At 39.3% G+C, this 144,179-nt stretch overlaps 1 protein-coding gene and 1 long non-coding RNA gene across 3 annotated transcripts; both read left to right on the top strand.

Annotated features, from left to right (window-relative positions):
* The first annotated feature begins 14,615 nt into the window (after nt 1-14,615).
* On the top strand, nt 14,616-15,049 carry LOC134206559 (uncharacterized). The gene is made up of 3 exons (XR_009978292.1): nt 14,616-14,713; nt 14,768-14,841; nt 14,925-15,049. It is a non-coding gene; the product is annotated as an uncharacterized LOC134206559 (long non-coding RNA).
* Nucleotides 15,050-43,488: 28,439 nt separating this feature from the next.
* LOC134205151 (scavenger receptor class B member 1) lies at nt 43,489-116,136 on the top strand. Of its 2 annotated transcripts, XM_062680127.1 has the most exons (9): nt 43,489-43,975; nt 65,435-65,566; nt 111,295-111,386; nt 111,471-111,977; nt 112,156-112,430; nt 112,497-112,777; nt 112,842-112,960; nt 113,021-113,143; nt 115,377-116,136. In XM_062680127.1, exons 2-9 carry the CDS (start codon nt 65,524-65,526, stop codon nt 115,668-115,670), a joined length of 1,734 nt encoding a protein of 577 aa, XP_062536111.1. In that variant the 5' UTR covers nt 43,489-43,975; nt 65,435-65,523; the 3' UTR covers nt 115,671-116,136. The 2 variants fall into 2 exon arrangements, with proteins under 2 accessions (XP_062536111.1, XP_062536110.1); XM_062680126.1 differs by lacking the exons at nt 43,489-43,975; nt 65,435-65,566 and adding an exon at nt 110,835-110,960.
* Nucleotides 116,137-144,179: the final 28,043 nt, after the last annotated feature.

The raw sequence follows: 144,179 nt of genomic DNA, 5'->3' as shown, positions 1-144,179 counted from the left end.
TTTTGACGATTTATTGGAATTTCCGTAGATTTTTCCGCATTGGCGTAACTAGCCTCAATGCCTAGGGGGGCTATAGGCCCTTGCACGGTGCTCCCCTGAGCGTTATTAACAAAAAAAATTCTCCATCAAAACTAATACCCGGAGCTGAATTCTGGGGCTATACTGCATCTCTGGAAGAAATTTGAAAAAAATCGTAGGGCCCGTTTTGGAGTTACGCCCTTTTTAAGACGTAACTGAATGATATCGAAGAAAATCAATATAATACCTCGTATTATGCATATTTCTCAATTTCTATTGAGCCGTCAACAATAAAAGTACACCCGATTCTTTTTTACATGGAAGATGCGTTCTGCGTAAAAAAAAGCTTTCAGTTAAAAGTTTGTAAAATGTAAAATGTAAAAAAAGTTTAAGAATCATGCAAAATGGAGCAACTTTGCAAAAATTTTGTATGGGATTTTTTTTACACGGCCGTGTAAAAACAGAATCGGGTGTAGTTTGCTGATATACCAGTTGCATACTACAATGAAGTAACAGCTTTGATTCAATGTATCAAAAACAGTAGACATATCCTTGACGAAAATGTGTTTATTGAAAATGGTATCGATTTCAATAATTCCAGATCAAACAAAAATTTCAAAACCTGGCGACAATCGGCTACAAGTGCTGTCTTTGTATCCACACTTATTACCTGGAAAATTCGAACCGTATTTATATGGAACAGTTTGTCAAATTGAACCATTTCGAGTACATTACTGCAGGTGACCTTAAGATTATAAACCTGATAATAGAAATAATGACTAATTGCGAAGCCGAGAAAAACTTGAGGGCGGCGTTTCCTGGACTATCGTAAATATTCAGCTACTAATAAAAATTGAAAAAGTCGGGCATGCTGCGAAAAATACATCTAATTCCCGACAAGGACAGTGATTCTATATTGATGAAGTGTCCTCCTCTTTCAATCCACGTGAATACTCTTTGTTCGTTAACGTTACATAAAAGCAGTGTTAAAACGAACTGGGTTTGAGGTGTAGGGTTATGTCTGATACCTCAAAGGTATCTTAAGCATACTTTACGGCTTCACTGAGCATACCACTATCTTCTCGATGCTGCGCACATTTTGTAAAATAATGCGGATTTGAGAAAGTTTGTTGATGTATGTAATATGTATGGATGAAGCTTTAGTAAAGAACAGATGGGTTACTGCTCCTTGAATGCATGTACCCATACCAATATCAATCAAAAACATAGAATTGAAGTGCAAATTGCGTTGCTCTCATTTTTGTTTTTTTTTTGTCAGCAGTAAGCATGCATGAGAGCATTGGAAATGACACGTATCAAGTTGAAATCAATAACTTTTATATAGAATAACATTTGTCAAATGTTATGTACAATTGTGTTTTTATATAAACAGGTAGCGCTTAATGGACCTTAAAACTTTTTTCTAATATGTCATTTCTCTAAATCTAAAATTGTTGGAGCATGTTATTAATAGTGGTACAATTACCCTATGTGAATGACATCTGTGGTTTTTGTTCAAAGGTTTTGAAGCATTTTCAAAATGTTTGCAACTCCTCATATGAACCTTCACCTGGATTCTATGTCGCAATTGATAAGTTCGTTGTCTCCTGGGAAAGTTAGGATCTTCCGAAGACCTCCAAATATCATATCCCAATGTTCCATACAAAAGGATTTTTTAATACATTCGGCCATGGGCAAGGATGGCACACAGAGTATATATCGACATATACGCCGAAGTTGTATAAAATCCATCTCTTGCGAGCTGAAATTTATTACGAAAAGAAGATATGTGTGCATTTGATATTGTCCATTTAATTTAAACATAAATGAAAAGGGTTAATCATACGTAGTTGGCTAGAATTGAATGTAGACTTAAGATGAAGCTAATCTTATTTTTAAATGTTCTTAGACAAATCTCATATTACTTATCTTCATAGTCAACAATTTTGTATAGAATTCTAATGGCTATAACAAAAATAAATTTTTTTTTATCGCTGACGATGCCTTGGAAGTTGAGAAATATGCATTTGATGAGATGTTATACACAGAATTCTGTTTTTCACACGATTTTCTTTCGGTCGAATTTTTGATCGTGTGGCTTTCATTTATGACCAAAATCCATGCAACATGTTAATAAAACCACTGATAATCCAGAGAAAAGTCAGATGATTATTTATATACGATAATCATTTCAGATGGGGATACAACTTAGAAAATTTAGTCGTGTTGAAACAGAATTCTGTGAATTTCTTTGATATATATCAGTTACGTTTTAAAAAGGGCGTAACTCCAAAACGGGCCCTACGATTTTTTTCAAATTTCGTCCAGAGATGCGATATAGCCCCAGAATTCAGCTCCGGGTATTAGTTTTGATGGAGAATTTTTTTTGTTAATAACGGTCAGGGGAGCACCGTGCCTTGATCTATTTTTCTAGTTTGAGCTTCTTTTCAAAAATTCTCGAACATTTTACCACCTCATTAAGCTATCTTAGTGGTAATGTGATAAATACGGTCCAACCACCTAAAGCAATTGCGGATCAATCACACTCATCCATATTCTTTTTTCTCAAGCATATGCTTTCTGCTGTAGTCCATAGCATCGAAGTATGTTTGTCTGACAATTGTATGAATATCTTCCATCCTCTAGGAATTTCGACTTCCAGGAATTTGAACGGGCATGTTCCAGTGAATCCGACGCTAATGTTTCAGGGATTACAATGCAAATCTTTTAGAGATTCCAAATTGAGTCCTCCAGGAATTCCGACGAGAATATTCCAGAGATTCTTTCATAAATCTTCCAGGAATTCCAACGTGAATGTTCAGAGATTCCGTAGGCAATGTTTCAGGGATGTAGAAGCAAATCGTCGAAGGATTCCGAAGCAATCTGTCGAGGAATTCCGAAGCAATTTGTCGAGGGATTCCGAAGCAAATCGTCGGAGGAATTCTGATCGTCGAGGTATTTCGAAATTAATCATTCAGAGATTCCGAAGTAAAACGTCGAGAGACTTCGAAATAAATATTCAAGGGATTCTGAAACAAATCGTCAAGGAATTCCGCAGCAAATCTCCCAAAGTTTTCGAAACAAATCTTCGAACGACTCCGGAGGAAATCCGAAGCAAATTAACGAGAGATTTTGAAGAAAATCCTCCATGGATTATGAAGAGTATCCCCCACAGATTTCCAAGGATATCCCTTAACGATAACGAAAGGATTTAGTGTGAATTCTTCTGGATTACAATTGGAATACTTCGATGATTCTGAAAAGAATTCTTTAGAGATTCCAATGAGAATTCTTCTCGGATGCTAATGGGATCAGTGGAAACTATCATGCTGCTAGTCAAGGGGAAGTTCGCTGGAAAACTGTCACTCTAGTCCATGATGGTTGACCACATGTCTTTGACTGCTGGCAAAGTATCACGTTTGCTTTGATTGAGATTTTGGTGGATATACGTTGCTGTTCATATCAAGGTTACTTTGATTCTTACAAATCAATTAGATATTGCCGATATTAAAGTCGAAATACGTATCTGTCAAGGTACAATTAAGTGGTGGAATTAAATGGGATTGTACAAACTCGTCTTATGGCAAGGTAAGACATTCCACTAAAAAGATCAAAATAATTTTCTTAACTCATTGGTCTTCCACTAATTTCATTATGATAGGCTAAATACGGAAGATAACTATTTTGTCTTCAAACTTTTTCAGTAATTTTCAGTAATTAATGCTATGAGTTGAAAATTGATATCACTGCTAGCTAACTTTTCAAATCCTTGCAAATTTTTTTCTAGGGAGGGCTAACCCCTTCCCCCCATTTGGCAATTTGGTCATTTGAACCAAAAAAGCTGTTTATCTGAATAGGTTATTTGGCAGAAAATGCTGTTTGGCTGAAATGTTTGTTTTGCAGAAGAGGCATTTTAGAGAAAAATGACTCGTTCTGCCGAACGACCAATTTTTACAAAACGGCATTTTCTGCCAAATGATCTGATCGGACAAATGAATTTTTTGTCTAAACAACCATTTTGTCCAAATGATATTTTTGTCTAAACGACCATTTTCTCCAAATGACATTTTGAGCCAAATAAACTGTTAAAGCAGACAACTTCTTCGGTCAAATTACCAGTTTGGCCGAATAAGCCTCTCGGCTGTTTGTTGCTTTCCGCCAAATGTTATTGTCGGTCAAACCATTTTCGACCTAATACCGTTTCGGTCAAACGTTTAATTCAGCCTAATTTAATTTGGCTAGATGACTTTTGCCCTAACCTGTTATTGTTGACATTCGGCGACAGGTAGAGCCATTTGGTCGATGGACACAAGACCGTCATTTGACCGAACAAAACATTAGACCAAGACCCATCTGGGCGAAAATTTAATTTAGCTGCAATGGACATACGCCGAAAATGTTGTTCGGCCGACTGTCAATTTGGCCGCAAAAGTCGTTTGGTCAAAAAGTTGTTTGGCCGAAATGGCCGTTTGTCGGCCAAATGAAAATGTTATTTGGCGAAACGGGTGGATATTTTTGACCATATTACCCATTCAGTAATCAAAATTTGGCCGTTGGACCAAATGACATTATCGACTAAATGGCCCATTCTGTCAAACAACCATTTCGGCTGAAAGACATTTTCGACCATATAACCTATTCTGCAAAACGACGTGTTAGACAAAAGTGCTTTTTTGGCCAAATTACCAATTCGTTGTATAACCGTTTTGCCCAAACGTTCATTTCGGTCAAATACAATTCGTCATAATGATTTTCAACTTAACGTATTATTCGGGCAAATGGCTTTCGTCAAATGATTTTCGGACAAATTACCCTTCCTCTTTTTCAATAATTTTCCATTGAATTTCCGAAGAATTTCTTATGGACAAAGAATTCCCTGTAGAAATCCAAAGAAACTCCTTAAAAAATCTTTTTTGTTTACTCGTTGAAATACCAGCCGTTTTTCCCGTAAAAAATAAAATCACGTGAAGTTCTGAATAATTTTCGTAGAAAATTTTAAAAATTCCATGCAAATTCCAATGAATTTCCTATAAAAATTTCGAACAATTTGCCGTTGAAATTCAATTTTTATGTTGATGTCCACATTTTGAACAATCTCCTGCTGAAAATTTAAAGAATTTTGAAAATTCCAAAGTGCTTCCTTGGAAATTCCAAAGAATTCCCAAAACTTCATAGTAGTTGCCACGGAAAATCCGAAAATAAATTTCAAAAGAATATCTTGGAGAAGCTCAGAGAATTTTCGAGAGAAGTTCATCAGATTTTTCTTTCTAATTTCAAAAGATTCTTCCGTTGAAGTCTTGAAAACATTTTTAAAAAAATACAGAAAAAAATCTTCAAGAAACGAACGTGAAAAATCTCCACGCCGATTCACGCCGCCGCCGGCTAAAATGGCTTTCGGCGTAACGCCGAAAACGCCGTCGCCGCCGACCAAAATTCTGACAAACGCCGCCGCCGCCGATTTTCGTACTGGCGCCCACCTCTAATACGAATCAGCCGTATCAGTTTCGCCAGAAAACCATGTTCTAGCATAATTTGCCATAATTCATTAAGTTTCACTGAATCTTACGACGCCTTGAAATCAATAAACAGATGATGTGTCTGCAAGTTGTTCTTCCACAATTTATCAAGGATTTGTCTCATGGTATACATTTGATTCGTCGTTGAAACGAAACCCTGTCTGGTATTCGCTGACGAAGGACTCTTTAAGCGGTCTCAATCTGTTGAACAGAATACGGGACATAAGTTTGTACGGTTATTCATCGATAATTTCTTAAAGAGAGGGAGATGAGGCCGTCCAACCAGCTAGCAGGAAATTCCTCGTCTTCCCATACTTTCGACATAATATGATGCAGAACTTCATAAATCTGCTCACCGTTTGAGAAGTTCAGCTGGGAGCTGGTCTTTCCCCGCAGCCTTATCGTTTTCAGCTCTTTAATAGCTTGTAACCTGCTCCCTTTACCTGGCAAGTGCGGTAGGTAATCAAAGCTTCCGTGAGTTGAGCATCTGATTACGCTCTCAGCCTTGCCAATCAACATAAGAGTCCTAGCCAAATTATCCATGTCGAATCATCACACTCCACAACAAAACAACAGAACAATATCAACGGATCGATCGTTGTCAATTGTCGATCGATCGCGCCGCATACCTACTCACATGCTCCGCTGGGCGCATGCTGCTTAGAACCCACCACAATCGAATAAAACCACTCAGCCATACCATCAAAAGGATCATGGAGTGATTACCATAAAACTACATCACCGGTTTTAGAAACCCTTATACGCTCACGCTCAACTCGATGTTTGATAAGAGATTGATATCGATCTCTCAATTGCCCATAAGTCTCAAGTTCATTTGAGAATTTTCTACTTGCTCACTACTCGATTATCTGCCGATAAAACTAACGCGATGCTATGATGAGCTAGTAGTTATCGGTTCAACGTCAAGCAGACCGGGACGGTTTCAGTGCAGTGGAAGCAAGTGCTAGCAGTTACCTTTCTCGCTATATAGTTGCCGGGTATTGTGTGGTCTGACCGATGTGAGTCGTCAGTAGTATACCAATGGCACTTTTAATAACGATTGTTTTCTCTAGAACGAGGCAAAATGGCAAAAGTGATGGCTACAGCTAACATCGCGATGCGTAGCTAGTGGAATAGTATGAGATCGGTAAGACGAAAGAACTCTAAACGTATCCCAAGAAAGTGTGTTACAAATCACCCACATTAAAGTGTTTTCCAAACGCCTATTAGGCCTTTCTTTGATCCAGGCATGCAGTTCGGTGTGGCATTTTGATGATCCTGTTGAGTTGGTGGTGTGGTAGCAACAATGGTGTGCTAAGCAGCGGGGTGACCGGCAAGGCGCCGGTGGTTTTCCCCTATTTCTGTCCGGACAGGCTGGATAGTTATGCTGACGTCGTGGGATACACTGCTACACAACCATCCACACCAACAGAACAGTAGGGTAATTAGGCTAAGTTCAACAATAAAAATGTAAGTACTCTTTATTTCACTCCATATTTCTTGTGAGACTAGAACTTTTCTTTTGGTTTGGGAAATTGGCTCGCTTAATTCTGCGTGGTGGTTCCGCTTTTCGAACCTGATTCCAGCTGCAGGTCAAGTATTAGGGTCGTGGGACCAATACTAGCTGCATCTGATCTAAGTTATCGTATCCTATTGTCTCCGAGTCTCATGCGCCCCCTCCGGTCAGAGGGGAGGTGACAAATGGCGCCCATCGTGAATAATTGTGAAGCGGATAGAACCACCTGACGAAGTTTTTCTTTTGGAGTCATTCGCTTAATAAAAAGAAGGTTTTGGGTTTTCATATAAAATGGCTGATTATAATTGTAAATATGTATATAGAGATCCTTTTGAATTTAATTGAATAATGTGCATTATGTATATAGAAAAAAGTGAATTTTGAACTGAGTTTAACTGATTGGTATTTAAGTGAATTTTGATAGAATAAGTGATTTTTAGTAGATTTTGTTTCCTTGAAGTACTGTAAAATAAGAATGAATTGAATGGGATTAATTTATGGTGAACTGCATGAGAATTTTTAAGTGATAAGTGATTTATTAGCAAGTAATTTTGAATTTTGGATTTTGAATTTAGAAGTGATTTTAGTACATGAATTAATTTAGATTTTATTTAGAATTTAAAATGATAATGCTACCAGAAATTCTGCATGGTGGTAAACAAAGGCCGATTCTCAAAGAAAAGTTTTATCAGTGCAAACAAAGGTAAATTTGAAAAGTGAAAAGGACACTAATGGCGAAAAATAGGTGCAGAAAGTGAAGAAGAATTTTTACAAGCAATCAGTATTTCTGAAAATGAAGAGGACATTCCTGTGATGAAAATGAGTAAGATGAGTGAAAAGCAAATACGGAGGCTTACTATTTCCCCCTCATTTAGGGAGGAATTAAATAAGGTGTTCGAGAAAAAAGCTGATGATGTGAATCATAGTGTGCAAAAGCAGAATAATAAGGAGGAAAAGGTGCGTGACAATTCATGATTGAATATTCCGGCGCCGCCCAAGGCACCGCGAAATAGTGAAATGGCGGAAAGGATGAAAGCAAGTGGAATGGAGGGAAGTGCACAAAAGTATACTGGAACCAAACCGAAAATAGCGGAAAGAAAAATGGAAGATTTGTTAGAAGAAAATGGTGCTCCAAATCTGGATTTGAATTTCAATCCATGCATTTCTAATTTCCCTGATACTAGTAATGATGGAACTATGTACATTCGTACTTGGAATAGTAATCCACTGTTCCAAAATTTCAATGAAAATCAGTTTTCGAATCGAAAAGCGATGGCAGTTTCGCAATGGCCAATAAAGTATGCTGGAAATGATAATGGCATTGGATTAAATTTGTTTTTACGGAGAGTTGAGTTTTTTGCTCAATCAGAGAATATGTCTAAAGCTGATTTATTTCAGTCTGCACACTTTTTGTTGATTGGGGCAGCACAAGATTGGTTTGTGGCAAAATGGCCGGTCTTACGTTACAAAGATTGGGATTATTTTATTAGGGCTTTGAGGAATCAATTCCTACCCAAAAACATTGATCATTACATTAAAATAAGATCTTTTACGATGTACCAAGGTAAATCTGAACTGTTTTCTAATTTTCTAGTTCGAATGGAACAATTTTTTTTGTGCAGGACAAGCCCATTATCGGAACAGGATAAATTTGATATTATTTGGCATACAATGAGACCTGCCTACAGAGACAAGTTGGCTCTCTTGGATGTTACAGATTTGGAATCACTTGAAAGTTTGTGTACAAGAATCGACAACAACAATGAAACTTTGATGAATCGATTTGCACTTTCTTTTGAAAACAATAAAGTCAATGAAATCAATAGATTGACTCAATTTGATTCTCCTTTGCTGCAAATCATTCAAATAACCAATCTAGTAACAACACCAGAAATTCTCAACAGATTTTTCAGCAGAATCCCAGAAGCAACCAAAACAATTACAGGAGAACTAATAACAATAATCAGTCTCAAAATCAAAATATAGGAGGTAATCAAAACCGCTATATGAGTAACCAAAATAGAGTAGCAGATGAATACAAACCTAGGAATGGTTGGAGAGAATTATCGTTGGACGATATTCTGAAATTTTACAAAATTCCTGATCGCAAAATATGCTACAACTGTCGAAAATTTGGACACCATTATACAAGATGCTATTCAAGGCGGACTGTGTTTTGTTGCAGTTGTGGTCTTCCAGAATTTCACTATGAGGAATGCCCATACTGTGAATCAAAAAACCAGGTCAGGGAAAATTGAAGGAGGTTGTTTTCCCTGCCACTGAAAATCCTCCAGAAACTTCCTCCAAAGTTACAATAGGGGAATTTCAGAAGCGAATCACAGAAATTGATCAAACATTCTCTGATAATTCGGATCAATATCACAATCATTTTCATAATATCAACTCTGTATTTGTGAACTTAGATGGAGACGCTAGGTACTTTTAAAATTCGATATTCTGGGACTTCAGCTTCATGGCTTACTTGATAGTGGCAGCAATGTATCAATAGTAGGTGAGCAATTCGGCAATATAACTAGTTTTCTGCAAATACAGCCGATAGAAAAGATATTAGCATATCAAACGCTAGCGGCCAGCCAATGCAAATTGTAGGATATGTTGACATCCCTTTTAATGTGAATCAAGAAACAAAATACTTCCGTGTCTGGTTGTTCCTGAATTGGAAAATAAGTGCATTTTAGGCATGGACTTCTTTAAATTGTTCAATATTGAACTGACATTTGAGAAAATTAGGTCTACACAAGAAATTACAACCTGCAACATTGATAATAACAATGATGTTCAAATAAGCACTCATGTTTTAACAGATGAACAAACCAGAATGCTAGAAGAAGTGAAAAACTCTTTCAAAACATCTGAAACAAATACTCTCGAAGCTTGTAATGTAATGGAACACAATATTGAACTGTCGGAAAATGCAACCATTCACCTCAACCCACATCCATGGTCCCCTACAGTTCAAAAAAAGGTCAATGCTGAAATCGACAGATTGCTGAAGATGGATATAATTGAACCTTCAAACTCCAACTGGGCCCTCCAAGTAGTACCAGTGACTAAGGAAAATGGAGACATGAGACTTTGTCTGGATGCTCGGAAACTGAATTCCAAAACTATTCGAGATGCATATCCGCTTGCAAGTTCCATGAGGATTCTTAATAATTTAGGAAGAAACAAATTTTTTACTGTCATTGACTTGAAGGAATCCTTTCTGCAGGTCAAACTTGCAGAAAGTTCCAAAAAGTATACCAGTTTTAAAATCCTAGGCCGAGGACTTTATCAGTACAAGCGTCTTCCATTTGGCCTGATAAACAGCAGCGCTACTATGTCTAGAGTTCTAGATATTGTTTTAAAGGAAGGAAAGTATGAACCATTTATATTTTCCTACCTTGATGACATCATCATTGCGACAGATAATTTTGAAGACCACATCAAGTATCTGAAGATCGTTGCACAATGCCTTAGAGAAGCAAATCTCTCGGTGAACTTACAGAAATGCAAGTTTTGCCTCAAAAGAATCAAATACTTAGGGTTTATTCTTTCAGAGGAGGGATATCAACCCAACCCTGAAAGAGTCTCTGCGATCTCCAAGTTTGCTCGTCCGCAAACTCCAAAGGAGATTCGCAGATTCCTAGGGATGGCGGGATACTACCGCAATTTTATCCCAAATTTCAGCGGTATTTCTGCACCTATCTCTGATTTGCTTAAAGGCAAACCCAAGAAGATCAGGTGGACAGAAAAAGCGGAAATTGCCTTCAGACAATTGAAAGAATGTTTGATGTCTGAGCCAGTGCTTTCAAATCCAAACTGGTCAAAAAGAATTTACTGTGCAAACAGATGCTAGTGATCTGGCTATTGCAGGGATTCTTACTCAAGAATTGGAAGGAAAAGAGCATATCATTGCATATTTTTCGAGAAAATTAACAACCTGTGAAAAAAAATATGGTCCAACGGATAAAGAGGGTTTGGCGGCATTGGAATCAATCGAACATTTTCGTTCTTATATTGAAGGATCGCACTTTACGTTAGTGACTGATTGTTCCGCGTTGACGTTCATTTGTAAATCGAAGTGGCGTCCAAGTTCACGTTTATCTCGATGGTCAGTCAAACTACAGGAGTTTGACATGACCATCAAACACAGGAAAGGTCGAGACAATGTGGTTTGTGACACTCTCAGCAGGGCTGTTTGTGCCATATTTGACAATTCCACCTCAAAATGGTACCTGGATTTGAAGAGCAAAGTCTCCGAAACCCCAGAACACTATCCTAATTTCAAGATCGAAAATAATGATCTCTATAAATTCATTACTTTTCGCTCTCTTCATGAAGCGGGTAGATTAGAATGGAAACTAGTTGTCCCACCAGATAAAGTAACTGAGCTAGTTGAACAGGAGCATGCGACATTGATGCATTTAGGTGTTGAAAAGACAGTGGAACGGCTGAAACAAAAATTCTACTGGCCTAAAATGAAAAAGATGTGAGGAGAATTCTTGCTAAATGTAGCAAATGCAAACAATCTAAATATCCCACAGTACCAACTATTCCCCCTTTGGGTGAGCAGAAAAACGCTACACGCCCGTTCCAAATGATTGCGCTTGACTATTTAAGTGGATTTGTTCGTAGCAAATTGGGTAACACCGACTTGCTGGTATGCTTGGACATTTTTACCAAATATGTTCGTTTGTTTCCGGTGAAGAAGATAAATGTGGACAGTTTAGCAAGATTAGTTGAAACGGAGTGGTTTTTTAAGTTAGGAGTCCCTCAAACTTTAATTTCAGATAATGCTGTTACCTTCCTAGGAAACAAGTTTCAGGAATTATTAAATAAATACAATGTCCATCATTTTAAAAACGCTCGACGTCACTGTCAGAATAATCCAGTAGAGAGGGTGAATAGAGTTATTTTGGCATGTATCCGGACGTACTGTCAATCTGATCACCGTCTTTGGGATACACAACTTCCCAAGATTGAATTTGCAATCAACAATACGAAACATTGTTCCACGGGATTCACTCCCTACTTTCTTGTTCATGGGTATGAATCAGTCATTGATGGAAGGACCATCTACAAGATAGGCAAACTTCTGATCCATCAATGGACCAATTCACCCAAAGAAGAGAAATGGTGATTGGGCCCTGTATCAGGAAGTCGTTAGAAACAACAAGAGACAGTTCGAAAAATATAAGAAAAATTACGATAGTCGACACAAAGGATTGCCACCAGTATTCGCTATAGGACAGAAAGTTTATAAAAACATTTCAAGTTGTCGAATGCAGCCGAACATTATGCTGCAAAACTAGGTCCAGTGTATACCCCTGTGTAGAATAATTGCTAGAAGAGGGGCAACTTCGTATGAATTAGAAGATGAAAATGGTCGAAATCTAGGTGTCTTTGCAGCTCAAGATATAATTCCTGAATGAATGTGACAATAGTGTAAAATGTGTGTATTATGAATTGAATTGTGAAAGTTTAAATGAAGGATCGTAAGTGTGTCGTGTTAAGTTATAGTTGTAGGAAAAGCGTGTGTTGAAAAGTGTATAAATATGTGAAAAGTTTGTAATGAGTGGATATAATGTGTATTGAGAATATGAGTAATGAATGTTAGGATAAAGATGGCCATCTAACGTGTGAATGAATATGAATTTCTGTTGTGTGTTTTGTGAATGTGAACAGCGAATAGTGAATTACTGAAACTAGAATGTGTTGTGTGAGGCGTACGAGTAAAGATTGAATTGATGTGTAAACTGGATTGTGTGAGTTGAATGAAATAGTGAAATGAGTGTTAGCACAGGTGTGATTATGGGAGAGATGTTCGAAGAATGAGTGAGAAAAATAAAGTATGTTAGTGAGTATATTTGAGAACATTGAAGAACAAAAATAAAATGTCATATTGCTAAAATGGTACTAGAAATCGCAACAACCAGAAGAAACAATCCGTATTCTCTTGGTGGAGTAAGATTAATGGGCAACTAGTTAAAATCTTACTTACTCAGTCATGAGACGGTCTTAAAAGTCTCGTGACGCGATACGATACAAAATGCCCTGGAATCAGATAAAGAATAGAAAAAAAGCATTCACCTAAATTACTTTCATGCAATTTGAAAACAAAAACAAAGTCAACAGATTCTTGCCCTAATAGTCAGGAGTGATCACAGTCCTCTCCTAACATGGTACTAATAAGCAATACGAGATCAGAGTGTTACCATTTATGATCATGAGATATTTTAAGCTATCTCATGATGGGGTAAGAATCAACTTCAAACCTTATTACGGAATAATTTAACCATTGAAGTTCTTGATCGCTATGACTAGAAGAGACCTTAAGTACTCTTCCAGTGGGGTAGGATACTTGAGAGGCAAATCTAAAACACAATCCTACTTTCTTAGTCATGAGATTTATTCTAGATGTCTCCTGACGCGACATGACAAGGAGAAATGTAGAAGGAACATTATCATTCACTTAAATATATGAAGTTGGAAATATAATATTTAAATGGATCCTCGTCTGGTAGTTAGGAATAGTCGCCGTAGTCTCCTGACATGGTAATATTAAAAAGGAAAAAGGAAAAATAATATCATATTGACCACGAGAAAGACCATCTGTCTTATCATGGTGACAGGATTCATTGGATAAATAAGTCATGTTTGAGTAAACGAGCCGTTGGGAATCTTTGGTATCCTCTCGGTGCATTAGCGGCATTTGTTGAAACTAAGCAAATGTTGTCCCAGTTAATATACTCAACCAATAAGGAAATTTCAAAATTGCCAGACAATAAGCACATCCAATAACACCAGATACGTCCAAACCGGTGTCAAAGTGAAAATTACTACAATAGCATATCTAGCCTCTATATAAGGACTCAAAATCTGAACCGACAAGGGTGATCTCTGGAATGAATAACGAATAACACTTGACAAAACTAAACACTTGTTTATTTGGACGGCAATTGGCTGTCGTGTGAGTGGATTTGACTGGGGTTAATTTAGACAACAGTAACATTGAGATTATCATCACAGATGTTCTCTCCATATTACTGTCTGGTGCGGGGGTATTGTAACCTGCTCCCTTTACCTGGCAAGTGCGGTAGGTAATCAAAGCTTCCGTGAGTTGAGCATCTGATTACGCTCTCAGCCTTGCCAATCAACATAAGAGTCCTAGCCAAATTATCCATGTCGAATCATCACACTCCACAACAAAACAACAGAACAATATCAACGGATCGATCGTTGTCAATTGTCGATCGATCGCGCCGCATACCTACTCACATGCTCCGCTGGGCGCATGCTGCTTAGAACCCACCACAATCGAATAAAACCACTCAGCCATACCATCAAAAGGATCATGGAGTGATTACCATAAAACTACATCACCGGTTTTAGAAACCCTTATGCGCTCACGCTCAACTCGATGTTTGATAAGAGATTGATATCGATCTCTCAATTGCCCATAAGTCTCAAGTTCATTTGAGAATTTTCTACTTGCTCACTACTCGATTATCTGCCGATAAAACTAACGCGATGCTATGATGAGCTAGTAGTTATCGGTTCAACGTCAAGCAGACCGGGACGGTTTCAGTGCAGTGGAAGCAAGTGCTAGCAGTTACCTTTCTCGCTATATAGTTGCCGGGTATTGTGTGGTCTGACCGATGTGAGTCGTCAGTAGTATACCAATGGCACTTTTAATAACGATTGTTTTCTCTAGAACGAGGCAAAATGGCAAAAGTGATGGCTACAGCTAACATCGCGATGCGTAGCTAGTGGAATAGTATGAGATCGGTAAGACGAAAGAACTCTAAACGTATCCCAAGAAAGTGTGTTACAAATCACCCACATTAAAGTGTTTTCCAAACGCCTATTAGGCCTTTCTTTGATCCAGGCATGCAGTTCGGTGTGGCATTTTTGATGATCCTGTTGAGTTGGTGGTGTGGTAGCAACAATGGTGTGCTAAGCAGCGGGGTGACCGGCAAGGCGCCGGTGGTTTTCCTCTATTTCTGTTCGGACAGGCTGGATAGTTATGCTGACGCCGTGGGATACACTGCTACACAACCATCCACACCAACAGAACAGTAGGGTAATTAGGCTAAGTTCAACAATAAAAATGTAAGTACTCTTTATTTCACTCCATATTTCTTGTGAGACTAGAACTTTTCTTTTGGTTTGGGAAATTGGCTCGCTTAATTCTGCGTGGTGGTTCCGCTGAACCTGATTCCAGCTGCAGGTCAAGTATTAGGTCGTGGGACCAATACTAGCTGCATCTGATCTAAGTTATCGTATCCTATTGTCTCCGAGTCTCATGCGCCCCCTCCGGTCAGAGGGAGGTGACAAGCTTAACCTCATCCAGTGTAGGCGGCTCCACAGCTTGTCCATCGTCGCTGATATGTATTCTGTTCACCGATGCACCGTCACTTCCACTATTCAACAACGTTTCGAAGTGTTGCTTCCACCTGGCAGCCACTTCGGTTTTATCTGTCAGCAAATTTCCTTCTTGGTCATTGCACATGGCGCCAGATGGCGCTGTCTTTCTCCGCACGCCATTAACAGTCTCATAAAACCTCCGCATATCATTCTGCTCCATTTTTTCCTGCGCCTCACTAATAACTTGTTCTTCGTACTCTTTTTCCTTCCTGCGGTGGGTTCGTTTTTCGGCTGCTCTTGCTTCCTTGTACCGATCTCTATTCGATCGGGAACCCGACACCAACATCCGGCTTCTGACAACGTTATTCTCGTCTGTCACTCTCTGACACTCCACATCGAACCAACCCGTCTTGGGTCGCCTCTGTGCATTGCCTACCACTTCTCGTGCTGTAGTGCTCACCGCTCCATGGATAGACTCCCATAGATCGTTGATGTTGTCGCTAACGTTGATTGCACTTATCCGTTCGTCGAGCTTCTGGTGGTACTCAGGCGATACTCCTTCCGCCGACAATCGCTGGATATTGTAACACATCGTTCGCTGTGATCTTTCGTTCGGTACAGTTGACAACCGTGATCGAATTTTGCTGACAACGAGGTAGTGATCAGAGTCAATGTTCGGACCTCTGAATGTCCGCACATCGATAACATCCGAGAAATGGCGCCCATCCACCAGAACATGGTCTATCTGGTTGCAAGTTTCATCATTTGGGTGTCTCCAGGTGTGCTTTCGGATATTCTTTCGTGCAAAGTAGGTGCTACTGATGGCCATCCCTCTGGCAGCAGCGAAATTTACAAGCCGTAGGCCGTTGTCATTGGTAGCGGAGTGAAGGCTCTCCCTACCAATTACGGGGCGGAAAAAGTCCTCTCTACCGACCTGAGCGTTAGCGTCTCCGATAACAATTTTCACGTCATGCTTTGGGCACTCTCCATAGGCTTTATCAAGACCAAGGACGGAAATCTTCGTTTTACTATCAGTTGCATCGATACTCAGTAGGCAGCTTCGTCATAGATTCGTGTTATGTTTGTTTTGATCAGACGCTCGGCGATGCAGGCACGAACATCTCGCAGCATGCTGTCAAACTTCCATACCAAATTTACCGCCCGATCTTCAATAGCCGATTGATAATCGAGCGCAAAAAATGAATATCTACCGGGGTTGAAATGAATATTTTGAATTGTGGTTAATTTGCACCGATAAATGATGATTATTTTACTTTATATACTAAACAAATGCATATATTTTAAGAATCTGACTTCAAAATGTTGAATCCATGCACCGCAGTATGAAATGATATTCATATTTTGAGATTTCAAATTGAATATCAATGTTCCAAGCTGAAGATTCATTTTGACACCGCACAAAACAACGCTGACACCGAGAGTCGACGCTTGCTGCTGTTCGTGCACATGCCGTCCTATTCATTCGCACATTCAAATTCGGGAAGGACTAGCAACTTGATTGTGTGTTGGATGTCAGCTGTTTGAGTGTAGTTGAACTGACTTTTTCTGTCCCTGATCAAGACATTCATAAAGTGTCCTTCACGTCGTCGGATTTATCGTTTGTCGGTGCGTAAACGTTGATTAGGCTGTAATTGAAAAATTTGCTCCGTATCCTCAACACACAGATTCGTTCGCTGATGGGTTTCCACCGCATCACTCGCTTCATCTGCTTGACCATCACTACGAAACCAACTCCATGCTCTGCTTTTTCCGCCGCCGCTGTGATAGATGTTATACTAGAATGCAGTGTTGGTCGTGGGGTCCACAGCTCGGAATTCACGTTCTCCGGATCTAGGCCATCGGACTTCTTGAACAACGGCCACGTTCACTCCAAATTTCTGCAGTTTACGAGCCGGAAGGCTCACTCGTCCAGGTTCATTTAGGGTCCTGACATTCCAGGTACCGAGTTTCCAATCATAGTCCTTATTTCGTAGCCGGGTCGGTTGCCAAAAATAACGTTCTCTTTATCTTCTATCTCCATTTTCCGTGGTATTTGAGAGTTTTCAGTAAGCTACCTTACCGGGGTCGCGTTACCTACATTGCGCTGGTGGGACTGCCACCTTAGGTATAGCGGACGCGATACGGCATTTCATTACTCAGCCGCTGGGTACCAGGCAGACGCTGTTTGAGCCGCACCTCCTGGTGAATAGACGCTCGAGACGTACCTTCTCAATCTAGCTGATGCCAGAAGGACAACAGTGCCAGGGCTGCACTACCAGCTAAGTGAAAGCGTGAGATAGGAACTTGTGGGGACCAGAGCTATGTTGGGCGTTCCTTCCTTGATGTCAACCCAACATTTTGTAGCCCGAATGAGTAATTGACACACTACTAAATGATCGAACGCAAATTACTAAATGATCGATAACATCCTTGATACAAATTCAAATATAAATTTATGAGAAAACATAAGAAGAGGTAATTTAGGAGGAAATCAAATTAACGAATATTTCATCAATGAAACAAATGATTTATTAATTGCTATCCAGGCCCTGCTCTATAATACCTGCTCTGAGTACTTGAGTAAAAAATCCAAGGCCATGACCCCAATATAGCAGCTGTTATTAGGAAACTTGTTTACAAATTGTCAAACGGGATAATTGCGCCATGCAACTACTCTACCTAGTAATCATAAATTTGATAAACAATGATCCCACGACATTACATGCCTTTCCGCGAATTGTCTATCTCCCACCAATGACATAGTATGGATCACTTGGCAAGGCGTTGTTGCTTTTGTGTCTAATCAATGAGTAGAAGATAGAGATACCCACCCCATTCTGTTGCGTCAACAATCCGGAATAGAATTTATCTGTGATTGAGTTGTAAACATCTTTTTCCACGCTAGGATAAAGAGCTTTCGGGTTTGTTCGATGGTCAAAAATTGACGATGACTTTCACCCCAGAGATATCCTGGATGCAAGAATCTTCTATTTACGGGAGGCGTGACTGGACAACATTTTTGGCCTTAGATACTGCCGACGATGGCTCTGACTGAGATATAATTGAAGTTCATTAATTATCGAAAATTTACCTAAAATAAAATTAATGAGTAACTTAATACAAAACCACGTGTTGTGCTTATTACTTTTACATCACACAAGAGCAATTTTAGAACAGAGAACCATTATTGATATCCTTTCAAAAATCGCGCTAATTGTTCAGATATTTTTCCTTTAAAAAAATAATTCACGGAAGGCAGGGTAGGCAAAGAAAATTTTGGTCTAGTAGATTAAATCGCGTTCCATTTTGAATTCTGCTACCCTCCCATAGATTAAACCTGTTACAATATCTCAGCAGATTCACTAAATTCGGAAGTGCGAAGTTCTTGATCAATATGAACTCTGGAACTAGTAGATACCTCTCGATGGATTTGTGATAAGTCTAAGGTTTTTTGGTTGTAGTGAATTGATACTCTACAGAAATAATTTCCTTGTTGATTTTAAAACATTTAGCTTCATTTAATTTGAAAATTCCATTCCAGTAATTTGTCCATATTGTTTCAAATCTAATCAGCTGTGCCTTTTCTCAATAACGTATGCAGTAAAGCACGTAACACGAGGTCAATCTTACGTACTGTTACCATTCATTTGAATAATGATGGCTGGGATTCATTCCGGTTGTACGAATTGAAATGCAATTAAAGGGTCCCATGATGGAAATCTACTCTTGAAAAGGCTTTTGTTCTTTACATCACTCACTTGCATGCGCGTGGGCTCGTGTTGACCTTTTGTCCAAGTGTCTATGCAGTGTCGTCAGCCAATAATAATTAGCGGTGTAGGAATTATACATTGGAAGTACTTTTAAACGTACAAAACTTCCGTCTACATTTGTTATAGGTACCAGTTGTAAACATGGCTGAACATCGCAATGCAGCAGATAATAGTTATTATAAGTTAGAATGTTTGGGTTACCATTAATACAGACTATGAAAGCATTTCTCATATGTTTGTTTGAAAACAAAGCGGCAATTACCATCACTAACCAGCTCAACAAGGCTTACGGTTGTAACCAATCTGTCAATCATGTTAAGATCAATAACCGTTACTCGTTGATTGCCGTTCATATTGATAAGCAACTCAGCCAATCTACTTTCATTTGATTGTTATTATTAGTTAATTAATTGCATCCATCCAGCCAGCCAAGGTCCACTATCTTTCAATACATTTCCGATTCCCTTTTTTATTTGCAAAAAAATACTTAAACATATTAAAATTGTCCGTACATTGATGGCTCGGATATAAAAACATTCATAAAACATATTTAAGTATTAGAACAAACATCATGTTTCAGGAAAAAGAAATATGTAAGCCTTTTTTCAACGTTGAATTCAACAAAAAAAATAGTGCACTCATTTCACTGAGCTCATTAACAGAAAAAAAGCTACAAATGTGTCCGTACAATGCTCAAAACATTATTTAAAGAGTCCAAAACTTCATATTAACCTTTCGTATGCTCTGGGGGATCTCCCCCTACTCACAAGTCAAAAGGATCCAATTAGGCGTCGAATACATCCAGTTCTTCTTTACACGGTTGGGTATTAATCGATTAAGACCTTCAACATCAATTAAACTATGAGTTTACCTCACGAAAAAAATCACAAAAAATTAAAGAAAATTCAGATGGTATTTGAAAAGCTGTGCAAGTTAACCGAGAAATTAGTGAATACCACCCGTGTAAAAAATGGGTGTAAATCAAGGGTGCAGCATCTCTGATAAGGTATTATGTCCAGAGGTGAACCAACCAAAGGCTGAAAGCCTCTTTAATAAAGAAGAAGAAAAAAAAGGTATTATGTATTTTAGAACTAATATTTTATATGCGCCTACGCTCCACGGGCAATTTTTTGATGCAATGTACATGGAAACCAATGCGAACATTTAATATTTGTTGTGCATTGTTTCACATTGCTTTATTCTCCAAAAGAAGTACAGTGTTGACCCGATTTGGACATTCCTGATTTTGTCTACTCTCGATTTTATCACGTTTTTTTACTCGAATTTATCACGTTTTTGATCCGATTTTGTCCCTTTTTTGGTTTTGAAATTTCAATCGTTTTTTTCTTTTCGTAAATCAGATTTCGCAAACAACAATGATTTTCATGAAATAACTTTCACCGCATGTGGATTATTATGAATCTTTAATGAGAGCTTGTCAAGGATTTTGAAAGCATTTTCGGCAGGAAATAAAGGGTATCATTATAGCATTTTGTCTTTTCAAGGCTCAAACTGATTTATATTTGAATTTAAATAAAATGAAAATAAAAAGATTTCCGATGTTATCATATTCCCTCTTTTATCACCCCAAAATAAAAATCGGGATATTACTGTATTTATACCTAATGTTTGAGCATGAAGCACGGATTTCACTGTTTCATACTTTGCTCTTTGTTTTAGTTTATCCATTTGAGAAGGACATGTTGTCCTTGTTATTTTTTATTCTAATTTGTTCATTTGCAGAGAACTAAAGACTTTTATGATTTATTTTTGTCAATATGTATAAGTCAAAAATAACAAAACTATACAAGAAGTGATGTATGAATGGGTACCTTTCCGGAAATATGGTATAGAACTAAACTTGAAGGGATGAGCCAGCCGAGGGCTGCGAATCTCTATAATAAAGATAATAATTATAATAATAACTAAAGTACAGTTTTGGAAACATATCTTCTTTATTGAACCTACGGTTGTTAGGAAATTAGTAAGAACTTAAACCATGGCCATAAAATACATGTTGGGACTGTGTTAATGCCTTATTTTATGTACTCCACTCGGATTGCCTCACTCACAACTTTTTTGTTTAATGTGTGACGGAAGATACGAAAGAGTTATCCTCATGGTGACTTGGCGAATTCGCGAATAATACATGGCTTATCATTAACGGTTTCAACGTCAGAGATATAAATTATTGGATAGTTAAAACTCATTCATTAGTGCTGATGCATCTACTTCAGCCTTTTGTAGCTCGACAATTTTAAAAGGAAACTAACAAAACAATTAACCGCTCTTGCCAACGAAGACTTCAACAACAAATTGTCAAAACACTAAAATACCATCCCATATCAATATTTTCGTCAAAGATAAAATTTCTCACCTGTCGCGTAAGTTGAAATGGTTGACAAGATGAATTATTGTTTGCAAAACCATTAGAACTAGTTTGTGCGTCACTTTGTTTATAGCCACACGATTCCATCTGCATTGTGGATTTGATTTGAAGGATTTGTATTTCTTCCACCACATTTATTCCACCTTATAAATGTATCGCTATCGGCACACATTTTCACCAGATTGTCATCCGATATTCGCTCCCAGATGTCGTTCGATTTCCACGGTACAAATGTCAACGGTTCTTTAAACAGCAGAGGCAATTCATTGATCATTCATAAATAAGTGCTTAATATACTTTTGGAGTCCCGTTTAAAAACGATCCTGGTGCGTTAAACAGTCAAGAGCTGCTTTTATTCCCCAGAATAGTTGCAAACACTTCACCCTTAATTATACATTGGCTGGGTTGCCGTAATCTAAAAAGGTGACTGAGTAGTACTCATTGAATTCTTTAATAGAAAAATAGAAAACACGCATGTTGTGATTTGACGCATACGGCATCTCTTTTTCAGATTACGGTAGAGTGGGAATCTTGAAGATTATTTAACAATTAGCCAAAACTCTATTATATGGCTATGTATGTAAACAAAGAACAGTAAAGAACATAATATTATGTTGGCTATTACTTTCCAAATGTTGGTCTAGATTTGTAATTTTACTTTGGGTATCTTTTGTGTTGTGGTGGTACTTTTTAATTCGGAAAATTCTGAACTAACGAGTCTGGATCAGCGGGAGTCGCATGACCGGGATAGTACTGTAGAAAAGTCCATCGTTAAAGCTAGGGCTGTCAACGGCGTTTGGTGGTCATCCTAAAGAAGACTCCATCAGGGTAGACGCTATGCGACATGATGCAACACAGAAATTTGTCAGTTCATTGATAATAAATATCTGGGAGGGAGATTCAGAAACTACATATCTGCCGATTACGTGGAATGTCATACGTCTTAGACGTGTCCTTTTTTCTATTTTCTCGTAGTGTCCATTGTTCGATTACATAAAGATTACACTGCAGGCGTTTGATAGAAGGATCGAGAACTAATATCTGGATTCTCGATCACAGCAGGCTTGTTTGAAGGAAAGCTTTTAAAATCAGCTTGTTGTTTTTTCTTGGTAAAAAACGTGCTTTTTAGCTACAATGTTGGTGGCGATTTTTATAAAAGAAATAGAGCAACGATAGGTAATGTTAGCCCAAATTGCGTTGCGTTGCGTTGCGTTGTAACAGAGTATTTCGTAGATTGCATACTGATAGCTGTCATGTATTTTCTTTAACTTTCTTACCCCAACTGCTTATGGATTACTATTTGGGATTTAATAGCAACCCAATTGGGGGTCAAAAATGATAAAGCATGAAAGCTACCATTGCCAGCCACGCCCATCTTCTCTGTTACTAAGGGAAGGAAATGATGATATGACATCTACTTAACGAGAGGCTAGCGACTCACCTACGCCCTTATAGATGTCAAGGAGTTGGATGGTTGGTAGGGAATATAGTTTAGGAATATCATCATAAGCAAATGATATAATGCGTTCAAACAGACGTTGGGAGTGACCATGCGAAGAAATTTCTGTCACTCCATTGTTAATTGTCCTGGGATGGGGCGAAGCTATTAAACTTGCCCTGGCTACCCAAGTAGCACACATGTCCCACATAGATTACTGCAACGGATATGCGACTAGATTTGGTCACTATCAAGTTGCTGCAACCATTTTAGTCTGACTTGTGCTGCTCGGGTAATTAGCCTAGGTTTAAGCGCCATTGTTCGCTCTCTGAAACGAGAAAGAATATAAAATATATTGATTTTCCCTTCCCCTAATGCGATCCCAATTGAAATTATGTACTCATATTAATATATGCCCTTAGTAATAAGCGAAAACCCATATGTAACTTTACAATCACAGAAAATTTTATCGAGAAAATAGGAATATTGAGGAAAACCAATAACAGTCTGTGCTTTGGTTGAATCAAAGTTAGTTGTATTCGGAAATTACTCCATCGAAACATCGGATCAACCTATTGCTTCAAACTTATTGTGAGACCCGACACAAATTGAAAATGAAATGAAATCTCGAATAAAAAATGTCAAATTTATTTTATTCCACAAAATAGATTTTGTTCGAGAAAAGTTATTCACAGATCTAAAAAGATCTATGCAGAAAAAAAGATCGACAAAAAGTTAGCCCAAATTATTCAATAATTCATCGACCTACAGTGACCGGCATAAATAAAAGCCCACCACGTATGTTTATTGTTTTAATATGATAGTGAAGTGTTTTTCAAGAAACATTAATGTTTCAATGTATTTAGACTGTGAACCATTCCACCGATTCGTTTAACTTTTAGTTAAAATTTGACAGTTCGATGGTTATTTCCTCGTCGTGGTTTAAATTTTACCCCGAAGCCGACCCATTTGAGTTTTGACAGATTGATAGTTATTTGGAACAAAATGGATTTGGTGCTAATTTTTCCGCGAGCAAAGTTTTACTATCGTACTGTCAAATCTAACCATGCTCCGGAGCAGGGTTATTTTTAACCACGGAGATATCACCATCGAACTGTCAAAGTTTAACTAAAAGTTCGAATCAGTGCAATGGTTCACAGCTTTAAAAGAATAGTAATTCATAGTAGATTGTATTTTGACTGCGTTTTTTATGAGAACTTGATGCTTCTACAATATATATTCATTTTTTTATCAATACCCTCAAAACAAGTGTGACAAAAATAAAAGCCCAGAATGGCAATAATTACCTTAAAGAATAATGATTCATTGATACACCCCTCAATTGATGTCATTTAGTATTGCAGTGCCCCCTGATGATTGTTTACATTTGTTCACTTCGAATAGTCTATTAATTTAAGTGCAAAGTTGGTTGATAAAGTTGCTTCGGTGCAATAGACAATATGGGTGGAAAACAAATATCTCTACAGATCCGAAATCTTGTTGAGCAAGATTATTTGAATCAAGTTTCGCAGCGAAAGTCAGCAGTAAAGTTCAAAATCAGTAGAGGAGCAGCTCGTGCAATCGTGGCCAAACATATTGCTTTGGGGTCAGTCGCTGATAGATCCGGAAGAGGCCGCTATTCACGAACAGATAAAAGAATCATTCGGGTAATCAAAAATCGCCAAAAGTCACAGTTCGTGCCATCAAGGAGAATCTCGCTCCCTATTTCGGACCGAACGGTTCGTCGAAGGCTGGCTGAGCAAGGGTTGAAGAGCAGGTTCACGAAGCGACTTCCGTTCATCAGCAAAATAAATAAGGCAAAACGCCTAGCGCGTTTGCTCGGAAATATATAAAGATGCCCAAAGAGTATTGGAAGCGTGTTTTGTGGACCGATGAATCAAAAATTTGAGCTTTTCAACAAAAAGTGTCGTGAACGAGTTTGGCGTAAGGATAAAGAGGGAACGTCATTGGGGATGCAAGGCCAACTATTTTTCTGCTCTGCAGAGGGCATGGGAAGAAACCAACCCACAGCATCTGCAAAACCTTGCTGAAAGTATGCCGAAACGTTTGCAGGGAGTTATTGGGGCTAAAGGGGGTCATATTAATTATTAAGAATGGATATTCACTGCTTTGGACTATTTTACCCGTTATGAATTAGACATGGGCTTTAATTTTTGTCATTCCTTTTTTTATGTTTTTCCAATAAAATGTGTACATTTTTTTAGTTGTAAGATTAATTCATCTCAATAAAATCTTGAAACAATAAAAAAGGCGTGTCAACTGTTGAACCACTGTTGAATAACTATTTTCTTTTAAAAAATTATGACAGTCAAGCTTAAGTTTTTAAAAAGGGGGTGGGCTTTTATTTTCGCCGGTCCGTGTACATAGTTTTGTATATAGTATAGACATATTTATCACTGCTTCTTTAAAAAAGTTTATCAAGCATATTTCAGTTACTTTCAAGGGCGTAGCCAGAGGGGGGCGGAAGTTCCATCAGAAATATTTTTTCTCTTCCTCTAGGGTATTCCACCGGATGTTCCTCTGAAGTTCCACCCGTAGTTCTTTCGGGAATTCAATCAGGCTTTCTTCCAGGAATTCATTTAGCATTTCTTTAGGCATTTATCTACAAATTCTTCCAGAAGATCCTCGTAGAATTTCTCTGGGAGTTCTTACGGGAATTCCTCTGGGAGGTTCTTTTAAGAATTCTTCCAGGAGTTCCTCCTGGAATTCTTACGGAAGTTCCTTTGGGAGTTCATCCTAGAATTCTTACGAGAGTTCCTCCAGGATTTCCTCCGGAAATTCTTCCTGTAGTTTTTCAATAAATTCCTCAAGAAGTTCCACCGGCAGTTCCTCCGAGAATTCCTCTGATAATTTCTCCGGAAATTCCTATAGAAAATCCCGGGAGTTCCTCCGGAAATTACTCTGGGAGTTCCTCCGGGAGTTCCTTTTCAGAGAAACACCCGGAGAAACTGCCGGTGAAACTCCCGGAAGGATTCTCGTAGAAACTGCTGGTGGAGGAGCTCCCGTAAGATCTCCCGCAAGAACTCCCGGAGGAATTTTAGGAGGAACTCCTAGAAGAATTCCTAGAGGACCTCCCGGATGAGCTCCCAGATAAACTATCGGAAGAACTTCGGGAGGAATTTCCAGCGTAATTTTTGAAGAAAGCCTGAATGATTTCCTGAAAAACGCCTGAATAATTTCCTGGAATAGCTTCTGGTTGAACTCCCGGAGGCATTTCCGGAGAAACTCCCGGATGAATTGCTGGTGGAATTCCTGGAGGAACTCTAGAAGGAATTTTCTGGAAGAATTTCGGAAGAAACTCCCGGGAGAATTTTCAAAGGAACCCCGGGGAAACTACCAGAAGCATTCTCAGAAACAAGAGAATTCATCTTATAGACAAATCTCGTCTTGCTGAAACCTTTGTTGTCCTAAAGAATCCCTGATAGAATTTCGGATAGAATGCCAGGAGCAACATATCAATGTCTAACACGCTAGTGAGGAAAACAATGAATAGTATAGCATAATAGTTGTCTAGTGATTAAAACAGATAGTGTTTAAGTGAAACAATGTGTTTGTAGTCTACAATGCTTGACGAAATAAATAAAAAAAAAATTCCAATTATCGAAGGAATTCCTGGAGAAAGCTTGCATATTGATTTTTCTGCCTATTTTATAATAAATATTATTTCAGAAAGGATTTGTTTAGAAATTCAGATGTATGGTTCTAGTTTTCTTAAACTTATGGAAGAATGCAGGATTTTTATAATAATTGTTATAGCCGATTTTATATTCTTTCTGAATACTAAGTTCGTTAATATTTTTCTCACTTTATTTAAAAATATCTGATGAGCAATAAATCACGCATTTATATTCCACTAGCAGACCCGACGAACTTCGTTTCGCCTAAAATTGTTTTATTCTCTGATTAGTTCTCGAGTTATGCAGAAATTTCAGTTTCATTTGTATGGGAGCCCCCCTTTCCAAAGTGGGGAGGGGTCTCGAACCATCTTAAGAACCTTCCCCGGCCCCAAAAACATCTGCATACAAATTTTCACGCCGATCGGTTCAGTAGTTTCCGAGTCCATTAGGGTCAGACAGACAGAAATTCATTTTTATGTATATAGATTATTGTTTTAATCATTATTGTTTCGATTTGGTTTGGATTTGGTTTCATGTGCTAATATTCATGTGTTTTTATAAAACTATAGTAGTATAGTAGTATAACTACGATTTAGAAGACCAAAAAAGTTGCCCCCCCCCTTCTCGAAATCCTGGCTACGTCTATGGTTACTTTACGCTAGATTCAAGCACTTTTCAATTTAAAACCAATGTGACTCGGTTTGTAGCAGTCACTAAAGCAGGCAGGCACCTATTTTTGCACTGTAGATGAACGGATAACTATCACACTAGGTGCCGTACACATATAACGTAAGCACATATGTGGGGCGGAGGTTCTGTCAATATCTTACGCGCCATATAAATAAAAAATCTTTTGCATGGAAAAAATCTTACATGGGGGGAGGGGGGGTCGAAAAACCCAGAAAAATTGCTTACGTAATAAGTATACGGCCCCCTACTTTAGCATTCATATTAAATTCACAACTTTCATTTGTATAGCGACACGATTAACCAAAACTTTTTTTTAACAATATTGAAGCATTCGTTGGCAAAATACAGCTTACGATTTTTTATAGCAGGGACGATTCAAATATGACGTCCACTGCTTTTTGAGATTTCTAGACCCTTCCCGCCATACTCTGTAACGTTTTTTTGTATACCTAGTATTATGTACTGTCACAAAATCATAGTCCCCCTCCCCTTCACGAAACCTGTAAAGTAATTATTGAATGACCCCGCAGCACATTATAATTTCCTACTTTCCAGCTTTTACAAACGATTTATAGTGAATGATGCACCAACCTTTCATGGGTTGAAAAAGCAGTCATCAGAGCTTAGATTAGGAAAATTTGCCGACCATGAAGTCCGTTTCGCACGAAACTTTTGATGGCTTAAATAATAAATTATACACAATTATTGTTGTTTTTGAATCCTTGGCAGAATAACCAAAAGTTAGCAAGCCGTCTGGTGAGATAACTTTGGTGAGAGCTTTATATATGCAGATTTACAACGATAAATGTGATCAACCTCGGCAGAGGCTACGGTTTGAGCAATCTAGGGTGTATTGACTGATAATGACATTGCTCTCAACGAAACCGAATCACTTCGATTCCATCAAGAACCGTGAAATAGGTGAGAAGCACTACTACTAGGGCTGGATGTGCCCCCCACAAACTGTCGGCCCCGGGACCCCCTGCCGGCTAAATTCGGCACTGACTACTGCACTTCTTCTTCTTCTTCTTCTTCTTCTTCTTATCCTTCTTCTTCTTCTTCTTCTTCTTCTTCTTCTTCTTCTTCTTCTTCTTCTTCTTCAATGAATGGCTCTACATTCCAACAGGAGCTTGGCCTGCTTTTCAACTTAGTATTCTATTAGCTTTTCCTCAGTTGTTTATTGAAAACTTTTCTATGTCCGCCATTGCATGAGCATGAATCTTGTGTGGCAAGTACAATGGAAGCACTATGTCCAGGGTGTCGAGAAAGTTTCCAACCCGAAAACATTCTAGACCGGATCGAGAATCGAACTCATTCAATAGTCAAGTTTGACAAATTGAAGCTTATTTTGAGAAAATATTTTTAGTACCTATGTATGTTAGCTGCATCTACTCTTGATGGTTTGCTTAGGGGCCATCCACAAAGTACGTCACGCTTTTAGGGAAGAGGGGGATTCAGAGCAGCGTGACGATCCATACAAACATTTTAGTGATTGGTTACAAAAAGCGCGACGAAGGGGGAAAGGATAGGATGAAAATCGCCATTTTTATGTGACGTACTTTATGGATCTTCTCTTAATAGATTTTAACCCATTGAATCTTGTCTGGCACTTCGGTAAGGCTGGTAAATACTTTCTAATCTACGTTTAAGCTTAACAGGAGCCTGCCGTATTGGACTAGGGTATCTGTTCCATTATTAATAACATGCACCTATATCAATAACATTCGCAAAACAGGCAATTTAGGTTCAATTTGTGTCGTGTTTTGTTGTTATTCGGCGTGCTCACTGCTGAAAATATCACAAAAATGAGAAATGAAACAATGTCTTTGTTTTCGAATGGTATTGATTTGGGTACATGGTATGAATTCAAGGAGCGGTAAGGTAACCCTAGATCAGATTAATATCGTTTTGAAATCGAGATTTGAGCAAGTATATGTCGCATACTACGACTACACTATCCAATCAGGAATGCGTGGATTGCTTCATCCATTGGTTCAAATTGGCACTTAGTGTACGAGAAAGGCAAAAAGCAGCCTTCCAACAAAACGAGGATGTCAACAAATGTAATTTTTCTGATATGCATTATTATTCGTCTTTCAGGAAGAAGCTTGAAGCCATTTGAATATCGACAATTCACCTGTTTTGTTATTTACATATTTCATATACAGTCACTCTCAAAATTGAGCGTACAGTATGGATTAGTTGACTACATTCGAAAATTTGAAAGGAAATTAAATGGTTGGCTGGGTTGTTTTTAATGCATTTCAATATTCATCCCTTCCTTCAATGTATGCGTGAATAAAATTGTTGAATTTTTTTTCTCTAAGGTTTATTTATTTGAAAATAATCTCAAAATACGCCTATTAGATGTGACAAAATTGAGCGTACAGCGAATTATTTTCTATAAAATTTCTCATTATAAACACGATTAATGTATTTTAATATTGTTTTTTCATGATTATATTTATAATAATAAACATCCGCTACTTAAACATTCAATCTTTAGAAATTACACCGTGTTTTGGTCAAAATGACCAACAAGTGGGAGGTAAGAACATTGATATTTAACAATTAAATGCTGCTGGGCAAAATAGATGCTTTAATTTGTATGTTTCACCGGCATCGTATCTGATATATGATAGATAATCGAAATCAAGCGAGACATACGATTAATTTGGAAAAATTCAGTCGGTAAATGATGAAAACAGATGTAAACATACAGAGAAAACGACAAATGTTAGGAATGACATAATTCAAATTTAGTGTGTCTTTAACTTAAATTTGTTTTAAGGCTCGTTTATTGTCTCAGGTCTATCATTAAGAGTAATATTATTGAATCCAATCATTCACAGTTAAATTCTAAAAGTACAAGGTGCATGTTAAGGTACCAAACAGAAAAACAGCAATTAATTGCATATTATTCGGCAACTCGGCCGTACCAAAACCATTTTTTTGTTAAATATCTTGGCTGTGCATATGAACAGCATATGTTTCGAAATGGACAAATTGATATGAAATTTGCGAAAAAGAATCCACGTGTCTTGGAGGGACTCGAACCCTCAACCTCCTACTCCTCCTACGAAAACAGCTTTACAACCCCGTAGAGCACTTCTGATTGAATATTGAAAAGATTCGTAATTTCATAATTAAATTTGGAATAAACTCCACGATCTGTTATCATAAAGGATACAATTGGATGATTTCCATGTGACGAGTAAAAAAACTTTTTTAAGAGTTCGGCAGCTTATTTAATGATATCTTGGAGAATTTAAATGATTCAACCAAATTTGTTCGTACGGTGGCTGAGTCTTCAAATATAAAATGACATCTTATAATGTATTTATGTGCTGCTCTTTTATTAATATTATTATTAATGAGTGTCCTGAGCTTATAAGCTACCTATACATCGACTTTTAAATAAAGTTATACTTAATTTGAATTATACCATTCCCAACATTTGTCGTTTTCTCTGTATGTTTACATCTGTTTTCATTATTTACCGACTGAGTTTTCCCAAATTTATCGTATGTCTCGCTCGATTTTGATTATATCTATCATATATAAGACACCATGCCGGTTAAAACTATATCTTAAAGCATCTAATTCGCCCACCAGCATTTAATTGCATTGTTTATTCATCTGACTTGTTCGCCATTTTGATTAAAACATGGTCCAATTTCAAAACATTGAATGTTTAAGTAGCGGATGTTTATTATTATAAATATAATCATGAAAAAACAATATTAAAATACATAAATAATGTTTATTATAAGAAATTTTATAGAACAAAAAATCGCTGTATGCTTAATTTTGTCACATCTAACAGGCGTATTTTGAGATTATTTTCAAATAAATGAACTTTAGAGATAAAATTTCAACCATTTTATGTACGCATACATTAAAGGAAGGGATGAATATTGAAATGTATTAAAAACAACCGAGCCAACAATTAATTTTCCTTTGGAATTTTCGAATATATTCATCTAATCCATGCTGTACGCTCAATTTTGAGAGTGACTGTATAAAGAGCTATTGCAAGATTTGAGCTTTGCTGTTGTTGTGGCTGAAGTCGCGAGCCATTATATGATTGCAGTACAAGTGTTTATCGCCAAGCTATTAACATTTTAAACAAGCGAATGTAAATAAAAAGAATAATCTTTATGCCTGATAGAACAGCTTCCCAATATAAGAATTAAAACGAACTGTGTAAGTTTATTTAAACTACGCTTGGTACGCAATATGATGCAATTTTTAGTATTTTGAAAAGGATGACTTCTAAAGCTAGTCTGGTAAGGCAGCATGAGCATCCAACCACGAGCGCAAGCTTTTTATTTTATTGGGCTATGAAGCGGAATAACAATTCCCTGACAACATTATCGTTTTGTTTTTCGTCTCAAGAGAACTACGAGCAAGAACGGTCAGAAGAAGTGATTGGCATATCCAAACAAGCATAACTAGTTCCAGGAATATAATTGTTTCTTTCCCATTTTCGAAAATAAAATAGCTGCAAAAGTTCATTTTAGCGACCAGAAAACAAGCTTTTATCGTGTATAATTAATCTATAACAAAATGAAACAACGATCGAGGTAAGAATTTAGTGAATTATTTGAGGGAAAATGGTAAATGCATCATGAAACAATCATGATTATCCTTAAACAATTGAAAAATGCTCCTTAAAAAATCTGATCATTTTTTCTCAAATTATTGAACAAATTACCTTGGAATATATAAAATGCTCCGTAAACATTTGAAAAGTGTACCGTAGAAAAGAAAAAATGTACCGTAAACAATTGAAAATGCTCCTTAGAAAAACAAAGATTTGCTATTTAACTAATGATAATAGCGCAGTATATTGATATAAGAATTATTGTGAAATAGTTGAAAAAGTACCTTGAAATTGGCTGTCATAAAGTAGAATCTTATGCGATCGAAGTAGGCTCTGCGCGCGGCCGGTCGTGTTTTGTTTTCTGGCAGCATATTTTTTCTGTCTTGTTTCGCTGATATTTTTTGGTTTCGGCTGGTGCTATGCCGCCGGGACACGCGTCTCGTTAGAATTAGTGATCGAGCTTCCTAGGAGTGCGCGGGTGCTTAATATTGCTAATTGTTGGATTAGCAACGTTTTCTTCAGCGATTCTGTCCCATTGTTCCATTGCTTTGGATTATCGTCAAACCACTGTATTGCCCGTACCGTTAATAGTTTTAAGCTACAATGCTTGGTTCGTCATTGTAAATATGGCGTTCAAATCCAGATTGAGTCTACGAAGTGTGCAGATAAGTATTTTTCCTATATTATTCAGTTCAAATTATACGGTGGGTTTCCGTTAATCTTGACACTTGATTACGAACCGATTCACAGACAGTGACGGGAGTTTTAACTGAGCTGTTTGAGTTTAGAGCGGAGAGGATTTGGTGTCGGTTTTCTCTTTGATAAAAATTTAATTGCCTTTTTTCATCATCCTTTTTTTGTCCTTAAATCAGTTCGCCAAAAACAATCATGCTCCGGTACGGCTACTGGTAACCGCGGGTACAATTGCTATCGAGCTGTTAGAATTCAAGTAACCATTCACAGAGTGTGAGTGTGAGGAAAGAGTGATTCCATTTATCTTATTTGAACCTTCACGTCCTAAGTCACATATTGCTAAACATAAGTGAAATTTTATTTCTCCTATTTGCGTTTAGATCATACGAAAACTAATCAAAGTGACGATATCTTACAAGCAATAAAACTTTTTTACCGTTGGAAGATGTTTTTCTTAATAAGTCAGTTAGATGAATTTTGAATAGTGTTTTTGACTTTAGACAAAAGGGCAGGCACATTTTCTTTTCACCATTATATCCAGAAAATGTATTCATAAAATCAAATATTGGTGTGTGACTTAAAAGCTTTCGATGACACCATCGGAAATATTTCCCTATTTATCGTATGCTGATATTCTGACGATATGGGCTATTCAATAAAAATTGAACGTAGTGTTCATGTTTATTCATTTCCTCATTCAGAATAGCTTTTAGTGCAGTTGCACAGAGTTCAACCATTTGTTCAAATATTATGGAATATTTCTATATATTTTACATGCTTCAATTTATCTTGTTATCACGCTTCGATTTTGAATCGACATTATTAGTTTCAAATCATTTGTTTATAGGAATACGGAACTTAAAAATGTCAACAAATGGTTCTTTTACAACTAATGATATTTTCGCAAAGCTGGCATCATTGTATGAAGACTTTACGTATTATTTATATTTGCATAATCATAGAAATCATTTAATGATAAAAATAATTTCATAATATAAATTAGAAAGTTATACGGGGAGCGGGGGAGGGAGGTTTTTTAATTTTTTTCTTCTTCTCTTTGTCGTTTCAGAGAGCGAGCATAGGCGCTTAAACCTAGGCTTAATAGCCAGGGCAAGGCTAATACCTTCGTCCCATCCGAGAAGAATCATCAGCCAGGAGAACGGAGTGACACAAATTTCTTAGCCAAGTCACTTCCAACGTCTTTTCGCAAATTTGATATCATTTGCTTATGATGATACTCCTAACCAATATACCCTACCAACCATCCAACTTCTTGACATCTATGAGGGCGTCGGTGAGTCGCTGGCCTCTCGTTAAGTAGATGTCATATCAACATTTCCTCCCCTTCCCTTAGTAACGGAGAAGATGGGCGTGGCCAGCAATGGTAGCTTTCATGCTTTATCATTTTGGACCTCCAATTGGATTTCCATTAAATCCCAAGTGGAAATCCATAAGCAATTGGGGTAAGAAAGGTAAAGAATATACATGACAGCTATCAGTATGCAATCTACGAAATACTCCGTTTCAACGCAACGCAACGCAACGCAACGCATAAAGTGGAATCTTATGCAGCATTGTATAGCCCCTGGAGTATGAAGCTGATTGTTTTGCTTGGTAACCCTATTCAACAGAAAAATGCTCCGAAAACTAAGGAAAATGCTCCCTAAAAAGAAGAAATACTCCTTAAACCAATAAAAAATGCTCCTTAACCTGAGAAAATACTCTTAAACTAAAAACAGTGCTCCGTAAAAAAATGAAATCCTCCATAAACTTATACAAAATGTAATCTTAGCCTACAAGCAATTCAAAGCATTGTTAAAGAAATTGTGCACCAGACTGCTCATAGACAAACAGACGTCCCATACAACTGCACATCGCATAAACATGCTTGACGATACGAATTTCATTAAAATCACATTGCATATTTTTAATGCTAATAGGTTTATTCATCAATTTCCCTGCATAACCACAAAAGATATCTTAGTTACAAGATAAATATTGTCGCTTCGGTTCCCTTTGTTCTGCTGTCCGAAACATGTTGGGTACCGAACTGTCAAATTGTTTGTATTTTTCCTTCATTGACATTTAGCACCCTATCCTCGCCAGCAAAAGATGTTCCGGACAGCCACGACAGCGACAATTTTTATCTTGTAACTTGAATATCTCTTATAACCACCCACGGCTTGAGGAACTCGAAATTGTCGAAATCTGCGCTTACAAAATTTTCTAAGGAGCATTTTTAATTGTTTACGGTACATTTTTTTCGTTTTTACGGTACACTTTTCAAATGTTTACGGAACATTTTATATATTTCAAAGTAATTTGTTCAATAATTTAAGGAAAAATGATTAGTTTTTTTTAAGGAGAATTTTTCAATTGCTTAAGGATGATTTCATCTGTTTTAATGGACAATTTTTGGGCTGCCATGACGGATTTAGCCGGAAGGGGGCTCTGGGGCCGACAAAAGTGTTGCTTTTGGTACATAAGGTTTTGTGTGGGCCCGGGGCCACGCCCCTCTTCCTAAATCCAGGCCATGTGCTTAGCACACAGGCACAGGCGGCACTCGTCAAGTGGTAACAAACTAATGAGAGAATAATAATTACCAAATTCAGAACACGAACTAAACATGGAAGATGATATAAGCGAGTAAGTATTTCCATATCATTTTAAAATTAGGTAACTTCACGCAGAAGTACATAATACACACATCTAATTAATAATTCCGAATCCTAGTCAAAGTGAACAAAGTATTTGCTCTCGTGGTTGGATACTACGGTCGAAATCTTTTTCGTAGTCAATGAATACTAAGTAAAGGGACTCTTGAAATTCGTTGACCTGCTCCAGAATGATGCGGTCCACACAGGATCTTCCGGCACGGAATCCGGCTTGCTGCCACCGGAGAGTCGCATCGATATTCTCCTGAATCCTGACTAGGATTATTTTGCACAGAACTTTGAGAACGGCACACAGCAACATAATGCCTCGCCAGTTATCGCATACAGTAAGGTCACCCTTTTTGGGTACCTTCACTAAGATACCTTGCATCCAGTCGACCGGAAGAGTTGCGGCGTCCCAGATATTACGAAATAAACGATGCAGTAGTTGAGCGGATGTCATGGGGTCAGCTTTGAGCATCTGGGCTGATATGCGATCGACCCCTGGGGCTTTATTCGATTTCATGCTTTGGATGGCTGTTTGAATCTCTAGCAGTTATGGCACTTGAAAAAGTTGTTCGAAGTGCTCGAACCTGCATTTCAGCTGGTCAGTTGGGTCGGTCAATTACTGATCTTTCGCGTCTTTCACAGGCATCGTTGCATTTATCTTCGCCCCGCTTAAGCGTCGTGAGATATCGTTGAGAAGGCGAATATCCCCGGTTACGGCGGCTCTCCCTCCTTCTTCGGCGAGAGAGTCCGCACACGCTCGCTTGTCCAGTCGACATGAGCGTTTTACTTCCTACTCCAGAGCCGAGTATCGTTGATGGGCTAAGACTTTGACTCCTCTGGTTTTTGATTGCTACATCGCCGCTTTGGCTTCTCTTCGCTCCTCTATGAGCAGAATACCACAGTAGATCTCGGAACAGTAGCGGTTTAGTAACACAAATTAAATAAAGAAAGGATTAAAAAAAATAACAAAGTGAAACAGAAACCGGTTCTTCTCTTATGTGAAGAAAGAGTTGATTACAAAAATAACGTTTGTTGAGATTCCGCGCCATCAGTGAGGATGATGAACATTCATTTTGAATATGCCTTGTCAGATATGCTCCAGGAGCCATCTTCTTCAAAATACATAACACTAATTGCATCACCCGGTCACTCACCATGCGACGTTGGCAAAAAATATCATTATAACGTGATTTAAATTAACATAAACTTGCAGTTTTTCTTATTCGTATGTTGCGAAGTGTTTCAATCAGACATAAATGTTAATCTTTATATTTGCATTTGCTCGCATAAAATGTTAATAGTTTGGATATAAACGCTTACCTGCTATTGTACCATGATACATGATTTTAGATAAAACAGCTTAGATTGTTATCATTTTTTGTCTTTCTCGGATGCTCTTTTTATAAATATTGGTATGAATCTGTGTAATGTATGGCGAAGGTGAATATTATGCTTATTATGTTACGGGTTTGCGCGATGTTTGGTAGATGAGGATGTAATTTATTATCCTTGCAAAAAATTTGTTCTTGCAAAAAATGAAATGCTTCTTTCTGGTGATTATACAACCACAAATCGGCCATCTTGGAATCTACGTGCTTTTTACAGACATTTACTATTTACAGTCGTAACGCGCATAGGGGTGAATTATTGGTAAAATCGTTTGCTTACTTGTGTAAACAGCATTGTACGAAAATTATTACGTCAGATATGGGCTTTTGAAAATTGGAATCGAAAAATATGTGGTGAATTTGAAATTCCAAGCCATTTGAAAGAATAATTCCGAGCCCTTTGAAAGGAGCCTTAAGAGCCTGTTGTAAGAAGCTTCTAAATCTCTTGAAAGTAGACTTTCGCGCCTCTTAACAAGAGTCTTCCGAGCCTCTTAAATGGGGACTTTCAAGCCTCTTAAGGAGGCTTACTTTGCATCTTGAAAGGACGCTTTTGAGCCTCTTGAAAGAAGAATTTCGAGCTTCTTGAAGGGAGGCTTCCAAGCCTCTTGAAAGGAAACTTCCGTTTCACTGGAAAGTAGGTTTTCGAGCCTCTTAAAAGGAGTCTTCCGAGCTTTTTGCAAGTAGGCTTCCTTTTACAAGGTGGTTGAGCCTCCTGAAAGAAGCTTCTGGATCTCTTGAAGGTAGGCTTCCGCACCTCTTGTTAAGATGCTTCTGAGCAGAGTGTAAAATAATCGATTTTTTTGGTGAGGACCACCTTTCTTCACTTGTCAGCTCACTTCCAGGCACATTCATTTTCGGCTCTGGACTGTCAATATTCAGTTGAATATTGGTCATTGAATATTTATGCACATTCTGCAAATCAATAAATTATCTGAAATCAGAACATGTTTTTATTGAGTAAAGTCATTTATCACACAGAACTGAATCCGATTTGCATCCGCGAAGCCCTTTCAACGGTTAACATCAATATAAACCAGGCATTGCAAACCATCCCATCATTCGATCTTTTGAGCAAAGATACTGATGAAATAATGGGATATCGATCTTAGTTATCTATCCGCTCAGTAAACAAAGTGCAATGTTCGTCATGGAGAAACATTTTTTCACAGCTTTTGTTGTAGCAACACCTTCGCAACGCGAACAAACTCTGAATCGCGCTGGCTATCCGGATCATCATCGAACACTCAAATGATAATATCTTTCCAGAGTGCTCTTTGATTAGGGATAATATCTTTGCACAAGCAAAGATGATATCTTGTGCTCAGATGATATTGCAATGCCTGATATAAACAATGCTAATTTTGTTTTTTTTTTCTACACATAGTAAGTACACTCGGTGACAGTCGAATGAATGAGTTGGTGGAGCAGTCGTTTGACTATGTCATTCTATGTTTTGAATAATCATGCGATGTTTGTCAAAATTCGGACTGAAGTTGCTTCATGAAGATGAATATTTTATGCTCTGCTTCTGAGCGTCTTGTAGAGAGGCTTTCGAGCACCTCGAATGACGGCTATCGAGTCACTCAAAAGGAGGCTTCTTTGCATCTTGAAAGGATGCTTCTTAGGCTCTGGAAAGTATGCTTCTAAGCCTCTTGACCGAAATATTCCGAGCTTATTGAAGGGAGGCTTCCGAGTCTCTTGAAAAGAGGCTTCCGATTCACTTAAAAGAAAGCTTTCGAGTCTCAAGGAGCCTTCAGGGCTTTTTGAAAGAAAGCTTCCGGCCCTCGTAAAAGGAAGCTTTCCAGGCTTTTTTGAAATAAGGCTTCCGACCCTCTTGAAACGAGGCTTCCGGGTCTCTTGAAAGGAGACTTCCAAGCCTCTAGAAAGGAGGCTTCAAGCCTCTGGAAAGGAGTCTTCTGAGCATCTTGAAAGGAGGTTCTGAGCCTCTTGAAAGTAGGCTTCTGAGCTTCTTGGAAGGAGACTTGAGCCTCTCGAAAATAGGCTTCAGTGCCTCTTGAAAGGAGCTTTCAGAACCTTTTAAAGAACCTTCCAAGCCTCTTGATAGTAGGCTTCCGATCTTTTGTAAGAAGACTTCTGACTTTCTTGAAAGGAGCCTTGCAAGCTTTTTGAAACTACCGACCCTCGTAAAACGAGGCTTCTAGGTCTTTTGGAAGAAGACTTTCAAGCATCTCGGAAAGTGGCTACCGAGCCTCTGGAAAGCAGGCTTCCGAGCATCTTGTATGGAGGCTTCCGGGCCTCTTGAAAGTAGGCTTCCGAGCCTCTTGAAAGGCGCTTTCCGAGCCTATTGAAAAGATCCTTCCGTACTTTTTGAAAAGAACCTTCCGAGCCTCTTGAAACTAGGCATCGTAGACTCTTGAAAGGAGCTTTCCGAGCCTTTTGAAAGGTGCTTCGAGCCTCTTGAAAGGAGACTTGAGCCTCTCGAAAATAGGCTTCCCTAGCCTTTTGAAAAGAACCTTCCGAGCCTTTTGAAAGAAGGCTTCAGACTTTCTTGAAAGGAGCCTTCCGAGCATTTTAAATAAGGCTTTCGACCCTCTTAAAACGAGGCTTCCGGGTCTCTTGGAAGGGGACTTCTAAGCCTCTTGGAAGGAGACTTCCAAGCCTCTTGGAAGGAGACTTCCAAGCTTCTTGGAAGGAGGCTTTCGAGCCTCCGGAAGGAAGGCTCCCGAGCATCTTGAAAGGAGGCTTCCAAGCCTCTTGAAAGTAGGCTTTCGAGCCTCTTGAAAGGAGCTTTTCGAGCCTTTTGATAAGATCCTTCCAAGCGTCTTGAAAGGGGGCTTCCGAGCTTTTTGTAAGAAGGCTTCCGACTTTCTTGAACGGAACCTTGCGAGCATTTTGAAATAAGGCTTTCGACCCTCTTAAAACCAGGCTTCCGGGTCTCTAGGGAGGGGACTTCCAAGCCTCTTGAAAGGAGGCTTCCAAGCCTCTTGAAAGTAGGCTTCCGAGCCTTTTGAGAAGAACCTTCCGAGCCTCTTGAAAGAAGGCTGCCCAGCCTTTTTTTTAAGAAGGCTTCCGACTTTCTCAAAAGGAGCCTTCCGAGCTAAAACGAGGCTTCCGGACCTCTTGGAAGGAGACTTCCAAGCCTTTTGAGTGGAGGCTTTCGAACCCTTTTGAAAGAAGGCTTCTGAACATCTTGGAAGGCGGTCTTCGAGCTGCTTGAAAGACGGCCATCGAGAAGCGTAAAAGGATGCTTCTACTCCTTTTACAACGAAGCAACCAAGCTTCTCTTACAAAAGGCTCGATGACTCTCGAACGGACACTTCCGAACCTTTAGAATCTAAATTTCAGTTCAAAAGCATATTCTCAACATATTATTCAACATTTTGTTTAGATCAGGTAGATTGCATTTGTTTGGTCTTTTGTACCGCAGCCCTTCATACGCTGTGCTTGTAGAGGAGTAGAGGAGTCAATAAGTATCGATTGAGGTATCGATTTTCAAGTTGGATATTAAATAATGGTCCCATTTGCATTGCGAGCAAATGCGTAGGATTATCAATTCGGAGATGGCGAATTTGATTTTCGGCTCTTGCCATTCTTTGCTCACTGGGCATAGGGTATCCATTGCACTGGCCACACAAGATACATATTTATGCATTGGAGTGCATAAATAAGCTTTAAATTAAAAACTGTGGAAATGCTAATAGAATACTAAGTTGAAAAGCATTTAGACTTCATAGAAGTCACTAACGGAGTCCATCAACTCGCCACTAGGCCGAAGCCCATCTGGCCGAATGCCACTAGGCCGACGCTCATCTGGCCGATAGCCATTTGGCTGAATAAGCCATTCGGTCGAACAGGACATTTAGCCGAATAGGTCATTCAGCCGAAATGGTCATTTGACGTCTCACTTCTCACTTCTTAATCATCATTTTTCAAATCCTAGGGGGGCCTTTTTTAGGGAGGGATAAGCTCCTCTTTTTTGTTGTTGTTGGAGCGTAAAACCACTGCGTCCATTGAGTTGAACTTTTGTGATATACCACTATACTATCAACTATTTGCATCTTGTAGATTAATGATCAAGTAAACAACTTAAGACGCTTATATTCCCGGTCAAAATTGAGTTAATAAAACCCACTACCTTTCCAAGATTTGCAGTCCAAATATCTCCTGGTTGCATAAAGCCACTATTCAGAAATTCAGATCTATGCTTGTATAATGCATCATAACTGTAGAGCAGATGTTCCGAGGTTTTATAGGGACACCCCAGACAACCAGAATGCATGCATAATAGAATTGTTTTTCTGTTATGCGATGCCTATGCGCACAAATTTCATCACTTACCAGTCGCGAAAACACTTTTTACGTGTTACAAAAGTGGAGGCAATATAAGTGTATTTCTTATCCGACGTTGCACGGAAGTGTATGCGATGTGCACGATTTTATGCGAGTTTGTTCGTTATGCATTGCGATGTAGTTTGTGATAACAAACTCTGTTTGACAGATAATCCGATTTCATGTGAGTTTGATTGCAGGAATATGCGATGTCAACAAATGAAGCTGGAATAAACTCGTAAAATAGCCTACTGTGCGGGAAAATTTATAAATAAACTGATGAGCTTTGCACAACAATGCGAATCTGATGAAACTTGGATCGGTAAACGATTTTGATCGTGCATACTTATGCGATGTGTGGTTGTCTGTCAGGTGTTTCAGTCCATCGTCATAGAGTCTAAAAGCAACGAAAGCAACGTCCATTTGCTAGAACTCCACTACAGCAGAACGTTTCTTCTGAGCCTACGAGTTGGTACGGATGAATTTGGCAAAAAAAGTGTCTCTTTTATTGGTTTTCTAGTCTATGACGAAAAGGCTTGCCTTGCCGCTATTACAGAAACGACAAATATCATTCTGAACCTAGCCAATATTTTCCAAATGATATCTACTCGGGCATTGTCCGGTTATTGGACCAGTAAAGGTGCAGAGGTCTGTTATTGAGCTGCAAGAGCTTTTTGGTTACTGATTCACTGGGAATTATAAATTTCTTTGATTGAACCCACTTTTTGGCGACCAACCAGTTGGTTGGAACTGCTTGTGCTTCCCAGGATTTCAATTCCGATTTTATGGCACAGTATGATATACCGCTGTGTAAATTGTGTGTTTGAACCTTGTTTTGCAAGCTCGTCTGCCTTTTCATTACCTTCAATGCCACAATGTCCCGGAACTCAGTACAGATTTAAAGGGTCCTCTTGGCACACCTTTCGAAATGAAAGAATACATTCTTGGACCAGCTTTGGTGTACACTTAAATATTTGCATATCTATATTTCCTCTCTAGACAGACGTTAGCACATTTTATCATAGCAAAAATCTCCGCTTGGAACTCCGTTGGATAGTTCCCCATCGCCACTAACATCGCTATCCCAGGACCGAATATTCCTGCTCCCGTTTTCGCTCCAATTTCATCCAGTCTCCATTCATATTCATATTGAAAATTTTGTGAGATACTCAAGTGGCCAAATAAATCGCCCAACTTGAATAACTTTAATCTTTTAAGTTATTTCAGCCCCCCCCCCTTATTTACGCCAATGCCATTACTCATCAAACTCTTTGTATATTAGACACTGTGAATTCCAAGACGAATCGATAAGTCTAAGTCTTAGTATTAGAAAATATTGCAATCCGTTCTTGAGTAGTCATTTACAAAGGAAACCTCAACCAATTTTTATGTATAAGATGTATGATTGTTTTTAATTTGTAAAGGACTATGATTATTTTGCAATTGAATTAAGGTACGCCTGTGCAAAACAAAGGACCCTAGTCTCTGTGTGCCTTAAGCTTAGTGTGTACAGAAGTGTCCTCTTAGCTGGCTTTCTCCAAGTTTAGCAATTATTGTTCTCGAGAGATTTAAGCTTTACGAGAGAATTCCTCCCCCAAGCAACATACCTGCTGAGCTTTTGAGGTAAGAGAAGATGTGCAAGCACGCATCTGGAAGTCATTTACGATGAAGCCGTTAATAACAGTGATTACCAACGTTCGTGATTTTTTGCCACGATGGACGATGTGCAATTGATTATCGCATGATGTCCAATGAATTTACCTGTCCTATAGGTCACAGCTTAACAAGTCCTTATTTATACATTCTTATTTGAAGCTAACACGACGTACTCTAATGTCAAAAGTGTAGTGTAACTATGTGATGTCCTAGACAAATCCAGCCTTCCCCGGCATGGTTTTCGTTAGTAGCTGCGTACTGGACTTCAGATAACATCTATTAAGTTCCAAAAGCCTTAATCTATAATAGCATTCAATTATTTGAAATAGCTTGGTCCCAGACAATTGGAAAGGTACTTAAAAATTAGCCATATTAGGAGCTATCTTCACTTGATGCTGTTGCTAGGTGATCAAAGCCATCCACAGCATGCTTCAAATAATCACGTGTCTTTGTATGAATCACTAAATAATTGTGAGTCAAAGGGGATCCGCTGTTAGCTACTGATTGGAGTCCACTGGTTCACAACATAAACGTGCGCTGCGGGTTGCACACCACATACCTCGTGCTTTCGTCTTCTGGGGTAATCTACCTGACCGGTAAGCAACCTGTTCGAGAAGAGAGATCTCTCTCAGTCCGGCGTTCTCGGTGGAGTGTTGATCGCGTGCCGGGGTCGGAAGTCGTTCTCGTTGCTGGTCAGGAGATGACGCTGACTACGCCGACGATGATCTTACTTACCGGCGGTATAGAGTAATACAGGGCGTTTTGTTTTTTTTTCTTCTCTTGCTTAGCTCACTGCCGTTTGTACTTGTTTTTCTAGTAGAAGCGGCGACGCGCGCGCGAAGCCTTCATATATAAGTACTGTGGCTAGTGATGCTGTGCTCCTATTTTATCGAATACAAGCAAGTAACGAGGATCTCGCGTTCTTTCGTCTTTCGAATCCTGGAAAGGTCGGTTTTTTCGTCGTGAAGTGAAATAAGCTCTTGATTGAGTTGATGTGCGGCAAGTTTGATAAAGGGAACAAGTGAATTTGAATCTATGATATATTTTGAATTTTGAAAAGTTTGACTGAAGTGAGTTGAAGAACATTGTATGATCGGATGTGTTCAGTAGAAACGTGCTGAATTGCAATGAATTAAAACCGATGGGGAATTGAGATAGTGCCTGTGAAAAGTGAATAATCACACATAACTAATGTTTGATGCGATTTGATTGTTCATACATTACACTTTACTTAAGTTGTGCGTGTGGATAATTATTGATCAATCAAAATAAAGCGAAGAACAACAAAAATTCTGACGTAGAGGAACTATTGACTCCGTAAAATAGTCATTTAGGTGAGTAAGAATTGGCTGATGTGACCTAGAGGAAAATATATTGTTATACAAACGATAACAGTACATGCTTTATTAAAAATATTCAAGTGGTCAAGATGTGGAGAATGAAATTAAAAAAATATTTATTAATATTAATTAAATATACGACTTATGGGATTTGTTAAAACATTTTTAGAAATTCATGAGGTTTCGACGAAAACAAAATTGTTTTGGCAGTTTACCCAGTGCTCAATCTGGTGATGTTCCGTAGAGTGTTTTAGGTATACGTAAACAACTTGATTGTCTCATTGGCTACGTGTAGTGGCAGGATGCCAAATCAGTGGTTCGTTTTAGTAAGATCGCAGGAAGAACATTTGTTAGTCCTTTCCGGTGCAGCTTCCGGGCGTTGTTTTTTGTCACCGAGTGTTCATCGTTGTGGTACATTTTAGAGGCGCGGTATTGTTTGTCTGGAAAAAGATTCCGCCGGTGCTAGAATAGATTCAATATATTTTGGCCTTTATCGAGTGACCTATCTTCGGTTTTCTGCCGTATTTTATGTCGCATGAGGAGTAGCCTACTGGAGTAGTTTCGTCATTCGGGACATCATCGAATTGCGGATTTCCAACTGCTGCAAAATCTTTTTGTAAGATCTTGAATCTTTACGTTGAAGGAGCGAATGTTTTGTCGAATCTGCTCTTGTCCTGAATCTTGTGATTGTGATTGTGAAGTATACATAAAGGCTATAGGATCTATGGGATCACTCCAAAACCGAACTTTTGATAGCAGGCTCGGAGACCCAAAGTGTTATATACCAATCGACTCTGCTCGATGAACTGAGGTGATGTCTGTATGTGTGTATGTATGTATGTATGTGTGTGTGCAAAAAAAATGTGAGACACACTTTTTTGTACTTAGCCTTAACCGGTTTGCTTGCAACAGGTTGCATTCGATGTGGAATTTTTTTGCTATTAAAAATTGGCCTAATCGGCCATTGCATTCCGGAATTATTAAAAAGACATTGTTTTTTCCCAATTCCCCCCATTGAATAAAAAAAATTCAAAATCGATTTTTTTTAAACTGCTGCAATGCATTCAAGTCAACGCAAATAAATGTGATTCTGTCTTTAAATTAACGCAAATAAATGTAAATTGATGGAAATAACTGAATGGATCTCCCCAAAGTGCAATTTTGACCTCTTTTATATCAGGAAATTATTTTGAGCTTTTTAGTGGAACGTATTTAGACCTCAACAGTAAGGCCGTCTTCGAGTCAAGTACGAGACACTGAAGACGGCCTTACTGTTGAGGTCGAAATACGTATCTATCAAGATACAATTAAGTGGTGGAATTCAATGGGATTGTACAAACTCGTCTTATGACAAGCTCTTTTATATGTTTTTCTTGTTACATTTTATAATACACAATATATGCACCATCACTGCTAGGTGGATTATTCTTTTTTTTGTCATTTTGTCACTGTTACATCAACAAATAAAAAAATTAATTCCGATAGTCGCGTTTTCGTCATTTGTAATATGTTAAGGCCAATCTGGTTTCTGACCCAGAGTCAAAAAGTGACAAGTGGTAAAGGTAAATACAGTTAAAATATCATGGAGACTATTAATGTTCCTTCAAGCAATGATTCTTATGCACATCCTTTGATTCACGACATGACAATCGACTCCTCTCATTTGATGTTCAAACAACAATAATTATGCAGAAATGAATATATTTTGCATTAGTTCCAAAATCAGTGTTTATACAACTGTTATGTCAAATGACCCTTTTGTGGAACGACCAATGTGTCGAGTGACCGTTATGCCAAATGGCTTGATATTATGTCTGTGTGTGTATGTGCTGTGTGTGCGTGCGCAAAAAATTTTACTCATTTTCAGCAACTGCTTGCATTCGACGGAGAATCTTTCACATTGTTTCCTATTGAAAATAGGCCAGATCGGTCTATGGGCTCAAAAGTTATGGCCAAAATATTATAATAATATTTTTATAACACACGAGAAAGGCTCCATCACCGCTAGATGGATTAATCTGGTTTTTTTAAAGTAAATTAAAAAAAATATTGCTCTTTATTGATTAGGGGTCGTACATTAATTACGTAAGCATTTTTTCTGGGTTTTTCAACCCTCCCTCCCCCCATGTAAGATTGTTTCCATACAAATTATTTTTTATTTATATGTCAGAAAATGTCAGACCCCCCCTCTCCCAACAAGTGCTTACGTAATTAATGTACGGCCCCTTATTCCGAGAAATTTTAATTTTTTTTGTGGGAAAAAATATTTATTTTGAATTTTTTTTGTTTATTGCTGATATTGATTTATTTATGGAAATTTTGTATTTTTTCCGTGGAACATTTTGATTTATTTGATATATTTGTTTTCTGGAAAAATCTCAATTGTCAATGCAAATTTTACATTATTTGTGGATTTTTTTATTTATTTGTTGCTCATACCCTGATTTCTTTATTTTTTGCCATTCTTTTATTTTTCTGCCATTACAAACCCCCTCCCCCACTGGGACAGCTTATTGTTCATTAATCACTTCTACATTTGTTAACTGCGAGGTTTCTTATGAAGCTAACCTGATGATACTTTTATGCTAAGGGAAGTCAAAAATTTCCAACCCGAAAATTTCCTAGATCGAACCCAGCCACTTTCAGCATGGTCTTGCTTTGTAACCGCGCATCTTTCCGCACGACTAAAAGGTCCTAGCAGCACAATCCAGACCAATTTGGTTGCAGCAACTCAAATGTAACTAAATTTGGTTGCATATGGCTCGCAGAAACTTTTGTGCAACATGTGTGCTGCTCGGGGCAAGGCATCCGCTGCTGCCACCACGTACTCTACACCAATCGAAGTGGAGATTTCCTAAATCGGCACAGGACTCGAATCTTCCTTCGCCACGGTTACTTGTGTGTGATCGTACGTCAGAATAAATTGTCCCAAATAAGGGTATGCGATAACACAATTTTTCCTGACGAAACGAAACGAAACGAAATTCAGATTTACTTCCGAGACTTCGAAACGAAATCAAGGGTCATTTAATTCGAAATTTTACGAAACGAAACGAAATTCAATTTTTTTTCCGCGAAATTTTTATTGAATAAAAAAAACCGCGGAGAAAATTATTTTATTTAATATACTTAAAGTCAAATATTGTTAACTAAATGCCATAGGGAGAATCTAGCTTAATGAAGACGAGCCAGCCTAGGGCTGAAAGTCTCCTTAAAAAGATATACAAAAAAATCTAGCTTAATTTTACAAAAGGACATAAGCAACCGATTAGTTTTGGACCTGTTCACCATTTTTAAAAGTATTCCCCAACCATAAACAATGTAATAATATTCATCGCTTAATATTTGCAACAGACCTCAGTAAAAATTAAAAAAAAAGTTGATTTTTTAACTGCAATCAACAGATTTCATATTGGTTGGATCTGTTCATCATTTTGAAAAGTATTACTGATTCAAAGTGCCACCCCTCCATTTCAATTAACATCCTGAATAAAATTTGCAGGCAAGTTTTCAACCAAATTCATGAAGTTTTATTGAATCTGTTAAACTTTCCAAAATGGTCTTTTCAACAGTATGAAAACTGTGCAGTAGAAAACTTGGCTTTTTCTTAATGTTTACTTAGGTCTGTTGGAAATATTAGGCGAGCATTTTTTTTGTTATGGTGAGGGGCATTTTTATCCATTTCTTTTTTTCTATGAAGTAAGCCTTGAATGATAAACGAAAATTGTGACAGCTAGATGAAAACATTTTTTCGGTTCATCGCTTCACCCCTCACTCACTTTTTGTGAGAACAACTAGGCAATACCTGGAAATTGAAACTTGAGCTTACTGAAGATGAGGGTCTTGAGGGTCCACTGAAGTTATAGAATGAAGGTAATTTTGAGTATTTAAACAATATTCACAATATTAGATTGCACAGTCAGTTTTTATTTCTGCAGCCCAGCAAAATAAAGAACATACTTCCGTAAAAAAATACTATTATTATTTATTTGCTGATTTCTAGTAAAATATTTGCTGTGTTGTAGCAATAAACCATCACAATTCTCGGCAAAATGGTACGTGTTTGCTGAAAGCTAGGACATGATGTGACAATTAAATCGAGACTGCCTTCCCAGTCAACATTTTGGTACCTATAACTCTTGATATAGGTTATTATATAAGAACCAACTTAATCGTATATAATGCACAGATTGGCTATATACGTACCAAAGTGGAGGCGATATAGGTACATACGAGTTTTATTTTACGATTTTTCCCGACATCAAAAGAACATTATTACGATTAAACTTTAAAATATAGAAAATAAAAAAATCTTACCAGCACCAAGTCTCGAACATGCGATCTTTAGATTTGCAGACGGGTACTCTACCACTGCACTATACTGCACATCTTGGAGTAAGATGGATTTTTGTCCAACATAAACTACAGAATTTATATCTTTACAACTGCTTGAAACGTCTACAAGCCATTTGGACTGAAGTGGTTTCGATTGAATTACAATTCACATAGACATTCATTCGCACTGATATAGGATATTGCAAGGAATATAAGTCATTACGACTTTTTATTTACACAATTACGATTGATTTTCACTACGGTAAAAATTATCGTATACGATGCATTCAATACAACATTTTTCGACAATAATCTGACAAAGTTTGATATGGAATACGATTTAGATTTTTGATGGACGCAAATGCGACTTCATTTGTTGTTTGTTATACGATATGTGGTTTACTGGGTTGTTCCTTTTTAGTCAGTAGCTCTGACGATGTGGTCGCCAGTGTAACCAAATTAATTTGGTACAGTTTCTTTCAAACAATATGTTTTTAAATTCGATGTTTATCTTCCTCCTATCCATTATTTATATAAGAGAAGCAAAAGATTCAAACACAAAAGATTTCACATGAAAAAATACGACTGTTAGATAAAAAAATGAATATAATGCTTAAAATCAACAGTTATAAATCTTTGCAGACCTTGAGAATAATGTATAAGTCTTTGGCTATTGAATATAAACTTGTTGGCACAAAAACAACAACTGTGTTTAAGGCAGACATTATTTACGTTTATTACTAAATATTAACTTTTAAAACCAGCAGCACGTCCAAACTAACAACAAATTGCCCTACGGAAAACGCGCCGCACCGGCACGATATCTGAATCGGAATCAAAAATATCTGAAGGTAAAAGTTTAGGTAAATGACAATGATCTCAATCGGAAGGATCAGAATCAGTTCCAAAATCTGAAATAAATGAGATATCAGAGAATGCTACAAATCTGAAACATTTTTAAATCTGCAAATATCTAAAAATCTACCAAATCAAAAAAACTTCTAAAACGTCACCATCTCCATAGCACTATTTTTAAAAATGGTTGTTCAAACTGAATACTTTCAAAAGACAACGGAAAACAGACAATACATAATAGACCAGTGATGAATATTTCACTTGAACACTTTCAACAAAACATTGAAGAAATTGGAAATCTAAATGCATTTCTGTTGAAAGAAATTATATGTTTGAAATTTTGAATAGAACATGAATGCTTTATCCAGCGGCGCAGCCGAATTTTTTCATGATATGAAAACGAATTATTACAAATTAATTTCGAAATTCCGAGAAATTTCGTTTAATTTCGTTAAAATTATGATTTTTATGTCGAAATTTTTTAAATTTAACCATACGAAACGAAATCAAAATATTAGATTTCGCCAAACTCAAATTCCGCTGAATTCCGCATATGCTTAGTCCCAAACAAGAACGAACCAATGCGAGGATTATCACCAAATGAAGTGTCGTTTGGATGGAATGGAAAAATCAAACGAACAAATTACAAAACTGTAAATAATGTTGCTTTATAGCTCTGGTATTATACGAATGCGTTGAAGATTTTTGAATATTTCTCCAATTCAACGTCAGTAAATATTGAAGAATTTGTTTCATAATTCGCGAATGAATTGATGCTATTCTTCGGTAACACAGACTTCCGAAATTGATAATCTTCCAAGCAAAAGGCAGTTTGTTGATGTAATTTATTCACCTTCAAACGTGTGCTAAGAAGACGCACCCAACTCAAATACAGGATCCTAAGATGAGAATGTCTTGGATGCTCGTTCGGCAAACATATACAACGTGACATCTAATTTTTCAATCATCGAGTCAATTTTCCTGTTCAACAACAATTATTCTATTATCAAAATTATGTTGACTCGCCTCGAACCCTGCATGTTTTTACCAGCATCAAACAACAATTGGCATTTAACCAACCAAGGTATGAAATTCTCATTAATAAAGATGCAATCATTATAAGTTTAGCAACGAAGAAGTCGCTAGATCAATATTGGTTCAAATAATTAACAATCCGTGAATTGAACATCTATATCTAGCCTTCCTTACGGTAAAACGCGCGACTATTAAGCACAACCAGCTCGAAATCGGCTGAGTATGGTTCATTGAATTTTCGGCTGGAACGCTCAATTCACTTTCAAGAACATAAAATGTGTCATAACATGATCTTAGTGTGTGACAGACATTTTCGAAAAATAATTTGCAAATGGTTCACACTAACCCTGCTGCTTACTTGTTACGAATATGAAACGTTCAAACTACAATTACCTTGTGAAAGGCATATTTCAGAGAAGTGCGTTTGGTATGCAATGCAACTGCCCCGCGTGATTTGTGAGTGTTTTGAATTGTAAATCCAAACGATATTTTCGGTTAGATAACTTTCCGCGAAAAGAAAGCCATTAGCATTCAAGCAACATAGCGGAGTCATAACCTAGTAGTAACCATCTATTAGGAATCGCCTGCAATTGCGTTTGATTCGATGAGATAGTTCAGTCCGCTTCTTGATTAATTAGGGAGAACCATGCCACGCGAACATGTTATACATTGCATGCTTCACAGGCGCCATTCTTCTATTCAAAGTTCTGGGAATACCCGTAACACGTTCAGTACAATCGCATTGTTTCTGTTATTACACATATTAGTAAAATCTGATAAATCAATGTTGTAAGCAACGGAAATGGTAATTTAATATGTGTTTGTTTATAAATATGTTGCTTTAATCTCAATAAATGTTTATACAATCCATTCTCGGAGCGATAATTCTAGTTACGGATAGAACGCATGCTCAACATATCCAATATTTTTTTACACTACTGTTCTCAAAATGGATATTATCTTTGAAAGGGAGGATATGAATGTATTGATTCTAAAATTTTGCTATTACCTACATAATCCTTTATGTTAGTTGATATGCAGAAAAGCGTAATCGATAGTAGAAGATGAACTGAAGAGTGTGCAATTACACCTTGTTGTACTCAGCATTAACGAAATGGTACTGTGGCGCAAAGGTGCGCATGTGGCGATGGAGCAAGATTTATAACCTACACTAGCTTTTAAGATCTTTATGACATGTTGTGCAAATATGGTAAATTGACAAAAAAAAATGAAACAACAATACTTCACAAGAAATTCTAGCTAGTTGCTGCTCCAGAAAAAGTAAAACTGTAGTCATAAAGCTGAGATCATCGAGATCATCGTTTTAAATAGTTCATCAGACTAGCGGTGCTCAGATTTAATTTTGCTGTCTGAAATTATTTTATTGTCCGTTTTCGAGAATCCAACTACTCAGTTCATAGAAAATTGTATATATTTGCCAGCAATGTTTTATTATACAACAACCTTAATTAATCCACCTAGCGGTGATGATGCTCTGCCCTTCTCGTTTGTTCAAAAGGGTTGAGCAACATACAAGAAAAGTCTAAAATAACACCAATAGGTGTTATTAGGTTTTATTTTTCACATATGTTTATACAAATTATAAAATTTTCTGCCGAACGCAACTTATTGCATGTAAATCGGATGCTCATAATCGCCAGAATACAGGTTTCGACATTAGTATTTTGGTCATAACTTTTGATCCCATGATCTCGAAAATTAACCAAATCTCGATTTGGTTAATTTTTATAAGGGCACAATGGGAAATACAACTTATAACAAGCAAATCGGTTTAGATTAAGTTCCCGAAAAACGAGTAAGATTTTTGTGCGCACAGACATGAACATAAACACACACAAACATCACATAAATTCGCCGAATTGAGTTGATCGATATATAGCACTATGGATTTCCGGACCTTCTAAGAAAAGTTTGTGTTTGGAGCGAACATATAGCTTTTACGTATACTTAGTATACGAGAAAGAAAAAAAAATAATTGCAAACACAATAACAAAATAAACACACTTTTTCCTCAGAAAACGAAGATGAAAAATATCTTCTTCTTCTTCTTCTTATTGGCATTACATCCCCACACTGGGACAGAGCCGCCTCGCAGCTTGTTGTTCATTAAGCACTTCCACAGTTATTAACTGCGAGGTTTCTAAGCCAGGTTACAATTTTTGCACTCGTATATCATGAGGCTAGCACGATGATACTTTTATGCCCAGGGAAGTCGAGACAATTTCCAATCCGAAAATTGCCTAGACCGGTATCGGGAATCGAACCCAGCCACTCTCAGCATGGTCTTGCTTTGTAGCCGCGCGTCCTAAAATAAAAAATATCATAAAAGAGATGAAAAAAATCCAAAAAAGGCTATGCTTGCCTATTTTTTTAGCACTTTAATAAATTTTAGCATTTTTCATACTTTTTTATCAACACCAAAAGCTTTTATTTTAACTATGAAAAAATAATCAGTTTTATGACATAAATTATTTTGCAGTTGTTTATTGCTTCTTCCTATCTAGTTATTGCAATTTAAAAAAAAAATCAATTATTTATGGAGATTTATGGTCTCAGTCAGTCGCTTATTTGTTTTATTTAAGATTAAATTATCCAAAGAAGAATTGGCCTGGTTTTGGTTCAATATTGAGTGAATGTTAGGTCAAAATTTAAAAAAGGCAATTTTTGACGTAGGACTACGTCTGTCTTTTCTATATTGGGGCACATTTCGCGATTGCGTAAATCGGAGACCGTCACGAAAATATGACTTTAAATTCAGCATATTCTAGGTGGTTTTTTCTCGATGGGGACCATTCGATTAAGGATTAGTCAACGATTTTTAACTATTTATTATTGCAGGGTTTGAAACAAATTATTATTTTTATTATTGATAATTGATAAAACAGTTTAGAAATAGGTAAACCTAGCAATCACGTACAAGCATCGCGAGCACAGACATCTAAATCAAGCAATTTGCGGGTTTGGATCTAATCATGAGTTCGAACAAGATTTCACGCAGAGCGGACGTAGCGGAGCGGAAGCAGCGCGTACACAACAGCACGAAGGCGTTGGTATCATTTTTAAACGGAAATCCATCGCATTGGTGGTGGTCGTCGGCGTGTTGCTGCAGTCATCAAGTGGGTGTCCGACAAATATTTCCAATATTACGACTTTTCAATCCTTCACAGCAATAAAACAAAATCAGAATCTTGGGAGGAACTAACACCAATTGCAAGAGAGTTCGTGGGGCAGCACCAGGCGGGATTTATGGGTGCACGCTCTATCACAGATCAGGTGTTCGCCGTACGTCAGGTATTGCAGGAATGGCGCGACTACAACGTGCCCACACATCATCTATTTATCGACTTCAAAGCCGCATATGATACAATCGATCGGGACCAGCTATGGCAGCTAATGCACGAAAACGGATTTCCGGATAAACTGATACGGTTGATCAAAGCGACGATGGATCGGGTGATGTGCGTAGTTTGAGTTTCAGTGGCATTCTCGAGTCCCTTCGAAACGCGTAGAGGGTTACGGCAAGGTGATGGTCTTTCGTGTCTGCTATTCAACATCGCTCTGGAGGGAGTAATACGAAGGGCAAGGATTGACACGAGTGGTACGATTTTTACGAAGTCCGTCCAGTTATTTGGTTTCGCCGACGACATTGATATTATGGCACGTAACTTTGAGAGGATGGAGGAAGCCTACATCAGACTGAAAAGCGAAGCTAAACGGATTGGACTAGTCATCAACACGTCGAAGACGATGTACATGATAGGAAGAGGCTCATTAGAGGTCAATGTAAGCCACCCGCCACGAGTTTCTATCGGTGGTGACGAAATCAAGGTGGTTTAAGAAATCGTGTACTTGGGCTCACTGGTGACCGCCGATAAAGGACACGAGACCTGGACGATGCTCGTGGAGGACCAACGCGCACTGGAAGTTTTCGAAAGCAAAGTGCTGCGTACCATCTACGGTGGGGTGCAGATGGCGGACGGTACGTGGAGGAGGCGAATGAACCACGAGTTGCATCAGCTGTTGGGAGAACCATCCACCGTTAACACCGCGAAAATCGGAAGACTGCGGTGTGCCAGGCACGTAGCCAGAATGTCGGACAGTATTCCGGTGAAAATGGTTCTCGACAACGATCCGACGGGAACAATAAGGCGAGGTGCACAGCGGGCAAGGTGGATCGATCAGGTGGAGGACGATTTGCGGACCCTCCGCAGACTGCGGGGTTGGCGAAGTGCAGCCATGGACCGAGATGAATGGAGAAGACTTTTATGTATTGCACAGGCCACTCCGGCTTTAGTCTGGTGATAAATAAATAAATCATCTCTCACTTGTCATAAGACGAGTTTATACAATCCCATTGAATTCCACCACTTAATTGTATCTTGACAGATACTTATTTCGACCTCAACACCAAGGCCGTCTTCAGTGTCTCGTACTTGACTCGGCTTGACACTGAAGACGGCCTTACTGTTGAGGTCGAAATAAGTATCTGTCAAGATACAATTAAGTGGTGGAATTCAATGGGATTGTATAAACTCGTCTTATGACAAGTGAATACATTCCACTAAAAAGCTCAAAATAATTGTCTTATCAAATCATCTCTCTCCAACGTGCGCTTGCCGAAGGCAACTTTAGCCGTCGCCAAATGATTTAGTTTTGTACTTACAAGAAAATTCATTTCGGATCAATCTTCTTCTGTATAAAAAGGTGGACCAGAAAGAATCGATTTCATTCACAATGACTAATAGAAACAATAGCAAAGAATCTTGCCAGACAATTTCACTTTCCACCAATGACAGCCGAATCGATAAAAATGATAAAAATATTAATGGAAAATTTCCTTTAGCTGCTTTAGTGTTTGAAATAGCGTATTATTAAAAACTAAAGATCTGTTCAGAATCGTCATTGTCGTTTAAACGGATAATTTTTAAAACTTTAGCCGAATTGTCTGTTTGTCTGGGAAGATTTTTCTCAACAGTCAACACGTACGCTTCCATCGCGAGCGGAAACCAAACGTTGCAAATAAATAAATATAAATAATAAATATTATTCCTCCTTTGTTTCGAACATTTTTGAGGATGGTGTCTTCTAGGATTTTGATGTCCTCCACTGAAAGCCAGTCGGGTTTCAGCGGCGATGCGGCCGATGAGTCGTGTTAAACCCTTTTCCTCGGTTGGAGACTCCTTGATTTAGTTGATTTCTGAGCAGTTTGCTCAATGTTAATAAAGAGACACAAATTATGATGGCAAATACCACCCTTTTCGTATAGCTACGAAGTCCTACGTCACCTTTGCGTACAACCCGATTGAGTTTTTGTATTAAATTTAAGAAATAGTTAGAGGCGAAATTAAATATGTGTTTTATGAGAAAGTTGGGCCCTCCTTAGCCGTGCGGTAAGACGCGTGGCTGCAAAGCAAGACCATGCTGAGGGTGGCTGGGTTCGACTCCCGGTGCCAGTCTAGGCAATTTTCGGATTGGAAATTGTCTCGACTTCCCTGGGCATAAAAGTATCATCGTGTTAGCCTCATGATATACGAATGCAAAAATGGTAACCTGGCTTAGAAACCTCGCAGCTAATAACTGTGGAAGTGCTTAATGAACACTAAGCTGCGAGGCGGCTCTGTCCCAGTGTGGGGATGTAATGCCAATAAGAAGAAGAAGAAGATGAGAAAGTTGACCGTACACATCATATAATCGATTGAGCGATAAAAAAAATTAACCGGAAAGGTCAATTTATAGATGTTTTCCACCACATTTTTCGGCATTTTTGGCGAACAGGAGGACTATTTGAACTTCAGTGTGTTTGAAAAAAAGTGTGTTTTAATATGAACCTTGAAGTACATATAAGGATTAAGTTGGGCAAATCGAAAGCAGAATTACGGCTCTGAACTATTTTCTCACTGATGTGCTATTTTCCCTGACCGGAAACATAACCCGGACGAATATTTACTGATCGATTTCAAATGTCCATGGTACGTTGTATATGAACTTGTTGTCTCCAGTAACGTACGTAGGAGTTTTTAGGGTATCGTGAATGTTTCTGCCTTTCACGTATACTAAGTACACCCGATTCTTTTTTTACACGGGGGATGCGTTCCGTGTTAACAAAGTTTTCAGTTCAAAATTTGAAAATCCGTGTAAAAAAAGTTTTATGATTTTTCGACAAATCATGCAAAATGGAGCAACTTTGCAAAAATTTTGTAAGGGATTTTTTTACACGACCGTGTAAAAAAAAATCCGTGTAAAAACAGATTCGGGTGTATACATAAAGGCTATAGGATCACTTCAAAACCGAACTTTTGGTAGAATGCTCGGAGACCCATAGTGTTATATACCAATCGACTCAACTCGACGAATTGAGATGATGTCTGTATGTGTGTGTACCAAAAAATGTGTGTACTTAGCTTTATCCGATCGGCTTGCATTCGACGCGGAATCCTTCCTAATTTTTCGCTATTGAAAATTAACCCAATCGGCCATTGCGTTCCGAAGTTATTAAAAACCATTGTTTGCTTTCCCATTTTTTCCAGAAATAAAATCCAAATCGAAAAAAAAAAAAATTTTCTAAAACTGCCGCAATGCCTTCAAATGAACGCAAATAAATGTGAATTGATGAAAATAACTGAATCTATTTCCCTAAAGTGCACTTTTGTCTCCTCTTATGTGCTTTTCTTGTTATATTTTATAATGCACGAGAAAGGCACCATCACCGCAAGGTGGATTATTCTGTTTTTTTATTTATAAACGATTTTGTAATGATATTTTGGGTCAAATGCAAAATTTTTTTTTCCACAGAATTGGCATTTTACAACAACTTTACGAAGTTGGAGATGACGTGTGGTGATCGTAAGAAAAATACGTAATTGACGAATTTCGCGCTAACCCTTCTATGGGGCTGGCAGCACCATCTCAGAATCGAATGAAACTCGGTGGGCATAAAGATATGGTATTTCTAAGCCACTCTGCATACTTGGTGTTTCAAAAATTGTCAAGAGTAACATTTGATGAGGGCCTAATTTTTTCATGGATTTTTATAAATCGATGTAACTCTAAAATGACAAAACCTACAAAAAGTGTTGTATGGCGGACTGTCGTAAAATTCCAGAAGTTTTTGAAAAATATCCAAAAATAAAATACCGATTTCTACACTGAAAAAAATAGTTTTAAAAATTAGAATCAATATTACAAACTCATCTCAGAAATCAATGAAATATTTTCTGCAGATAGGTATTTCAAACATTTAACTTTTCTGTGACATATTAAAGGAAAAAAATTCTAACAAAAACTTTTTTCATGTTCATATTGAGTGAAAATTTATCAGCGTGTTTTATGCCTACAGCGCCAATTATAGGTTCAGCAGCCTATCATCAACCAACGACACATTTTGGACGTATAAAAATTTGTTTGGGAAGCAATTTAGCATAATTTAACATAATTGTGGACCAACATTTGAAAAGGGTTTATGTTTTATTTGACTTTTTGTATCGAAGTAACTTAAAAACAATTACAAAAAAAATATTACTTTGAAAACGGGCAATGTTGCCGAAACGAAACTGAAGTGATATTTAATTGTAATAGTGGAAAAGAAGATGTTGTTTTTCAGCAAAGGCTAACCACTGAACGGTGTAATTTAGAAACCGTTATAAAGCCTGTAGATGATTTTGTATCGTATTTTATTGAAAAAATTGATAAACTTATATTTTATGACATTATTTGCAAACAGTAATACACTTGTACTGTTAGATTTCTCTGAAAATTATTCATTCATTATCCAAAACGCTGCTCAAGATTGGAATAATTCCCAGGCAACAATAAATCCATTCGAAGTTTACTTTAAAAGAAACGGTTAATTAGAAAATGTTAGCTTTATTAATCAGAAGTAATGACCCATGGCACAAAAGCTGTTCACTTATTCATTTCAAAATTAACTGACTTTTTGAAACAGTCGATCGATTTTACAAAAATTACTTTTGTGTCTGGGTGAGCTGCAGCACATTATAAAAATAAAAGGAACTTTGCAAAAATTAAATTCAATTCAAAATTAAATTCAAAACATGGCTTAGAAGCAGAATGGCACTTTTTTACAACATCGCACGGAAAAAGGCCCTTGCGAAGCTATTGGTGGCACTCTCAAACGAATGGCAGAAAGAGCAACTCTTGCCAAAGATTATGGAAATACTATCAAGACTCCTCGGGAGTTGTACGAATGGGCGAATGGGCACGTTTTCAATCAAACAAAAATATCACTATATTACATTTCTGTTATATCACGAATGAGCAATACCGCCATCGGGGGTGGCAATGGGTCTGGGTCTAGTTGAAACAGTGACCCATTCTCACCCCATTTGACCGATTGTCACCCCCGACGACGATACTCAACAAGAGTTTGACGAACTTTTCAAAAAAGCAAAAACTATGATTGGCACACAAAAGCTTCATTCTTTTATACCAATCGCCTGCTCATAATAAAATCCTGGCTAAAAATATTCCAACTCAGATGAAGACCCAAAAGTCTTTGAATTGTTCGACTAAGTTTACAAATTAATGAGTATTCAAGTAGAAATAAGAATTAAATGTAGTAACAAATAAAATTGAAGAAAAAATAAAAAATGCGGAAAATTTATTATTCTTTAAATGTGCGTTTACCGGAAATCCCTTAATGAAATTATCTACCGAGCTTTATTGTTTGGAATCAAAATGTTTATCTGTTAATCGACCTCCATTTTTTTCTTGCTCAACCAATTTTAATCTTTACATTCATTGATTTATTTTCTCGGTGAACGAAACGCTCTTTTTTATGTTTCAGACTTCATAGTTTAGACAAATTTACAATAGTCCATCAAACATCACAATTTTGTAATTTTGGTCATTTGTGTGTAACATTGATATAAGAAATCTAGGAAAATATACGCTCTTTTCAAATGTTGGTTCACGTTAATGTTAGATTATGCTAAATTGCTTCCTAAACCAATTTTTATACTTCCAAAATGTGTCGTTGATTGATGATAGGCTGCTGAGCCTATAAATATTTGGCGCAGTAGGCATAAAACACGCTGATAAAATTTCACTCAATATGGACATAAAAAGAGTTTTTGCGTTGCGTTGCGTTGCGTTGCGTTGGTAACGGAGTATTTCGTAGATTGCATACTGATAGCTGTCATGTATATCTTTAACTTCCTTACTCCAAATGCTTATGGAATACTATTTGGGAATTAATAGCAATCCAAATGGAGGTCCGAGAAGAGAAAGCATGAAAACTACCATTGCTGGCCACGCCCATCTTCTCCGTTACAAGGAAAGGGAAGGAAATGATGATATGACATCTACTTAACAAGAGGCCAGCGACTCACCGACGCCCTCGTAGATGTCAAGGAGTTGGATGGTTGGGAGGGATGTTGTATGGGAATCATCACTATAAGCAAGTGATAACAGAATGCATTTCGTAAATACGTTGGGAGTTACGTTGCTAAGAAAGTTATTGTAACTCCGTTTTCCTTTGTCGTCCTGGGATGGGGCAAGGTATTTAATCTGTGCCCTGGCTAATAAGCCTAGGTTCAAGCGCCATTGATCGCTCTCTGAAACGAGATATATAAACACTTGCAAACTCAATTCCCTTCTACAACAACGTTATTATATATATATATATATATATATATATATATATATATATATATATATATATATAAAATAATGATAATTATGATATGATTGCAAACGCTACGATTATGATTGTTGGTTAATCTTAGCAAAGTTTTCAAAGAGATTCATATCGGATATCCAAATAAATACCCAAAAACGTGTCTCACATTTTTGTACACACACACCTTTTTAAAATAGGTTCTAGGATCTTTTAAAATAGGTGTTCAATTGTTCATCCATCGTGAGAATAAACAATTAATCACTCAAAGTGAGCGATTGATCATTTGAATAGAAAAAAAAAAAAAACTTCAACGCCATCATTATTTCTTCAAAGAAGGGGCGTCAAGGTAGCAATGCTTTTATTTGAAACTATGCAGTAAAAAACATCATTGACAAAACTGCGTCTGGCACCTCCATCCAGAATCAAATTATTAATGTTGTTACAACTCCAGAGTGTCAAAATCTACTGAGCATTCCATGACACGATGGAGCCACACAAAAAAGCGGCGCTTATCGAAATCCTGGATCATATTTTAAGGATTGTTACCGAAACAGTTATGCAAACGTACGCTGGCACCATGACGATGAACGATTAAATGAATTTTTAAAAGGCAAAAAGCACGAGAAGTATAAGTTAATTATATCATAGTTTTTGTATAAATATATTAAGATCAATAATGTAGGCAAGTAAAAAGAGTAAGTGTGTGCAATGCAAATACTATCTGTATTGAACGATTGACTATTTGAACAAAACAGAAAAATATAAAAGCTGCAAATTTTTAATGTTACAAATCACATGTTCTAGAGTAACACAGAGCTCCCATCAAATAAATAACGGAATAAAAAAAAATCACCTGTTCCACATGGTAAGAAGAAAATCTTATAAATTGAAACATTATTTAGTTCTGTGCATCGGTCATTTTACCCGGATTATATAAAAATATTTTAAAAATCCTCTAACATGTAATAAGAGCGCTGCATATACATGTCAGGAGTTCTTTGTTTACAAGTTAAATCTAAAAAAAATGCAATTTCCGCAGCGATATTTTAGACATTTTTTGCATGGTTTGAGTTACTAATCATTATTATTTGCGTCTATAGGCTTTCCGTTCCCTACCAAGTGAAACTAGGGTATTATGGTGTATAAGGTAGAAAAAGGAACATCCTCACCAATTTTCTGCTGATTCATTCCGACAGTTTCAAGGTCTCAAAAACCAGCTCCGACCACGCGCAAGGCATACTTCGATTCTTCAATGGACATGAAAAAAAGTTTTGGTAGAGAAACTTTTTTCCTTAAATATGTCACAGGAACATTATTCCCAGAAAAGTTAGATAATTAACATACCTATCTGCAGAAGAAGTTTCGTCGATTTCTGAGATGAGGTTTTTTGTAATATCGATTTTAATTTTAAAACTAATTTTTTCAGTGTAGAAATCGGTATTTTATTTTTGGATATTTTTCCTAAAAACTTCTGGGAATTTCATGACAGTCCGCCATACAACACTTTTTTGTAAGTATTGTCCTTTTAGAGACACATAGATTTAAAAAAAAAAAGAAAAAATAGGCCCATATCAAATGTTACTCTTGATAATTTTTGAAAAACCAAGTATACAGAGTGGCTTAGAAATATCCTATCTTTATGCCCACCAAGTTTCATTCGATTCTGAGATGGTGCTGCCAACCGCTGATCAAGTTGGCGCGAAATTCGTCAATTTATATATAGTGATTTACTTTATAATAAAATCTATAAAAATTTGAAATCTGTTAGTAATGCGACCCTTTGTATAGTGCCCGACCATTGTATGGTCTTTGAAACGTATATTCAAACCAGAGTTGGCAGGACCTTTTTACCCGTTTTCGGTTAATCTTCAAACGTGTTATCTTTGCTGAACTTCCTGAACGCCGTTCACCCGGCTTACTCACTCAACCCCTATATTTTTGCCAGTTTTCTGAATGACATTCCGGATTATGTACACAATTTGTCACCATATTCCCACGTTGTTCTGCTGAAAGCCAACGCATTTCAAAACAAACAGACGGAAATGATTTACCCGCTACAAGTGTGTTGAGAGATAAAGAACCAGGCGCAATCATAAAAATCAACAAATTATCCATTGTAAGGAAATGGCAGATGACTTGAAGGACACGTTTTATGAATGTTTTGATAAAGTCTATGGAGAATTCCAAAGCATGACGTGAAGATTGTTATCGGAGACGCTAACGCTCCGGTCGGTAGGGAGAATTTTTTCCGTTCCATAATCGGTGGAAACACCTTTCATTCTGCTTCCAATGACAACGGCCTACGACTAGTAAATTTCGCTGCTGTCAGAGGGATGGCCATCAGTAACACCAACTTTGCAAAAAAGAATATCCGAAAGTACATTAAAATTTGATCACTGTTGTTAACATTATCGAACGAAACAATACAGCGAACGATGCGTTACAATATCCAGCGATTGTCGGTAGAAGGAGTATCGGCTGAAGAGCACCAGAAGCTCGACGAACGGATAAGTGCAATCAACGTTAGTGACAACATCAACAGCACGAGAGGCCGATGATTTTGTCCGGAACTCCCTTGCGTCTAAAGACGCCCCATAGATTTTCGTGGTTCAGACGATCGTATCCAATTTAGGATAACTTTGTACACAATTTTGAGAACAATGCACAGTAACATGATGCCACGCCAATTGTCGCACACAGTCAGATCACGTTTCTTTGGGATCTTCACTAAGACGCCCTGCATCAAGTCGGCCGGAAAAGTCGCGGTTTCCCAAACATCGCAGAATAGTTGATGCAACATTTTCTCAGACAGCATGCGGTCAACTTTGAGCATCTCTGCTGAAATGCGATCGACCACGAGAGCCTTCCCAGTCAACACAAAATCATATATGATGCAACATAAGATGCTAAAGTGGAGGCGATATACGTACATAATGTATCGGGAAGTACGTATATCGCCTCCACTTTAGCATCTTTTACGACATCATATACGATCTTGTGTTGACTGGGTTGTTGGATTTCATTCTTCGGATGGCTGCTTCAATTTTCTATTGAAGTTTCGATGTTGATGTGAGTAATGCGTCGCACCCTTGTCGATGGTCGGTAGGGCGTCGAAACTTGAAGAAGTTGATTGAAGTGCTCGAAGCAACGTTTCAACTGATGTATTGGGTCAATGATTAACAGACCGGTCGCGTCTTTTACCGGCATCTTCGGATTCATTCTTGCTTCACTAAGGCGCCGTGAGATATCGTAGAGGAGACGTATATCACCAGTTGTTGCATCTTTCTTCTCTTCGTCAGCCAGGGAGTCCACCCATGCTCGTTTTCAGCAGCGTTTAATTTCCTTATCTAGAACCGAATACCGTTGACGGGATTCGTACTTGGTTGCTCTGGTTCTTGCCCGCTCTATCGCGGCCTTTGCTTCTCTACGCTCCTCAATTTTCCACCAGGTTGCATCTGCAATCCACTCCTTCCACTAAGTGCACAGCTTGTTCTCCAGGTTGTTCTCGCTTGTTTCGATAAATGCATTCTTTAATGGCCGTCCACTCCTCTTCTACGGTGCTACCTTCTGCAATATCCGTTGCTCTTGTTCCAAGTTCTTCAATGAACGATCTCATCACATCTGCATCACATCTTCTAGTCTAGCGTGTGTTAAATCGCCGTCCGAGTCTCTCCTCCCGCTGCTGAATTTGAGCAATGCCTAATCGGATCTCGTCAATTAGAAGGTAATGATCAGACACGATGTCAGCGATGCGTCGATTCCGGACATCAAAAAGGCTCTGTCTACATTTGGCTGATGCAGATGTGGTCAATTTGATTTTCAGTTTGTCCGTCACGAGAGACCCACGTGACTTTGTGTACTGGTCGATGAGGAAAGAGCGATCCTCCAATCACCATGTCGTTATTTCCCCAGAATTCTGCGAACAGCTTACCGTTTTCACTAATTTCTTCAAGACCATGACGTCCCATGACACACTCATAGTCCGTATTGTCAGAGCCGATCTTCGCATTGAAGTCGCCCATGTAGATCTTGATGTCACCTTTCGGATCTTTATCCACGACAGCATTCAGCTTACTGTATAAATTCTCCTTGTCCTGTAACTCGGAAACACTGGTTGGCGCATAGCATTTCCCGAGTAGACGAAAATAGCTCATTAATATCAAAAGTTGATAAGATAGCAAAATAAGATATGGACATGATTGATATAAGAGATAAAAGATCAGACGATAATATCAATATTTTGCACTAAAATATCATAAGAAGATCAAGTTATGCTATTTGTAATAAGTGATCAATATCATGTGCCATTAGTTTGTTCTTAACCATAGCATATCTTGATATTTAAATGATATTTCGGTGCAAATTTTTGATATTGTTGTCTGTTCTTTTATCTCTTATACCAATCAAGTCCATATCATGTTTTGATATTCTGTTCATGGCTTCTGCCCGGGTTCTTATCCGTGTTCTGAATCTGACAATGATAATTTTCCCATTAATTGGTTCACATTCGATGAGCACCGCCTGTGACTGGGCGCTAAGCGGGAAACTCAACTCTTCGGTGCTGAGAATTTCTTTGGACCAAAATAATATCAATTGTTCAAGCTGGCTCACATAAACTGCACTTTTTCCTTTCTTGTTTTTGATTTTTCAAATAGTTACAGGCCAAAAAATGTGGCTTATTTGGGAAAGTTTACCTATAGTATAAACCTATATTTTAAACTATAGTATGAAGGCTCGACTGAGACAATAAAACGAGATAAAAATTTTGACGGAAAGTCAATTTCGCAATTAGTTAACAAAGAGAAACAAGTATTGCCAACAAAAAGAAACAAGCGGATGATATTGAATTAATGTTCCTATTTTTGAAGTCGCTTTTATGTTCAGAGCAGCTCAATGTTGTATAAACATCGATTCTTAGCTTAGCTTGATTGGCTGTACACATCGTAGTTACTAGTCGTGATTGGCCGAGAAACAACAAATAATGCACAGCTCACCAATTGAATAGTTTACTCGGGACTAGAAAGGGGAGTAAAATTAGTTAAACACTCATTGCTACAAGAGACCGTGGAATCCTCTGCATCTCAATGAGCGTATTGGAAACGAATAGTATGATATTTGGGAAGGAAAACTATTGGAAATCGCCTTTGTTAAGCGACTTATTATTTCTTTTGAACGACGCCATATTCATGATAATACAAAGCCGGAAAAGCAACGCGTGTCTAACGCATTTTCCCGAAGATTGATTCGATATCTTACTACTTCGCGACGACTAAAACACGCACTGTACTTACTTGCTCGATGGCTACTCGCTTATTGTTGTATAAACATCAATGTTTTAAAAATATAGATAAGTCTTATGTATTGGAAAGGAGTTGTGCTTAGATTGTACACATACATTGCGTCATCATAGTAGAGAGATATCCTTTTTGAGAATGAGAGTTCGTATAAGTTTGTCGATGGACATTGAATGAAAAACTTTTAAATTACAAAACTTAAATCGAAACAGATTCTGCAATTACTGATCACCGTTTGCGCATTAAAACTAAGAATATTTTATTTATTTTTTGCAGGGGTGCTAGAAAATGCTTGTCTAGATGAACAGCTAAGCATATAGAGCGTAGCGATTTGAATCATTTGCTGAAAATAGTTGCTGGCCAAGATGACGACAACTCCCGTGCTGCCGCTGAATGCTGGACGAAAAAGTAAGTAGCTATACGGAGTTATGTTTCTATTATCCCACATAATGTGTGCCTACATGGAGACGACTGGAGCTTTGTATCAAAATCACCAACATGTAGCGCGTTTGACAAATCCTCTGCACGTTTGGAACGCAGCATGTGGAACGCAAACAGTTGTACCTTGCGTATTACAGCCACTTAAGAAGCAATTGTTGATATTTTTAAAGGATTCTAATTTTATTTTTATTTCAACAATATCCATTATCTGAGTGTACTTTTGAAACGTAACATATTGACGGTGGTTTGTTGAAACCCCATGAATATGTTGAAATTTAGAGTTTAAAAGTCTTCAGTTATTCTTATAAGCAACCCAGGTAACCAATAAGCATTAAAGTAAGCACTATAGTAGCATTATACTGGCATTGCATATGCTCCATGCTGTAAATAAGCATTTCGAAAACCTAGCTGTTCTTAATAAGCATTTTCAAAGCAATCATGAGATGCATAGTCTTATAATAGCATTTTGAATGCACAATGTTGTTTTTCGTCAGGTGCAATGGAACAGCTACATTAGTGCCACTTTAAGGCCTGTACTGTTCATACGTCAAACGTTTTCCAATATGAAACCAATGAACTTACATTTGAGAATAGAAATCGGTATGTGCAGAATGTTTTTCCATTCCGACCATTGACAGGAGTACTTGTCGTTAACCTAACCCTATCAGTAATTACATAATTCAGATACATTTAATTATTCCATTGCACTATTTTCGTTGGATGCATTAAAGCAGCACTACCGTAGCTGTTTCATTGCAACTGGGTATGACGTTTGTGACGGTTGAATTCTGAGATGAGTTAGATTAAGTTTCAATGTTCCTGAACGGGCGTAGTGTTTATGTTGGGCAAAACTATTCCCATTATCATTTCTCTCTTATGGCCCAGCTGGTAAGGGCGATGACAACTACAGCGTCAGGTGGCAAGAGCGCGAGTTCGAATCCCGCTAGAAGAAAGAAAAAAGTTATGTTCCATTTCAAATATGAGAAAATACAATAACGATATAATATGAAAAAAAACTATGTAAAAAAAGAAATAGAAAAAAATGCCAATAAAAAATTTTTTTTTCTTGTTTTTAAAATTAAGCATTAATTCAGCATTTCGGATGCTAAATAAATGCTACTCAGTAAAATTTCTACTTTATCGATAAAGTAGGATTGAGCATTTAAGCAGCCATATATTGGGCCAAAACCTGCATTAAAATAGCATTAAAGGCGACTAAAGGGCTTATTGGCATTTAAAGTTTTGCAGTAAAGGCGCATATAATGCCACTTAAATGCTTTATATAATGCTTACTGGTTACCTGGGAAGTTTATAATTGATAATATTATCAATCATAAGACGGCGAGCCCCATCTTAGCCCGGCGTAGGATTTTTTTGATGAAAAATATTCTCGATTTATCAAGCGGAGCGATTCATTTGGGGCTTTCATTAGCCGTGCGGTATGTGCGTCTACAAAGCAAGACCATGCTGAAGGTGGCTGGGTTCGATTCCCGGTCCGGTCTTTTCGGGTTCGATTTTTTCTCGATTTCCCATGGGCATACAAATATCATCGTGTTAGCTCCATGATATACGAAATATAAAAATGGTAAATTGCCTCGGAGTTAATAGGGAAGATCCATTAATTACGTAGCGCAAAAGTTGGCCATTTTCAACCCCCCCTCCTCCCTATGTCAAACTTTTTGTATGAATCATTTGAAATATGTGTATGGATTGTCACACTTTGGATACTCCCCCCCCCCCCTAGCGGTACGTAATTTACGAATGCCTCCTAATTGTCAAAGTGCTTGATAAACACTAGACAGCGAGGCGGCAATGTCCCATTGGAATGCCAATAAGGGGATGTAAGGCCAATAAGAAGAAGAAGAGGTTACCTTATAGAAGCATTCCGTTACCTAGTGGGAAGATGCGCGGCTACAAGTTTTTTCGACATTATATACGCATGCAAAAGGAACGCTTATCTACGAGATGGCAATATCCCAGGGGAGGATATAATACCAATAAAGTAAGAAGACATAAACTTTGATAAAGAACGATTAACGAAAAATGATTCGAATTTTTAAATAAATGTATGTGATTTATCCTTTTGAGATCCCGAGTTGATCCCATCAGTGATCTGAGATGACAATTCGTTTCTTGGCTCGAATGGTTTCTTCTTTCTATGGGTGAGTTTATTGTATTTTTTTTATTCTTGAGACAAACTTGCTCTATCGAAATTTGCATACACCCCCTGCGTGCCGTGATAAATGGTCGTACAATTATTTATATACATAATCACACGAAGTGGACATGTTAAATCAAAATTGATACAGTGTCAGCTGGAATTTGCCTCCAGCGAGTTCAACTACATGAACAGTGATTCTAAATCATATATTTCACTGTTGTTCACATGGCCTATAAATGATCATATGCATATCGCAATGAAAATATGATATGTATATGCAACGAACATGACAAAAAATTAATCCCTTTCAAAAGGTGGATGCCTAGGTGAAAATTTAAAACGTATGAATGTTTTTTCCACAATTGATGAGAAAATACAATAAAAAAAATAGCGGTGCCTAGCCTCTTAAGTAAAGGTGATTCATCAAATTGCGTCGAAAGCAAAGTCGAAATGGAAAGAGGATTTGTATATGCCTATTTTGTGCTTTGTAATTGATGGGTATCATCTCCTCGATGCTGTGCTGCTCTCCAAGCGATCCACCAAAAACGAATATCGTCATGTCTCATATCCCCTCTTGTCCATCAGACCATCAGAATAGGCGACATCAGCTTATCCTATTTCATACAATCGTCGTCTTGCTGTTTATATCTTAATGCCCGAAATAAGGCAAATATTTATCGTGGTTGTGGATTATGGTCCTTTCAATAAAACGATAATACAATCCGGATTCTGTCCGATAACACAGAAAACTAGGTCCAATTTTTAATCTTTTATTTTTGTAATCATGAGTGTTGAAAATAAATCTCAAGAATAAGAAACCTCTGTAAATTGCGTTTTACTTGTCTGTTTACGATTATAATTGATATGCGAATAAAAGCGCAAGTCTAGGATCAGTACCAATATTTTAATTCGTTTCTCTCAATGGTGAGATACCAGATAGATATACATAACTCGGCCGCTAGCCACACGACGAAAACAACAATACCACCCAGCAACGACCCACTCACTCGTCGGTCTCCTTCAAATCAGTCAATCGAAATTAAAGAATAATACTTCAAAACTACTAACCCTGCTTATAAAGCTGAAACCACCTGAAACGACCACCACTAGAATACGAAGCTTGTCGTGCTTTTATTTTTGCGCATCCTAAAAAATCTCAATAATGTCTTCGGTATTCGAGCAAATTCATTACGAACATTATCGCGCCACTTCAAATAATTTCCAATTTGCTGCATATATTCGGATGACGGGAGAGGTCACACGAGTTGTGTCCCCGGATTCGAATTCCATTGAAGATGAATAGGACAAAGCCGCAAACCGTCCGAAGGGAGTGACTACCCACAGGGCAATAAGTAATTATAGTTCGCAGTTCGTAGGACTGCGCCTTGCATTTCCATTTCGTTCTACACGTATCGAGGTACTTAGTGCACTGACTGGTCGCGAGTGTTTGTTGTAGGAAATCGAATTAATTTTATGACAGTTGACCCTTTTGAGAATCTTATTAACGATTGTACCGCGAGGAGACGATCGGCAAGATTGTGTGTTTGTGCATATGAATTTACTTTTATTAGTACCCTGCGGGTGGGGAACATTAAAGAGAGTTACATACGATAGTACTCGTGGTTAGGTGTCTGATGGTTGTTTGCTTTGCATTCATTCAGAAGTTCAAGGAGCGTACTACGCTTCAACTTTTTTTCCAGTATTTCGAATAACTAGGGTTACTAACAATTACTGTTCCGGTTCTTCATGAATTATTAATTGGGGACCGTTCATAAATTCTTCGTCTTCTTCTGGTCCTTTCACTTCAATAATACCTACGTATCTTCCAATGTGAACGGGTATTTGATATTGAGCAGAGAATTAACAAGTGGCGTCTTTTGTAATCTTTCTATTCTTATTGTGCGCGTAACGAGAGTTACGGATTCTATAATAGTAGGTTGTGCAACTAGCTGCAAAAAGATTATTTTCAGCATGAGTTGTATGTTTATCCAACAAGGCTTGCCGAGTTGGATACATTTATTTTTTATTTTGGACACTTAACACCTGCATTCGTGTCGAGTTGGATAAATACTACGAGTGCTGAAAAAATTGAGTTTTGCAACGAGTGGCACATTCTATTTTCTGCAGTGACGAAAAATGGGCTTTGATATGATAAATCCGTATTCAAATTGTATAGTCTAGTTTAATTCTTATGATCATTCTTGCCAATAAATCATGTTGCTGTAGAGATCAATCAGATTTCATGTTACCGTGCCACATTGGATAGTTCAACAAGCCAAGATGAACTTGCTTTTGGAAAATGTTGATGTCATGTTCATCAAGCTATTTAATTTATTACGAGGCGCAGAGAATATACCATCTGAGCACTTACCCAAGCTAATTCAGCAAAATGTATTATTTATTTTATCAGACTAAGGCCGGAGTGGCCTGTGCTACACATTAAAGTCTTCTCCATTCAGCTCGGTCCATGGCTGTACTTCGCCAACCACGCAGTCTGCGGAGGGTCCGCAAATCGTCCTCCACCTGATCGATCCACCTTGCCCGCTGTGCACCTCGCCTTCTTGTTCCCGTCGAATCGTTGTCGAGAACCATTTTCACCGGATTACTGTTCGACATTCTAGCTACGTGCCCGGCCCGCAGTCTTCCGATTTTCGCGGTGTGAACGATGGATGGTCCTCCCAACATCTGGTGCAACTCGTGATTCATTCGCCTCCTCCACGTACCGTCCGCCATCTGCTCTGCACCCCACCATAGATGGTACGCAACACTTTCCTTTCAAAAACTCCCAATGCGCGTTGGTCCTCCACGAGCATCGTCCAGTTCTCGTGTCCGTAGAGAACTACTGGTCTTATAGCCGTTTTGTAGATAGTCAGTTTGGTACGGCGGCGAACTCTATTCGATCGGAGCGTCTTACGGAGTCCAAAGTACGTACGATTTCCAGCCACTATGCGCCTCCAAATTTCTCTGCTGGTATCGTTATCGGCGGTCATCAGTGAGCCCAAGTACACGAATTCTTCAACCACCTCGATTTCGTCACCACCGATAGATACTCGTGGTGGGTGGCTTACATTGACATCTCTTGAGCCTCTTCCTATCATGTACTTTGTCTTCGACGTGTTGATGACTAGTCCAATCCGTTCCGCTTCGCTTTTCAGTCTGATGTAGGCTTCCTCCATCCTCTCAAAGTTACGTGCCATGATATCAATGTCGTCGGCGAAACCAAATAACTGGACGGACTTCGTGAAAATCGTACCACTCGTGTCAATCCCTGCCCTTCGTATTACTCCCTCCAAAGCGATGTTGAATAGCAGACACGAAAGACCATCACCTTGCCGTAACCCTCTACGCGTTTCGAAGGGACTCGAGAATGCCCCTGAAACTCGAACTACGCACATCACCCGATCCATCGTCGCCTTGATCAACCGTATCAGTTTATCCGGAAATCCGTTTTCGTGCATTAGCTGCCATAGCTGGTCCCGATCGATTGTATCATATGCGATGATGTGTGGGCACGTTGTATTCGCGGCATTTCTGCAATACCTGACGTATGGCGAACACCTGGTCTGTGGTAGAGCGTTCACCCATAAATCCCGCCTGGTACTGCCCCACGAACTCTCTTGCAATTGGTGTTAGTCGGCGGCATAAAATTTGGGAGAGTACCTTGTAGGCGGCGTTCAGCAATGTGATTGCGCGGTAGTTGCTACAATTCAGCAATCCAGGCAGGACCTCATCCTCCCAAACCTTGGTAATCACCCAGTGCAGCGCTCTGTTCCGCGCCCGTTTGTATCGTGCCTCGTTCACCCTCGTGCGGTGTTGCAGCAATCTCGCCCATGCTGCATTCTTCTCCTCAACTAACTGCTCACATTCACCGTCATACCAGTCGTTTCTCTCAGCCGGAGCCACCGTGCCTAGTGCAGCGGTTGCGGTGCTTCCAATGGCGGATCGAATATCTCTCCAGTCATCTTCAAGAGATGCTGCGCCTAGCTGCTCTTCCGTTGAGAGTGCCACTTCCACACAGCAAAAATATATTAAAATGCGGTGACGCAACTTTACGAAACGCACTCAATAAATTGGTGTAATTGGTGATTTCACGTACTATCACGTCACTTCAACACTTTATTACATCGCTACCCGTAAGATTTGATTGAGAATAATCACCTCTCAATTACGTCATTAAAGCATAAAATTTACCATATTTTTCAACAATTTACTACATTCAAAATGCTGCACATCATGCTGGTTCACAATAATATATAATATTACAGAAATCAACGTAATATCGCTTCAAAAAAACTGCAACTACTCGTCAACAACACAGGAGCCAATTGACAGCCATTTTCACCTCTTCGTTTGCGCTGAACGACGGTGATCGGCAATCATCAATTTACTTCCAAAACTATATTTATTTATGAAAATGTGAAGTTAAATTAGTGCTGTGTCCATATCTCTTGCTGACAAATAAAGCTCTTGCTCATCGTGCCCATCGAATACTCATCATGAGGGCGAGGAAAACAATTCCGCAGGTAAGCATCCATTTTATTATCAGCCGTGGAAGTGCAAAATTTGACGTGTTTCAGAAACTCTGTTTAGATGCTTGATTCACAAGTTACATTCATTCCGCAGGTAAAATAATGGAGTTTGTGAGTTCGTTGCTTTCCTGCGAAGGTACCCGTTCGTCGATAAGAAAAAAATATGGTTCCGCAGGTATGTTTTTCATTCATTTAGTGCTCTGCCCCAACCAATGCTATGTGAACGGTGAAAATCTGTTACAGGTACTCTTCCGGAATCGGAAGCACACACAACAAAGGAAGCAACCGATTGGATAATTATGAAACAGCAAAACATGAGTTGTACGGATCTGTCGACATGTCAAAGGCTAATTGAAGATCACAAAAAGCGGTAAGAAAAGCAACCATTTGAGCAGCATCTTTACTCCCGTCCTGAATTATTAGTTACAAGTTACGAATTGCCTATTTTCTATAGGTGTTCAGTGATAATTTGTAAATAATTAGGCCATTTGCTTAGGATGCGCTTGTGTAATGAACGCTCAGGAAGGGAGTAGGAGTGCTACCCAAATGATCCTATGTTTTTTCCTGTCTGAGAGTGAGGGCGGGAGAAACATTGGAAATAAAACAACATCGGAAACAGCTCAAAATAATTTTCTTAATGAAACAATAGTTTATTTGTAATTGTCAAGCAAGACAAAATATTATTAAAAATCAACAAAAGAAAAATGAAAAATAAACAACAAATAGGGGAATAGACGGCTTTGGCAGGTTTTGTTCTATTATTGGCAGGGGGGTTTTTGTCGACCGAATTTTATGAAATTTGGCCACAATATTCTTTGATATGCAATATATAAAAAACCCCCTGCCAATAATAATAGAACAAAACCTGCCAAAGCCGTCATTCCCCCTACTAAAAATAGAAATTACAAAATTTGAAACAAACATTGGAAATCGTTTAAAATTTTTTATATTGTAATATTTTTATTTCTTATATTTGCATATTTATATTCTTAAATTTTGAAACTTTTTATATTTTGATACTTTTATTTAAAATTCTTTATTTAGGTGTTCGATTTTGATACTTTGATATTTTTATGTTTTCATATTTTTATATCTTTCTATTTTTGTATTTTTATATTTTTATATTTTTTGTTTTTATATTTTCGTATTTTTAAATTTTTATAATTTTATATTTTAATATTTTAATATTTTTATATTTTTATATTTTTATATTTTCATATTTTAATATTTTTATATTTTCATATTTTCATATTTTTATATTTGGATATTTTTATATTTTAATATTTTCATATTTTCACATTTTTATATTTGGATATTTTTTTATTTTTATATTTTATATTTTTAAATTTTTATATTTTATATTTTATATTTTATATTTTAATATTTTAATATTTTAATATTTTAATATTTTAATATTTTAATATTTTAATATTTTAATATTTTAATATTTTAATATTTTAATATTTTAATATTTTAATATTTTAATATTTTAATATTTTAATATTTTTATATTTTTGTATTTTAAAATTTATATATTTTTATATCTTTATATTTTATATTTTATATTTTTATATTTTTATATTTTATATTTTATATTTTATATTTTATATTTTTATATTTTATATTTTATATTTTTATATTTTTATATTTTATATTTTATATTTTATATTTTATATTTTATATTTTTATATTTATTTTATATTTTATATTTTTTATATTTATATTTATATATTTTTATATATATTTTATATTTTTATATTTTATATTTTTATATTTTATATTTTTATATTTTATATTTTTATATTTTATATTTTTATATTTTATATTTTTATATTTTATATTTTTATATTTTATATTTTTATATTTTATATTTTTATATTTTATATTTTTATATTTTATATTTTTATATTTTATATTTTTATATTTTATATTTTTATATTTTATATTTTATATTTTTATATTTTTATATTTTATTTATATTTATATTTATATTTATATTTTATATTTTTATATTTTATATTTTATATTTTATATTTTTATATTTTATTATTTTTATATTTTTATATTTTATATTTTTATATTTTTTATATTTTTATATTTTATATTTTTATATTTTATATATTTTTATATTTTATATTTTATATTTTATATTTTTATATTTTTTATTTTTATTTTTATTTTATTTTATATCTTTATATTTTTATATTTTTATATTTTTATAATTTTATATTTTTATATTTTTATATTTTTATATTTTTATATTTTTATATTTTCATATTTTTATATTTTTATATTTTTATATTTTTTTATTTTTATATTTTTATATTTTTTTATATTTTTATATTTTCATATTTTTATATTTTTATGTTTTTATATTTTATATTTTATATTTTCATATTTTTATATTTTTATATTTTTATATTTTTATATTTTCTTTTATAATTCCTTGAAAAACTCCAAGAGAAATTTCTGGAGGAATTGCTGGTGGTGGGTAGCAGTTGGGTTAAAAATTCTATTTGAGATTCAAAAGAAGTTCAGTCTAAATTTCTGGAGAGCTCTGGCAGTAATATATGAAGAGTTCTTCGAGGGATTTCTGAAGAAACTCCAGAGATAATTTCAGCAGAAATTCTATGGGGAAAAACTGGTGGATATTCTAGGCGATCGCCAGCAAAGTTTTTAGAGTAATACACGGGGAAATTTAGCAACAACTTCTACGGAACTTCTGAACTCCAGATAATTTTATAAAGCCAACTTCCCAAGAAACTCTTAAGAAACATCCCATCAAATTTATGGAAGAACTTCCCAAGGAACTTAGATGGGATTTTCCAAAAGAAATCATGGAGAACTTCCGGAGGAATTCCTGGGGGAACTTTCAAAGTAATTCTTGAAGAAACTTCCTTAGGATTTCCTGGAGGAATTTTTATGGAACTTTTGTAGGAGTTCTGGAAAGGTTTTTTGGAGGCACTTTCCAAGAAATTCATGGAGAAGTTTGGCGAAGAATTCCTGGAGGAACTTCCCAACTAATTCCTTCGGAAGAATTTGTATAAGAACTTTCGTAGGAACTCCTGGAGAAACTTCTGTAGGAACTTCCAGAAGATTTTTTGGAAGAATTTCCTGAAAAAACTTCTGGAGAAATTACTGCACGATCTTCCGGAAAAATTCCAGAAAGAACTTCCGGAGGAATTCGTGGAAGAACTTTTGGAGGATTTCGTGCAGCTACTTCCGGAGGAATTCTTGGTGGCACTTTCAAAGGAATTCCAGTAAGAATTTCCGGAGGAACTTTTCTAGTAATTTCTGGAGGAACCTCCAGAAGAATTTCTGGAAAAACTTCTGTAGAAACTTCTGGAGGAACTTCCGGAGGAATTCCTGGAGAAACTTTGGAAGGATTTCTGGAAGATCTTCGTTGAAACTCCTGGAGAAACTTCCGGAAAAATTGCTAGAAACTCCTGGAGAAACTTCCGAAAAAAAAAACTTGGACGAACTTCTGGAGGAATTCCTGGTCGAACTTCTCGAGGAATTCCTGGACGAACTTCCCGAGGAATTCCTAAAGAAACATTTGGAAAGATTTCTGGGAGAACTTCCGTAGAAACTCCAGGAGGAACTTCCGGAAAAAATGCTGGAGGAACTTCCGAAGGAATTCCTGATGGAACTTCCTGGGAGAACTTCCAAAAGAATTAGTGCAGGAACTTCTAGAGGAATTCCAAGTGGAACTTTCTAAGAAGATTTCCTAGTAATTTCGAGAGAATTTTCCGGAGAATTCGAGGAAGAACTTACGGAGCAACTTTTGAAGGAATTCGTGCAGGCACTTCTGAAAGAATTCCTGGAGGAACTTCCGGAGGAATTCCTATAGGAACTTCTGGAGAAATTCCTGGAGGAACTTCCGTAGGAATTCCTGGAGGAACTTCCGTAGGAATTCCTGGATGAACTTCCGTAGGAATTCCTGGAGGAACTTCCGGAGGAACTCCTGGAGGAACTTCCGGAGGAATTCTTGGAGGAACTTCCGGAGAAATCGCAACCTGCGAAGCCTAGCGACTTGCAGTTCCATGTTCCAAGCTATCAATCGTGATCCTTTATTCGTCGCCTAGGTTGTTGCCGATTGTATCGAGTCGTATTATCTTCCATGTCGTTCGTAATAGTTGTTTTTAAAGGCGGCTTATTGGGCCTGCGATAACCTCCTGTCTCGTCGGAGGGCCGTCGTGTCAGGGCTGTTTAGCGTCCCACCTAACACCAGGACTTGGGCTTGTAAGCTTTGAGCGGCACACGGTCGCTTTGGCGGAGCCTACTTGCGGATTCATGCAGATTTTTATAGAGGTTTAACAGGGCCCACTGCCAAACCCCACCACATCCTAGGCAGGCGCCACAACCCGCAGATGGCCTGGGGAGGGATCGTCAAGCCCTTGGACATAGTCCCTGCTGCCCACAAGGAAGGAACTTCCGGAGGAATTCCTGGAAGAGCTTCCGGAGGAATTCCTGGAGGAACTTCCGGAGGAATTCCTGGAGGAACTTCCGGAGGAATTTCTGGAGGATCTTCCGGAGGAATTTTTGGAGGAATTTCCGGAGGAATTCCTGGAGGAACTTCCGGAGGAATTCCTGGAGGAACTTTCGGAGTAATTCCTGGACGAACTTCTGGAGGAATTCCTGGTCGAACTTCTCGAGGAATTCCTGGACGAAATTCCCGAGGAATTTCTAAAGAAACATTTGGAAAGATTTCTGGGAGAACTTCCGTAGAAACTCCAGGAGGAACTTCCGGAAAAAATGCTGGAAGAACTTCCGAAGGAATTCCTGATGGAACTTCCTGGGAGAACTTCCAGAAGAATTCGTGCAGGAACTTCTAGAGGAATTCCAAGTGGAACTTTCTAAGAAGTTTTCCTAGTAATTTCGAGAAAAACTTCCGGAGAATTCCAGGAAGAACTTTCGAGCAACTTTGAAGGAATTCGTGCAGATACTTCTGAAAGAATTCCTGGAGGAACTTCCGGATGAATTCCTGGAGGAACTTCCGGAGGAATTCCTGGAGGAACTTCCGGAGGAATTCCTGGAGGAACTTCCGGAGGAATTCCTGGAGGAACTTACGGAGGAATTCCTGGAGGAACTTCCGGAGGAATTCCTGGAAGAACTTCCGGAGGAATTCCTGGAAGAACTTCCGGAGGAACTCCTGGAGGAACCTCCGGAGGAATTCCTGGAGGAACCTCCGGAGGAATTCCTGGAGGAACCTCCGGAGGAATTCCTGGAGGACCTTCCGGAGGAATTCCTGGAGGAACTTCCGGAGGAATTCCTGGAGGAACCTCCGGAGGAATTCCTGGAGGAACTTCCTGGAGGAATTCCTGGAGGAACTTCCTGGAGGAATTCCTGGAGGAACTTCCGGAGGAATTCCTGGAGGAACCTCCGGAGGAAATCCTGGAGGAACCTCCGGAGGAATTCCTGGAGGAACTTCCGGAGGAGTTCCTGGAGGAACTTCCGGAGGAATTCCTGGAGGAACTTCCGGAGGAATTCCTGGAGGAACTTCCGGAGGAATTCCTGGAGGAACTTCGAATGAATTCCTGGAGGAACTTCCGGAGGAATTCCTGGAGGAACTTCCGGAGGAATTCCTGGAGGAACTTCCGGAGGAATTCCTGGAGGAACTTTCGGAGGAACTCCTGGAGGAACTATCGGAGGAACTCCAGGAGGAACTTTCGGAGGAATTCCTGGAGGAACTTGCGGAGGAATTCCTGGAGGAACTTCCGGAGGAATTCCTGGAGGAACTTCCGGAGGAATTCCTGGAGGAACTTCCGGAGGAATTCCTGGAGGAACTTCCGGAGGAATTCCTGGAGGAACTTCCGGAGGAATTCCTGGAGGAACTTCCGGAGGAATTCCTGGAGGAACTTCCGGAGGAATTTCTGGAGGAACTTCCGGAGGAATTTCTGGAGGAGCTTCCGGAGGAATTCCTGGAGGAACTTCCGGAGGAATTCCTGGAGGAACTTCCGGAGGAATTCCTGGAGGAATTTCCGGAGGAATTCCTGGAGGAATGCGTAGAAGAACTTTTAGAGGTATTCGTGCAGGTACTTCCGGAATAATTTCTAAAGGAACTTCTCTAAGAATTCCTGGAGGAACTTTCAGATCAATTCCAGGAGGAACTTTCGGAGGATTTTTCCTAGTAATTTCTGGAACCTTCGACAAAAATACTGGAAGAACTTCCATAGTTACTTCTGGAGGAACTGTCAGAGAACTTTCTGGAGGAACTTCTGGGAGAATTCCAGATATTTCTTCCGGAGGAATTCTTGGAGGAACTATTGGAGGAATTCGTGCTGGTACTTCCGGAGGATTTCATGCAGGTACTTCCGGAGGAATTCTTGAAGAAACTTCCGGAGGAATTCCTGAAGGAACTTCCGGAGGAATTCCTGAGGGAACTTCCCGAAGAATTTTAGGAAGAACTTCCGGAGGAATTCGTGGAAAAAAATTTAGAGGGATTCGTGCAGGTACTTCCGTAGGAATTCGTGGATGGACTTCCGGAGGAATTCCTAAATGAACTTCCGAAAGGCTTTCTAAAGAAACTTCTGGATGAATTCCTTAATGTACTTCTAAAGGAATTCCAGGAAGATCTTTCGGAGGAACTTTCCTAATAATTTGTTTCACCAATATGAATCCAATTATGCTTTGAGAAGGCAAATTATGCTTTGAGAAGGCAAAATACTTGAACTCTTGTAGAATTTCTTGTAGAAAAGGCTTTCAAAATTCTTGACAGGTTCTCAGAAACGATTTAAAATAAACCAAAGAAATTATTGTTACTTGTGGTATTATTTACAAAAATAAAAAGAACGACTAAAATTTTCAAAAAATGGTGTGACAAAATTGGGTCTACAACGCGAGAAAATCGGGGTGTGAAAAAATCGGGTCAATACTGTATATGTATAAGTATTTGTGGATACATACAATAAATCCTTCTTGAATGAATAAAATTTGTATTGTTGCATTTGAAAATGTATTTTAAAGCATGAAAGAAAAATCCGAAACCCCCAATCCCGCCGCCGAAAGCAGGATTCATCCTGACCGGTTTTTACGTCATTTTTTCATTTACATCGAAAATATTACGTCGGAAAAAAATAATTTGAAGACGAAATATCAAGTACGTCAACTTTTGGTTACGTCATTCAGATGTAATAATACATAATATTTACGACGGCGATGATGTGCATCAAATCTGATGTGATATTACTTTTTATTTTTTACTGTGCAGCTGCTGCGCGTATTCTTGGGCTAGTTTACCGTTTTGTAGCCGCCCAACACGCCGCGGACGACTCCGACGCGTGTTGTACACCGTCGAGAGTTTTGAGCGCAGACATACTGCAATGAGGTAGTGGTCGGATTCAATATTCGCACTGCGGTAAGTGCGTACATTCGTGATGTCGGAGAAGAATTTTCCGTCGATTAGAACGTGGTCGATTTGGTTTTCCGTTTCTTGATTAGGTGATTTCCATGTGGCCTTGTGGATATTCTTGCGGGGAAAGAAAGTGTTTCGGACTACCATTCCGCGAGAGGATGCAAAGTTTATGCATCGTTGGCGGTTGTCGTTCGATACGTTGTGCAGACTATCCGGTCCGTTGACCGGTCTATACATTTCCTCTCTTCCTATCTGAGCGTTCATGACGATGACGATTTTGACGTCCCGCAGTGGGCATCCATCGTATGTCTGCTCCAGCTGCGCATAGAACGCTTCTTTCTTGTCGTCGGGTCTCCCTTCGTGTGGGCTGTGCACGTTAATGATGCTATAGTTGAAGAATCTGCCTTTATGCCCGCTTTTCCACACTTTTTGTCCTGTCCAGCAGATTTCCTGCAGCGCTACGACGTCGAAGTTGCGGGGATGTAATTCATCGTAGATCATCCTGTCGCAACCTGCAAAACCTAGCGACTTGCAGTTCCATGTTCCAAGCTTCTAATCGTGATCCTTTATTCGTCGCCTAGATCGTTGCCGATTGTATCGAGTCATATTGTCTTCTATGTCGTTCGTAATGGTTGTTTTTAAAGGCGGCTTATTGGGCCTGCGCAAACCTCCTGTCTCGTCGGAGGGCCGTCGTGTCAGGGCCTAACACCAGGACTTGGGCTTGTGCGCTTTGAGCGGCACACGGTCGCTTTGGCGGAGCCTCCTTGCGGATACATGCAGCTTTTTATAGAGGTTTAACAGGGCCCACTGTCAAACCCCACCACATCTTAGGCAGGCGCCACAACTCGCAGATGACCTTGGGAGGGATCGTCAAGCCCTTGGACATAGTCCCTGCTGCCCACCGAAAATGATATTTCTCCGAACATGACAATTTCTCGAAGCTAATATTTTTTCGACTAACATTTCTCTCAAACGCAATATGACATTTTCCCGAAAATGACACTTCCCCGAATATGACATCACCTGAAATATGAAATAACTCCGAATATTGAAATCCTTGAAATGGACATTTCTCTGAAAATGACATTTTCTCTGATATGACATTTCCCGCAATATGACACTTTCTTATAAATGACATTTTCGTGAATATTCCCCAAATTTAACATTTCCCGGAATATCAAATTTTCCCGAATTCGACCATTTCCTGAAAATGACGTTTCTCTGAACATGACATTTTCTTGAATATTACATATCCCAGAATATGACACTTGCTGGCGTATGGCATTACATCCAATATACCTTCCCTGAAAATGACGATTCTCCAATAAAACATTTCCCCGAGACTGACATTTCTCAGATTATGACATTTCCCCAGAATTTGGATGAATGAAGCAATGATATGAGAACCGATGATTCAGCACCGGATATATTCCCGAGGAAGTAAGCTTCGTGAGAAAACAGTTTCAAGGTGCTTAGAGAGAATTTTTTTCAATATTTAACTCTCTTGTCCCACTCATACTGAGTTGATCATTCCTTTTGAATGAATGTGTGAAAGCGAGGTATATAACGTCGGCTCTTTCTCGCCATTATAGTTTTGTACTTACACAACACTCACTCGCACCTGAAGCACTGCCGACGAACGAAGCAAGCGTTCTCATCTAACGCTGCCCTACTAATCGATGCCTCCACGGAACTTCCCCGGCTTGTGAGGATACCATGTTCAAAGCACCCCACTTCCAATGAGTAAAACGAATGCTTTGTATTTGCCTCTTTCCTTGTTCGTACAGCAAGCAGCACGTTATTGAGCGAACATCAATCGGTGCACCGAAATTAAAACCTCTCTGCGGGCTAAAAACGAAGCGTTCGTTCGTTTTTGAACGAATTTTCTAAGGCCTACAATACCCCAATTACTATTTACAGAATTTGAAATTTCCCGGAACATGAGGTTTCCCAAAATATGACACTATCCTGGAAATGACATATGTCATTTCCATGAATATGATACATCCCGAAATGATATAACTCCGACATTTCTCCGAAGCTGACATGTCCTCGAATATAACATTTCCCCGAATATGAGATTTCCCCGAATATGAAACTTTCCAATACCCCAATTACTATTCCCAGAATTTGAAATTTCCTAGAACATGAGGTTTCCCAAAATAGGACACTATCCTGGAAATGACATTTCTACGAATATGTCATTTCCATGAATAGGGTAACCAACTTGATTTGGACCCCTACACATTTTGGACCCTCCTGGCGACATTTTTCTGATTTCTGAACTAAAAACAATGCCGCTTCTAATTCCCCCATTGGCTTCAGGAAATTAACATTTTTCAGCATCTATTTCACTGATTTCCCGTGCGGAAAAGCGATATTTAGGTGAAATTTCGAGGAAATTAGTTTGTTAAAGAAGGCGAGCGTTACAATGCGTTACGCTTAAAAGTATACATCACTGAAAATCTCAGAACGTACACAATAAGTTTTTGTCGAAATTGTGAATTTAAAACGCAGGAATCTTCTCATTGATGCATGCCAATGGAAAGATAAGACTTGGCTTCGACTTAATTGACCAGGGTAAATTAGAAATTCGACTTTGAAGAGACTAAATTGATACTAAAATGTGTACATTTGGGGGTCCAAAATATGTAGCACTGTTCAAAACGAAAAATATTTACATTTCAGAAAATGGCAAATTTCATTGATTTATCAATAACTGAAGCTCATTTCGAATTTCTATTTCATAAATAAGACTTTTATCTTTGAAATGGTGTTATTTCCGCCCATATCGAACATGTACTTCAATAGGTATATGCATATATTGGGATGCACTTCCTCTAGTTGTCCAAAATAGGACAGTTTACCCTATGACGCATCCCGAAATGATATTACTCCGACATTTCTCCGAAACTGACATTTTCTCGTATATGACATTTCACCGCAAATGACATTTCTCCGAGTATGACATTTTCCGGAATATGACTTTCTCTGATAATGACATTTCCCCAAATATGACATTTCTCCGAATATAACGCTTATACCTGGGGATGACATTTATCCAAGTATGACATTTCCCCGAGTATGACATTTCCCATTTGAATTTGACGAAATATGACATTCCCCCGATTATGACAGGTTTTCTATTTAAATGTGAGTTAATGTTGGTTTCGCGTTGGACTTCCAGCCCGTGGCGCTTTTTTTGTATGGGCTGGAATTTTCGGAGTTGACAAAATCTGTTTTTGCGGCAATTCGGCCGCGTACATCTTTTAGAGAAGTTTTGTGGAGTCCGTGCGCGCATTAAGGTGAAGTTTAGCGTAAAAAGTGAAACGAAAAGTTAACCGTTGATTGTCCATTAATCGACGGTGGTCCTACTACGCTAAGAATCCTACGGACCGTTGAAAGAGAGCTCGGCACGTAGAGTAGGTTACTCATGGCGTACTACAGTGCCGGTTTGGAACCGAATACAAATATGAAAAAAATAGATTGAGTTGTTGTGTTTTAGTTTTTTAGTATGAGCAATCGCTGGAAGATCATTCCGTTGCCTACGTTGATCATTCGCTTCGAAGAATTTCTGCCGTTAGCGGGTTCGAAGAGTTTGAGAGTTCGAAGGGGTAGTAAAGGGGTAGTAGGGGAGGTGGCCAAAGCGTATTTTAGGTATCAGCCAGCGACCGTTCGAATGACCCCCCGGTGGTCTTCCGGATTTCGGAAATGCCGCTTAAGCTACGAACGGGCATAATACTTGCGGAACTTCCGTAGATTTTATTGGAATGGCGGCCATTGGTCCAGCTGGTTCATTTTATTATTGAATTCAAATCGTTAAATCAGTAACCATTCCTATATTACGACAACCGTGAACTTCTAGGGATAGTTTTTGCTACAATTTCATTTCAAACATCTTTATTTAGTTTCAATCATTCCATTTTTGCGATTTCTTAAATGGTCTGAAAAACGATTAACATATTCGCAAGGGTTTTTTTTCTGAACTTCTGAAGAGCTGCCTGTATTTACTACGAATTCCAGGAATCTCTATAAAAGAGAATAATTATAAAACAGAAATCATAACAAACATATCGGAATACATTTTTTTACAAGGAAATACCTAGGAAATACCGTAGGAAATACCTCACAAGGATCACTTACTGAACTTTTGATTCAATTATAAAATCTAATAGATTTCCGCCCATAAACTTTTCAGGAGCCCCACCACGAGAATTGATTTGTTTTGAATCTAGTGATATAAGCAACAATCAAAAACAGGATAACGAAACATGGAAGAAAGTTATAATTTCAAATCGTTGAATATAACAAGTAAAACATCAACAGCAAATATTCAAAATTGCTGTATCAGAGTTTTCAAGAGCGGAATCTAAATTTTGCCTCAATTTGTACATTTAGCTTCTTCGTCATTTCGCATTTCATCATAAAAACAGGACAAATATTAGAATGTACGTCAAGAGCGATTGAAAGCCTTTTTTCCTGGATTTCACGCCATTAACTTAATATAGTTTACTCTGGTTTCTTCCTTAACAAGAAAAAACAGAACCAACAGAAAAAAGTGTCATTAAATACGCTTTAGCACGAGATACCGACAGTGATGACTCAAGTTTGACCTGAGCAGGTAATGTACTTACCAATCTACTTGTTAGCCACAAGTGCCGCCGACGTGCAAGGACAAAGCTATCATAACTTGATGACCGTTGACAGTGATCTGATGTCTGTATAATTGTTGTACAGAAAAGTTGTACTTCCCCCTAATAAATGTCTCATAAAATGTATTGAAAAAGTTGTCCAGAATGTTTATATTTTGTCTAATGTTCTCTAAGGCTTGAATCAGTGGCAAAATTTGAAAAGTGTGAAACCAAACCCTAAAACCTTTATTGTGACTCGCTTGTTAAAACCCATCTCACTGTTGGGTGGATCAACTCGGTTTTCTCTTCTTTTCGCTGCATCTTTCTCCCGGCTCATCCGAACACGAAACGTGTTTGTGCGTTGTCATGGACAGATTTGGAGCAGGCTTACATGCAGGTCCGCTTTTGACCCGCTATGGCCCATACAGGAAGTAATTTCATCTGTCATATCGGGTGATGCCTTGCAAGCAACGAACCCCCGATTCTTGCTACACTACACACATGCGAAAGTTCATAAATCACGCAATTCGCTGCACTTTTCCAGGTATTCATCAGCTTAGCAGTGCGGCACCCGTTCAGGGACATTCCTTTTATGTTATGCATTCGAACGCCCTGTCGTCGCGTTGATCGGAACAAAGGCTGTAAACTTCTGCTGAGGAAATGAAATCAGCGGAGTTCATTAAGTAAAGATAGCACTGCTTACTTTTATCTAACCGATTCTAATTATATGCTAATCGTGGGCTCGTCCACTCAGCAATCGAGAGATGAATCTGATTATTATCGCAGCTCATCATGCGAAGTGCAGTACGAACTTTCTGTGATTTCCTGGATCTTTTGTCTAACGGCGATGCACGTTATGGAATTTTTTATTTCATTATACGCACACCGTGGATGATCTTTAATGAAGTTTGATTATACAATGTTGCTTCGAAAAAAGTATGAAATGGCATTAGATACGAGTCACATAATGAACAATAGCAGATATATATTTTCTTGATATTTGGAGTAGAAACGATTAACGAGTATATGGAGCTTTGTTTATGAACATTCCTATTTTTGATATGAATGCAGAACTATTTGGTACCAGAAAAACAGAAAGAAATGACGCATTGGGGGATTTCGTAATAGAAGTTGTGTACCAGAACCAAAGAACAGCCAACCAAACAAAACAAGATGCGGCGGGGACATAATTTGTTTTGTGTATGCATTGATGATACATACATGGGTTCGCCGGTGAATACCCCCTTTGACCGAATTTACGCGAGTCGATGATATCAATCAAGCCCATCCACAACCAGAACGCGTGATTTACGTAACTCCTCCTCTCAAACAATCTAATCGCGTTAATGGATTTCCCAACGACGTACCCGCCTTTTTAAATGATGTGATCAAAGAATAGATTTCAATATTTTCGTTGAATTCCTTCACATCCGATCAGTTGTAAGCAAGCAATCGCATCTCCTCCACAGTCGCCGGCACGCCGGCTTCTATCGAGAACGCAGAATGCCGACATTGTTTAGCAAAGATCAATATGCTTGGCTTACTCATTGACTCAAATCAAAACGAACTTAGGTAGGTACATCAAACGGTGCCAGGCAGCATCTCCAACAGCCCGGTACGAGGGATGTTTGAAGAAGAGTTGATCATCGGTAATGTCCGAAGGAATGCAGTGTGCGAATGTGAATACATACGCAAGATGACAGCAACGAAATTTGTTGATAGAACCTTTTAGCGACATTCTTTATCTTTGTCTTGAAACTACAGTCCTGCTGGAAATATCCACGCTTCCAATTATTTGCACCCTCTTTTTGGTGAATCATTTCAATAAACAAATAAATGCCTATAATTGGTAGAAGTGGATTATCCATAAGTAGGCTCATGCTACAGATTACTACTTGGAACTTTCACGTGCTTGTTGCAGCTCACTTTGCTACATAGAGACCAGAAATGACGATAGTAGGGGGGTTTTTACAAACTTTCACTTGTTTGCTCGTCGAAATATCGTATGGAATGATAAATTATATTGAGGTAAGCTTGGATTTATTCACCTGATACTGGTATTGCCTTTCTAGTAGTAAGTCAAGGTACCAATTATTGTGGTTTGATGCCCAATTATCCTCAAAATGCAACATTCGATTGTAACCGAATTCATCAAGTGTTATCGCCGAACACTTTTTATTAGGCTTCTTCTTCTTCTCGTCACTTTTACTGAAATCGCTAAACATATGTTTGCCATAACTCGATGGTTTCATCTGGAGAAAAGTAACAAACATTCAGAAAATAATATTTGTACTTCCTTAACAGTGACAACCTCCGTCATTAGGAAGACGAGTACTACAGCGGGACTGGTGTTATCTGCTTAGGTGACGTAAGGCAGATATTTTGATATATTTGAGCATATGACAAATCTTATTAAATTGGATTCGTGACTACCACCCGATGAAATGATGGATTGACTAATAACCTAACCGGAATCAAAATGAGCTGCAATATTTTATTTTTCTAATTATAAAGGAATACAATAGGGGTTCTTTCGTCAATCGGGCTATTGTAGATAGGAAGTAAAGAATGAATCATCAAGACATTTTCGATTGATTCAAAGAAATAGAATCCTAGATATCTTTAGGATATTGTGATCAGTGTCTTTAAATAAAATTACAACTTTGAATATTTTGCAATGCTATAATAAAATGGCATTATAAATAGCACGGGCTATTAAAGCATTCGCCGCCTTACTTCACCACATGGGGGCCAGATTTAAAAAAAAAATATCGAAATAGCTTTTATTTAGGTTAATATTGTGCTAAGGATCATAAAAGAGTTACTGCATTGATCAATTTCTCTTCGTCGATGTTTTTCTTTCGCATAATGCAACGAATTTCGGCAACTTTCCGTAGATTATATGTTTTGGGAAGGTCAAGGATGGTTGCACCTCGTACTAGCAGCAACAATCACGAGTGATTGCCATAACTAATGTTAAACAAAAATTTCGTCTCAGTGCTCTTCGAGTGATAAAGAAAAAAAAAGATATCAAATAAAATAAAGAAAAAATCTTGAATTTTGTTGAAAACGTTAAGAATTTTGTTAACATAGGCGTGAGGTTCTCGATAGTCCCCCCTGATGTATTGCTCAATTGCGGGCCGGGGGATAAGTACTGGCGAAAGGGTTTTGGTTTTAGTGGGTCGGGTAAGAGTTATATGACATACCCATCCACACACTATCTGATTTAACCTCCTCAGGTATCTGTTTGCAGATTTCCGTTTACCGTGTGGGACCAAAATTCGTACAGCACCGAAATCCGTCTACTCATGAGATATCATTGAATTAAAGGGGGTTAAAGGAAATTAATTTAGAAATAATTTATTTTATCCTGTTCAGATACTTGACTCTAAGCTTGTAGGGCATTGAAATGGAAAGTAGGCTTTGAAATCAAAACAGAAAAAATCAAAAACAAATAGCCACCCTCCAATCGCGACGACTCGGCCGACATTTTTAGCGGGTAGAGCATAATTGCACAAAAAGTAACTGTACTAGCGAATCATTTCATAAGATAACCGGAATACAAATTGAAGGGATCGCTTCTCAAGGTGCGTATTGAACTATTTACAGTGGTAGTTTAGTCAATCAGTCTGCTTCAATTTAAATATTTAGTTAAAAAAAATAGCTGTACGGATTTTGATCCTTTGATTCGAAATTCGTCCACGGTGGACAACATCTGGCTGCAACTGTTGTAGGGAAACTCACTTTTTCTTCATTTCTTCCTCAGATTTGATCTCCTTGGAATGCTTCCGTAGTGCATTTGGGTGGGTTATGGTACAAAAGTGACCTCTCCAGAACAACATTTAAATAGTGGCATGAAGCTAGGTCCGGTCAAAAGATCGTAGGGCCCTTGTGTTGCTTCAACAGAGAAAGCAGAAACTTCTGTAGACACTCCTTGAGGTAGATCACCCCGTTTACAGTCCCAGTAGTCCCATCGCTTGCCGAATAATGTATTCCTTGGCAAGCTTGGAAAGTTTCTGGGTCCTTACTTTCTCCAGAACATCAAACTTGTGCTGGGCGGTGAAGAGCAGTAGCCGTGGAAGCTGCCGAAAGTCTGCCTTGACGTAGGTCTCACCCTCCATGATGAGATAATGAGGCTTCGTCAGCATCTGGGTGTACAGTTTCCGGGCCCGTGACTTTCCCACCATATTTTGCAGTTTGTCACAATTTGGAACTTTCTGCACTTTGTACATATGTAGTGCCTCTCGTGCCTTGGCTCTCTGAACGAAGGACTTGAATAGATTCAACTTTTTGGCCACATCCCTGACCCATGCATTGCATTCCGCTTGGACGTTTTAACGACACGCTTGTGATCCCGATCACTACACGCAAAAAAGTGTTCCCGAATTCGTGAACCAACAAAAAATACACCGTGATTTAGTTCATGGATTCGGGAACACCAGTTACGTTTTCCAGAACGTTCCAGAAAACGTGACTGTATTTCCGAATACATGACTGTTGTTCCCGAAAAAATACACCGTGAATTCGTTAGTTCACGAATTCATGAACGCTTTTTTTTGCGTGTAATAGATCATCCATTCTGACCGCACTCCTTCTTTCGTTCGATGCTAAGAGTTACGTAGAAACGTTCAATCATACAACTCACCGTTGACTGCATGAATCCGAGTTGTTTTTCGATGGCCCGATAAGAGAGTTGAGGATTTTCCAGGTGCTTGCGCAAAATCAAAAACTGACAGCAGTTAAACTACAGTGTGAACAATACACTCTAAACTACTTCTTTCCTAATTTCAAGAAAAAATACCCTATGAGTAATTTTCTATAGCGTTTCTTACGTGATGCGATTTGACTTGGGATACCTTTTATTGGCTCTTCAAATTGACAATTCTGACCGAAAAATGGAGAGAGGGGCGAGGGTGACAAATATTTAAAAAAAAGAGATTTTTATCGGCCACAAAAAAAAAACGATGAATGCAGTTACGCCCTTATGAAACTAAGTGCGAGGTTTGTTTTTCTTCGGCGACTAAACGACTTAGGCGACTATCTGGCGAGAGGTACGGTAAAATAGACTTTGTTTGGACCCCCCTTGGTAATTACCATGATGTGGGAGGAGGACATTTTGCCACTGAAATGGATGGTAAGTGCCGAATTGTAGCAAGTATCGCGTAATCACATTGCTGAACGCCGCCTACAAGATACTATTGCAATTTTTATGCCGTAGATTAGCACCAATTAAAAGAAGGTTCGTTAGGCAGTACCAGGTGGTATTATATTAGTGCTGTCCAATGAGCAGCTCGAAGTAGCTCGAAGTTGCTCCCGTCCTGCTCGTTCTTTTTGTCAACAAATGGGCATGAGCAGGACAGGTAGAAAATTCGAGTTACTTCAAGCTTTCATTGGACAGCACTATTGTTGAACTACCACGAATACAACATGTCCACACATTATTCATCGACTTTTAAGCCCCATATGATTCAATCGATCCAGCTCATGCACGAATACTATCTAACATAGCTTAGGAAGGGATGATACGAAGAGCAAGAATAAACACGAGTGGAACGATTCTCACCAAATCCGTTCAACTATTTGATTTCGCTGACGACATTGATATTTTGGCACGTAACGCATCTACAAAACGCTTATTAGACTGGTAGTCTTCTACGAACATGAGTCCTGCTTAATGCTCGTGTAGGACCAACGCGTACTTGGAGTTTTCGAAAGAAAAATGTTGTGTGCCATCTATGCATTGCTATCGTGGAGTGCAGAATGGAAGACGTTACATGAAGGAGGCGAATGAGTCACGAGTCGCATATGCTATTGAGAGAACCATCCATCCTCCACACCGCGAAAATATGATGACTGCTTTGGGCCGGGCTTATACCAAGATGTCGGACAAAAACCCGGTTGATAAAGTGATACGTTTGAGCATGGCGACAATATACCGAGTGATGTGCACAGTTTCATGGAGTTCTTAGAACGCGCTCGAGTCCTTTAGAATTACGCAGTGGGTTGCTGTAAGCTGATGGACTTTTGTGTTTAGCTTTGAAGGAGGTAATATGAAAAGAAAGCACGTGATCGTCAGCCATCCATCTTGATCTCCTCCAGGATCTGGAGGAGAAAACATTACATTTGGGACAAGAGGCACATGAATGGTATGGCCCTAAAAATAAACGGAGTTACATGTAGGGACTAAATCACTATCATCAATGCTCTTTTTGATCACTTTCAGCAAACCAGCCACTCTTCTACAAGGAATAAGCAAAGAGCGACTTGAGGAAACATTCCCTGCAGGTTGAAAGCACACACGGAGAAAAAATACGGTAGAATCAACCACATTCTGCTTCAAATCAACTATATTTTTGCATTGATTTATGAATAACAATATTTATTGTTGATACAAAAACAAATAGGATTGAATCAACCATACACGATAGTTGATTCAAGTCTCGAATATATTTGTTTCAACCATGCTTTCCAGCTGTCACTGTCAAATAATACAACAGTAAACAACAATATTCATGTGAAACTATTTTATCGACAATATAATGGCAACAACAAAAGATGGAAAAGTGACAAGCAGAATCGAACTAGTTACGTGGGGAGTGAGAGTCATCCACGTTACCTCTGCACCGTGCTTACTTCATGTAGACAGGATGATTTATGTAGATCAGTTTTAAACTGTATAATATACAGATTTTCCAAATCATGAGATGGTTGTCAAAAGAACAATATTATTATTGTTTCAATCATGCGATGCAAGATTGAAACAAGAATAATGTTCAATTGAATAAAGCATGTGAACATGCTGAAACAACAACATTGAAGATTGAAACAACAATATTCGCGTTGTTTGATGCAACAATCGGAATAGTTGTCTCAACCTTGCAAGATTCTTCTACGCTGCCCATGATTTCATAGTTGACGTAACAACCAGCACCATCGATGTTGGGAAAACGCATTTTTATTAATTTTACCCAAATCATCATATCAATCCACACAATACATGAACTAATCTGTCTAAATGGACAATATTAGTAGTTATTTAAAGGCCGCGGGAAATTAATTATTATTCCTTTGATTGAAGTGGTCAAAATATGCATACGACAGTTTATGCGATCAAACAATCGTTTTGTGAAATGTTTGTTCCCATAACATGGCGTAAAAACCAGGCTACTACGTGTGGTTATATAGCGCTAAAGAATAATTGCAGTTAGTTCCAACGATTTATTGATCACTTGTCATAAGACGAGATTGTACAATCCCGTTTAATTCCACCACTTAATTGTACCTTGACAGATACGTATTTCGACCTCAACAGTAAGGTCGTCTTCAGTGTCTCGTACTTGACTCAAGTACGAGGTGTCAGTGTCAAGTACGAGGCACTGAAGACGACCTTACTGTTGAGGTCGAAATACGTATCTGTCAAGGTACAATTAAGTGGTGGAATTAAATGGGATTGTACAAACTCGTCTTATGACAAGTGAAGACATCCCACTAAAAAGCTCAAAATAATTTTCTTAAGATTTATTGATTGAAGAAGGGAAATCTTTTGAAAAGTTCGAGATTCCGGGAAAGGTTTTTCGGATAGCTCTTTCCGTGAAAATTAATATTATGTGGTAAAGATAAAATTAGGTGTGGAAGAGTTCGTGTTGCAAAGAATTTAATCAGTACCGTACGGGGAGTTTTGCACTATTACAGCATTAGAATGGTTCTGTAACAAGTGTGCAAGCAGTTACCGTTTTCATGTATTGGCAAAAGCTCTCGTTCCAACCAAATTTTAAGCAAAAATGGTTCCAATACCTATTTTAAAATACCCTAGTAGACGAGGATTAGAAGTAAATCAATCGTTATTAGATTGCAAAATGAGATATGGGTCTGATTTATATGCAGGCTATAAAAGCACTGAAATATCATGAGGTTATCAGTTAATGCTATTTGGAAGAAGTGATTAATATCTCGAGCTATTAGTTTGTTTTTATCCATAACACATCTTGATATTTAAATAACACTTCGGTGCGTTTTTTTGTTAATATTTTTGCCTGCTCTTTTGAATCTTACATGAAAGTCCATATCATGTTTTATAATTCAGTTCTGTCCGGGTAAGGTAATAAAAAACATGAATAAGAATTGCATTGCCGTGGAATATATTACGATCCTTCCCGGTAAATGTGCTCAAAATATACATACCATTATTATCAAGCTGAGGTATACATAAAAAGCCATTTAACACGCACTAATTCTTATGTGTTAAGTCCTCAGTGGCAGACCTCTCATGCCACGCAAAACATGAAGCTAGATTTTGGTTCTGATATGCACTTTTAGAAAATATCTATAAATTACTACACTTTAGAGGAGGAATGGGGATTCAGATAAGTGTGATTTCCAATTTTGATATGCTTCTAAAAAAGTGTGACACAAATAGCTAATCAATGCGTTACATAATTATTGGATTTTCATTCTTCTTTTATATTATACTTCCTTTTGAATGATCATTGTCTTAAATCAAAACTTTTGGCGACAATATTTAGCAAACAAGCAATATTTTATTGATTCAAAAGAATGTAAACGTTTATCTCCAGAGCTACACTTCGATGGATGAAAGCTTATTTTGTCGGATTATACCGTGGATTTCACAAGAAATGCTTGCTTTAGCAGGAACTTAATTAGCTTATTAATTTTTGATCACAAAATCAGTTACACCCAAATCATAAAGTAGTCCTGAAATACGACAAAGTAAAACTAAAACCTATGTTGCGCTTAATTAGTGCATTGTGAATGTCGAAAAAATATGAGACAGGTTTTTGCTTCATATTGCATCAGGTAATGGAGGTACGTCAACTTATACGATCAAATGACCATTTTTCCAAAAACAATTATCGCCATAACTCGAATGTTTCCGAACAAAACATGAATATTTTTTCATGGAGCATATGTATAATCGTACTAAGCATCCATATCCGCAAAAAAGTGTGTTTTGGTCATTTTGGCTTATACGTCAACTATGTGATCATGGGCAGTACGTGCAGCTACGTGGTTCTCATTCCTTATTCCATTTTCATTGCCTTAAATAGTTATGTGGCAAGGAAAATGTAGAGGATTGTTAACCGCAGGTAGATTATATCACAGGTAGATCGAGTCACAGATGTGAAGGGAAGTTTATTCCCCATAAAAAATATATCGTTTCAGTCAATTCTTTGCCTCATTTAAGATCTTGTTTCCCAAAAAACTCATACTTTTCAACTATTTTTAAAATCGAAAACAAAAACTTAGAAAGTACTGCACGTATGAGCCTGAAGAATTGCCTGGATGTTGAATTAAAATCGATTTTGATGCTACTATGTACTGATCAGGTACTGTACTTCATCAAGTTCACTTGAAGCAACTCGAAGATCCTGAGAGCAATTAGAATCGTCAGAGCAGAACAAAATAACGGTGACGCACAAAGCAAAACAAAATTTCGACGACCGGCCGATCCGCTTACTGGAGAAACACGACTGGACATGAAACAAACTTTCACTTTCTCCGTTCAGCTGAATAGGTCATTCGGCCGAAAATGTCATTTGAGGGAGTCAAGTGGCATAAGTGAAAAAAAATAGTTTTGAGAAAAGTGGGCGTAAAGTTTTTTATTCTTTTCCCGTTTCATACAAATCGCATGGAAGTCCAATCACTATTTTTTGTGCATTTTTCACATTTTTTTCACATAACGTACAAACCATATCAATATATTGCCGCAAAGCTCTAAAACCAAAGAATTTTTTGCTGTGGTCAACTCAAATTTGTCCAAAATGTCACTACACCCCTCTGCTTCTAGCTACCTCATGTGATGTCTCACTTCTCACTTCTCAATCATCACTTCTCACTATGATAAGTGAAATGAGAAGAATGAAATATTGGATGAGAAGAGAGACGTCTCCCATCACACTTAACTTTACCCACTTTTCAAGGTGAGAAGAAGTAAGTAAAGTAAGAAATTATAAAAAAAGAAATAAGGAGGAAGAAGTGAGATTTTTGTGAGACGGCTCACTTCTCACTTCGCACTACTCTATATTTACAGTGAGAAGTGCGAAATGATGAGTGAGTATCTCACATCTCACTTCTCACACATCATTCCTCACTTCTCATTTCCCAATTCTTATTTCTCAATACTCATATCGAATTTCACACTTTTCGCAATGAGAAGTGTGAAAAGATGAGTGAAAAGTAAGGCATGTCACTTCTCCTTTCGCTGTTCTCACTTTTCACAGTAGTGAACCATTTTGAAATAAGGGGTTAGACGTCTCACTTCTCACTCATCATTTTGAAATTTGTATTTCTCACTTTTCGCAGTAAGAAAGTGAAAGATGATGAGCAAGAGTGAGAAGTGAGACGCACTTCTCATTTCTCACCTACAACTTGTTTCGCACTTCTCCGTTTTCGCAGTGAGAAGTGAGACGTCGCAATCGCATCGCAGTGAGCATCGGCTAATCTCGGTTTCATCTTCCGTATTGCAAAGTCATTCAAAGATGTTTATTGCCTGAAGGCGTTGTATTGTGCATTGGTTCGATCAATACTCGAATATGGGTCGGTAGTATGGTCTCCATTTTACCAGAATGGTTGTATGAGGATCGAAGCTGTGCAGAAAAAATTGTAAGGTATGCCTTGCGATTACTGCCTTGGAACGACCCAGACAATCTGCCGCCCTGCGAGGATCGGTGCCAGTTAATTAACCTGGATCTACTTGGAATGCGCAGGAACGTATCTAAAGCAATGTTTGTTTCTGATCTTCTGGCTAGCCGAATAGACTGTGCGGGGGTACTGAGGCAGATCAACATCAACATCCGACGAATAATATTTAGGAATAACGAATTTCTGCGCATACCGGCTACAAGGACTTTCCTTTATTTAGCATGTGCCGAATTCTTAATAAGTGTTTCAATGTCTTTGATTTTAATTTGTCTAGGGATACTTTCAATAAAAATGTTTTGCGTTTACTGTCTCGTGGTTGATTATTATGTTTTGTTAAGTATATTTCGGCGTATTTAGATATAAGGTAAATCTCTCATTAGGAATGTATTATTCTGTTGGTAGAAAAGATCTCTCTGCGCTTGAGGTGAACTGGTCAAGGGCCGAAAACCTGCTTAATTACAGTTTCGGCCAGACGGCATTTTCGGTCAAATGATCTATTAGACCAACTATCTATTCGGCCAAATGGCCTATTCGGCCGAATGATTCATTTAGCCAAATGACCTATTCGGTCAAATAATCTATTTGGCCGAATGACTATTCGCCCAAATGACCAATTCAGCTAAATGGTATATTCGGCCAAATGACTTATTCGGGTGTCTATTCTTTATTTTATTCAAGATCAACTTTCCCTATATGGTTGACACCTCTAAAATTTTTTTAAATTTAAAACAGCAAATTAAAAAGTGCTTTTTTAAGTTTGATGTAACATTCCCCTCGATTTTGAACCAACAAAGAATGTACTGAGACAATAGTACGAGATGAGATTTTTGAAGGAGAAGGTCAATTGTCTATAGGTTTTTAAAATTATTCAAACCTTTATTTTTCTAGTTCAGTAAATCCAAAAAACTGCTGAATTTTCTTCAGATTTTTTGTATATGTTACAGACTTACTAGACGCCCTAGACTTAACAAATGCATCATAGAATGCGATATGTTTTCCATACGTCCCACCTTACAATGTGGAACAAGTAAGTTGAATCCAGGACTGTCAGGCATATTCCGGAACATCGGGTCACTTTACCATAGATGGTAGACAAATACAATCCAGGAATTGGGAACAAAACAAATTCGCTCCAATCTTCTGCTTTCGTTACGAATATGACAAACAGCACCTCTTGGCTAGTCGAAGTGGTCTCCTGGGAGTGGTTGCTGAGGTTGAATCTTCGGACAATCGGCAGCAAATGCGTCGCCACTTCCATCGAATAAACTGGGATCAAATCCAGCATTGCGCCCGATGAGAGCTTTAATTACGAGACGCGTTCGAGACGTTTTTCATCGACTTTGAGTTGCGCTCTACAATGTAATAACCCGTTTAAGGGCAGCGATACTCGGTGCTGGATAGGCGCTCTTTTGCGGTTAAACTATAGCAAGTGAAACGCTTTCACCAGTAAGTTGGTTGAAAACCCTCAAATTGACTTTAACCTACTGAAAATTGAAAAAAAAATGAAAATTTTGCTTGGAGATCAACGTACATATTTGCTGTAAGGCAAATCATGGTCAAGAGGGGAATCAATATTTTGTGAACCCTGAAATTTTTGTTCCTATTTTAATTCATATGTTAGTATTATTTTTCAATTTCAATACTAAATACTAAAATCGAGCACTGCCAGCTTCAGATTTGGTCTTGTTTTTCAGTCTCACAATTTACCGCTGAACCAAGACAAGTCGTATCTTTTATATAAATTGATTTTAATATCACATCGAGATAGATTCATAAGTCGATCCTGACCGTTCAGACTGACAATCGACGATCGCAAATGTCGTATGGAAATGATCTTATATCTTATTTACCCTTTAGCTACTTTCCATCAAATTCAAAGTTCAAGACAAGTTGACCCTCCCAACTTAATCTGGATCACCTAGCGTAGTGATGCCGTTCACTAACCCGCTGCTGTTCTAATGCATGCAACTAATACCTACGTGCGGTCCACTGCGTGCTATAAGTAGCGTAAACAACAGTAAGTAAGTAGGCAGGCAGCCACGTCATTACATCACTTATTCGCGCGCAAGCCCCTCCGCATTCTCGTCGATGGCGTGTTACCGTACGGTAGATGCACCCTGAGAACTAATGATGTAAACGTTTCTATGATTTAACACATTGTTGCACGATAGAATAAGTATGTTCGATTGATATGTTTGATAAGCTATGTTAAAACGTGCGAAACATTCATCTAGAAATTAACATTTTCAATTACTGAAATGTTTGTTGAATTGTATTCGGTCCGATAGTTGGTTCCCCGGCGGTACGCGCCCAACACTTATGCACAGCGCACGGTTGCAATCCTGAAGTATCAGGAAAGCGCAGCACGAAGGATAACCGCAAGTTTTACAACTATGTACTCGCAGGCAGCGGAAAACCCGCTCGCCATCGTTGTTGTCTCAGGGGTGAATCACCAATTACCCATAATTGGACAAATGCTTTTACGTAGTCAACGCAATCACACGATGCTTGGGTTCTAGCCGATACTGCTTGGTGATTGTGATAAGAAGAAGAAATTTCACTGCCACGTGTGTAAGTCATAAGAAGGAAAGTAGCGATCTTAATTGTTATAATATAGATATAAACCTATAAATGAAACTCACGACATATAATGTCTATGGTATTATTCAATAAATTCGTTAAGCATACAAGTCTCATATCCTAGCTCAGATCCCACCCAATCTTGAAGGCCAGGAGATTCGATACGATCGAAATATTTTTTTTCATTTTGATAAATTGATTTGGTCATACCGTGTGTCACGTGCTTTACAAATGACGACTTTTGACTTTTCACACGATGCTTTTTTTCGCCCATCTAGAAACATGTGTTTCATTACCGGAAGACTTTCAGATCATTTCTGCTCGATGGGATATTGCATCAGGCTTCCGATTATTTTTAGAAAAAAAAATATACACCTTATCAAGCAGTTGAGTAAAATAAATTTAATGTGAACAAAATCCCTGGATAAGCTTCACCACTTGTAGACTTGTTATTTATTCACATTTTTCAAAGGAATTCCAGTAGCGCATTAACATCCCGTATGCGACCAGCTCGAGCGACAACTTGATGTATTTCACAAATTGAGAGCCACGCGTCGGAGATTGGCGCCACTTTGAGACCGTGAAATTTGGTATTCCACACAGCATTAGACTTCTATTTGCTAATCTGGCATATGACAACGATCGCATATCAACTTTCGGTTGGCTTATTACTCACTCATCGCAGGTTACCCCCGTCGCGTGGTACTGTCATCGAGAGGAGTGATAATTATCAACGACCGCGCGCACTGGTCGTGCCGCGGAGATGAATGCGTACGTTAACATGAGCACAATATCATCTCATGTAGGTATAGGCACAGTTGTATTGCAACATCTCAACAGGTGACAGCGCGGTGCGGAATGGGATGATTTAATCTGCGAGCGACCTAACCAAGTTCAATGTCAGGTGCGGTTTTTCGCACCGAATCCGGTGGGTAATTGGCGGTGTTAGATCTTCCGCTAATAATGTTCCGTAAACAACGGGTGACAAACTACAAAGGATGCCGTTATGAGGGGATCAATTTGCAGATTTTGGCATTTGAGTAGGTGTTCGTGATATATGAGCGAGCACCATTTAGGAAGCAGGAAACCACCGCACTTAGGAGCACATCGAACCCACCGCATGCGATTTATAATAATATGGTGACTTGAATAACTGTAAAATCGCGAATTGTTATTTTGTTTCTGGTTTGAATTGAAAAGTTCATCGCACTTTATTTGGTGTTGTGACAAATATCCATATTTCTAAGTGTTAAATTAATCATGTTTAGTAGCCTACGTTTGCTGTATATTCAATATTTGAAACAGGATATGTATGGCTTACGGCAAATTTCCACGCTACTGATCAGTGAAATAATTTACGAATGATAGATCGTGTTGTTGTTTCAGTATATCCTATATGGATCAGAAGGTTAGATGGTAAATTTGATCATGATGATAGAAAAATGATCAATAACATTTTGAACTATTTTGTTTGAAGGCGTCGCCAATTTGTTGATTGAGGCAGCAACATTAAGTCGCATGGCGTGGTCTAGAAAGCAGTCTGATTCGAAACGGTGGAATGTGGAAACATGAAGCTAGTAAGGTAATTTGGGGTATCCAATAAGGACTAAGGCAAAGGCCAATGCGGCCTGTGCAGTACATGGATGAAATCTTCATTCTTCTCGGTCCATGGCTACACGTTTCCAGCCACGCAATCGACGAAGGGTCCGCCACTCATCTTGCTCCTGTTCGATTCTCATTTGAAGCGGCGCTAACCGTTTTCTTGTGCTCATATGCACCCGAGCACTTTTCTTCTAAAATACTCCAAGTACGCATTAGTGTTCACCTCCGATCTGATTTTCCCTTCAGTTTGATGTTTGCTTTCAGCGGTGAGTAGATTTTCTTACAACTCTGTATAAATACCAACCAAAATCTGAATAAAAGCTGGGCATATACGAAATTCATAGGTTCTAATATTCTTCTTCTCTTGCACTAGTTACCGTAATCCGGGGGAACAACATCCATAATAAATCGATTGACCAAATTTGACCTTTTTGTTCTTATATCCGGAAGTAGTTATATAGATGTTTGTGTTTATTTCAGATAAATTCGCTCGTTTTTTCGTGGATTTTTCTTTACTCTTAGTTATAAATGTAGATTGGTCCTGAGGTGATTCCGACTATTAACCAACCCACTGCAGAGTTGAATTTTATCGACCCAAATATGTACAGGAAATTGCTCCAAACCATCGACAGACCCAGTCCAGAGTTAATTTTTTTTTTGTCCGTGCAAATCTGTTGGCAAGTTCGACCACCAACCAATACTCACTACATAGTTACTTCAAACCATCCCAGATTTGTAGAATGTGTGAGCGTGAATGAGCGAGTACATTAAGTATTGCCTATCCCCAGAGGTAATGTTGGGAGACAGTTCCTGGGGGAACCAGAGTATTAGTAGAGGGTAACTCAAGTAACATTCCGTTACCTGGGTAGGTTTAGTGGGTCCGGCGTTCCGTCAACCCCACTCCCTGAGATATAATTTCAGGTGTCTGTTTGCAGATTTGCCTTCATCCCTCTATATAAAAAAGAAAGCTTTGAATTTTGACGTAAACTACGTCTAAGGGGATGCCTCGGATACATGGTGCAAAATGAAAATTTCCAAATTGGAGACCGTCACAAAATCATGTAAGATTTCCAACGTTAATACCGACTTTACCTTTAGATGGATTTTCAAAATTTATATATCAATCAATTCAAGGAGTGGAAGGAAGGGGTTATATGCCCCATTTACAAGAAAGGCAACAAACTGAAGTGTGAGAACTTTCGAGCGATCACCATCCTTAATGCCGCCAACAAAGTGATATCCCGGATCATCTTCCGTCGTCTGTCACCATTAATGAATGAGTTCGTGGGAAGTTATCAAGCCGGCTTCGTTGACGGCCGCACGACAACGATCTTTACTGTACGGCAAATCCTTCAAAAATGCCGTGAATACCAGGTCCCAACGCACCATCTGTTCGTTGATTTCAAGGCGGCATACGACAGTATAGACCGCGTAGAGCTATGGAAAATTATGGACGAGAACAGCTTCCCTGGGAAGCTTACTAGACTGATCAAAGCAACGGTGGATGGTGTGCAAAACTGTGTGAAGATTTCGGGCGAACACTCCAGTTCGTTCGAATCGCGCCGGGGACTAAGACAAGGTGATGGACTTTCGTGCCTGTTGTTCAACATTGCGCTAGAAGGTGTCATGCGGAGATCCGGGTGTAACAGCCGGGGTACGATTTTCAACAGATCCAGTCAATTTATTTGCTTCGCGGATGACATGGACATTGTCGGCCGAACACTTGCAAAGGTGGCAGAACTGTACACCCGCCTGAAACGTGAAGCAACAAAAGTTGGATTGGTAGTGAATGCGTCAAAGACAAAGTACATGCTTGTGGGCGGAACCGAGCGCGACAGGGCCCGCCTGGGAAGCAGTGTTACGATAGACGGGGATACCTTCGAGGTGGTCGAGGAATTCGTCTACCTCGGATCCTTGCTAACGGCTGACAACAACGTTAGTCGTGAAATACGAAGGCGCATCATCTGTGGAAGTCGGGCCTATTACGGGCTCCAGAAGAAACTGCGGTCGAAAAAGATTCGCCACCGCACCAAATGTGTCATGTACAAGACGCTTATAAGACCGGTTGTCCTCTACGGACATGAAACATGGACAATGCTCGAGGAGGACTTGCAAGCACTCGGAGTATTCGAGAGACGGGTGCTTAGGACCATCTTTGGCGGTGTGCAAGAAGACGGTGTGTGGCGGCGAAGAATGAACCATGAGCTCGCCCAACTCTACGGCGAACCCAGTATCCAGAAGGTAGCTAAAGCCGGAAGGGTACGATGGGCAGGACATGTTGCAAGAATGCCGGACAGCAACCCTGCAAAGATGATGTTCGCTTCCGATCCAGCAGGTACGAGAAGGCGTGGAGCGCAGCGAGCGAGATGGGCAGACCAGGTGCAAAACGACTTGGCGAGCGTGGGGCGTATCCGAGGATGGAGAGATGCAGCCTCGAACCGTGCATTGTGGCGTCAAATTGTTGATTCAGTGTTATCTGTTTAGACGTTAACTAAAAAAAACATATATCAATCAATTCGCAAACTTTCCTCCAATTCGCCAAATGTATTAAAACTATTGATTATCAACGTTGAACTATTGAAAATTTTAGTTCTTTCACACCTGGTAAACATCAGAACCCAACACGGACATCAGATTGATGTAAGGTACGCAACTTTTAGCCTTCCGCTCAATTTTCTCTGTGCCGTGTCTTACACGCACGCGTCATTTTCGTTCAAGATTTCACGGCCAGCGGACCGCTCTGCTGGATCGTGGACCGTCTGGTAGCGGTCTAGTAACAACGGCACGGTGGCGTTGGGGTTCAGTGGCGATCGTGGCAGCAGCAGTGGCAGCACGTCATTTACGGTCGAGATTTCACGGAGCGTGTACCAGACGGCATCCGTAGCAACGAATCATCGGATGGCGGTCGTGGTATTTATATGACGCTTCTTTGTATTTATATGAAAATACTATTTTTTAACTATTTATTATCAATAATTGATAAAAAGTTTAGAAATAGGTTAACTAACCAATCGCGTACATGCATCACTAGCACAGACATCAAAAATCAATCACTTGCGGGTTTGGATCTAATCCTCAGTTTGAACAAAATTTTACGCAGAGCGGACGCATCAAAGTGATCGCAGCGGAGCGGACACAGCATCACGGAGGCGCTAAAAACATTTTCAAAGAAAATCCATCGCATTGGTGGTGGTGCTCGATGTGTTGCTGCAGATCATTCAACCTTAACGAACCAGCATTTCATATGAAAAAAGGGTTGACCATAAAAATAGCACTGTGGCGATCCCGCACCGCCAGTGCCAATGCTGGCGAATAGTCGGATCAACCTACTTCTGTATGAAATCAATGAAGACGCCACCTCAGTGGAAACTTTCTATAGCAACCACCCATCGGTGAACGTCGCTCGGACAGACAGATGCCAAGAGATAATGTATGGTAATATGGAGAAACTTTGTCTTGAGTCAAATTTCTGCTGTTATTCCTCGCAACAATACGCATCTACGATAAACAACATCTCATAACCTAATTCAGAATCGAGAAAATTTCATAGGACCCTTAGAATTTGTCATTCTGCAAATTGTTTGCGGAATCCCGATCGAAATGGCTCGCACGCGTCGAAAAGCAGCTTTCTTATATCAATGAAGTAATTCCATTAGCCCCGCCCCTTCATAAATCGTTATGAGTGCACATTATATTTACACCGTATCAGCTCACAAAGGGGCGGGGCTTACGGTTTTGATTTATTAAATACAAGACAGCTGCTGTTCGGCGCGCGCGAGCCATTTTGATCGTGATTCCATAAAGAGCGGTTCGACTTTCGATACAGCGGAGCGAACACATCAGCACGAAGTTGGTGGCAGTGTGGCAATGCTGAAAATTTATTTTAACCTTTGGAGGCTTAGCGAAAAATCATTACGTGGCGGTCGGACAGTTGCAACGCAAAGTGTCGACAAGCGATTGGATGCAGTTAGTTATTGGAATGGGAATGGGAAAAGAAAATTGTTTCTTCTCAGGACCAACATTTTATGAAAACAAAGAGATAAGGCAATGCTGAAAGTTTATTCCAAATGGTGGAGGCTTAGCGAAAAATCATCAACTAGCGGTCGGACAATTTCAACGCAAGGTGCTGACAAGCGTTTGGATGCAGTTAGTTATTGGAAAGACGCATTGGGAAAAGAAAATTGGTTCTTCTCAGGACCAGCATTTCATAGAAAGAAAGAGTTAATTGCGAAAATGGATTGTTTCGGCGACATCGGGTTTGGCGTGGTAGTTTGGTTGCTGTTAGTGATTCCATCCGTTCAAATTAATTGCATCATCTCCCTTCGCCGCGCAATCAAATTTGCTAGTTACGATTGGGTTTTGCACTTTGAAGAATGTTCATCTCGGATAGTCGCATCAATCTTCTTTTAAATAAAGACCTTTTTGGAGGACTCCATCCTCAAAAACGGCCGAAATAAATGAGAAATAAGCAGAATCGGAAGTGGCGTGAAACCAGACGCAAAAATAATTATTTGCAACGTTCGGTTTTCGCTCGCGATGTAAGCGTACGTGGCAAAGTAAGGATTGTGATGCTCCCGACTGAAAGCCAGTCGAGTGGCTTCAGCGGCCGATCATGTTAATTCCACGGTTAGAGACTCAAAGTCCATCCAACTGGGTACACCTATTCAACTTTTTGATTCAATGTTAATAAGACGACACTAATTATTATGGCAAATACTATCAATTTCGAATAGCTACTTAGTCCTACGTCACCTTTGCGTACAACCCGATTGGGCTGCACCTTTGAGTTTTTTTTTCAGTAACCACCACCAACGGACAGCTCTGATGCTGCTGGGACCGTTACCGATGTCAATTTCAATTTGAAGAAGATTCGTCTCAAATCATCCATCTTCCGCTCAAAATGGAGATCATGTAAGGAAGCGATATACGCGTCTTGGTGCACCTTTACAACCGCTGACAGCAACCAAACGATTATCAGAATCTGAAGACAAAATTTCACTTCCTACCGCTAAATGGCTGTAGTAGCTACCACGGCTAATAAGTTTTCTACAGCAGCCTTCGCTGACGGCCATCATTGATGCCGTTGGGATCGCTAACTAGGCAATCCTACCCATTTAATTTTATTTCACTTGAGAGAAATTATGTCTAAAATCAATTCATTTCCGTTTCAAATGGAGGTTTAGAGAACAACCGATTTGCGCTTCTTGAAATCTTGTTGAGAATTTACAACATTGCGAGTAACTTTCTCTTTCAATCACATTAACTGAGGGACTCGCGCTCCGGAAAGCAGCTCTCTCATATCCAAAAAAGTACATTCATCAGAAAATGTTTGTTTTATTTCAAGTTATGCGTCTTGACAATGAATAACAACAACGAAACGATTACCCGAATCTACTTTGTACCGTTGAATGCCTATAGACGCTACCGCGTCGAATAAATTGTCTGCAGCAACCACCACCGACAGCCACCACTGATGATGTTGGGATCGATAACGACGTAATCATAGAAATTTATTTTCGAATGATCGACTGGTTGTTGTTATTTTAACTTAAAACGGCTACGCAGTTTTTAAGGATTAAAAAAAGATTTATATTTGTCCGACGTTTCGACACGGGGTTGGTGTCTTCATCAGGGGAAAAATATTATGTTTGTTCCTTGTTATACAGTTATACAGTTATTGTAATACTAAACATTAGGCAAGGAACAAACATAATATTTTTCCCTGATGAAGACACCAACCCCGTGTCAAAACGTTGGACAAATATAAATCTTGTTTTAATCCTTAAAGACTGCGTAGCCGTTTTAAGTTAAAATAGAAATTTATTTGTATGTCCCCTTAAAAAAATACAGTTCATATCAACTCCGTTTCAAATGGGAGTTCTGAGAAGGACCGATTTATGCTTCTTGAGATATTTTTGAGCATAAACCGTCTGAATCTTGCGAGAATGTTTCATTTTTTATATAAGATTTTTTCAATCCACTACTATAGGGTAACGGCAATAGTGGAGGTATTAGTAGATTCACAAAAGATTTTTTTTAATTTGATAATTATTGGAAATTTACAGCTTTAAAATCTTAGCCAATAGATAAACTAATCAGTTTTTTACAAAAATGAGATTAACGTTATTTAACTATCAAATATTGCTTGCACCACTAATACACTGTTCCTTAAGTGGCGGTAAAAAATAATTTGGTTCCCATAGTGGTGCCATCCATCGATTTCATATAAGACTAGCCACTTGCAAGAGACTAGCAATTGCACCACTATAGGGGCAAAAGAGTCAATTTTATTAAGGAAAATCATTGTTTTCAACAGTTTTTCAACATTTAACAGGATATTTAAAGCACGACGCATCAACTGAAATCATTGTAAAGTATATAATTTTCATAAATCTCATTAAAACCCCACTACCTCCACTATTGGTGCTACCTCCACTAAGGGTACGGCTACCCTATACAAGAGCAATATTGAGAGAAATTTTCACCACATTACTAAGCATATTCTCATGGTGACTGTCGAAAATTGGTCGGGAGGTAGATGATGTTCCAAAATGGGTATAGACGCTACCGCGGTGGTAAGGGCCGATGTCCACGTAGCGGTTTTTTCACGCTTGGTGCACGCCGCGTTCTCACAAGGTACCCAGCATCAAATGGAGTAATGCACACGTAATGCTAATGTGGGCATCGGCCCTTAAATTCACTGCAGCCGTCACCGCCGACGCCCATCACTGATGTTACCATAATTGTCATCAAGATTTTCTCTTCCTGTAAAGAATATTCGTCACATATCCAGTGTCTTCCATTTAAAATATTGATCCTGAAAAGGACCGGGACTGCGCCTTGATACATATCCACTGAGCACTGCTGATGAAGACCACGCGATGATGATTCTGCAGCAACACGCCGACTATCACCACCGATATCGATGCTGTCACTCATTATGAATAACGAAGGGGCGGAACTAATGAGCTTACTTCATTAGATACAAGAAAGCAGCTTTCCCGAGCGCGCGATCCATTTTGATCGAGATTTCACAGGGAGCGGTCCAACGCGGTCCCAGCATCAACATCAGTGGTGTTTTCTAGCGTAATTGCTAGATGCTGCAAATCCGGTTTACTGTAAATAATCATGTGGCTGTCGTCAGCAACATAATTAAGATTTCGGAATTCATCCAACAATGATGGCCGTCGGCGGTGGTTACTGCAGAAATCTCGCCGTTGGCGGGGGCAGTACTAAGCGAACTTTTCTCGCATACTGAAAGTGAATTGCGCACTTAATCGGTCCTTTTTCAGGACCATCATTTTATGAAGACGGTTTTGTCTGCTGTATTGTAAATTATAGCCCAAGTGAAATTTGTTGGCCCGTTACAGAAATAATATATGCATTTACGATTGCGAATTACGAACTTCGAACATTTATTGTAAAAGAGCTTGTTGACGACAAAAACTTAAACTATTGGTTTGTTTACATCTAATAAAAGAACACCCAAAGAAACACCCTGAAACAACCCAGTGGCCGGGTCGATTTTACCAGGATTTTTTCGATATTAGCGGTTGTCAAAATCTGGGTATGTCAACAAAATGGATCTGAGTCAGACGAACCCGAAATCATTTGACACTCTGGCACTTTGCTTCGATATTTTCTTTTCTTCTTCTTCAGACTGCTCTATTGTATCGAGCTTCAGGCAATTACGCCAGAAATGGCCCTCTCGTTTGCAACAGTAGCAAGTTTTCTTCTTTCGCATTGAACGTCTCGTCGAAACTGCCAAAGCCTTTCCAACATCAAAATCTTAATACTCACATCGTCGCTTCAATTCGTCCAACAACTTTCCCTTCACATACTCCTGCTTTAGTTCTGCTTCACAACAGGTCTCTAACGCCGTGATAAGTGAATCGTAACTCCTTGGCAAACTGGACAAAAGTATTGCAATAATCCAATGCTCTTTCAGATCTTCCCCCATGGATATTAACCGATGTACGAGCTCCGATACCTGCACCAAATGCTCTGCCATGTTTCCTCCTTCATCCAACTGCATCGTGAAAAGTTTTCGCATAATATGAATTTTGTTTGTTAGCGAATCTCTCTCATGATAGTTCTTCAGAGCGTCCCACATATCTTTTGCCGTGCGGGCAGTCATAACATGGCACAGCTGATCGTTTTCTAACGCTAGACCGATTGTTGCTCGAGCAGCACCATCCTTCTTATCCCAAACTGCTGATGGGGTTTCCGGCTTCGTCTCAGTAATCACATCGAATAGCTGTTCCTTGAGAAGCAACACCATCCTGAACTTCCAACTGGAGCAGTTGAAGTTATTAAGACGTTCTATCCGCCATTCCGAAATCGTTCTGCCCATCCACTTCAAAAATAAACGATAGAAACAGCACTCCGCGTTCTTTCCGATCCGTAATTAATTTCTTTCTACACTCGCTGCGCGCCTGGGCCCATAACCTGTTGGCCCGTTACAGAAATAATACATTTACGATCGCGAATTACGAACTTCGAACATTTATTGCAAAAGAACTTGTTGACGACAAAAACTTAAACTATTGGTTTGTTTAAATCTAATAAAATAACATTGGTGAAAAGACCAGGTGTACATCTTCAAACGTCTTCATAGGTTCATCATTTAAGGGTGAACACTGCCTACACTAACACCAGGGAAGGGACTAATTTCTCTTCTGGTGTTTGTGTCTCTAATTCTCGCAAAATTCTTACTTTCGTTTTGCTGCAGAAAATTATTCACAAAGATGACGTCTGTAGCAAAAGAGCGGCAAATCAATTATTGAATTGATTTGAACCGATGTCTGCGCCGGTACCTGTCCAAGTAACATCTGTGATGGTCGTGGGTGGTGATTGAGAATAATGTTTATGCTGAGAGCAGACTATGACAATTTGTGGTTGAAATTCGCGATTGTGTCATGTATACAACCTAATATTCATATGATATAACGATTCTCATTGTACTAAGAGGTTTTACGTAGTTTACGTCGAGCGGTCGTGTCTTGTACACAATCCTTCTATTTTTGTTGATTTGTCCGATAGCGATACGATTTTGAACATCGATTAACCAATCCAAGTCAGAGTTTGATTTAATTTGTCTGAAATGGGTCCAGTGGTCCAAACTATCGAAAGTCCCACTCCAAAGTTGAATTTGACTTGATCCAAACAGATTCAATTGCAATTCCCGTCCATCAACTAACCCACTCTAAATTACGTGTTTCCCTGATTCGACTATATAGGGTAAAGTACCCAATAGTGGACCCCCAACCAATAGTGGACCCTCCAGCAATTTTTGCATTATTACAGCACAATGTAAACATTTTGCTATGAAATTCCATTGGGAGAACTTATCTTACAGTTCTATGATTTGTTAATATGCATTGGAAATGCTATGGAAAGTAAAAATAGATGATTTTTTACAATTCTATTAAAAATAAACACGAGAGTGTCCATTATAGGAATATTTTGGGGGGTCCATAATAGGGAAGAAGAACGTCCCGAAACGGAACATAAAAATCAAATGAAGTGTCGACTATAGGGAAGCCATTTCTTATTATGGACCCCCAGGGGGTCTACTATAAGGCGAATTCAGTCAGACTTTAAAATGTTAATTTCAACGAATAACGTCGAGTATTTGCGTGTTTCATGTATGTATCGTGAAGAGGAGATGCAGAGCTTGATATTAGATATCACGCAGAATTAATATTTTGAAAATTTCCACTCCTTATGCCAGGAAGAGCAAAATTTCGCTACTAGGGGGTCCACTATTGGGCATTTTACCCTAGATCCGATAGAAACTCTTACCACAGACAAACAGACATAACACTCGTCAAATTTCCATCGTTCACTGATTTACTGGTCGATTCAAATAATCATTAGTTGGCCAATCGATCACTCGTGGCGCGCGCATCGGATTTGCTCGAGTTTGACATGTGCTCACTACCGCCATCTGGTTTGTGATTTGCCCAACTAACTGAAATCAACAGATGTCGTTAGTGTTTCAACGACGATGTATTTGATGAGTAAATGTTCAATGTGTTATGTCTGTTTGTCTGTGCTCTTACCTTTGACCATCTCACCCAGAGTGGATCTTTATTAACCCAGTTTCAAACCACTTTCAGACCCACTCCAGAATTGGATTTTCCTTGGCCCGAATAGGTCCGATAACGATTCCGAACATCGACCGACGCGTTTCAGAGCTGGATTTTTTTGACCCAACTAGACCTAGCAGCGCGTAGGCTCAGAAAAAAACATCTCCATTTTTAATGAACTTCCAGCACAACTCTGGAAGGTCTCTTACATAATTTGTGGAATAATCAAAAAAGTATCACCAAATTGAAAAAATCTCAGGAGGACCGATTTACTCGCAACAAGTTTCATTCGATGGAGAATCCTGTCCCATTGTTTTCTATTGAAAATGGGTCAGATCGGACTATGGGATCAAAAGGTGTGGCCAAGATTTTTATCCAAAGAAACACGATAAGAAAAATTAGTATATATAAAGCAAGTGGAAGGCACCAGCACCGCTAGGTGAATGAATCATGGTATTTGTTATTAGGTATTGCAATAATCGTCATAGACAAAACTGGGTTATATTTACAGAGGAAGTGTTGCTAGCAACACATTACTATAATCCATTAAGAATTAATTGCGGGCACAATTTGCTCAACAACCCAACCCTTCTTGGGCTAATGCTTGATGTGATCATTCATGAACTGCATGGATTGTTATTCGGTAAAACATAATCACCCTAAAATTTACTGTAATATCAATTGAATAACCCAATACCAATAATTCTGAATGTTCCGAATAAATCAATTATATCAAAATTGCTCCTTACTATACTGCTCACAAACGCATAATTGTCTTAGACGAATAGGAAATCCAGCAAAAACGAAAAAAAAAAGTTGTTAAATGTTTTTTAATGTGATCTTGATACGCTAGGCAGTATAAAAAGTGGAAATGAAAATGTTAGACTATTGAATAAAATATCTATTGAGATATTAAGGAGTAATATTGGATCTAAAAGTAAATAGCAGCTCTTTTCAACTGTTCTGCTTTAGGGCTGTCCAGTCCATATACCACGTGGACAGATTCGGCGGGAGGGAGAGTATGGCAAATGTCCACGCTCAATTAACAAAATCGAGTGCAAAATTCAATATCACGTTAACAGTAAAACGTCTATCTTATTAAACACCACTTGTACGCATTCCGTCTCCATGATAAGTACCGCAAATTTAGTTGTCAAAACTGATGCATCGCGTCCTTGACCACTACTCGCAGACATGCACCGGCGTGTCAAGAAGGTAATGAAGCTGTTCTCCGTCTTCTCTTTCGCATCATGCGTCCCATATGTTGTTCAACACGTGAGATGCATTTTTCTCTGATGTCGATTTGTTTGTTTACATTCCAAGAGCACGTTTTGCATGATGTGAACTTGTCCGCGGTAATGTACCTACAAGAAAGAAAAAAACTGAGAGAACATCAACAGTGCTCCGCTCAGCACAGCTCTGAGAGACTTCATGACGTAACATTGTTGCCTGCGGTTGCACGCGATCGCGATCAACTAATCTCTGAGCCGGCTAATTTGCTTTCCGATCGTAGGTCGTTGCTAGTGGCATCATGACTGAGGAACCCTTCCGCCAAGATTGAATTGCAGCCTCTTGAACCTTATAATTACCTGGTGTACCTATGGGCACTAACAAGATTAATTTATGATCACGCATTGTCTTGGAAGAAAATCTCCACTGGCACTTACACTTAACTATACCGCAATGTGGCATGTCACGGCAGGACAATTCGATACACCCCAAAGAGATGCGTCGCTGTACTTTCGAGGTTAAAGGTGCGTAAACCTCTTCCAAGCAAAAGTTGAACTGCTACGTAGGGCGTGAAAAGGTTAGAGTACCGGTCGTGATCTCAGGCTAAAAACCAAACAGAACGGGTTTGTGAATGAACAAAACTGCGCTTTGTTGTGGTAAAGGGTTTAATGATCGCTAATGTGACATTGAGTACATGCGCTGCTCTGCACCTTTTTTCGTAGTTGGTGATGGCGTGACAATTGTAATAAACGGCCCATCTTGATCCACGAGATCACTATCATAATCAATGACATACTACTTTTGTTCCACGCTTTTAATCGTACTAAATCATATCTATCTTTATGGTTTTTGTTACAGGGATTGTCAGATTAGGATTCATCGGAATGCTATTCATCGTACTGGGCTGCGTCATAGTGGTGCTTAACCCAACCGATCTGGTCGTGAACAACGTAAGTGTTGATATCCTGAACGATTTTGGAATTCCCCTATTAAATGAGCTATGATTGACTAATGTTTATATTGTTCCGCTTTAGATGCTGAGTATGAATGAAGGTTCATACTTGTATAGGCTATGGAAGAAACCACCGCTGGAAGTGTTCATTAGCATTTACGCGTTCAATGTGACTAACGTCGATGCATTTATGCGCGGTACTGAGAAAATGAAGGTGGAAGAACTTGGACCGTACGTGTATCAGGAGTTCTTGGAAAACCATAATTCAACTTTCAACGCAAACGGAACACTGAGTTTTACTCCTACTCGTCGGCAAGTATTTGTACCTGATCGGTCGATTGGAGATCCCAAACATGATCTGATAATCGTCCCAAATATCGCATATCTTGGTGTAGCCAGTGCAGCCTATCGTATGTCTGCCTGGGCTTCTATTGCTGTTGCTGCCGCTTTGAAACCCCTAGGAATGAGTCCATTTCTCAACATCACTGTTCATGATCTTCTCTGGGGATATGAAGATCCATTAGTTCAAGTGGCCTCTACTCTTCTTCCGAACATCATTCATTTCAAGAAGATTGGTATTCTCGATCGTGTAAGTTATTTACTGCCACAATGTTGTATTAGGCACCTTTCATCGCATTGACCAGTTTTTCTGATCTATTCTGAAAACTCTGTTTTTTCTCTTCTTCCTTCTTGCGATCACTCCACACATACTAACCAATACCATAGTCAGTTTAACCGTATTTCCCCCCTAATCCCGTTCGGAATAGATGTTCGACGACGGCTTGGATACTGTTACCATCAACCTACCGGAAGCGATTCAAAAGTTGCACAAAACCAAAATTGTAGCGGACGTTTCCCAAGAAGAGATAGACTCCGTAGAGGGCGATTACTTCGAGGGCGATGCATTGCAACTGGCTGCCGAAGAGGAAGCCGAAGAAACGGACGATCCCATTCGGAACTACTCGATCGATCTGTGGAACGGCTCACCGGGGCTTGCACACTGGGGTTACGTGGGGAAAGATCATTGGGATGCGGAGAGACGGTAGTTTATCAACTAAGTGAAGTTTCTATAACAAACACTCAACTGTTGGTTTGTTCGTAATTCCAGTAACACTCCATGCAACACACTACAGGGATCCTACGATGGAACGGTATTTCCTCGGAACATATCTAAAACAGAAATTTTCAAGGTCTACCGGAAGGCGTTTTGCCGAACGTTGCCAATAGCATTCGAACGGGAAGGTATGCACGACGGTATCAAGGCTTACTGGTTCTCAATTCAGGAGAATGCATTTGAGAGTTCACTGGAAGATCCATATACGGCGTGTTACTGCCGCAACGGTCATTGTTTGCCGAAAGGTTTGGGGGATCTGAGCCCCTGTTGGTATAGTAAGTACATATTTCCTTGAAGAAATTATGAATTGACTAACTTCAATGTATTTTTCAATTGTAGATATTCCAGTAGCTGTATCGTTGCCTCATTTCTACAAGGGAGATCCAGCGTTATCGGAAGCTATCGATGGTTTGAAGCCCGAAAAGGAGCTTCACGACGCAATTATTATTATGCAACCTGTATGTAACTCATATCATAATTTTGTCACACCATGCTAATGGCATTTTCATTGAAAACAGCAACTAGGAATACCTATGACGGCAAGCATCAGAGTACAGATTAATCTGTTAACAAACGTTAAATTTATATCGGATTTGAAACCTCTGGACAAAAAGGTGATCCCATTACTGTGGGCACAAGTGGTAAGTTGTAAACTCACTACATGGTGAAAAAGTTTCACACATTTTTTTTATAAATACCACTAAGTGATTGAAATTTTGTGATTTAGTTAAAGTTATTGCAACTAGCGCTTTAACTCCGTTACTAGTGGAATTCAAACAACTAACTGTTAAGCAGAGCTCTAGAGCTTAAGGTCCACCATGCATCACATTTTGAGACTCAGCCTGCACTAAAATAAAAACTTTTCCCAAATCATTTGAAAAATTTGCGTTTAAAAAATAGGAAATTGCCAATTAAATCAATTAAATCAAAATATAAAAATTTAGTAAATAAAATAAAACTGAGCATACTGTCGATAGATGAATCCTGCTTCAAAAGCGTTTATTTTGATTGCTGTTTACTGACTTGACTGAAGTTTTTTTTTGTAGAAAAATGCGGTAAAATAGATCCAAACACATAATTTAAAGTAGGGTAAAAACCCAATAGTGGAGGAACTAAGCACGTTACTTCACTTATTTCTCGATTACATCTATTCTAAGCTTTATTTAGCTTACCTGGGGGTGCATCCGAAAGCTTATTAAATCTATTTCATTCAACACAACTTTATCAGGATCCGTCTTTGTTGCCTGAAATTAATCCTCCAATTATTGGTGCAGTTTCCCAATAGTTGCGGTATTTTGTTATTCTTGTTCCTATAGTTGTGAATCCCATAGATTTTATACGGGATTCGCAACTAATGAACACTATCGCAACCATTGGTGTAAAGGCGAGAAAAAATAAGATGTTTTCGAGATACTTTACCAATTTAACAGGAATTTCAAAACTTCTTTGTCTCTATCGTGTTATGACAGTTCAACTAATTGGATGGTAAGGTGGGTTGCTGCGTTTAAAGGCTCCGTCAGACGTTGCAAGCAAATCACTCGCAGAGAGCATTTTGCTCGCAGAAAGTAACGTCTGTCAAAAATTTGCATGTCTGACTACACTGAAAGTGATTGCATGCAAACAAATGACAACTCGCAAGCAAACGCTCGCTTGCATTGTGTGACTGCTAAGCGTTAAAAATTTGCAACTCGCAGAAACAAAATTGCGCTTGCTAGTGTAGCACTAGCAAATTTTTCGCTCGCAAAAGTGAAAACGTTTTCAGATGGCAGCGTTGCACTGCAAAAATAGGAATGGAATTAGATTTTTTGGCCGAAAAACAAGTTTTTCTTTTTTGTTTATATTTGCATGAGAGTAAATCTGACATTTGCAAAAGGTGAAAAGCTGCTACGTGTGACTGCAATGGCGAGTGCTCTCAGAAACTATTCGCTCGCACGAGTGATTTGCTTGCAACGTCTGACGGAGCCTTAAGTAGTGGAATTTCTGAAAACAGCACTACCTCAATTATAGGAACACCCACGACTATCGGAACTTTTACCCTATAGTTTTTCTTTTGGATATGTTTGTTCCTGCGTTGAAGTTGAATTATTTGAAGAATTAATACACTGCCAAATGAAAACATTTCATCGTCAAGAAAACAGCACACGAATAGCAAACTTTTACTCTCTGCTTCGGATTGTCCGTTTTTTCCTCTTTATGATGCATGACACAAAAATTTTCAAATGTTTACCACCTATTCATTACCAATTGACATTAGTAAGAGCAAATGTATTGAAATTTGTTTCAATTTTGCAAAAATTCAATCGCGGAATAAAAATAACTATCGATTTCATTGACAGCACCATATGCTTGGGAACAGAGCGTGAGAATGTACTTAGGGACCGTACACTAATTACGTTAGCAATTTTTCTGTGTTTCCAACTCTCCCTCCCCCATTTAAAATTTTTCCAATACAATTTTTTTTTTTAGAAAATGGCAGCCCCCCCCCCTCCCACCATAATTGCTTACTTGATACTTGGTGGGCTACAGCTCTTCGATGAACCTATGCCGAATGGAATATTCTTCTTCGGACTCGATCTTGGGCCAATCGCTAATACAATAGAATTCTTATTCTGGGGCCTTCGAAAAAAATGAAAAAGCGCCTTTGAGCCACTTTAGTCTGCATGCATGACCCAAAGTTAATAAAAGGGCTACACATTAAATGCGTTCAAATTAACGCAGAAGTAATTCACTCATCTAATTAATTAAAGTATTTCTATTATATTTTAGTAATAATTAATTTCGGTCCAAAACACAATTCGTTTTCCTAGTCCAAAACCGTATTATACTTACCAAATCAATTTCTCCGTTTATTTCTTCCACACGCCCTCGCTGCAGGAGGTGGAAAAACTTACGCCGGAAATCGTGATGCTGCTACACCTGCTGTTCGACGTTGCACCGTACCTGCAGACGGGGTGTGTGTACCTGCTGTCGCTGTTGGGAGTTTCGCTACTCGCCACCACGGCGCTGATGCTGCTCTATACTCGCCACGCAACGCTCGAGTACGACCCTCGCAAATCGATCCGATACTCAACCGTCAGCATGATACCGTTCCCACTGCGGAAGGAGCTGGAGAAGTACGGCGAAGGTGAAATCCGACGAGAGGCGTTGCTGATCGAAAATGAGCCGTAATGCAGAGTTGTTCCGCGCCGCATTGATTGGGGATGATTTTTCTCGTGCCTCTATGGGACGAGTGGGATCGACATCGTTAATTATTCTTATAGAATACACCAAACATTGTGATATTTGCATCTATGATAAGGCGATGGTTCGATATTAGTTATATTGTCTATTGTATTATAGAAAACGTACACGAGGAATGAGTGCGAGCATATATGGGGTATGATAGGTTAAAATCCATGAACTGAACATTTAGGCTATAAAACGCTGTGATGCTAATTATTCTTCATCAATGACATTGCTTTTCCTTTAACAGTTTTAACAACGGGTTTCAGAAAACAGGATTATAATCGGAGAATTTCTTTCAGTAACAAAGGGAATGTAAGAACTCGAAGCGAGATCAATGCGAATGATTTTTGTATCCAATGTGCTGTACTGAACAATGGCTTCGAAATAAATGACTCTTGCAAATGGTTTGTTTGCATTACCTTCGAAATTATTATATCTAAGCCCAACAGATCCTCTTTGATTTAGCTGAAAACCGCTTTGTAACGAAAATCCCAGCAAAACCAAATATCGACATAACACAGGTTGACAAGTCGACATACAGTATGCCCAAGACCGTTCTTCCCACTTTTTAGCTCCTAATGAATCGCCTGCTTTGAGCGTAATTACAGCGGCACACTAGGAGTTAACTTTCTGAAATCAGTATGGCGAAAGGCATCTATGGTTCGATTTCTCAAAATTAAGCACATTAATCGAAAAAATATTTGGTAGGCTTAGTAGTGGACACCATCCTTCATAACCGGTACCAAATAGTTTTTCATTAAAAGTTCCTAATTTTGAGAAAACCCGCGTTAGATGTCTTTCGCCATACAAATTTCTGGCGGTTAACTCATGCTGGCTATTTGCGCATATACGATAGCGCCTGGATGTGGAAGCGGCGAGTAGAAAATCAGCTACTGCCAATAATTCATTAGTCCACGCCAAACAAAATCCGGCTTTCCGCGAACGGTAATGGTCACCAGCCTGCATGTGGTCTTTTTTTTTTTTTCTTCCTAAACAATGGAGGGGGAATCTGCTCAACAGACATCCTGGGTTGACCAGGAAGTGCTGGGTTAGGGGCCACCTCCAATGAGGGAGGCAGGACTGCATCCCCGACCAGCTAAACCGTTTCCATTGCCGCCAAGCCCATAGTCCCTTCGGTACAACCAGAAAGTAATGCTTCAAAGGGGGCCAGTGCACAACGCACCCTCGAGGTTAGCTGCGTGTCCTTGCAGCACCGAACATCGTAACTCGCTTTTCTAGAAGAACACCATGGTATCGTGCCAGCGCGTTGCCGGCTTTCCAGGTGGCCTTACCACGCCCTATGTCCTCGGAAGGTGGGAAGGGTCGACTTCGCGCCTGCTTCCCTCTGCACGACTGGTATCAAGAATGATGATGCCGCGTGCACCCCAAATTGACCTTTCTGCGATAGGGCCTATTCGCCAGCACACAGAGGGACTTGCCGACGCGAGGCCTACGCCTGCCCCAGCCTTGACAAGGACTCCGTCCTTGACAAGCCTTTCCGTCCTCGGGCTCGGAACCCGCCCGGTTGACCGACGCCGCGAAAGCGACGATACCATGTTGTTCTTCGCGCGGCCACTTGTTCGATAAAAGGATCGATTTCGACCACAGAGCATGACCACCGGTATGACCCATGAAGCCGACTCCGATCCCTTGGACCACCTCTTATTTGCGCCTGAACTAGCCATCCTTGAGTCCACGCGCCACCTTCTGTGTAGCCTGAGACGATTTGGGCGATAGCCGATAAAACGGCGTTCCAGCCAACTTCGTCTTTACACATCCTCCGAACTAGGTTGTCCGGGGTAGTGTCCAGACCACATGTGGCAAGCATGTGGTCACGCATTGCGCGAAAACGTGAGCACACGAACAACACGTGTTCCGCCGTTTCCTCTAAACCTGCGCACACCAAACACTCGGGCGAAGCCGAGCAAGCCAGCTGCTTTACCTGCACTTTGATTTTGCAGCACGCTTAAACGCCGGGCACATCGAGCCCCCCCATAGGGTGCTTGCTGTTCACAGCTTTGCTGGAACAAATCAAACAATTGGGAGGGTTCGTGCAGCATTGTGCCTTATGTCCCTCCAATCCGCAGCGTCGGCAGAGATTGCTTCTGTCAGGGCCTTTGCAGTCCCATTGCTTGTGCCCCGGTTCCAGGCACTTGAAGCAAACTTCGGGTTGCTCGTATATGCGCACAGGGCATACCGACCATCCCACCTTGACGCTCCTAACTTGACTACCTTGAGGCGTCCGCTGCAGATAGCCGAACCAATGCTACCTGCGTCCCTGCCGGACCTTTCCGTAGCCGAACGGCTGCGGTGGGCGTGTCCACTTCACACTGTCGCCGCAGTGCCGTGACGAGCTCTTCGATTTCAGTGATCTCGTCCAGGTCTTTAACCCTTAGATTCACCTCCGTCGTGAGTGCCCTCACCTTGACCGTCTCGCCTAGGACCTCCTCCGCCAACTTCTTGTAGGCGGTGCCCTTTTGCGAGACGCCCCGCTTCAGCTCGAGTATCATCTCGCCCATCCGGGTACGTCTTATTCGACGTACGTCGGCACCGAGTTCACCGAGCTTGACGTCACTCCTCATCGCCTTCAAAACATCCGAGTACTTAGCCTCGTCCACCGTAATGACTAGGGCATCGCCCCTGGAGCGATTGGCGCCTACCCTAGACTTCCTGCTACTCTCATTCGCCTGGGCCTTCTTTTCGGCCCTGACGTCTTCGGTTTCCTCTTGTTCTTGACCAGGGTCTAGGAGGCGTCATCCCCCTCTATTTCCCTGGTCTGGTGCGGCTGAGAGCTCTCAGCCTGCCGTAACCCCTTACCACCGTCTTGCCTGAGTGGACGGACCTTTCCAGGTCCATCCTCCCCCGGCTTTGGAGGTACCTGACCGGGGTTCAGCTTCCCAGCCCCACTACCCTTGTTCGGGGTAGTAACCCTCCGCGTTTTGGAGCGGGCCCCAGGGAGCTCATCCCCTGGAGACTGTCTCCCCCGTTTTTGTGTCTGCTCCGTTGGAGCAGTCACCCCCGACGTCCCCGCAAATACTTGAGCCTCAGTCTGGGTAGACTTTGGCACCACCGTCTTAGCTGGCACGCCTTCGGTCGATTTGACCTTGCCCGAGTACCCGAATCCTTGGGCCTCAGTCTGCAGACCTCGACTCCACCGATTTCACGGGTTTACACTTGGCCGTCCCGACCGCCCTCTCCAGCTTGGCGTCCAGCATCGACTTTCGAAGTTTCTGCAAGCTCCTCTTGAGGTCCTTGCTGATATTATGCTTCGATGACGCAAAGTCGATGATGGCGTCCAGCTGTTCCGTCGCCACCTCGAAGGCCGAAAGCCCATCGCGTTTGCGGTTCATCGCCTTCACAAGCCATGGGCCGTCAATAACTTCTACCGGCGTTTTTATAGCCGAGAGGAAGGTTGAGTGACCCACGCTGGCGCTGCGCACTGAGCTGCCGACTATTGCCTCTGGCCTCCTAGGCAGAGACCTGAACAACCCACCTCTTGCGAAGGAGTTGTCGCCTACACTACTACCACTAATTGAAGATTTGACTTGTTTTTCCATTTTGGTCCCACGAGTTGCTCGGGAAAAGAGGTCCACCGCGCCAGAGCCCAGCATGACGCGGTAAGGGACAATTACTTTGGAGGGTGCCCAGGTACCCAAAGGGTCCGTTAAAAGCCTAGCTTATTATTTCACCCCCTGGCCATGCATCCCCTCGGCACGGGGCTTGACGCCTTGGGATTAGGGGTTAGGGACGATGGTCCCGGTCTAACTCGCAGTGGCCATTGGGAGGGGTCGTCAAGCCCTTGGACAAAGTCCCTGCTGCATGTGGTCTAGTCTCTGTCGTTTGTAGACGTCAACTGCACCCACCATTCCAAGCATTTAGATCAATCTGGTAAATAAAAAGGCGAGAAGCCACTCCATCAGCACCTTCTTATTTACCACATTGGTCTGAATGCTGGGAACGGTGGATGCACTATGCAGTTGACTAATCAGAGGCTAACCCACAGGCAAGCTGGTGGCCATTACCGCTCGAGGAAAACTGGATATATTTTCGGTTATAGAAGGAATGTAGTATATCGCTGCAGATTTTTAAAATTGTGTTCTTCTTTTCCTTATTTTCTATAGTTGTTTTTTTTTTTCAATTTTGGCTGTAGGGTTTATGTTGCCTAAATAAAAATCAGATTCGAAATAAGATGATCCGGCTTGGACTGATGATAATGAATATCACAACTTCACAACAGAATCCAAAAAGGATTGTCACACTGACCGTTGTTCAAAATTTGATCAAAAAGCTGTATGTTTAATAAAAACCTTTTCTTAACTTACATCGAACATGTTATGTTTTGTATTTCATCTTTCTAACCGTCATACAACAAAAAAACTTAAATCTCCGCAAAAAAAGATGTTTGCGGTGTTACTTGGGCAGCTTATCGCCCTTTTAGTAGATGGGACACACGACACCTTCCATCCATTGCGGCAGTTGGTCAACTCCAGGGGCTTTGTTGTTTTCAGCCGGCTGATCTCCTCCTGGATTTCCTGGAGATTCGGAGCCGCAAGTTGTACGTCCTGCTCGCGTGCTCCCAGTTTCATTACCATACCGCCACCGTTGTCTACCACATCGTCATTCAGGTGCTCTTCGTAGTGCTGCTTCCACCTTTGGATCACCTCATGCTCATTTTTAAGAAGGTTCCCGTTTAAGTCCTTACATATATCGGGCTGTGGCACGTGGCCCTTGCTTTAAAAGTTTAACTTCTCATAGAACTTTCGTGCGTTATCAGCGTGGTGCTACCAATGGCGAATCGAATATCTCTCCAGCCATTTTCAAGAGACGCTGCGCGCCTAGCTGCTCTTCCGTTGGGAGTGCCACTTCCAGCTGCTGTGCGTAGTATTGGGCTAGTCTACCGTCTTATGTAGCCGTCCAATGTTTAGCCGCGGCGGACGACTCCGACGACGTGTTGTACACCATCGAGAGTTTTGAGCGTAGACATACTGCAACGAGGTAGTGGTCGGATCCAATATTCGCACTGCGGTAAGTGCGCACGTTCGTGATATCGGAGAAGAATTTACCGTCGATTAGAACGTGGTCGATTTGGTTTTCAGTTTCTTGATTTGGTGATTTCCATGTGCCCTTGTGGATATTCTTGCGGGGGATGAAAGTGCTTCTGACTATCATTCCGCGGGATGCTGCAAAGTTTTTGCATCGTTGTCGTTCGATACGGTTTGCAGACTATCCGGTCCGATAACCGGTCTATACATTTCCTCCCTGAGCGTTCATGTTGCCGATGACGATTTTGACGTCTCGCAGTGGGCATCGTATGTCTGCTCCAGCTGTGCATATAACGCTTCTTTCTCGTCGTCGGGTCTCCCTTCGTGTAGGCAGTGCACGTTGATGATGCTATAGTTGAAGAAACGGCCTTTTATCTTCAGCTTGCACATCCTTGCGTTGATTGGCTGCCACCCAATAACGTGTTGGCGCATCTTGCCCAGAACTATGAAGCTGTTTCCCAGCTCGTTGGTGGTGCCATAGCTTTGGCAGAAAATCGATGCCGAATTTCCTTAGTCGAAATTTTTAAGAAATGTCTCTTCTCCGTGGAAACTTGACGGTGCTTAGAGCTTGGAAATCTATCGAGAGGTACAAATGTGGATGTTGAATAAAGATCAAGAAAATGGTAGCTCCTGGCTCTTCAAGTTTAAACCTAAGCATTAAGTGTCACAAGCGAGTAGAGGTAAGCACAGCAGTAAAATAAGATAATATACCTACATAGTGTCGTATTCCAAAGAAGTCCGCCGATGCGAGCGTCATTCGTCAATCAATCAATCCGTCAATAATCTGAAATTATGGTTTTCTCAAACAAAATCAACTCTCAAAACCTCACGTCGTCACCTATAGTAACCCTCGTTGCCATACCAAACTGCATCAAGATGATTGTGCAACATAACAATTCCAAACCGTACTAGATTGTAGGGCACATTGGGGACTTGCAATTCATGTATACTTGGTGTAATACTTGTATAGGAGAAGAGCCCCCAAAACGCCCCAAACGGCCCCAATTATGTAGGTTAGGCGAAAAAAGTTTCAAAATAGTGCATGGGAAGGTCGGAAAAACCGAAAATTTCCACATTTTGAAGAAACATCTAACATTTTGGAGAGGCAAAACGCCATAGTGGCACTAACCTACAATGTACTTGCGTCTCCACACACTATCCATACCAGAATGCTGATTTGCCGACGCGTGGTGCTAGGAGCTGCCAGCTAAAAGGCGTTTTGCCTCATGAGTTTTCCGGCCACAGAATATCATCACTTTTTTGAAATCAATATGAATGAGATTTTTGACAATTTTTGAATGGCATCAACTAGCTATCTTGTTCAACTGTTACATAATGTAAAAATACCCATGAATAGCGTTTCAAATAAGACAATAAAGCAGTGTTTGCTTAGCTAGGGCATATTGCCCCCCCCTTCCCCTAATCAATGTTAATATATTTTTGTATCTAGAGGGATGACATCTTTTGAATTGGATAACAGCTACTGAATACTGCAGGTAGTAAGCTTTGCATAAATAGTTTAAGTTACAATCATTTGCTTCAAGTCGAGTCAAGTACGAGACACTGAAGACGACCTTACTGTTGAGGTCGAAATACGTATCTGTCAAGCTACAATCAAGTGGTGGAATTAAATGGGTTTGTACAAATTCGTCTTATGACAAGATTTGTATGTGGTTTACATTTTCTAGAGACTTTTACATATAATGAAGTGATTAGGTGTACGGATTTCAATGTAGTAAATGATTTTCGAGATGAAACCAGAATCGATTAAAATTTTTGTTTGAAAAAAAATAGAGTGAGGTTATCTTTAGCTATTTTTTTGTATCTTCGTCAACATATGCAACTTTGCCGAGTATGCCGTTCTACAAACCTTTAAAAGTAAGTTATTCAAAACCTATTTTTTACAGCGGAGAATGTTGTCTGGTCGAACAATAGTAAATGTGAAAAGTGTGAAGCGATCAATGCACGGTGTCTCTGTGGGTAAATATAATATCATGAAAGTATCTCCGAAATACCCATTACACAAAAGTATGAACTCTCCTTTTTCTTGTCATAGGTAAAATGGAATATTTTATTAGGGGACCTAGAACAATTTTAATTTGTTGTTGTTGAAAATTCCATACAAATCTTGAATAATAGCCATTTTGATCTCCCCTCCAAAAAATATATGGAAAAATAAAAAAAAAAAAAAAAAAAATTCGCGGAATTTGAGCATGGCGAAATACGATTTCTTGACTTCGTTTCGTTTCGTAAAATTAGAAATATTTCGCTGCAAAAATCTAGCATTTAACGAAATTTTACAGAATTCCGCGGAACTTCGAAACAAACTCAGACTTAAGCCATACTGCTTCGTACGGTCGTGCATTATCAAAATTTTGGCTGCGCCACTGAACGAAATCTTAAAGCTGTTTTCAAATCTTAATGTTAAGGTGACACGGGAAGCACAAACAATCATCAAATCGTCATCATTTCATCATTGAATGCTTAATTTTTTTCTACAACAAATATGACTTTGAAAAAGTATCACAGGCGCGTGGTTACTCGTAATCTACATGCTGATACATTTACAGTTACATCAAACAACTGAAACCCAAGAAACGCCGCTGCAAAATTACGAGGTGGAAATGCTAGAAAGAGACGAAAGATAGGAAAAATAACACGGTGTGTAGTGCCTCCCCGAGTCACCTTAAAGCTATGTCCATTTAGAATCCGGAATAATAAAACATCTGTATCTAGGTAACGGATTGAGATACAAATAAGGTTAATACATCAAAACAAAGGTAATTTACTGTACTTTAAAGAAAAAATATAAATGCAAATAATTTTCTAGTTCAATTCGCACTTTCTATTTTATTCCTCTCATAAAACGCTGCACACCTCCGGAGACAACTTCTTTGGCACATTTGATCCATATTTTGGTCATCTGAGTCGCGCCCCGAGCTTTTTATCCACTTTTCTTAAGCTTCCGCTATATTATTGCCCATAATGTCTCGATGGGCCAGAACTGCGGGCAGTTGGGTGGATTATGTTTTTATTGTTGAAATCTACGTTATTATCGCAGTACAACTGGATGACTTCCCGGCTGTAGTTGTAAATCGCCAGATCTGGCCAAAACTTCACGGGACCTTCATGGGGTTTCATGACACTTAGTACGCGGGTTTTGAGCCATTCTTCCTTGTACAACTTAGGATCCATCGTCTTATTCGTCACGAACACTTTGGTCTTTGCTCTGCAGCTGCATATCCCTCGCAAAATCATAAGTTTTTTGTCAACTATGTCCGCAAAAGCAAACTTAATCTCACAGGAACAAAAAATTAGGAAATTGCCAATAAAGAAATCATGGTATGAGCAATAAATAAATAAAAAAAATTCCACAAATAAAGAAAAATTTCCATAAGCAATTGAGAATTTTCCATAAAACAAAAATAAAGATTTTTTTGTGGAATTTTTTTAATTATTTATGGAAAAAATATTCACTTTGTGGAAAATTTTGTAATTGTTTATTACTAATGTTGATTTATTTTTGGAAATTTTGCAATTTTTTTTTGTCGAACATTTTGATTTCTTCTTGGAAAACTCTTCTTTCATAATTGCAATTTTTGCTTTTAAAAGTGCAAAATTGTTTTTGTTTTGTGGAAATTCATAATTGTTTGTGGATATTTTGCATTATTTGTGGAAATTTTATATTTACTTATTGCTCATACCGTGATTTCTTTATTGGCAATTTCCTATTTTTTTTATGAATATTTTTATATATTTGGAGGAGTTTTTATTTAAGTCAATCATATACAGTAGCCAATCGATAATTGCAACATGTTAACTTTTTAGTTAGCGAATGCCGTTCGACGTATTTTAGACGTAAACGGTTGTCAATCGACGTCAAATGAAATAAAAGTGCATCTGATTGTGCAGCGCAATGCAGCTGTCATTGAGTTTGACATAGTTTTGAAGTTTGTTTCCCAATTCCTGTTTATTTGCAGTTTTCAGTAAGACTAAAACCCAACACAAACTAAACAAACAACTCCAGTGAGCTATAATGCTCTTTGGTGAAGGTGGGAAAATAATAACTTATTACTAAAGCACTTTTAATAACTGTGCGATACAATATCTTGGTGTACGACTTTCACTCATAGGTATGGAGGATTGGCTTAAGAACGAAGCGGCTGGGCTGAAACTAGTTTAATTTTCAGGGACAGATACAGTATAGATAGCACGTGAGATTGCCTGAGTTGAGAGCCCTTGCCCGTTCTCCGCCCAAAGAACCGAGACGGCTATGATGACTACTGGTAGAACGTCGCAATGCAGGGGATGATACGGAAAGCTTGATTTAACCCTTAAGAGACTGGGACGACACTTCGACCATACTTTTGGTCATAACTTATGATGCCGTTGGCCGATTTTCGAAATTTTTATAGTTTTACAAAGGGGAATAGCAGCACTTTCAAATGCCGTTACGAAATTCCGGTTCATAGATTCCCGTCCGGAGGAATAACCAGAAATGTAGGGGACACCTCGCATATTTTCATGAATCGAAGGTCAAATTTTAATTGTAGTCAATAGTATTCTAATAAAAATAGCCCAAATCGACAATTATATTAATATATGGTTGCCAGGAATCGATATCTGTGAATCAATAGACTTATATTGACAACTACGTCCATTATTCCGGGACCGGAATCACCGGTATGTGGTTCCGGAGGACCAAATCAAAATTTCAGAGAACCATACCATGCGACACATCAAATTACACTGCCGCGACGAGATATGGCCAACGAAAGTGTAATCGGACCGTTTTGGACACATGTGACCACTCTGGCACAGGTTCCAGTACGCCACTATCCGGTTCCGGAGGACCAAAGCAAAATTTCTGAGAACCATACCATGCGACACATCAAATTACACTGCCGCGACGAGATATGGCCAACGAAAGTGCAATCGGACCGTTTTGGACATATGTGACCACTCTGGCACAGGTTCCGGCACGCCACTATCCGGTTCCGGAGGACCAAAGCAAAATTTCAGAGAACCATACCATGCGACACATCAAATTACACTGCCGCGACGATATACAGCCAACGAAAGTATACTCGGACCGTTTTGGTCACATGTGACCACTCTGGCACAGGTTCCGGTACCCCACTATCCGGTTCCGGAGGATCAAATGAAAATTTCAGAGAACCATACCATGCGACACATCAAATTACACTGCCGCGACGAGATATGGCCAACGAAAGTGCAATCGGACCGTTTTGGACACATGTGACCACTCTGGCACAGGTTCCAGTACGCCACTATCCGGTTCCGGAGGACCAAAGCAAAATTTCAGAGAACCATACCATGCGACACATCAAATTACACTGCCGCGACGATATACAGCCAACGAAAGTATACTCGGACCGTTTTGGTCACATGTGACCACTCTGGCACAGGTTCCAGTACGCCACTATCCGGTTCCGGAGGACCAAAGCAAAATTTCTGAGAACCATACCATGCGACACATCAAATTACACTGCCGCGACGAGATACGGCCAACGAAAGTGTAATCGGACCGTTTTGGTCACATGTGACCACTCTGGCACAGGTTCCGGTACCCCACTATCAGGTTCCGGAGGATCAAATGAAAATTTCAGAGAACCATACCATGCGACACATCAAATTACACTGCCGCGACGAGATACGGCCAACGAAAGTGTAATCGGACCGTTTTGGACACATGTGACCAATCTGGCACAGGTTCCAGCAAGGATGTTAACGATCAATCAGTAATTTGCGTTCGATCATTTAGTAGTTTGTCAATAACACATTCCAGAAGCTGAATTTCAAAATATGTAGTACGGTGGACTTTTAGTGCGAAGATTTTTCTACAACTTTGCCTAATGGTTCGTTATTAGAATTCAACTAATAACGGAGTTAGAGCGCTAGTTGCAGTAGCTTAAATGATTGGAATTTTGTTATCATTTAGTCTAGGTTACTGAAACTATAGCTATAACTCCGTTACTAGTGGAATTCAAACAACGAATCATTAAGCAGAGTTGTAGAAACACCTTCGCACTTGAAGTCCACCATACAACATATTTTGAAATTCAGCTTCTGGAATGTGTTATTGACAAACTACTAAATGATCGAACGCAAATTACTGAATAATCGTTAGCATCCTTGGGTTCCAGTACGCCACTATCCGGTTCCGGAGGCCAAAGCAAAATTTCTGAGAACCACACCATGCGACACATCAAATTACACTACCGCAACGAGATATGGCCAATGAAATTGTAATCGGACCGTTTTGGACCCATATCACCACTCTGGCACAGGTTCCGGTACGCCACTATCCGGTTCCGGAGAACCAAATCAAAATTTTAGAGAACTATACCATGAGACACATCAAATTACTTTGCCGCGACAAGATATTGCCAACGAAAGTGTAATCGACCTTTTTTTGCCTTTCTCGTACAACAAAGTTGTACCGAAAGGCTATCATTTCACTCCAAAATCGAACTTTTTATAGAAGTCTCGGAGACCCATGATGTTATATACCAATCGACTCAGCTCGTCGAACTGAACAAATGTCTGTCTGTCCGTGTGTATGTGTGTGTGTGTGTGCACACGAAACCCGAAAAACATTAGCCACTTTTTCATATAGTAATTCTTAACCGATTTTCTCGCAACAAGTTGCATTCGACAGGGGACAAAGCCTTTTTGATCACTATTGAATTTGATAACGATCGACCATTGCTTTTAAAAGTTATTTAGAAAATGGAATCGAACTATATAAGCGCCATATAAGGTTGGTGTCTTGGCTAAATGCGAGAAAGGCAGTATCACAACTCGGTGAATTAAGTTGGGTTTTTACACATGTGACCACTCCGGCACAAATTCCGGTACGCCACTATCCGGTTCCGTAGGACCAAATCAAAATTTCAGAGAACCACACCATGCGACACATCAAATTACACTGCCGCAACGAGATATGACCAACAAAAGTGTAATCGGACCGTTTTGGACACATGTGACCACTCTGGAACAGGTTCCGTTGCGCCCTGATACGGTTTCGGAGGACCAAATCAAAATTTCTGAGAACCATACCATGCCACACATCAAATTACACTGCCGCAGCAAGATATGGCCAACAAAATTGTAATCGGACCGTTTTGGACCCATGTGACCACTCTGGCACAGATTCCGGTATGTCACTATCCGGAGGACCAAATAAAAAATGCTTAGAACCATCGAATCGAAATTTCAGGAATTGCAATTGAAGCGTTTTGGGCTCATTTGGCCTATCAATTTATCCAAAATGCACATACTAGCTCGAGATCTGGAAGACAATATCAAAATATGCATGAGCTGTAGTATGGAATCCACCAGATGGTAGTGTATCAAAGATACAGGGACAATGAAACAACATATCATGAGCATGAGCAGGGTAACCGTACAACTTGTAGCTGCTACTTAGTGAATGACTAGAACTTGAGAAATTGTATTGACCACCAAGTGAATAAAGCTTGAATTTTTAGCTATCCATGTACAAATTTTGGAATTTCAATGCATTGTGGCATTGACTTAGTAAGTCAGTGGCCGTTACAAATATTTAATAAACACTATATCTTACTGGTCTCCGAAAGGTAAAAGAGAACAGGTGTCCGTAAAAAAATAAAAAACTCCACAGATTTATAAAAGAATGTTTTGAAAATCCTCAAAATATTCCGGAAATTATACGGTTGCTCCCTCAAATTCTTATTCTTATCAGTCCGATTTCACTTTCGTTGACCAAATCTTGTCGCGGCAGTGTAATTTGATGTGTCGCATGGTATGGTTCTCTAAAATTTTGATTTGGTCCTCCGGAACCGGATAGTGGCGTACCGGAACCTGTGCCAGAGTGGTCACATGTGTCCAAAACGGTCCGATTACACTTTCGTTGGCCGTACCTCGTCGTGGCAGTGTAATTTGATGTGTCGCATGGTATGATTCTCTGAAATTTTGATTTGGTCCTCCGGAACCGGATAGTGGCGTACCGGAACCTGTGCCAGAGTGGTCACATGTGTCCAAAACGGTCCGATTATACTTTCGTTGGCCGTATCTCGTCGCGGAAGTGTAATTTGATGTGTCGCATGGTATGGTTCTCTGAAATTTTGATTTGGTCCTCCGGAACCGGATAGTGGCGTACCGGAACCTGTGCCAGAGTGGCCACATGTGTCCAAAACGGTCCGATTATACTATCGTTGGCCGTATCTCGTCGCGGAAGTGTAATTTGATGTGTCGCATGGTATGGTTCTCTGAAATTTTGATTTGGTCCTCCGGAACCGGATAGTGGCGTACCGGAACCTGTGCCAGAGTGGTCACATGTGTCCAAAACGGTCCGATTACAGTTTCGTTGGCCGTATCTCGTCGCGGCAGTGTAATTTGATGTGTCGCATGGTATGGTTCTCTGAAATTTTGATTTGGTCCTCCGGAACCGGATAGTGGCGTACCGGAACCTGTGCCAGAGTGGTCACATGTGTCCAAAACGGTCCGATTATACTTTCGTTGGCCGTATCTCGTCGCGGAAGTGTAATTTGATGTGTCGCATGGTATGGTTCTCTGAAATTTTGATTTGGTCCTCAGGAACCGGATAGTGGCGTACCGGAACCTGTGCCAGAGTGGTCACATGTGTCCAAAACGGTCCGATTACACTTTTGTTGGTCATATCTCGTCGCGGCAGTGTAATTTGATGTGTCGCATGGTATGGTTCTCTGAAATTTTGATTTGGTCCTCCGGAACCGGATAGTGGCGTACCGGAACCTGTGCCAGAGTGGCCACATGTGTCCAAAACGGTCCGATTATACTATCGTTGGCCGTATCTCGTCGCGGAAGTGTAATTTGATGTGTCGCATGGTATGGTTCTCTGAAATTTTGATTTGGTCCTCCGGAACCGGATAGTGGCGTACCGGAACCTGTGCCAGAGTGGTCACATGTGTCCAAAACGGTCCGATTACACTTTCGTTGGTCATATCTCGTTGCGGCAGTGTAATTTGATGTGTCGCATGGTATGGTTCTCTGAAATTTTGATTTGGTCCTCCGGAACCACATACCGGTGATTCCGGTCCCGGAATAATGGACGTAGTTGTCAATATAAGTCTATTGATTCACAGATATCGATTCCTGGCAACCATATATTAATATAATTGTCGATTTGGGCTATTTTTATTAGAATACTATTGACTACAATTAAAATTTGACCTTCGATTCATGAAAATATGCGAGGTGTCCCCTACATTTCCGGTTATTCCTCCGGACGGGAATCTATGAACCGGAATTTCGTAACGGCATTTGAAAGTGCTGCTATTCCCCTTTGTAAAACTATAAAAATTTCGAAAATCGGCCAACGGCATCATAAGTTATGACCAAAAGTATGGTCGAAGTGTCGTCCCAGTCTTTTAAGGGTTAATTTGGGTCAGAGGGAGCAAGGACTCTCATAGTGCCTTGGTACGTGCGTTTCGATTGACTCGTTGATCAGACAATGACTGTGCTATGCGATTTTGGATCTATGGCATCGACTCGTAGATATAGAGTTTAGTGGTCCGATAACTGCAAAACTGTTGCAACTATCGAATTCCAGTTAAAAATCATTGCAAGTCATTCAACTTGCAGTTATCGAACGTATGAATCAGTTCAGTACATACAACTTTGTCAAAGAGGGAAAACCGTAGCGTGGATTCCTAGGGCCCTTGTAATGTATTTTAGAGTGCCTCTTTCTTATTAAAGGACGACTTCTCCACCTCTTAGGCTTCAAACCAGATTTAAACGCATAACTAGGGTTTAAAGCCACCGCTAAGGAAAACATTATTATTAAACGAAGCACATTGATTTTGCGTTGGATTGATTTTGAAACACGGCTTTCGTCTTTGAGTTTTCAAAATACCAAAATAAATATTTAGTTGCTTACCGAGGAGGCTTCACATGAAATACCTGGCGTGGCGCTCACGGAGAAGCACAGAATTCTCCGGTCTCTTATAATAATAAGTGTCAAACTAATTTTACTCTCCTAATCCTAAATTGACTGTAAGGGCGTGACCGGCTCATATTGTCCATAGTAACTGTTTCTTACACTCAATTGAAGTCGGTTGAGGAAGAAAATTTGACAAAAATGTATGTATGCCTCAAATGTATGCTATTAACAATTCTCTATTTGATAAAATACTAAAAAAATACCACAATTTCTATATTTTTATTTCCGATTCGATGGATTTCTTTGAAAGTGGCACAAATGCAGGGTTATTAACTTATTGCCAATAACGGGAACATACTGCTTCTTCTGTTACTATGTATAACCCTTTTGGTCGCAAAGCAGTTATTTGTCTTTGAAAACATAAAATCAGAATTAATGTAAAATCAATTCAATAAAAATTCCGCGGGAAAACAATAAAGTTTCGTTTCGTTTCGTAAAATTTTGAATTAAATGAACCTTGATTTCGTATCGTTTCGAAGTCTCGAAAGTAAAACTATTTTTCGTTTCGATTCGTTTAGGATCGGGGAAGGGTCATTTGGCCGAAACCCATTCGGCCGAAAGCCATTTGGCCGAATGCCACTAGGCCGAACAGACCATTAGGCCGAAACCCATCTGGCCGAAAGTCATTTGGCCGAAAGGTCGTTTGGCCGAAAGGGTCGTTTGGCCGAATGGGTCATTTGGCCGAAAAGGTCGTTTGACCGAAATGAACGTTTGGCCGAAAGGGTCATTGGGCCGAAAGGGTCGTTTGGCCGAGTGAGTCGTTTGGCCGAATGGGTCGTTTGGCCGAAAAGGTCATTTTGCCGAGAAGGTCGTTTGGCCGAAAGAGTCGTTTGGCCGAAAAGGTCATTAGGCCGTAAGGGTCATTTGGCCGAAAGGGTCGTTTGACCGAAAGGGTCATTTGGGCAAAAGGGTTATTCGGCCGAAAAGGTAATTTGGTCGCAAGGGTCGTTTGGCCGAAAGGATCATTTGGCCGAATAGGAGATTTAGCTGAATAGTTCATTTGAAAAGTGAGAATTGGCAATGAGAAGAGAGACGTCTTACTTCTCACTCTTCATTTTTCTTTTCTCACTGTCAAAAGTGAGAAGCGCGAAGTGATTAGTAAGACGTCTCACTACTCGCTTTGCGCTTCTCACTTTTGACAGCGAAAAGTGATAAATGACGAGTGAGAAGTGAGACGTCTCAATGAGAAGAGAGACGTCTTACTTCTCACTCTTCATTTTTCTTTTCTCACTGTCAAAAGTGAGAAGCGCGAAGTGATTAGTGAGACGTCTCACTACTCACTTTGCGCTTCTCACTTTTGACAGCGAAAAGTGATAAATGAGGAGTGAGAAGTGAGACGTCTGCGAAGTTGGTAGTGAGACGTCTTACTACTCATTTCGCGCTTCTCACTTTTTACAGTGTGAAGAGAAATTTCGGCCAAATGACCCTTTCGGCCAAACGACCATTTCGGCCAAACGACCCATTCGGCCTAATGACACATTCGGCCAAACGACCCATTCGGCCAAACGACCCTTCCGGCCAAACGACCCATTCGACCAAACGACCCTTCCGGCCAAACGACCCATTCGGCCAAACGACCCATATGGCCAAACGACTCATTGGGCCAAACGACCCATTCGGCCAAACGACCCATTCGACCAAACGACCCTTTCGGCCAAACGACCCTTTCGGCAAAACGACCGATTCGGCCAAATGACCCATTCGGCCAAACGACCCATTCGGCCTAATGAACCTTTCGGCCAAACGTCCCATTCGGCCAAATGATCCCTTCGGCCAAATAACCCATTCGGCCAAATGACTTTCGGCCTAATGGTCTGTTCGGCCAAATGGTATATTTGGCCTAGTGACATTCGGCCAAATGGCTTTCGGCCGAATGGGTTTCGGCCAAATGACCCTTCCCCTTCGGATCAACCTAGACATTTAAATTTTCGATTCGTATCGTTTCGTTAGGAAAAAGTGTCTTATCACATACCCTTAAGAAAGAAGCCAGTACTTTCAAGTACAGTAGACGTTCGATAACTGCAACATGTTTACACTGCAACTATCGCTTGAAGAGGAGTGGCTTGAAGAAGAGAATATGTTTTCAGGTGAAGCTAAATCATGTTCAGCGGCTTCAGATATGACAGATTTATCCACCGCATTGAAATCACTTGACGTGGTACTTAAATTTGTGGAAAACGATTCTGCTGACATCTGTAAACTAAAATCACTGCGATCCAAACTTGTTGATAAGGAATGGAATAAACGTAACAAATAATTTGATTGATTTCACTAATTGTTAAAGTGCATTTGTATTCATTTCATTTGAATTCGCAAATAAATGCAAAAATAAATGTGTATTAATTTTACAAACATTTATTTAATCGGAAATCCCTCCCCCCCACGCTAATTGACGTTTCAACGTCAAACATGCTTTTGACAGATAGCGGCCCGATAACTGCAGCATTGTTGTACCGAATTGCAGTTAAATGTCTTGGAGTTATCGAACGTCCAATGCAGTGGGTGTTTTAGAGATACTAATTTTTGTTAAGGTGATTATACAATGAAGCCAGAAAGCGGCCATTTTGCTAACCATGTGCTTTTCCAATATTTTTTTCAAGCGCACGGGTTGAAAGAACCATAAAGCGTGTGGGGCTGAAATAATGGTCGATCGTTTGCTTAATTATGCCGAACAATCATAATTTGAGCTTCGGCACTATACGAAAACTATTACGCCAGATTTGGGCTTTTGGAAATGTATGTAGATAAACGTGTGGTGAATTTGCAATTCACCACGGGCTTCATTCTATAATCACCTTGTTACCGGCGGGTAACATTTAATTAGATATATATTAAATCCATTCAAGCGTGAATACAAATTGCTATAGTTTTAACGGCGATTTCAAATTTACACGGTGGGTGGATTAAACGCATACCCGACAATGAGCGATCCTGACCACAGCGAAGGTTTGATTGAAAGCAGGAAGTATAGAACGCGCGCTTTCCTTGGGGAGATGAGTGACCAAGTCAGACGGTGGGTGAACGAAGCCGATGAGATAAAGAGGCAGTTGGATTTGTGGCTCGGTTTAAGGAGCTTGTTCGGTGTGAATCGTGTGGTTTTTATATTCAGCAACACAGAGGTGCCATCTTGGGTAGACGCCCGTGGAAACTACTCCATCCAACCGACATCACCCGTCTGGATCATCGAACAATTCGATTGTGGATCCACTTGGTGGTAACCCTAACACCCGGCATCCCACCCATCACGCGGTTAAACGGCAGCCCGTAGGCATTGTCGTGACACCTGGCCACCCGACGGGGGATTTGTAGACCGCATCATCGTCCGGCCCCACACCTAACGGCCACTAGTGCGCAGCGTTATCGCCTGACCCCTCTTCGGCCGCACGATTGTTTTCCATTGTTTCAAGCCTACCGCGAGCCACGTTGTCGCCTCGCAGTCCGTTAGCGGCATCACTATCCGGAAAAGTGTCGACTACATCGTCGTCCGGCCACCTGACGACATCTTGATTGCCAGCCGCATCACCGCCAAGCCACTCATCGGCTGCCGCATCGTCCGACCGCCGGTCGGGTACCTAGCCACTCGCTCGTTGGCTACATCGGCATCTCCATCGACCGTACCCTGCACCGCTTCATCGATCGATCTCCCGCCAATTTGCCCTTCCGCTCGGCAATCCGTTGGCCACCTCGATAGCTAGCCACTCGCTCGTTGGCTTCATCGGCATCTTCATCGACCGCCCCCTGCACCGCTTCATCGATCGATCTCCCGCCGATTTGCCCTTCCGCTCGGCAATCCGTTGGCCACCTCGATACCTAGCCACCGCTTTGGCTGACTCATCGTGCGACCAGCCGCCAGCCATCGATAATTTGGAAGCCAACTAATCACCCGTAAGTGTATGTTTGCAATTTGCATGAATAAACGCCTCTCAATTGAAATTAAATTATTCGGTTGTCTTCACGCTCCCGAAAGCCTCCCCACACCTGACACCCTGAGACCCGGAACAAAAGAGGCCTTTTGAGCCCACCCCAAACGGCTGCCGTGGCTAGACCAGCAGCTAGGGGTTTAGGTCAGTTCTCTTCTGGAACTGAGCGATTCCGGGGCCACAACATTAGGGTGATTATTAGGGTGGCTCAAATTAGTATGGGAAAAACTTTTTTCAATTTTTTTGATGGGCCGCCCTCTTATTCGGTTCTATTTGATGCCCTGATGCTCTGGACAAAATTTCAGCCAAATCGGTCAACGTTTGGGCAGTGCTAAACTCGTTGGAAGTTTATATGCAAAAATGTATGCAGAAACATCCCAAAACAGTGAATTGCAGTTGGACGGCACAACTTACGATGAAGAACTATGATACTCACTCAGATCTTGAAGAATTTAATACAGAATGCTATGCAGAAAACCGCGAGAAGATTAGAGTTTGCCCGGCTAAGTTATTAGCATTTCTCTGAAGTGGGGTTTGAGCAAATTTCGTTTCTTTTACCTTTGAAAAGAAATAAATTCACCCCTACAACACTCCAGTAAAATGCTAATATCTTTGCCTAAAAAACTCTAATCTTCTCGCGGTTTTCAGCATAACATTCTGTATTTAATTCTACAAGAACTGAATGAGTATCATGGTTCTTGATCGTAAATTGTCCAACTGCAAATCACTGTTTTTGGATGTTTCTGCATTTTTCCATATAAACTTCCAACGAGTTTAGCACCGCCCAAACGTCGACCGATTTGGCTGAAAATTTGTCCAGAGCATCAGGGCATCAAATAGAACCGAATAAGAGGGCGGCCCATCAAAAAATTTGAAAAAGTGTTTTTTGAGCCACCCTAGTGATTATAGAATGAAGCCAAAAATCGGCCATTTTGTAAACCACGTGCTTTTCCAATATTTTTTTCAAGCGCACGAGATGAAAGAACCATAACGCGTATGGGGCTGAAATAATGGTAGATCGTTTGCTTAATTATGCTGAACAATCATAATTTGATTCTCGGTACTGTACGAAAACTATTCCGCCAGATTTGGGCTTATTAAAATGTATGTAGATAAACGTGTGGTGAATTTGAAATTCACCACGGGCTTCATTCTATAATCACCTTAGAGTCTTACAACCTTAAGGTGATTATACAATCAAGCCATGTGGTGAATTTCAAATTCACCACTCGGTTTTCTACTCCTATTATCAAAAGTTCAAATCTGGCGTAATAAATTTCGTACAATGTTGAAATTGAAGTCGATTGTTTAGCATAAGTAAGCAAACGATCTACGGATGTTTCAACCCCATGGGCGTTGTGGTTCTCTCACTTCGTGCTCTTGAAATATCACTGGAAAAAGCACGTGGTTTCTAAGATGGCCGGTTAGTGGCTTTGTTGTATAACCACTTTAAATAAGGCCGAAGACACCGTGAATGATAACTGAGAAGTGTGAAATAAAAATTGAGATATGAGATATGAAGTGTGAGTAGCAAGAAGTGAGAAGTGATACGTATCACTTCCTCGACAAATTACGCAATTTTGCTGAATACGACTTCGATCTACAAGCCTTTAAAATCAAGATATTCTAAATCTGATATCACCGCATTTTTTTCAATACCCTCTGAACACAGACAAACAGTCATAACTCTATGAACATTTTACGTCATAAATAAATGTACAAATGTCTGCTGTTGTAGCATTCAAAAAATTTCATTTTGTGTATTAAATTAAAATAGTTGAGATTTTGAAATTCAATACATCAGTTGATTTACCTCATTGTTTATGGAGCCATCCTAGTGTGGATAGATCCACCTGTTGCCTTTGTGACAACCCATCCACACTAAGCGGTAGTTATTCAACAGTAAATTATGACTACATGAGTAGAAAAAATCGTACCACCTCAAGGGAATTTCACCAAGCGCCATGACATGATTGAGCACGTGCAAATTCAATGTTTCGAATGTTTCGTTACCCCATCGTACATTTGAATAAGCTAGCAGCTAAATTATGGTTCGAAAGATATTCACAAGTTCAAACCGCGTCAGTGGGAAATTGTTTAATTGGTTCCCTCGGTGCACGAATGTGCCGTTCCAGGCAAGAAATTAAAGCCAAGCTAATTTAATTTGTACGAAATAAACTCTTACGTGTGGAATTGTTTATAAAGCGGTGTGGAGTTGATGGGTCTCATATGAGTTACATGGTTACGTAGTCATTCGTCGAGAGACCCGTAATCAATGTTTTAAATTTCTCTGAGCTAGATTGAGAGCGTACATAAGTCACATATTGCTTTTGGTGATCAATGATTTCTGTCTTGTCTTACCACATGCACTACAAGTATTGAAAAAAAATCTAGAAATGTTCCAATCCTTTCCTTTTCGGCATTAGGATGTGCAGCCATAAGCGGTCGGGCCTCTGCTATATCGCACCAAGCGGCTTTTTGTCTGTTTTGTGATACTTTTCTAAACAAACAACACTAAACATATATACAAATGAAATGAAATCAAATGAAATCAAATGAAATCAAATGAAATGAAATGATACAAAATGAAAGCTAAATTACATTGTTTTCAGTGGTGCATCAACGGCTTTTGAAAAATCCTGCTTAGCTTTGAACTGTTGATAATAGAGAGATCGCTCAGGGTTATAGTTCCCAGGAGGTCAACTGCATCTTATCAGACGTTGAGCATTCGGCTGATTTACAAGTAAAGGTACCCAGGTGACCATTGGCATTTAAGGTGGCTGAACGTGTGTCATCTCCGAACTAACAATTACAAATGCTTAGTCGAAGCACAGATTTTCGACTCATATGTTGACTGTTAATCTTCTTATTGCTGTAACATCTGTAAACAATAACACACTTGAATAAGATACATACTATTCGGGATAATCAACAAATGGTCTTACGGCAATGAAAACCAGTGCTCTTGTTCAATTCCATATAATATATTTCTTAATCTTTACGAACTATTATCACCACATCACTTGTACCACCTTTCTAAAATTTAAGAATGGACATGACGATATTTTTTACCGAGTAAATCCATTCATATCTGGTTGACAAGGTCTTCGTTAACGATCTATATATTCCTCAGCGGTAATCTTGAAAATTGAGTAATTTGTGAGCCAATTCCATTACATCACAACTTTCCAATTTCAGTTTATCTGCGTTGATTCTCCGCGTCTATACTGCACAGCTGTTGAATGTAATTGCGCATTCAAATAAGCTGTTCATAAATTACTATCTGGCGCGATCACTATAGTTACCAACTCGTAAGCCACACACCACTCGAACTACTTGTGCACCCAAAGTCTTAACGTGCAAAAACATTTCCAACTTCCACACCCGTTCGATATTGATCTTCAAACACATGGTCTCACTTCCGCCTTTGAAGTGTTAATTTTAACATAATCACTTACGGCCGGTTCTCCGGGTACACTTTGCAAAGCTAGTCTCGACTGCAAATCGACATGCAGAAATAAACATATCCCCTCAATTGGATTCTTGAAGTACGGGATGATGGCTCAAATTGCACCGCGTATTCTTTGACTTAAGATTTAAGGTGAATCGCGTTGGAGCCCAATTTCAAATCTACATAGCACTTTTGAGGGCACATAACTTGAAAAGTAAACGACAGACAAAAGCAAAAAGTAGTTTTTCACTTTTGCTCACTTGCAGCATACATGAAAAAATGGTTTCCAGATGTGCTAACCGCCTAAATATTCACATTTGTGCGAGCAAAAACGCGAGGTGAGAGATAGCACGGCCATTGTGGCTGCCATTTTTGGACGCCGCCGTAACTCACCTTAAGATGTATTTTGATGGCTAAAAATGGTGTTTGAGAAAAAGGCAAAGCGTTGAGGCAAAATTTTACTCTTGCATGAAAGATAAACGCCGGCTGCTGAATTGGTCGATTAACTTAACGTGTTGAATCAACTGTGTACGTACAATAATATATTTAAAATAAACCCTTTAATAGTATCCATAAGTGAATATTTTTCAAATATTACATTACATTTATTCGAAAGGCAAATATCTAAAAAAATATATCAAAAGTGTGTGGATTTTTTTTTAAAATGATGTCAGCCTTTTTGAATGATATTAATAATTTCGAACCAGCAACCCGAGTAAGCAAATCATGCATTTTAGGGCATTCTCCCCTACGTGTGACCAAACAACCTATCGCGGATGAATGCCGTAGAAAGGCGAGCAACTCTTTCCGAGTTCCTCCCACAATCGCACGCCGTCATGCAGCAATCGTGTATAGGACATAAGAAAACATCGGTCTTGAGAAGCTGTGGAAAGAAGTGAGCTTACTAAACCAGCGCAAAACACTAACGCGTATGATACAAATGCTTGATTTCCTAGTCGGGGAAAGAAGCGGCCTTATAAGAGAAAAAGTTGAAAAAATCACCCACGTGATTTGTCTGTAAAGGGCAATGAAAGTGATTGAAAGCGGCTTCCAAACGACAGACAAATGTAATAAAAACTTCTACTAAGGAATAAGGAAGGTATACCCATTTTAACATAAATTTTATTATTCGTTATATTCGTTGGAATCTCTATGCTTTATGAATAATTTTTCTATTCAAGGTTTTATTGTTTTTATTTTTCAAGCAGTGTCTTGTAAATATCATTTTGAACAGTTTGTTGTCCTTATTATTTACAAGTTCGCACTTGAAGAATTATAGGCTGTTATGAAATTTTGTTAAAGTGATCGATTTTTCCAATACTGCACACCAAGTCTGGCCAACTGCTCAGTATGATGTATTAGGAAAATATTTTGCAGATGGCTTTACGCGCATTTGCTTTGCGTCACTGTTTCTCTAACTAATCTCTTACATCACCTCAATTGCATTCAATTCGAATGCTGTCTACAAAACGCTCACCATCATGAATTCGTTTCAACAAAAAAACAAACAAATCGATTATTGAATTTCCATTCAAAATTGACAAAACTCCCATAAAGTTTATTTATGTCTCCAATCCGTCGCACGTGAAATTAAATTAACAAAGGGTAATCGGGGCTTGGCTAGTGTTATCATTGCGGCAAAAGCGCGAGCGAGCGGGTACTTATGTCTGTTGGTTTTCGTTTGCTTGTTTCCATCGTAGCCGTAATTAATTCGATTTATTTATTTCACTACCTCTGGCTGGCGGAACTGCTCATTCAAGTCCGGAAGTCAAAACACCAACAAGCATGAAACATAACTTGAACACGAGTTCCAGTAACGTAATCGCGGAATATTTATTATAGGAAAATACATTATGAACAAACTCTTTTTATATTAACATTTCCGAAAGGATGTACCCTTTAGACCTATTTTTATCGATACAGGTGCATCGAGCTTTACAAACCAACCAGCAAAAATCAATTTAATCAGTGAGACACGAGACCAAACGCCAGGGTCATTAAATGCGCAATGCATAAAAGGATTGCTTCATATATAAATCTTCTGAAAAATAAATATAACATAGGGTATATGTCTCAAACCTTAGCCTAACATGCTGTGGTTGAGCACATTTATCGTTGTAAATCTTCATATAATGAAGCTCTAACCAAAACTATGCCACCAGACGGCTTGCATATGCCCTCAATGCAATGTTGTCATGATGACAAATATTTGTCAAGATTTCCTGAAATCTATGTCGATTTCTGATCAGTTTGATGTCCGGATAAACTTGACAAATATTTGTCAGTATGCCAAAAAGTGGACTGCGGGCTTTACTTTTGGTTATTACGCCAAGTACTCAAAAACAACAATAATTGTGCACAATCTTTTAATAAGGTGATTATACAACAAAACCGGCAATTTTGGAAACCACGTGCTTTTTCCAGTAATTTTTCAAGAGTTCGATTTGAGCGATCTATGACGCGATGTATGACGCAATATAAACGGTTCGTTAAATCATGCATTAAAAAAATCAAAATTTTCAACGTCTGTTGTCTGTGATTTTTTTATCAAATGCTGTGTCTGGTAGTCTAAGGTTGTCACTGGTTTTGTTTTCAATACCAAATTTTCAAAACGACTTATCTGCTTATGTAAACAAAGATTCAAACGTCGATTTGTCGAATCTGAGAGCACTCCCACGCAAACTAGCACTATCAAACGGTAGCAGAGGTCTTCACTTATGTGTTGAAGGTGTTGATTTGGGTGGGAGTGCCCTCAGATTCGACAAATCGACGTTTGAATCTTTGTTTTCAAAAGCAGATAGGCCGTTTTGAAAATTTGGTTTTGTTTTCTGCATCTGATAGTAAAACAGAATTGAAGTGTCAAATATTTTATTTTTGTGAGAATTTCCCCGCGTGCTGCTCTGCACTATGGGGAAAGTGGTGGCCAAAAATAAAAAAAATGACTTGCTTTGAATGACGTGTCTTGTATACCATTTGATAGCCAGATAGTTTAAACCTACACGGAAGAAATAAACTACCCAATAGTGAGTTTAATTCACCCAACCTCGAACATCCGTACGGGAAGCCAAAATTGAGTAAGTAGGGTCGAAGTAGTTTGCCTTTACTCCCATGTTAAAAAAGTACCCAACGGAAAATTTATTGACCCAAATTTAAGTTTAATTCACTCAATTTCAACCTCAGGTAATAAAACTCAAAATTGGCTTCCCGTATTGAACTGGCGTCGTTGGATTGTTTGGCTCTTTTGTTTTTGACAACAAAAGAAAGAGTGGATGAAAGAGAAGAGAAAAAATAACTCAAAAGTAAGTTTAAAAATACTCAATTTTGGGTACTTTTTTTCTTCCGTGTAGATTCCCAAAATTTCAGCCCTCTGTGATGAAAACTCATTGCGCCACAGACATCAGACTTAGGAAAATGGTGAAAATTGTAGAAAAAATGCCATTCAAACAAATGCAATTTTCTCAGCGAATAACTGTCCAATTTTGGAAATTAATACACCGTTAATTGTTGTTGGTAATTGTCTAAACTTTAAACAGGGTACGTTGTTGAGGTTGCACGGTTAATAAAAATTAGTAAAAAATGCGCAATTATTAAAAAAATGTCTTTTTTTGCCTAAGTTGGACTATATCTAACAAGCAGGGCCGAACTGTCTCAAGAGACCACCACCACAGTTTAGTTTGGGGTCTATACTATCTGCGGAACGAGAATCCAGCTGCCAGCACTTTCTATGTGCTCTCTCACTAATACAATCGAGCACTGCTGTAAATTGGCAAAAAACCAAGGGCCTCATACGCCTGTCACTGGCGAACAAAGCTCGTGTACTCTGCATCGAAGCTTAGAACCACTGTTAGGGCGCAATCGTTAATGCGAACATTTTTATATTCGGTTAGTTACTGCAAATAAATTCTTTTTCGAGTCCCTTTAATCAAGCAGGTATCTCAAGCATACCACATCGTTATATTGCTACATGATTGAGTGTTTAATTTTGATAAAATATCGAAAACAAAAGTGTGCATAAAAATTCCCTCGCCATAACAAAAAGGTGGTAGAGAATTAACACTGTTGTTTACATTTTAGAACCAGCACATGTCGGGGTAGGGATTCAGTGCTCCGCCTTCTCCCCCTGCAAAAAAACACATGGTTTTGGTATCAGCGGGAAAACTCTCCCTATCTTCTAACCCGGCGGCTATCTTGACGTTTACCTTTGCAGTCGAGCCTGCGAGCGTAAGACCGCCGCAGTAGTTATTTAATCGAAAAGAAATCTGAAAAGAATTGTTTATGATAATAATCGTATTACTTTTTGATCCAAATCTCAAATAGTCAAGAGTGTTTTTTTGAGGATTTATTACATATTTCCTACAGGATGGAAATGCAAAAGTGAAATGTTACGAAGGATTCAAAGGCAAAATATCTTGATTGAAAAAAAAACTTGTTACTGAAAAAATGTAAGAAGCATTCAAAGTAAAGCCCCAAACGCAATACAACGGAACGGCGACGGAAACGGAAATTTTGACAGTTAGCCCATATATTTCCTGTCATATTTGCCGTTTCCGTCGCCGTTCCGTTGTATTGCGTTTGGGGCTTAAGAGTTGATCAACCCAGGGCAGGCAGAGCAGGGACCAGCACAACAGGAAACGCGTGTCGAAAAGCATTTTCAATTCCTGAAATACTTCCCAAAGTTTTGGACATCGACGAAGAACGTATTGTTAGATTTCGTAATATTTTAATAGTAATCATTGATGACTGTTATATAGAAACATATCGGCGGTATATTAATTTGTATAATTGATATAAAATTCCAGCAACAGTGCATAAAGTACTCGCTCACGCTGGAAGCATAATAATCCATTCGCCGGCTCCTCTTGGCATGAAGAAGCAGCAGAGTGCCAACCTAAACTACTAAAAAATGTCGTACCCATCATGCTAGGAAAAGGTCACGAGTTGATAATCTACATGACGTATTTATTCGAGCTATGAACTTATCTGATACTTTGATAAGTTTAAGGTCTAGGTAGTAGAATACGAAAGAAGGTATCACTTGAATATCCAGGTTTTGTAAAATCACTTTTTGCAATTCCTGATCATAATATCTGGTTTAAAGTTCGTCTTTGAGTGATAAAACGGCCTACTTTTCCATATCAACGAAATGGGTGCTTTAATGAACATTATGCAACTCAAATTAGTTGCATAATATTCATTATAGCACTCATTTGGTTGCTGTAATGAAAAACCAATATCGGAATAGTAGTTACATGACTACATTTTGCTGAATTAGCTTGGGTAAGTGTTCAAATAGTGTATTCTCTGCGTCGCGTGATAATTGAAATAGTTTGACGGACATGACGTCAAAAATTTACAAAGGCAAGTACATCTATCGTTTCATGGCTTGTCGAACTATGCAATGTGGCACCTTTACATGGAATCTGATTGTTCTCTGCAGCAACATAATTTATTGCCAAAAATGATCATGTGGAGTAAATTAGACCACAATTTTGGTACAGATTTATTAAATTAAAGTCCAATTTTCGTCATTGCAAAAAATAGCGTGTGCAACTCGTTGCAAAACTCGATTTTTTCAGCACTCGTAGTATTTATCCAACTCGGCAAGCCTCGTTGGATAAACGTACAACTCGTGCTGAAAAAATCATCTTTTTGCAACTTGTTGCACAAACTACAATTTAGTATTCGAAGATCTTGCCAGCTCTGAAAATTTAAACGTTGAAGGCAATGCACTAGACGAACTAATGGACGATGATGAACAACTGGATGTTGATTTTATTTTTGATGAAAATGTAGAAAATGAGTAGAATTGCGTGTAAATTAGATTTAGTTAATAAATAATTCAGGGCTGTACAAACAGTCGCGGACTTACCCTTCCAGTCGCGAAAATCGCGGTTCCGTCAAGTATTGTCGCGAAAATCGCGGATTGATAATTACACTATCGCGAAAATCGCCATTTCCCTCAATTTAATATTAGGATTAATTCAACATGTCATTTGTTTGGGCGTTTGCAAAATAGGCAACCCGTCGAGATCCAAACACATAGTATTTGAATAG

The sequence above is a fragment of the Armigeres subalbatus genome, chromosome 1 (assembly GCF_024139115.2).
Source record: "Armigeres subalbatus isolate Guangzhou_Male chromosome 1, GZ_Asu_2, whole genome shotgun sequence".
NCBI classification, from domain to species: Eukaryota; Metazoa; Arthropoda; class Insecta; order Diptera; family Culicidae; genus Armigeres; species Armigeres subalbatus.
This window is presented reverse-complemented; position numbering and strand designations above follow the sequence as displayed.

Excerpts from the sequence above, each read along its gene's own strand:
- LOC134205151 (XM_062680126.1), top strand. The coding sequence starts at position 110,897 with ATGTCACGGCAGGACAATTCGATACACCCCAAAGAGATGCGTCGCTGT. Across the intron at positions 110,961-111,294 it reads CTGTACTTTCGAGGTTAAAG|GGATTGTCAGATTAGGATTC; the intron begins GTGCGTAAACCT and ends TTTTTGTTACAG. Across the intron at positions 112,431-112,496 it reads CATTGGGATGCGGAGAGACG|TAACACTCCATGCAACACAC; the intron begins GTAGTTTATCAA and ends TCGTAATTCCAG.